Genomic DNA, 134,012 nt, shown 5'->3' with positions numbered 1-134,012 from the left:
CAGAGAGCGTGCGGCTGCACGCTAGGGCCCCCGACTGAGCGTTCTGTCCCAGAAGTGGTTGAGACCCTGCTGGCCACCCGAGTGCCTCTGGGGCCAGGGAGAGTGGGGGGCCCGGGCACTAGGTGGACCACACACAACAGTGGCCACCCCCAGCCTGATGGCCACGCCGCTCCCAAGCCAGGCTTCACCCTGAGTTTCCTGCTCTGGGCTTCGCTGCTGCCCCCGCAGGGCCTCCTTGGAGCCGGAGGCCAGGGTGTGGCTCCTGGCTGAGCTCCTTCCTTGCTGTGCCCTCACAAGGGCCTCCCTCGGGGTTGTTGGGACTAACTGGAAAGAGACAGCGGGCAGTGCGGGTCATCCCCATCGCCAGCACCCTGGACTTGGCCACCCGGGTTCCACTGCCGGCCCTGCCCTGTCTCCTCATAGCCAAGAATCCTATGGAGTTGCTGTGGGTCTGGCCTGCTGAGCGTGGCATTGGGAGTCCCCCTGGCCCTGACCCCTCACCTCTCACCCTTGAGTGGGCTCCTTCTTGCCTGCTTAGGGTAAGCATTTCCCTGCCTCACAGCCTGTGGCTGCCTCGTGGGCCTCAAGATAGGAGCCCTGCCCTGGCCAAATGGCCACAGGCGCTCACAAGCCCCAGGCCCCACCCGGCTGAGCAGAGGACAGCTGGTGCCTGGAGCCGTGCTCACGTTTTATCAGTGTTTGTTACCGCTCTCCTCTCCTTGACCCCCCCAGCCTCTTATTTTGAAAAACTTCAAACCTTCGGAGAAGCTGAACCGTCAGTAATAGGCAGTCTGTGCCTCAGGGGTGCACCCTCTACAATGGGGGACCCTGCGGGCCACGCTCGGGTGCAGGCCTTGCCCACCATGGCTGTGATTCGGGCACAAGAGGGACCCCCCACCCCAGGCGGTGGCTCTGCGCTGGCAGCAGGAGGGCCTGTGGCAGTTGCTCCCCGAGGCTTCGCGCTGCTCGGCTCATGCTTGACTCTGGGTGTGTTCCTGGATCGAGTCTCCCTTGACGCTCGATGGGATGCCTACTGTGACCACCTGAGCCAGGCTGGGGTAAGCCTGGCGACAGGCTGATCACACGCCCCTGGCGGCCAGGCCTCACTCCCAGGGCCCGTCACAGAGCGAGGGGAGCGTCTGCTCGGGTCTGTGCTTTCCTGCAGAGGCTGGTCTGATGACAGGGCATCTGAAGCAGGTGACAGAGGTCTGCTTCGTCCTCTTCTGGGAAGATTCTCTTTCATTTTTCGTGTCATGCGCTCACGTTCAGTATTCTCGCTCACTTTCGAGCGTGTTCGGAGCACTCTGGCTGGAAAGCAGGCGAGAGGGCGGAGCCCCGGGCGCGTGTGGAAGCGGCTGCGGGCGAGCCTGCTGGGCAGTTCCTCACGCAAACGGCTTCGATCTGGGGGAGCAGCGACGCGGCCCATGCTCCGTCTGCCCCCGCTGTCTGCTCAGAACCCGGAGTGGCCGTGTCGCTGCAGGTCCTGTGCCCGCCGTGCGTGAGTCAGACCGGCAGAGGAACCGGCGCGTGGTCACGGTGCCTGTTGGCTGGGGTCTCATTCTGGGGCCTCGAGTGCCTGCTGCTGGTTTTGCTCTCATGATTCCAGTGGTACTGTGATCTCTGGGTCTCAGGGTCCTCGGTGTGTCCCCATCGCCTCACCACGTGGTCTCAGGTGGTTTCTGAGGCCAAGGCCCATTTACCTCCGTGGTTTGGAGCTTCTCAAGAAGGAGAATCAGGGAGGTCTCCCTTGCACGTTCAGGGTCAGGTGCTGCTCAGTCCTTCAGGACAGCAGCCCCACACTGGTGTCTCGAAGGGCCCGTCCAGGAGTAGCCCGGGTCGAGAGGCCTTCTGCATCCCCGGCGGGGGGGACCTGGATTGGGGCCAAAAACCCACTTAAAGCAGGGTCAGGCCTCCGTCCAGCTGGGTGACCTTTGATGGGACACATGCCTCCTCTCACCATTGGGCTCGTTCTCCTGCCGAGCAGAGCAGGTCCTGCCGCCCACCAGAGCGGTGTGGGTACGTCAGGCCATGTGACTGTCACTTCTGAAATGATCTCCACGTTGGGGTGGCCTTGTCCCCCTCCCCAACCCCCCGCCCCCCCGGGCAGCTGCCCTTGGACACGCTCAGATTTGTTGGTCAGCTTCTGTCATCTGTGGTGATGGAGCCAGAGCATGAAGTTCTCAGCCCTGGGGGTGTCGCAGGCCCTGTCGCGGTGCAGGGGGCGCCCCGGCCCAGCTGGAGTGCAGGCTGATGGGGTCCTGGGGGAGGCACCGACCCCGGGGGCCGAAGAGCACCTCACGCCCTCGCTTTGCTTGTTTTTTTGGGCTCCTTCTCTCCAGTCTGTGGCGTAGTCAGATGCGAGGGTCCCTCGTATGTGACCGCATCCAGGAGGGCGGGGCAGAGGCTGGGGAGGGGGCACGTGCCCTCCTCTGGCAGCGTGGTCGCCGGCGTCCCTGTGCTCTTCCGGAGCTCGAGCAGAGGGGCCGGGGCAGGACCAGGCGCCCCTCCTAACACTGCATCTCTTCTCTCCTCCTGCCGCCGCTCTCAGGGCTCGGCCCTTCTCACACTCCTTTAGGTAAGACTGACGCTGGACACGCTGGGCACGGCTGGCCCCAGGGGAGGCTGTGCGGATGAAGATGGGGGTGGGACCAGCACAGCAAGGTGGTCACCAGTGGCGTGACGGGTTCAGGGCTCCTCCCCTGATTGTGCAGCCGGCTGGGTCCTGTTGCCGCCCGTTCTGACCCGGCCTCACCGAGTAGCTATCGGCCCACCCCTGACTCTATTCCTGGAAGGAAGGGGCCCTGCCGGCCCTCAAGCCGTCGTGTCCCCATGTCCTCCTCCCCCAGAAGCAGTCCTGCCCCTCAAAGTGGAGCTGGTCTCCTCCCCGTAACCGAGCGCTCTTTCTGCCGCGGGGTGCTTGGGACCGGGTCAGACAGCCTCCCGAGTGTCCTTTACCTCGTGCTGATCGAGCCGCTCCTCCGCCTTGGAGGTCTGGAACCCAAGTCCAGAGCAGCCTGTGACTTTAAATATTCCTACTTGCTCTGCCGGTCTCTCTGGAGCTGGCTGTTAAGTCACGTGGGGACACCTGGCGGTTCTTGGCACCAGAAGTGTCTTTAGCACCCCAGGCCAAGGGCATCTTAGTTTCCTTGTCCCAGCACCCTCTTCTGGCAGTGTCACGCTTCTGGGGCCAGGCGAGGGGCACCCGGGTCTGGTTCTCCCCCTGAGGGCAGCCTTGCGGCTTCTCTGCTTCAGTGGTGCGGGGTGGACGGGGCCTCAGCTTCCTGCACGGGGAGGCCGGTCCTGTCCTTGCCTTAACTCTCCTTCTCTGCTCCTACCATGCTTCCAAGCAGCAGCCACTCCATCCGCCACTCCATAAGTATGCCGGCCATGAGGTAACGTGCCCCCGCACCCCACGGCTCCCTGAGCCCGCTGGGACCCCACTGGGAGGCCGGTGGGAGGGGGTGGCTTCAGCTGGTCCGTCTCACTCCCCAAACCCCTGAACCAAGGACCACTTTCCCCCTCAGCGTCCTCTTGGCTCAGGGTTGGGAGATACTCTTCGAGGCTGAAGAGCTGGTGGGGGTGAGGCCCCAAACTGGGCTCCACCTGGAACTTTCCAGGGCTGCCCTCAGGGCCGGGCCGGAAGGGACAGAGAGGCTTGCGCACGCCAAGAGGTCTCAGGTGTCTCCAGGATTTTTATGGTGGCTCTCTATGTCCTGAGAACAGCCAGAGCCAGGACCTGTTCCTCCTCGAAGTCCCCACCTGTGCTCGCTCCTGCTCTGTGGTGCAGCCTGGGTCCCCGCAGAGCTCGTGTCCCCGTCCAGGAGAATCTGCTGCAGCTGCTGTCCCCCGAGCGTGCCAGGGGTCACTGACAGGCTGCCTCCAGAGGCCTGGGCTCAGGGAGCTGCGGAGCCAGGGAGGGGGACGGGGGCTGGGTGGGACCAGGCCTGGCCTGCTTTGTCCTCTGCCTCCTCGTCACTCTCTGCTCTCCGAATGCTCCTTGGTTTTCCTCTTGCTCGATTTCTGTGAGAGATCTGTGTGAAGAACACGTGGGGCTTTCCATAACCCCAAGATGTGCATTTAGGGCGCAGTAGAAACGTGCCCGGCATCCCCCGGCTGCCCAGTCAAGGGGTCCGCAGTTTGCCCAGATGAAGTCTGGGGCTCACCAGCTGGTGGCATGCAGATCTTCTGTCCTGCAGTTGGGGGGTGTGGCTGACCTCGGTTCTGTCCTGGGGAAGCCTCTGAACATGTGTGCCCCCTCCCCTTTTTTTGGCTCGTCATGTTTTTGCAGTGAGACCTCGGGATCTCTCAGGGATCTCTCCAGAAGATGACCCTAACCCCGAGTTCCTTCAGGTTTAGGAGGGTGACAAAGCAGTGTGCTCCTTATACTGACATCTTTCTCTCTCTTTAAAGGAATTCTGCCACCTTCAAGTCATTTGAGGACCGAGTTGGGACCATAAAGGTAACTGGATCTGGACCGCCCAGTTCTGCCGGGGTGGGACACGTCACTAGTCATTGTAGGTTCACGTGCAGTTATGGGAAATGATACGGAGAGCTCTTGTACCTTGTGCGGTTTCCGCCGGTGGTAACATCCTGCAGTGTCACAACCAGGACGCGTGGCTGTTACAGTCACAACAGAGCACAGTTCCACCATCCCCACAGAGACTGCGGCCTGCCCACCCCCGCTCTACAGCCCTGGCAGCCCCTAGCCTGCTCTCCGTTTCTGTTGTGTCAAGAACGTCATGTAAATGCAGCCACGCAGCGTGTCGTCTCTTGGGGATTGGCTCTTTCCACTGTGTAGTTTCCTAGAGAGATATCCAGTCTGTTTCCCGTGTTGGTGATTTGTTTTCTGTATTGCTGAGCGGCGTCCATGTGACATAAACTCACGTAGGAATCGGACACCTTGAATTCCCAGCACGGGCCTAGGATCTGCTAGGTGTGCGTGCTCTGTCTCATGTTCTTCTTTCTTGGTCTTTTCCCATCTGTAGTCTAAGGTTGTCAGTGGCAGAGAGAATGGCAGTGACAACCTTCCCTCCCCGACCGGGAGTGGAGACAGACCCCTGCCCGATCACACGCCCTTCTAAGCCCGTAGCGGCTTTGCCCAGCCACGGAACAAGCACACCGTCATCGCCACAACTGCAACTTCGAGCGGCGGGTGTTGAGAACAATCACGCCATCCCCGTGGAGACGTGGCTGCCGCGCTCGCATGGGTCAGAGAACATGTCTTGTACACAGATGCCTCCCCTTCTGTCGGCAGATCAGCAAATCACTGCGCCGTCCTGCCTTGGAGCAGGAAGCGGGCAGGGTGGTGGGTCCCAGGGTGGGAGCCAAAGCCAAGCTCCTGTTGGGAGTCTTGTTAGTAGATCAGCATGTTGAAAGCGGGGTGGGGGGGGGAGAGCGATAAGTATAAAAACTCCTTCCCTAAGTCGCAGAAGGAAGAGCCATCCAGAAAGCCCTGCCTGATCTGCAGTTTTATTTCAAAATGCCAAACAGGAAAACTCCCCATTTTCTGAGAGCTTCCAGAAGGCTGAGTAGCAGCAGATGCCTAACCATTACACTAATGATCTAGCTTTAAGAAAAGCAAATTTTTTATTTTTTAAAAGCAGTGGGTTTTTCAGAAAGTAAAACTACGCAAAGCAGCTTTAGCCTCCCAGTTAGAGAATGTTATTCCTTTGGACTCAAGCTGAAGTGCACGCCTTATATTGCCTTATGTTTTATTTGTTTATAATGTTTTTATATGTATAAACGAGGGTTCCTTAGTGGATTTTGAGCGCTGTGTAAAATCCTGCATCCAGCCGAGGGGCAGCACCTCTGTGCCAGTGGTGTGTTTTATTTCACGAGTGCGTTCCATCCCCGTATAGAAAACTGGCTTCTCGCTCCTCTCAGTGACCGGGGCAGCTCCCACTGGCTGGTGGGGGTGGGAGAAAGAAAGACCAGCACCTTCACAGAGGGCTGGCGCTGCCCCTGTACAGGCTGGGCCTGGCTGGCACGTCACCGATCAGCGGCTCCAACCTGGGTGTGTGGCACACGCCAGGGCCAGCAAGCAACAGGCAGACCCTGCAGGTAGGTCAGGGCCAGGGCGTCGGGTCAGCTGGGACTCTGCTGTTGCCTTTTCTCAGGAGCTACAGAGGTCTCTTTCTGCTCCGATGCTGCCACAGCCCAGCAGCCTCTCACCCAGGGCCCCACGTCTGGCGCACCTGGAGGGGCGCTCTGTGCCTTACAGGCTCTTAGCGGGCAGAGACCTCGCCGGCATCTGTGCACTCTTGAAGGGAAGGAGCCGTCAGCTCAGTGTCTACTCTGGTCGACTGTGATGTGCTGTCTGGTACCTGAGTGTCTGCTGGTCACTTCAGACACACTGGGGGGTGGGGGGTGGCTGCCGTCCACACTCGTGCCTTGGGAGGAACGCTGCTCTGTGCTCCTTCCCCAGGGTTGGAATCTCTCAGATGGGGTGTGATGGGAAGGCAGGATGCAGGTGTAATAACTGATTTATCTTTTCCTTAAAGTAGATAACGGGTGATTTGTCAATAAAGCATTCCTTTGGGGGAAAACCCACTTAAGCTTGTGTGGTGTATCTTACTTCATTCAGGAAGGTGGCGAAAGAGTGGCAAAGTAACCGACAGGCAGGATCCCTGCACCCTAGGGAGAGGCAGGCAGGAAATAGATGGTCTCAAATACAAATTCTAGATCTTCAGTGCCATGAGAGGGTGTGTTGGTGACAAAGCTGTGGGGTCTCTGGGGAAGGGGTATGGACCGTGGGGAGGAGCCGGCCAGGTTACAGTCGAGTCTGGGCTGCGCTGCCGGAGCCATGCAGGTGGGCACTGCAGCAAGAGGGTGTCCGGCCAGCCAGGATCCACCCCACTGAAGCGCTCGGGCCTGGCGTGAGAGCTGCTTGAACTCCTGAGGTCGTCCGGCTGCAGCTGTAACAGCTGTGGTGCAGGAAGGGCACCCGTGTCTTCGGCTGGGTGGGTGGGTGGAGGGGCTCGCTGAGAGGGGGGCGGACCTTGGGAAGAAGAGGGTCCCGTTCCTTGGGCCAACAGTGTGCGGCCATCTTCCCGTCCTCGTGGCCCCACTCTGCTGGGGCACCACGTGAAGGTGCCGACCACGGGTAGACAAGTCCTGGAGGAATGAGGCGGGGGGGGGGTGAGCTCAGGTGGTGCAGAGTGGGGAGCAGGGACCTGGGGGTGGAGTGCAGGGGTGCTGTGGAGAGGACTTCTCTGCTAAGTGTCTTAAGGTCCTCTGTGTACAGGATTCAAAAGTCAATACTGGGTGTGAGGCCCGCTCAAATGCGCCTGTTCCCTGTACACCCCCCACCTGCCCTGTACGATGACTCTTCACCCTCCCAGTGCTTTCTTCATGCAAAACCGAGCAACTACGAATGTGTATTCTCATTCCCTTCCCGTTCTTACTGAAAAGATGGCTTACAACTTCCCGCACTCTGCTTTTCCTTCTTAACGCTGTGCCCTGGAGTGCTAGCCGCACCACCCCCAAAACTGTTCTGGGGAGAGCCTCGCTCTGCACTGCCCTGGTGCTTCACATGTGTCCATTCCTGCTGTATTGGGTGTGCCCAGTGGGAAGTCCCTTCACTGGGAGCATCGGACGTCCTTTGGGGTCGGAGGGCACGGCTTGCCTGAGATGCAAGAGCAGGGAAAGTTAATGGCTTCGAATTGTGTGAGACAAACGCCCCAGCCCAGCAGTGCAACGCAACATGAGGCGGCGCCAAGTGGAGAAAGCACCACCGCTGCCCCCAGTCAGCATTTACTCTCATTGACGACGGAAATGGGTTCCATGTGGTCTTCACTTACTCAGTACTTAAATGCCTGTGGGTAAGAGTTTGCTAGGCTCTTGTTCTGGGGTACAAGGATGACCCTGACATGGACCTAGCCCTCAGGTGTTCCCCCTAAATAACGGACCCGTGAGATAAGCTTTGAGAGCCTGAAGGACTGTAGCAAGTGGTGGGGCTGGCATTGGAGGGCAGCCATGGCACCTGCTTCCCTGAAGTCTCAGTTTCCTCTCAAGGTGAGGATAAAGGCATCCACCTGGCCCAACTGAAGGGTCTGCAAAGCACAGGGCCGGACTGCAGCCACTGTCCATATTTGACAGTATTCTTCCTCATATTTTCTCCAAACAGGTTGGCTTGTTTGTTTATAGACATATTTGTAATAATGTACTTCTCTCTCTTTTTTTTTTTTTAACCGGTATATGCCCCTCTCACCGTTGTGGCCTCTCCCGTTGCGGAGCACAGGCTCCGGATGCGCAGGCTCAGCAGCCATGGCTCACGGGCCCAGCCCCTCCACGGCATGTGGGATCTTCCCGGACCAGGGCACGAACCCGTGTCCCCTGCATCGGCAGGCGGACTCTCAACCACTGCGCCACCAGGGAAGCCCTGTACTTCTAATATATATCGTGCATTTTGCTCATTTTACTTTCAGGAGCTATCACAAAAATTTTCAGTGCTATTAGGTAACCTTTGTATACATCTTATAACTATATTTTTCCATTTGAATGTGCTTATTTGTACAGTTGTGCAGGTTTCCATTTTCACTATTACAAATAACACCATCAAGAGCAGCTTGGTGCATACAACTTTTTCTGTATTGGGGAACATTTTCTTAGAAAGAATATCCCTAAAGTGGAACTAGTAGGTCAAGGAGGGACTCACTGAGGCCTGCTTCATTCATTCTTGCAGTGCCCAACACAGCTTCATTCTGAAATTGGTACCGGGTTCATTTGGTTCTCTCACTCCTGTGATTCTGGCCCGGGATCTTTAATCCTTTTGAATCAACAGACACTAATCTGGCCCTTCTGTTTCTTGGTTTTCAAAGGCCTTTTCGTGCCTGCTTGATGTTGCACAATTTAATGGCCGCCAGGCGACTTCCTGAGCTCTCTGCCACTTACAGGCCCTGAGCCTCGGACAAACTGGGCAGTTCAAGGCCGGCATGCTAGCAGAGAGGTGTAAGAGGGCAGAGGTAGACGGGGCTGGAGCTTGTTGGCAAAGAGTTTGGATTTTACTCAACGTGTTTAGGGAGACTTGGCTGTCATAAAGTTTCTGTGTTAAGAATATGACTCCGCTGAGTGGAAGATGGCCAGTGGGCAAGCATGGAAGCGGGGAGGCTGGCCAGAAAATCTGCTGGATGGCTTCTAGGATGGACACTGGCACATGCCGGTGTACCAGGCACAGGGCAGGCACTCAGTAAATGGTGGGACTGTTTCTGTCATGAGAAGGGATAGGGAAGGGTAACGAGCAGGTCTCCCCTCCCTCAGGGGGTCAGTGAGATGAGCAGTGGTCGTACCTGGACAGGGAGGGAAGTGAGTGGAAGTTGGTTCAACTGCCCTTTCAAGACATTGTTTGTAGGTGGTTCTGGGAGGGCCCGGACAATGGCGGCGGCACTTCGGTGATTGGGCAGGAAGGCAGGAAGTCGCATCTCTCCGCTACACGGATGAGCAAACGTCAGTCCCAAACAGTGGCTCAGGGGCCGCCGGCCTCCTGGTCATCTCCCACCAGCTCCCTCTCCCGTTCTTTGACGAGAACAATTATGCGTTCTCAATCTTACGTAAAGCGCGGGGCAAACTCAGCTGCAAGACAAGTCCCCGCACCTCTTCAGGGCGGCTGGCCGCAGCACCTGCCGGCCCACCGGAGAGCACCTGACGCTCTGATGAACAGGCCCCGCCCCCGCGCTCGGCCCCGCCCCTGCGGGGCGGTGGACGCTTCCGACTCCGCGGTGCGAGCTCCGCCCACAGCTCCCGGGGCCCCGCCCGTGGGCTGTCACTCGGGGCTCCGCCCCACTAGTGGGCGGAGCCTTCGCCCAGCCCTTTGGGCGCACGCTCGGCCTGCCCCTCCCGCGGCTCCGACCCGCCGGCGCCCACGTCCTCCCGGGAGCGCGCGCGCCGGTGCGGGTGCGTGCGTGAGCGTGCGTGAGCGTGCGCGCCCCCGCCGCCTCTGCCGGTGCTGCTCCCGCGCCCTCTGCCACTGCCCCCATCGCCGTCTCCGCTGCCGCCGCCGCCGCCGCCGAGTCCCGAGGCGCAGCCCCGGCTGAGGAGCGCGTCGGCCGGCTGCCCAGCAGCGCCGCGCAGGGAGGAGCGGAGCCGGCGGGCGGGCGGGCAGGCGGACAGGTGAGCTCGCGGCGGGCCGGTGGCCTCGCGTCAGGCCGGGCGGGCGGGCGGGGGTTCGGGGTGACGAGAGCGGAATGAGGAGGCGGGGGCGGGGCGCGAGATGAGGGTGACGGGGGGTGGGGTGAGGGGGTGCAGGGTGGCACGGCGCGGGGTGGCGGGGCCGCGCGCCAGGAGGCGGAAATGGCGACGACCCTCCCTCCCCCTTCCTTCCCCCCTCGGGACCGGGGGCGGCGGCGCGGCCGGAGGAGCGGCGGGAAGGCCCAGGCCGTGCGCCGCGGTCGGGCCACCGGGCCCGCGCTTGGGGGCGGCCAGAGACCCGACGTGCGGCAGCCAGGGCCCCCACCCCCCACCCCAGCGCAGCTCGCGCTCGGGGGCCGGGGTCTGCGCGGGGCGCCCCCGCCCCGGGGAGGGTCTTTGCGGTCCTGAGGGCCGAAAAGAGGGGCGCCGCCGGTCCAGCAGCCACGTAACCTGTGCCTGGGTCATTACGCTTATAGCTCGCGGAATTTAGCTTTGTTCCTTGACGCGCTGTAGATTAATCTCGCGGGTGAAAATCATCTGGTTTGTAAGAAAAAAATGTTTTCTCTGCTCGCGAGGACATCTGAAGCAGTGCCTTGTGTTGTAGTCTTACCGAGAGAGGGTTAGGAACTCATTCCCGTGGGTTCGAACTTGTTTGTGTTGAGCGGCTGGATCAGGGACTCGCTTTTTCATGTGCCTAAGAGATGAGTTCTCAAAATTCGCTCTGTTTTGCTCTGCAGGAAAAGAAGCAAAAGTTTCTGTTTTGGTTTTCAGGTTTAGGTGTGATAGGGGTCATAGACTGAGAGGTGCTGTCCTGGACACCTTTGTCCTTACTAGTTGTCTGTTTAAAAACTACCTTGCTGACATCGACAGTTATACTGCCCCGTCTTAAATCTGGTTGCCTGAAGGCAGAACTCCAGTCAAAGCTTCTGAGATTTTGTGTTCGTTTATTTGCTTCTCCCTTGTTAAACGTGGTGCTGAGTTTCAGGATCGAGGTGCCTGTCAGACTTTGAGAGATGAAATTGTGAGGCAGGACTTACGGGCTTTCAGAAGCTTCCTGGGAGCGTGCAGCTCTCCTTCCACCTGTGTCAGGGTTGCGGGACTTGGGGCATCTCTGATGGCACGTGGCCAAGCCAGGGGCTGAGTGGCAGGTGCTCCCGGCAGCACGGGGCTCTGAGAGGCACACGTGTTGCGGGACCCCCATGCCTGGCCCCCTTGGCCCTGGTGAAGTCAGAGCAGCCAGGGGTTGTCCCGGTGAGCAGACACTAGAGAGGCACGTGGAGGAGACAAGGCCTTGCTGGGGGATCTCAGCTACGGAACCAGTGTGGCCTCGGATGGGGACCCTTGCGGGGCAGGGATGCCTGTCAGGCCACCCCCATCCTCTGTGACCAGTCTCCCTATCCCTGGCTCCCTGACTCACTCTGCGGGCCCCTCGCCACAGTGGCCTCTTTGCCAGGCTCTTAACAGACTCCTGTGCTCCGTCCCTGGCTCTACCCAGATCACTGGCGCCCTCACCCTTAGGCTCCGGGAGGGCAGGACCTCCCTTACAGCTTTTCCTGGAATTTCAGCTCGCCACTTCCTGTTTCCTGTCTCCCTTCCTGCTTAGTTTTCCCACAGCACTTCATTCTTCTAATGTCCTGTTTAATATATTTATTATACTTAATGTTTTACTGTGAGGTGAAGTCCACAGGGAGGCTGTTTTGTGCAAAGAACGGTGGCTGGCACGTACTGCGTGTCCAGGAAATACTGTTGGAATGAATGGAAGTGATGATTGTAGTAGCAGCTCTGCAATACAGTGACCGTGTCACTGGAAAGTCATTGTGGCTGAGTACTGAGCACTGTGGCTGGGTTCTGAGGGAGGTGTGTGGCAAGTCACCTCCCCTTTGGGAAAGGACAGCCAGTTAAGAGGAAGATCAGAAAGGTACTAGGATCTCCCTGTAAATCTTTTTGCAACTTTTAGTATATAGTTAGTGCAAAATAAAAAGTTTTTTGTCAGATCTACCACTGGTAATAATGCTTTTAGAAATTTTGTCTTTGATTAACCCCCCAGAAAGTAAAACCCACATGCTAGTCCCAAATACTCAGTGACATTTGTTATGTTTTGTTTATAAATTTATTTATTTGTTTGTTTGTTGCATCGGGTCTCAGTTGCGGCATGCAGGCTCTTCGTTGCGGTGTTCCGTCTTCTCTCTCGTTGTGGCGCGCAGGCTCCAGAGCGCGTGGGCTCTATAGTTGCGGCACACGCGGTCTCTGGTTGTGGCACGCAGGCTTAGTTGCCCCGCGGCACGTGGGATCATAGTTCCCTGACCAGGGATCGAACCGGCGTCCCCTGCATTGCAAGACCGATTCTTAACCACTGGACCACCTGGGAAGTCCCGACATTTGTCGATTAAATGGGTGAGGTGGAGTAATCTGTTGGAACCACGTGAAAGTGAGCTGTTCTGAGGCCTGCTCTGAATCCTGATGTGTGACTGAAGGACTCAAGTCATTTCCAGAACCTTCACTCAGAGTGAATTTATGTTCTTGGTTTTTCATTGTATTAACGTGGTGCTGGGACTGAACAGATACTGCATGTTTCTTGGCCCTTTGTGTTCTTGAGTCCCCCTCACTCGTGGAGGAAGGATGGCTGTGTGCTCAGTGCTGAGCTACCCTGGAGACGTGTGCTTTTTGCTCAGTCTCAGACCTGGAACTTGAGGCCAGGCCTCTGCACTGGTTCCTGTGCTGACCGACCTGACACCACCAGGCAGAATCCCTAGCAGGCTGCTGCTGACCGTGCATCTCAGAGCCCAGGTGTGACGTGCTTGCCTTGGTCCTGGGCTGGAGAAGATGCTCAGTAGGTGTGGGATGAATGACTAAAATTGAGGCTGGGAGGCTGGAGTAAGGAGACGAGGTGGAATTTTATTTAAGGTGGGACTTTGCTTTTAAAGTCAGGAAATAAAATGAGCATGATTTTTTAAAAACATTTTTATTGGGGTATAATTGATTTACAAATGATTCTTTTTCTTTTTTTTTTTTGACCACACTGCACAGCATGTGGGATCTTAGCTCCCCAACTAGGGATTGAACCCTGGGCTCCCTGCAGTGGAGGCCTAGAGTCTTACCCACTGGACCGCCAGGGAAGCCCCAAAATGGCATGATAGACACAGATATAATCACCCTTGAAAAATTCCTTTACTCTTTTCTAAAGTACTTTGTACCAGGTTTGGAGCATACAGTGCTGTAGGCAAACCATGTATCTCAGCCAGAGGGCAGCCAGTTTTCCAGTAAGGAAACAGACCCTGTGTCTTCAGGGGACAGGTGTGGAAGGTGACGGCCTCCTCTTGCCCAGGAGGTGGACAGGAGACTGTTGGCTCTTGACGGTGCTCCCCATGCAGTAGTTAAAACTGCAGTGCTCCCCAAATGGGGCTTGTTTTTATGTTCTTATTGGACGGTCAGATCAGAGCATTCTTCAGCTGCAGACTCATCTCCTGCTCTGTCACAGTCCTTCCCTGTCTGTGTGTCAGCAGAATCTGTACTAGACTTTCCTTCCTGAGAGAGGACGAGACTCGGGCTCACATGATGGGGCCCCACTAAGATGAGGGTCATGGTACCTGCCCTTACTGCCTGTTGGGGGAGTACAGGAGATGGTAAGTGGGAAGGTATGTCATCAACTGCTTCCTAAGTTTAAGTGACAAAGATGCTGAAAAATGACAGTAGTCATATTTTATGAAAATGCTATCCCTCATTTAAGAGAAGGAACTGTTGGGACTTCCCTGGTGCCCCAGTGGTTAAAACTCCAAGCTTCCAGTGCAGGGGGCGTGGGTTTGATCCCTGGTCGGGGGATCTAAGATCCCACATGCCGTGCGGTGCAGCCAAAAAAAAAAAAGAGAGAGAGAGAGAACTGTTAATGCTTTTACTGTGCTGATAGCAAGGCCAGTGCTCAGGTAGTGACATCCCCTGAAGAGGATTAACAGCAGCCTGTTATTGGTCACTCGAAATTCAACCCAGAGGATTTAAGGATTAGATCACCAAACAATTCTTACTTTTGATTTTGTCTTTCGTTGTCTTTGCATTAATTTTGTTAGAGGCCGTTGTATGGGTGAAATGGTATGTTCTCTTGGTTATTACTACTTGCAGACATTTAATAGGTTTTGGTCTTTAGCAGGTAAGAGTTGTTTTAAATTCTAAGAGTTTTGCAAACATATTGGTAGGTCACATTGAAATTGCAGAAAAGAAGTACAGAATCTCATTCTCCAAAGAGAGAGGGTGTAGTGAGACCATGCATTCAGTGGGTGTCACTGAAAATGCCTTCGTAAGTGGTTTGCTTTTCAAGGGTTGTCCGTATACATCGAAGGTCCACTTCCCTCCAAAATCATACTCCATTGTAGGTGTACCTACAGCACTGGTTTTTAGAACTTAGTTCTGTGGCAGAAACCGTAGTCTTTTTTTCCTGACATTAAACCCGACTAATATTTTCAAATTTTGTGATACATTGTGAGTGATCAGCGAATATTTCTAGAATGTATGAGTGTAAATGAACCTCGTTCATCATCATGAGTTACTTATAATTTAATATATATTTTTTTATTTTTGGCTGTATTGGGTCTTCATTGCTGTGCGCAGGCTTTCTCTGGTTGCAGTGAGCTGAGGCTACTCTTCTTTGCAGTGCGTGGGCTTCTCATTGTCATGGCTTCTCTCGTTGCAGAGCACGGGCTCTAGGCGCATGGGCTTCAGTAGTTGTGAGCGCAGGCTCAGTAGTTGTGGCGCACAGGCTTAGTTGCTCCACGGCATGTGGGATCTTCCCGGGCCAGGGATCGAGCCTGTGTCCCCTGCATTGGCAGGCGGATTCTTAACCACTGCACCACCAGGGAAGCTCCGAATTACTTATAATTTTATTGTGCTTTTAATTTCTCTGCACTGAACATGTAACACCAGAAAACATGGCGGTGTACACGGTGAAATGTGCAGTCATTTGGCATCTCCATTGCTGTGTTCTGAGGAATTCTGTGCCAGTTGGTTATAAAGTTGCAAGCCTGGAAGTCAGAGGATTGGAATGCTGACTTGCTACCCTGCCGGCTGAGCCCCGCCCTGGCTATCTCTGGGATGGCCAGCCCCTTTCTTAGAGAGCTCTCTCTGCCCTTCATCTCTGTTCTTTTCACTGGGTGGAGTGAAATGTGTTATAGTGAAGCCATCAGAACTGAGTTATCCTGTACTGTCTGGCCCTGTGGTGCTTCAGAGGTAATGAATTCGGGCGCTGGGGGTCCAAGACCATAGGCTCCGCGTCACAGCCCCGACTGAGCTGGACCGGGCTCTGCAGAGGGAGCATGTGCCACTGCCTGGCTTTTAGTTTTTTCCTTCTGTTATTGGAAGGGATTAGCACAGCAGATGTTTGGTTTGTAGTTAGGTGGTCTCAGTGAATCTTCCTTGACTGAAAAGGAGTGTCTTTAACTGTGAGAGGGTTTCTCTAAGATAAATAATGAAAAATTCTAGGTCAGAGAATACAGACTTGATTATTTTTGCCATATATTGCTAAATTTGTATTTCCTCCGGCAGTGTGTGTCTTTTCTTCTTCACCTACACAGGATTTTGACACTTTATATTTTGCTGCTAATTTAGCTACTGCTGTAGGGTTTGATAATAAAATGTGAGATTTTTTTCAGCCAGTTGCAATAAATTTTGCTGTGTCCTTTAAAATAAGAATTTTAAGTAAGTTAAGAAATAAAGAGTGATAATTTAGTGATAAATAGGCTTTTTAAGATGCGTGAGACCAGGCCACATCTGGTTTTTTGGGTTTTTTTTAATTGAAAAAGAAGTTGTATTCTGGGTAACAGTTTTTACTGGACTGTATTTACCTGATACTTTGAATCATGAGGCTCATCACAAGTAAAGCTGAAATATTTTAACGCAATTTAATGGCCCAGTTTCATTTTGAGATGAAACTAGAACGTCTACAATTTAAGGATTGTCTATGAAGTATTTCATAACTTGTCGAAGCATAGTTGTCTGTTGGAAACAGTTTGTTTTCTTCTAAAATTCGCTTAGAGGATGCCTCCCCTCCCCCTACGGCAAACCCTCTGAAGCAGTCTGCTTGCGAGCAGGCCAGGGTTGCTAAATACGCATCCGCCGTAATCCCCAGGACAGCCGACAGCCGTGCAAGGTAGCTGTTATCCAATCGTGTGGATATTTTCTCTGGTATGAAAGTGTGGTATTGAAGAATAAGCACAAGTAATGCTGTCACACACCTTAAAATGACAACACGGAATTTACCTCTTAAAATGCTGTTTCTGTTGGTGACGTTTTCTCTTGCATCATCCTGCCTGGTTGGGTGACCCTAACTGACTGTTACCAACAGCATCCTTCTCCCTGGTGTGTAGTATCCACGTGACTCCCACACTTGTTTCACCTGCCCCTGTCCTTTCTTTTATAAAAATTGATTCGTGACAAGGGTAACTGTAACCCATTATCTGAGGGGGCTGTCCTGGTGGCCGAGTAGGCCAGCCTGTCCAGCCAGCTCCTAACACCATCTCATCCTCACTCAGGCTGGTGGACTGCAGTGCACGTAGGCGTTAGGGGCACTCTTGGACTTGCTCTCCTCTGGGGGAGCTGTGCAAACCTTCATAAGTGTCTGTGATCTGCCTTTTACTTGTGGCATTCCTTAAACTGCTCACAGAGTGGCAGTGTCGTGAGGCAGACCTGTCACTTCATCAGACCCCCCTGCTGCTCCCTGGAGTGGGCAGGGGTCTTTGTCCTTTCCTCACCCCAGAATGACCATCCAGCTTACGAACAGCTCGCCTCTTTGGTCACAGGGGCAGAGCGTGTTTCAGTGAGCAGCAGCTCGGTACAGCCTTACCTGATTAGATGCCTGCCCTGTAAAGCCTTGAAGACAGGACTTTTCCTATATTTTTAAAAGGCAAACGACAATAAGGCAAATCAGTGAAGTACGGGTTTTACATCTAAAATGTATGCAACAATAATTAATATTAGTGTTCAAGCTGAGAGTCAAATAAAGTATAACCTACATAACTTTTATTCACCATTATCAACTTTGTATGTGTATATGTTTTAGTTTAAAAACACAGTAAAGGGTTAATACAGTACCTTATTTAGATAAAGCTTGTAGGTTAGTACAAGAAAATAAGTTATTTGTGCTCAGGGCAGGGAAAAATTACTCCGCTTTGTGACATGGTTACCGAGAATCTGTCGAATTGTACAGCACTTGGAGTCAGGTGTGAACCTGAATCCCAGTCCTGCTGATCCCTGGCACGGAGGCCTCCAGATGACCCCGTTTCTGGGCCTTAGTCTTCTCATCTGCAAGTTGGAGGCAGTAACAGTAACGGCTCGTGTAAATCTTGTACCCGGCACTGTTCTCTACATTTCACACGACTCGATCACGGACACACTGTGCCAGGCTGTCTGCAGCCCCACTGGACGAAGAGGAGATGAAGCTGTTGAGTAACTGCCCAGGTCACTGAGCCCATGTGTCGCAGAGCCAGGCTCCGGCCCAGCCAGGTATCACCCACTGGGCTGGGCACCTGCCCCACAGGCTTCTTGGTCCGGAGCATGCGTGCCCCTAAGTGCCTGCACATGGTAAGCACTCCCGAGGTTGTAGGCACCGTGCTGGTAAAATTATAGCAGTAACCGCAAGTTCTGTCACAGTACAGCTGTGATAGCATGTGCAGTGCGTGTGTCTTGACACGCTTCTGACATCAGGCGTCGCTCTACACTTGGCTCGTCCTGGGGTAATTCGTGCAGCTCATACTTGATTTAGTACTAGAATGGTTGGTTTTGGTCATCGTTGCAGGGTCCATTGCTTCATCAGAGGCAGTCAGTCCAGCAGTGGGAACCCTGGCGGCCCCCTCCCCAGGGCTTTCACATGGGGCAGCCCTGGCTGGGGCGTCCCAGCGCAGCGCGGTTTCCAGTGGATGCGTTTCGGGACACATTCCTGCTGGAGACACAGAAGACGTCGTGGCTGCATCTGCTGCGTTTGATGAACTTCGACCCGGAATGTGTATCTTAGGCTTCTGCTCATTCTGGAGTTGGAGCGTCCAGTCCCCTCCCTGGGGGCGGAGCTGCCCCCAAGCTGGTGGGTCGTTGGGTTGTCAGTGTCACACACTGCACTGCTCTGAGCCTGTGGGCTCTCCCGGGAGCGTTAAGTAGGCCTCTTAGCCTACGTGCTTCTGTGTGACCGTGACTTTGTTCACAAGTATTTGCATGGGATATTCAAAGTTGAGGATTTGAATGTCGTGGTGGTCTCTAGATAGTGAGAAATCCTTCCTGGTAAACATTCACGAGAGTGGACTTGCACCTGGTTGCCAGTCAGCGTTACGCCCTTTCTGTCACGATACAGATACCTCCGGTTCTCCAGTCTATCTGCTGATCCGCAGGCCTGGTCCGCGGAGGGCCAGGGGCGGCAGGTGGCTGCCTGGGTTGAAGGGTGCCTGTGACTTCAGTACCTGAGGTTGTAGGGGTTGTGAGGTTGGAACACCAACACCCAGAAAGCTCCCGTGCTCATTACTTTTATAAGAAATACTTTTGCCTTCCACTGTCTCGTTTCATATTTAGCTTTGAGAAGATGTTAAGGTTTTCTGGAAATGTTTGGCCATAGCACTGGTCTTCCTAGAATCCCTTTCTGCAGCCTTGTGCATAGGTGAGTGCCTGTTGGCCCCAGTGCTGTGATGATGGAAATGTCACCTGTGTCTGTCGGTCATGTTCTGGTGTCAGGGTTCCAGCTTGTTTTAGGCGCGCTTTACACAGAGGCAGCGTCGCCCTGTTGTTTGCACCTCAGGGATGCTGGGCAGGCAGGACCAGGAGGGCCGGCTCGGAAGTGGGGCTCTCCCGTCCACATTGGGCCACAGGCAGCCTCCGCTCTGAGTCACAGGCTTTTGAGAATGTTCAGTGTTTTTTTTGACTCTCCTTGTATTCAGACACATAGTTAGAGTTGTTTTGCTCAACTTCTGACCTTTTCCTTTTGACTGACTGTATGTAAGCATTAGTTTATGAAAGAAAATCCTTATTTGGTTTCTGGACGTAAGTCACTACTGATAAAATTAATTCCATAGACCTTACTGAATGCTCGGCCGGTACTGGGGCAGTCGCTCAGTTTATACCTCATAAGGGCTTAGGGTGCGGCCATGCTGGGGCCTTTCAGCTGCCCCGGGGGTGTCTGCTGAGCCCTTGCTGGTCAGCCTTGTGCTCCCTCTGTGAGGGCCGAGGGTTCAGTGTCTTTAGTACTGGAATACATGCTCTTTTTGTGACCAAGCATTGTGCTTATTGTTAGGTGAAAGTGCTACTTAGTTACTGTTCTTTGGTAGGCTGGCCCGTCTGCCTGGGGTTTAGACCCATTCTCTCTGGTGCTTTGATGATTGGCGGGGAGCCCTTCTTAAACACGGATCCGTTTGACTCTAATGCTCTCTCTTTGTCTTAAGGCTTGGCATCACTGTTGCTTTTTATTTTTCTTAGAATTAAGGAAGAAAGATGGCATCTTTAGGGGTTCTTCTATTTTCCTGAAGAATTTAGGAATTCTTTACGTTTGGAATTCATTTTAAGTCAGGAGTAAAGGGAACGGACGACTGTGAGACTCAGCATCGTCCCTTTTACCCCTTCCATGTTTGTTGACTCTTGCTTATAATTCTTCAGATATGTCTGTGGAGGCCATTGGTGGCCGTTTCCTTCTACTCTGCAGTGTATTAATCTTTTCCTTCTGGAACAGATAATGAGTTCGGAGTCATGCATTCAAACCACTGGTTTCCCACCGTGTTCTGAGTGTGTCCCCAGCACCGGTAGGAGTTGGCCCTCCTGAGGGGGTGAAGTGCTCCAGACCCAGCTGGTTCTTTTTTTTTTTCCCCCTAATATTTATTTATTTATTTGGCTGCTCTGGGTCTTAGTTGCAGCATGCATGCGGGATCTAGTTCCCTGACCAGGGGTTGAACCTGGGTCCCCTGCATTGGGAGCGCGGAGTCTTAGCCACTGGACCACCAGGGAAGCCCCCACGCCCCCAGCTGTTTCTTGAATGTCCTTTTTCCAAGGTTCATCATGGATTTTAAATGACGCTTCCTTCAAAGGAGAGAGGTCAGCTGTCTTTGGAACACCAGTTGTACTCTGTCTTTAGTATCCTTATTTTCAGTGAAGTTTTTCTTCTGTGGGGCCAGGCCCCAAGTGTGGGAGGCTATGCAGCCGTGCCCGCACCGGGCTGCACCCCATCCCCTCCCCGAGGTGCTGGCTCACGGTCACTGAATCGCACCTTATGGCTGTGTCCCGACCCATCACCTGGCGGATCCCCTGTTCCTTCTGTCCTGACCCGACGTAGCAGCGTCTCTGTCCTCCTGTCCCAGCGTAGCTGCGCTTACCCCTTGTCCCCTGTGTGACAGGACTTGGTCCTGCGCCATCAGCAGCATGCGTTGTCCTCTCGCTAACTGCAGGGGGTCGGCCTTTCTTCCTTTCTTCCCTTCTCCTCCTCTGACTTTCATTTGTCCTTTTACTTCTACACTGTCGAGAGAAATTTACATTGTGTTTTGTAAACATAAAGGTGCTTGTCTGTAAGTTTATTGCTGAAAATCCATAACTTGTTTGCGTTATTCCCACTTGTGGAAACCACGTTCCTTACAGAGCCTGGACCCTGCTCTGATGACGTTTTCTTCCTAGAGTAGTGCCTCTCTCTCCCCAGGTTCCTAACGGCCTTTTTCTTACATTATTAGCCTTTTTCTTAACTTCTGTATTTTCAGACTACCCATGATACGGTGTATTATCGTTGTGGCCTGGAACTTTCTTTACTCCGGGCACTCTGTCCTCCTACCCCTGGCAACACAGCGGCTTTCAAGGCTGCCTGTCCAGCCACGTTCCTGCGATGACCAGCAGCGGGCAGGGAGGCTGGAGCACCTCCATGGCAGCCCTGGAAACCTCTGCATCTCGGAGGGGCATCCCCAGAGACAGTGAGAGGCCCTGGTGTGGCCTTCCCACCACGGCCTGTCCCCAGGGGACACAGGGGGCAAACCTGTCTGCACACCAGGAGGTGTGGCTCATGGGATTACCCGCTCATCGCTTTTATTTTATTTATTTTTTTATGTTTTAGTTTTATGGTCCCGAGGCGTGTGGGATCTTAGCTCCCCGACTAGGGATCGAACCCACACCCTCTGCATTGGAAGGCGAAGTCTTAACCACTGGACCGCCAGGGGAGTCTCTGTTCATTGCTTTTAAACCCACCTTGTCTTTGTAATGGATGCTTGTATTAAAATATGATTGTTTTAAGTATTATTTAATGATGTGTGTAGAAGTAACAGAATTTGTAGCTTTTGTAAAAATTTTTGAGACTGCCTCAGGTAATTTTGGAGGTTTTTGAATAAAGTACTCTCAGAATGGAACCAGATAGAGAGTCCTCACCACCACCCATAATCCTCCCCTGTGGAAGTTAGAGTGCACCTGCAGGTCCCAGGGGAAGACTGGACATGCTGTGGGGGCGTCTGGGACTTCGGGGCTGGCATTGCTCAGACGAGTGATGCTGGTCTGTGTCTCATGCTGGGCCCAGGTTAACCCCAGATGGAGCGGATGACCTGTGGGTGACAAAACTTTAGAATAAAGTGTAGGAGAATTCGCTTTGGATTTTGGGATGGAGAGGATTTATTGAACAAAAAAGAGAAAAAATACGTTCACACAGATTTGATATATTCAGTTACATTAAATTGTGAGAGGGAATTCCCTGGCAGTCCAGTGGTTAGGACTCCGCGCTTCCACTGCAGGGGGCACGGGTTCAATCCCTGGTCAGGGAACTAAGATCCCGCATGCTGTGCAGTGTGGCCAAAAAAAAAAAGAAAAAGTGAGAGATCTGTTGCATGATAATGTGCAAATAGGTAACACTACCCAAGTGTACACGTAGGAGTGGTTAAGGTGGTCAGTCCTATAGTTTTTACCACAATAGAAAAATGTATGAACTTGTGTTCATGATAAGTGAAAAGAGATGGGTGGGAAATCGGGAAGGCTGGGGGCGCCCATCATTGTGGGGTGTGGTCATCTGGGTAGCGGTTGGCCTGCCCCTTCTCTGGGACCCTAAAGTTCCACTTGTAGGTACACACCCTACAACAGTTCTTCCTAATCTGTTTGTGGTGAAGGACCAGATTTTATTTGTTTTCATTTCCATTGTGTCACAGGCTGATACTTTTGTAAACTACAATGAAAATGACTAGCTAGAAGAATAAGTTGCAAACAAAACAAAAAAATGCAAGCCCAGATTTTTTTCTTTTTACGTTTTTAAAATAAACATACAGTAAAATTGACCTTTTTTTTTGATGTACGGTTCTCTTGAGTTTTAATACATAGAGATTTGTGTAACCATCACCCTGCTCAGGCTGTGGAACACGCTCATCCGTACCCACCCCCCATGCCCACAGCATCCACTGTTCTGCTCTCTGTAGGTATAGCTGTCTTTTCAAGAATGTCACGTACATGGAATCATAGAGCTTCTAGCCTCTGCGGCCAGCCTCTCTCACTCAGCCCAGTGTTACTGAGAATCCTCCACGTTGTGTGATGGACGCTTCGTTCCTTTCTGCTGCCGAGTGGTGCTCCATTGTGTTCACCTTCCAATTTGTTATCCTTTCACAGGGACATATGTGTTGTTTCTGGGTTTAGCGATTATAAATATTCATGTACAGGTTTTCCATGTGAACATTAATTCCCGTTCCTCTTGAATAAATGCTCAGGAGCGGGAGGGCTGGGTCACGTGAAAGCCTGTCTTTAACTTTATAGGAAACTTCCAGCTCTCTTCCAGAGTGGCTGCCCCGTTTGGTGTGCCACCAGCAGTGTACGGGTCTAGCCACTGGGTGTTGTCTGTTTATTTTTTAAGCCATTCTGATACATATGTAGTGGTATCTCATTGTAGTTTGAAGTTGCATTTCCCAAATGGGTAGAGATGTTGAGTATCTTCTCCTGTGCTTATTTGCTATTGCTTTGACAGTTGGGTAAGTTTTGCTGTCAACTTCTGCCCTTAGCACTAACCTGAGCTGGCAGGGCATCACCCCGTGCCCGGCACTGCCCTAGAGAAACTGTAGGTGGGAATTGCTCAGAAGGTTCAGAGGACCCCAGTAATAGCAAAACCTGGGAATGACCAGGCATCTTCCAGTAGAAGAATGGATTGACAAGTTGTGGCCTGTTCCCAAAATGGAATTTGTCCAGTACTAGGAATGAGTGAATTATAGATATATCCAGCAATTTGGGAGAATCTTAGAAATATATTGAGTTTCAAAAACAAGTCACGGGCCAAAAAAAACAAGTCCCAGAAGGCTGCATACACAGTGTTAAGACCATTTGTTTTTTAAACAAGGTCTTATTTATTTATTTACTTGTGGATGCATTGGGTCTTCATTGCTGCACATGGGCTTTCTCTAATCGTGGCAAGGGGGGCTACTCTTCGTTGCGGTGCGCGGGCTTCTCATTGCTGTGGCTTCTCTTGTTGCAGAGCACAGGCTCTAGGCGCACGGGCTTCAGTAGTTGTGGCTCGCGGGCTCTAGAGCGCAGGCTCAGTAGTTATGGCACATGGGCTTAGTTGCTCCGTGGCATGTGGGATCTTCCCGGACTGGGGCTCAAACCCGTGCATTGGCAGGCGGAGTCTCCCCGCCCGCCCCCCCGCCCCCCATACGCGGGCCTCTCACTGCTGTGGCCCCTCCCGTCGCGAAGCACAGGCTCCGGACGTGCAGGCTCAGCGGCCACGGCTCACGGGCCCAGCCGCTCCGCGGCATGTGGGATCTTCCCAGACCGGGGCACGAACCCGTGTCCCCTGAATCGGCAGGCAGACTCTCAACCACTGTGCCACCAGGGAAGCCCAACAGGTGGATTCTTAACCACTGTGCCACCAGGGAAGCCCAAGACCATTTTTTTAAGCTGAAAAAATTAAAACTAAATAGTGTTTAGGGAGAAACATATGAGGTAAATTTCTTTAAGCAAGGGATTGTAATAAACATTGCTTCAGGGTAATGTATATGGGGAGAATGCAGGAAGTTTCAAAATTATTGGTAATTTTCTAGTTTTTAAATTGAAGGATGGGATCATGGTGTTTATTTTATCATGATGCATCATGACTTATATGTGCCATATCTTCCTTTCTGTGTATCAAATATTATATAAAATATTTAAAACAGAACCAAGGGACTTCGCTGGTGGCTCAGGGGATAAGACTCTGCACTCCCAGTGCAGGGGGCCCAGGTTCGCTCCCTGGTCAGGGAACTAGACCCCACATGCATGCTGCAACTAAGAGTTTGCATGCCACAACTGAGGAGCTCACGTGCTGCAACTAAGGAGCCCGCCTGCTGCAACTAAGACCCGGCGCAACCAAGAAAGGAAGGAAGGGAGGGAGGGGGATTAAAACAAAAACAAAAACAGAACCAAATAGCCTTCCTTTTAAGACGTTTTCAAATCTGTTCTTCCAAAGTTGGCATATGATTTTTCCAAAGTTGGCATATGATTTTTTTCTGCAATAGTAGGTTGAATTCAACAGCAACTCTTCATAAACATTCAGTGCGTGCTGATTTTACACACGGAGATACAAGAGTCAGAATACACATCTCTTTCCCCTGCAGATGTTTAAGTCTTCTAAGGAGCATAGGCGTGCCCTGTGAGCACAGGGATTTTTGTCCATTTTGTTTACTTTGTTCACTGCTAAATCCCCAGCTTTGAGAGCAGAGTGTGGCACATGGCAGGTGCTTCCTAAACATTTGTTGAACAAATAAACAACACACAGACATATGCTCAAGGCTCAGGATGGCTGCATAGAATGTGATGGGTTCTGCTGTACATCCGTGGATCCCCACCAGGGATCTCGCTTCACAGTCGGAGGTCTCAGTAGGGGTTCCACGTAGGAGTGGGCAGGACGTTGAGGAGACCCCAGGTGCTCAGGGTTGGCAGCACTGCCTCTGCCTAAGAGCGAGCTGTCAGGCCGTGAGGCCCAGTGGGCGCAGTGGCAGGAAGAGGCTGGTGTCAGACAGGGTCTGTGTCCAATAGGACCTTGTAGGGCAGGCCCGGGAGCTGGGATTTGATGCTGCAGCCAGTGGGCTGTTGGGGAAGGACCTGAGTGGGGTGGTGACAGGAGTAGAGCCGTGCTTTACAGACTTGTCCTGGCGGCAGTGAGGGAGGACAGACTGCGTATGCTCCAGAAAAGCCTCCCCCTTTACCGGACCCCTGCCTCTTGGGGTTGGCGAGCTTTGACTGGTTTGAAGCCCATTTTTCCCTGCTCGTGTGCGGCTTGGCTGCCCCGCAATGTGGAGGAGCCCCAGTACTCTTCCTGGCAGCACCAGGACGCACTGCAGATTCGCAGAATGTGCCCATTGTTTGTTTTTAAAGGTATGTGTTACTAAAAATGACGCAGCCTGAAGGTCAGGACCTAACCCTCCTGGGGCCAAGGCTGGGAGCATAGCTGGGATGGCAGTTCCTGAGTTAATAGCAGGTGTAGCTCAGGTAGATGTGGCTGCTCCCCAGGTGCTGACGTGGGCCTCGGGGATGCCTTTGAAATTTAATCGAAACGGGTTTAGGAAAAACCAAAATGCTGAGGTGCTACGTCAAATAGCAGACGTGACATTTCCTGGTGGTCCAGTGGTTAGGACTTGGCGCACTCACTGCTGTGGCCCGGGTTCAATCCCTGGTCGTGGAACTTAGATCCTGCAAGCCACACAGCGCAGCCAAAGAAATAGAAAACAAAACAAATAACAGGTGCTGGACTCCTGGACTCCTCAGGCAAAGACAAGTCACCACCTCAGCACAGCTGGCCTGTTCCTGGACCTTGAGGCTGGCGGCAGAGGACACCTGGTTTCCCCCGTGACACTCTAGTGGAGCCTCCTCACGGCGTTGAGCTTGGAGCTGTGTGCCTGTGGTGCCAGGTATTGGGGAGATGGGGGAAATCGAGGGAAGCAGAAGACAGGTCACAAGACAATGGGAGAAACCAACTCTGGGGAGGGGAGAGCGCTGACCAGGTGCAAAGGGCATGGTCTTCAGTTTGTCACTTGTGGGACATTATTTTTAGGATGATTTTTTTTCCCGCTTTGGAAAAATGTTTATTTCTTTTAAATCATTAAAGTATACCCGATCACTATAGAAAATTAAGAGGGATAAACAACAAGGTCCTACCGTATAGCACAGGGAACTATATTTGATATCCTGTGATAAACCATAATGGAACAGAATATGAAAAAGAATGTATATATATGTAGAACTGAATCACATTGCTGTACAGCAGGAATTAGCACATTGTAAATCAACTATACTTCAATGAAATAAATTTTAAAAAATAAAATTAGAATAAACCTCAAAAAAAGAAAATTAAGAAAATAAAATATTAAGACTTTTGAAAAAAGTTGATTTTAATGATTTAAAAACCCCACAAAACCCGATTCTTTCTCTCTCCCCTTCACTGTCTTCCACAACCTTTCTGCTTGACAGGAGCCTGCTAGATGCATTTCCCAATATCACACGTGCTAAGAATGAAGTCAGATCTGTCCGTTTGCAGTTCAGGTCACTCTCTTAGTTACAAGACCGTGTCCCAACTGAGCATGAAACTTAAAAGTGCGTATTTCCTGGCAGTGGGTAGTTTCTAACTAGAATGTTAACTTTTGAAACGTGTGTGAAAATGATGTAGAAATCTACATGTAATAATTTTTATGCTTGGACAGCATTTATTTCATTTTCTGACTCAAAATTATAAAATACCAGTTGGACTCATGTTCCTAGCAGCTGTTTTATTCTTAAAGGGCCAGATGTAAGTATTTTCGGCTACCTGGTGACACAGTCTCTGCTGAGAGCAGCCACAGAATGACAGACAAACGGATGTCTTTCTGTGTCTCCATGAAAGTTGTAAACACAGGCAGCCTGCCATCACAGGGCAGAGAATTCTGTGTTTCATTTGGCTCTCTCCTAGTATCTAACTCATGCTGAGGACAGATCGCATTCATTACAGCGGCTGCTCTGCTTCCTGCAGGCAAACTTGACATGCAGTGAAAGGCACAGATCTCAACTGGATTTCAGTGAGCTTTGGTGCGTACACTTGTGAGACCACTCTTGCATTTAAATTAAGAATATTCCTGTCTCCTAGGAGGTCCCCTTACCTCCCTGAAACAGTCGCTTTTCTGGTTTATATCACGACCTTGTTTTTCCTGTTCCTAATATTGGTATAAATGGAGTCACTTTGTGTTTCTTAGCTTGTTTGCGTAACACATTGTGTTTGAGATTTATTGATTTCATTGCTTTGTCAGTATGTTATCCTTCTTTTATTGGTAAGTAGTGTTCTGTATAGAATAGACCAGAAATTGTCAGTCCTTCTGTTGATGACCCTGTGTGGTGTTTGCTTTTCTTAGAGCTCTGTGCTGCCTACTTCACATAAGGTGTCCATCTCTCCCCCACCCCTGCTTCGCTGTGCGAAGCCGTCCTGTTTGTCTTACTTGCAGCACAAACCGCACAAGCCCAGGTTGATCAGTTCCTGCTTCCAGGAGTCTTGTGTATTTTTTAAAAAGAAAGAGGAAAAGATCATCTGTTACCTCTGTGCTCCCCACTTCCAGTGGCCTTCATTCCTTCTAAAGACGCTGGTTTCTATCTGGTGTCATTTCCCCTCGGTCCAGGTAACTCTCATTGGTGTTTCGTGAATTTTAGGTTTTTGTGATGGGTTCTCTTAGTCTCTGTCGGAAAATGTCTTCATTTCAGCCTTTGTTTCTGAGGGGTGTTTTTTCTGGAAATAGAATTCTGGTTTGACAGGTATTTTATCTGAGCGCTTTCAAGTTGGGCACCACTACCCTCTGGGTGCTGTGATTTCTAACGAGGAGGATACGGCTCACACGCTCGCTCCTCCGCAACGCGTCCATTTTCTCTTGATCTCTGGTTTTCAGCAGTGTGACTGCTGGGCCTGGGCGTGATTCTGTCCATATTCATTCTGTCTTCTGCAGCCAGGTGATCTGCAGTGGGCCTCTGCTGCTCCCATCACGGTGTTCTAGGGGAGCTATGCTCACCCTGATTTAGGGTGTCTTCCCGCCCCAACACTCCCCGGCATCAGGGGTGGTGTCTCCTGCCCAGCACCCGGCGTGTGTGTAAATGCTTTTGAACCTGTGATCCTGGGGAAGGGTGAACGCCCTTCGAGACAGACGTGTGTCCTGTGAACAGAGTCATCGTCGTTGGAGCCCCAGCAAAGCACATTGAAAGTCGTCTTTATTGCTTGGGTGTAGGGTTGCACTGTCGCTGTGCCGGAATCCCGTACCCGCCAGCGGTGACAGGAGGGAGGTGTCTTCCTCGGGGAAAGTTTGTATCTGATGCAGTCAGCGGGCTCTCCTCATCTCAGTGGAGAAACTCACAAAGTAAGGGATCTCGTTTCTCTGTTCTTTGGTATGAAGATATTATCAGGGTCATTGTTCCGTATTACATGGGAACCTAAGATTCCAGTTGGAAAAACCCTCGGAAGCCAGAGCTAGTGGTGCTTAAACCGTGATCTAAAGTAAGAAGAGTGACTGACGGGGGACGACAGTGAGTACACTTGGAGGGTTTATGTCAAAAATGCTATCACCTCGTTCACAGCTTTTCCAGCAGCTTTTCGGGGTGGGCGCTGTTGCTGCTGTCTGGCCTAATTGCTTCACATTGCAACAAATTTCTTTGGATTTTGCCATCTTGATTGGAAATGCATATTCACAACATTTCTTGCCCACGTCTTCGTTTTGTATTTGTGCAGAGTTAACTTTGAGGACCGAAAAAGAGTCACAGTAACTAAGCCGACACTTGCCCACAGCACGCAAATGTAAGTGCCTGTTCACAACACCCAGCTTCCCTAAAATAATTCACAAGAGAGCCATCACTTGACCCCTGGGTCAAGGGTTGTGCCTGCTTCCGTAATTAAGTCAGGTTTATGGGTGCGCAGTTGTGCCCATTCTTTTAGACATTGTGTGCTTCCGTGCTTCAAAGGCAGAGCTGAGAACTTGGGGCGTGGAGACTGTCTGTATGGCCCACAAGACTGAAATATTACTGTCTTGCCCTTTACCAAAAAGCTTGCACACCAGCTTCTAGAGTAATAATACTTTGACGAATAGCACCAAAGTAAGCCTTGGTGTTAAAGCCTGTGCTGACTTCTACTGCCCCCAGCTTGCTCTTTCCTGGTGTTTGACTTCTTGGCTTAGACATAATTAACTTAGGCTTGAGTTGTCCAGACCCATCGCTGTGCTGTCAGTGATTTCATTAAAATATAACGAAGTTTATTTAGTCTCTCGCTCTTACTGTTTGTGATGTCAGAAAACTCTAATGATTGAAAATTGGGTTGGAGGGAGTCCACATGAGGATGTTTGCTGGTTCTTAGGAGAATTTGGAGTTGACTAGACCCTGGTTGGCTGGATCCTCCGTTAAGGTCCCTTTGATTGGCTAGTAGCCAAAACAGATCCCCAAATGGACAGCTTGCTCTTGAACTCTGATGAGAAGGGATTCTGTGGGGACTGTTGGAGACTTGCCGGCTGTGAGAGGGAAGTTAGTGCACGGGAATGTGGGCCAGGCTCCTGGGGCTAAAGGACCTTGTCGGCCAGGAAGGCTGGGTTCTCAGTACCCGCGACAGTCCGACATGCTAAAGTCGTGTGTCCTGGAAGTGACTTGTGGCAGAGCCTCTAGGAGGGCAGACATGCATCTGGAAGCACAAGAACGACAACTTTGTAGTTTTTATAAAAAAAGATACATACATAGATTTATAAAAAGTTCATGCAGTGCAGAAAAGGCTACAGAAGAAAATGATTTTAAAAATCAAGCAATAGTATGGGAATAGGTAAAGAAATGGTAGACAACAAAGAATAAGTCTTTTTTTTTGGCGGTGTGTGGGCCTCTCACTGTTGTGGCCTCTCCCGTTGCGGAGCACAGGCTCTGGACGTGCAGGCTCAGCAGCCATGGCTCACAGTCCCAGCCGCTCCGCGGCATGTGGGATCTTCCTGGACCGGGGCACGAACCCGTGTCCCCTGCATCAGCAGGCGGACTCTCAACCACTGCGCCACCAGGGAAGCCCAGAAGAAGTCTTTTAACCTCTACTCCCTGGTTCTTCCCAGAAACCAGATTACCAGATACTTACCTTCCGAAGATACTCACATCGTCTTTTATTTTTATTACTTTTTAAAATTTATTTATTTATATTTTATTTTTGGCTGCATTGGGTCTTTGTTTCTGCGTGCAGGCTTTCTCTAGTTGTGGCAAGCAGGGCTTCTCTTGTGGAGCACGGGCTCTAGGCATGCGGGCTTCAGTAGTTGTGGCATGCGGGCTCAGTCGTTGTGGCGCACAGGCTTAGTTGCTCCGCGGCACGTGGGATCTTCCCAGACCAGGGCTCGAACCCGTGTCCCCTGCATTGGCAGGCAGATTCTTAACCACTGTGCCACCAGGGAAGTCCCCACATCGTCTTTTAAATAGAAGCGTTCCAGTTTCCCTCGAATTTGGCAAACAGAAGATCACGGTGATACTAATAAAACTGCTGCTCTCTCACCACGGCAGACCCGCCCCCTTAACCAGGGGCGCCCGTGTGCCAGGGGCCGCTGGGGCCGAGGGGCTGCACACACTTGGCCCACCCGTGTGCTGACCCGCCGTGGGGGCCAGGAGGTTTGCGGTGGGCTTGTTGCTGGAGCTCCTGCCGCCCCTCAGTCGGGATCTTGCATTTCTGTGGGTTTGTCGCCTGCCTGCAGACCTGTTGCCCCGGCTTCCATTGTTGATGACTTTCCTCTGGTTCACATCTTCACTGGCTGGATTTTATCACCAAGTTGTTTCTTCTGGAAGCTCTTGGTTCCATACGTTCTTGAATCCACATGAGCATTAACCTGTTCCTCTGTGTGGGGAGAACTTGCCTGATGGTGTCAGTGTCCAGGCAGAATGTCCCGCGTTGCTCCACCACATTCTGGCACCGAGTGTCACAGGGTCGCGCCACACCTGGTGGGGGAGGGAAAGCTGCCGGGCACTAAGGACTGGGTATGCAGAACCTGCTTTTTAATCCCCGGGATTGGGAGATGCGTGTATCGTTGAACAGGTGTCAGCCTTTCAAGTTTGGTCATAGTTGCTGGCAGTTCACTGAAACTAAGAAAATTCATTCTGGGGCTTCCCTGGTGGCGCAGTGGTTGAGAATCCGCCTGCCAATGCAGGGGACGCGGGTTCGAGCCCCGGTCCGGGAAGATCCCACATGCCACGGAGCAACTAAGCCCGTGCACCACAACTACTGAGCCCGTGCTCTAGAGCCTGTGCTCTGCGACAAGAGAAGCCACCTCAACGAGAAGCCCGCGCACTGCAACAAAGAGCAGCCCCCGCTCGTCACAACTAGAGAAAGCCCGCATAGCAACGAAGACCCAACGCAGCCAAAAATAAATAAATATTTTAAAATATAACAAAATATACAAAGCATTCTTAAAACTCAGCAGTAGAAAACAACAACAAAAAACAGAAAAGAAAATTAATTCTAAGGTTTTGAAAGTCAGTGATCTGTCTGTACCTGTGAACAAGCAGGTGATGAACCACAGTGACTAGCTTACCTAGTAACTAAGCCAGGTGTGTGCTGATTTTTCTTAGGGTGGTTCTGTCCTAGACTAGGAAATGTTGCCCCTTGTTGCAAGAACGCCTGCGATCTCTGGTGTAAGCGGTGCTGGAGAATCATGACTTAAATGCTAAAGTTCCACAGGGAATTCTTTTTAGTCAAATTAAGTAGCGGACTGCCTCTAGACGTCTCAGGTAATCATATAGTTCTATAAGCAGATACAAAAGTATTTATTGATATTTTCCTGTGGATGGGCTCTAAAGCGCTATTTAGTAGGCACTGAGTAACTGAGAATACAAAATGATTTGTCAGAGTTGTATTTTCCATAACAGTACCTAAGGACCAAAAAAATTACTTAGCCAAGTAGTAATTAAACTTGACGAAGTCATGGTACTTCCGTTGTGGAGTAAATGGACGAAATTCCTAGCAATGGAGACTTGACGAGAATATGTTCCATCATCAACATCACTGAGGGTCCCTGGGCTCTGTGCAGCCCTGCCATGGGGCGGGGGTCGGGGGGGTCCTTGTGTCCATCCAGGTGAGGAGGGAGGCTCCAAGCACGGCAGCGACTTGGCCACGCCAAGCAGCTGGAAGCTGTCGGAACTGGGCTTGAGAGTCCTCACACCCTGATTGCAAAGCCCACCATCTCTGGGACTGAAGGGAGGCGTGTTTCATTTCCTGCCCTCAGCTCTACACCACCGTCTCTTATGCTTCGTGCCGAGGTGGCTGACCTGGTGTCCCTCAGCCAGGAGGCCGCACCCTTCGGTTTGGGTTCAGGTCCTGACTTCACCTCTCTGTGTATGTGTCTCTCTGTCTGTGACATAACTGTTGGAGTGCCTGTGTCGTGAGGCCACAGGGGGCCAGGGGAGCCCAGCCCCTGCGGAACCCAGTCTGGAGGGAGTTCATGTGTGTGTCCTGTGTTGTGATCAGAAGTGACCATGCCACCTGCAGGAGGGGGCACGCCTGGGCCACTCCCCCGCAGGCCGGGACACCACCACTCCTCTTGTCACATCTTTTCCTGTTTCTTGATTTCTTTCCACGTTTTGTTGAAATACTCCTCAGATCATTGTTTCATTGAAGATGCGCGAGCAGTACTTTTCCCAGACTCTTGGCGTTTATACGTTCTTCTGACTTTACACTTTGTTGATAGTGGAATCCTAAGGTGAAGCTCCTTTCTTCTTAGAATTCGAAACGTGTTTTGTTTGGGGAAGTTCTTAGCGCCCAGGATGTAGAAGTATGGCCTCGGTGCTCTACCTGGTGGGGCCTCAGTTTGCACACTTGTGTTTTCTTTCAGCTCTAGTTTTGTTTTCAGTTGACTATTTTTTCTCAGTTGCCTGTATTCTTTGCCTTTCAAATTCCTGCCTGGCAGATTCTCTCATTTTCTGTTCTCTCTGTGCTGGTTCTGTTCAGACGCTTCCTAAACTGTGCCTTCTCTGTGCTCTGGCCTTCAGCCGTTTCAGGCATGCCGTTGTACCCGTCTGCCTCGTTGACAACTTCACTGCTCAGATAGTGATTTCCAGAGACTGTCTTATCCTTCTGTGCCCCTTTTTCTTCACAGCTTAGTGTAATCTCAGTCTCTGAGGACAGCAGAACTATTGTTTAAGGCAGTTTTAGGTTTACACAGAAATTGAGGAGAATGTACAGAGAGTTCCCTTGTACTCCCTGCCCGCCCCAGTCTTACAGTCTATTAGCGTTGGTGTGGTACATTGTTTTGAGTGATGCTCCAGCACTGATACAGAGTAACTCAGGTCTGTAGTTTACATCAGGGCTCACTCTTGGTGTTGCACATTCTGTGGGGATTTTCAAACATACAATGACATGTATCTGCAGTTGTAGTATCAGAATAATTTCACTGCCCTAAAAATTCTCTGTGCTCTGCCTGTTCATCCCTCCCTCTCCCAGCCTCTGGCAAACACTGATCTTTTTACTGTCTCCATAGTTTTGTCTTTTCCAGAGTGTCAGAGTTGGAATCATATAGTCTGTAGCTTTTTCAGATTGGCTTCTTTCACTTAAATGCATTTAAGGTTCTTCCATGTCTTTTCATGGAAAACACAAGTTTGCTGAATAATATTCCACTGTCCGGGTGCACCACAGTTCATCCGTCACCTGCTGAAGGACATCCTGGTTGCTTCTGAGTTTGGGCCACTATGAATATATCAACTTGTTTTTAAGTAGTAGCCTGTAATCACATACAGTTTATTAGATCAGTAATGAGTTTAGAAATTATGTCTGTCCTCTTTTCTTTGAACTGCATGTTATTTAGAAGTGTATCGTTTAATATTTAAACACCTGAGGTTTTCATAGGTATTTTCCTTTTGGGTCTCTAATCTGTTAGGGTTGGGGACACACCGTGTATGATTTCAGTCCACTTAAGTTTGTTAAAACTTGTTTTATGGCCCATCGTGTGGTATGTCTTGGTGATTTTTGAAAAGTGTAAGTTCTGTGGATGCGGGTGTCATAGAGGTAATCGGGTCATGGTGGTTGATAGTGTTCTTTAGACCGTCGGTATTTTTCCTGATTTTGTGTGTGTGTCCTGTCAGTTTCTGAGAGAGGGCTGTTAAGATTTTTGTGACTGTGAAGTTGTCTGCTTCTCCCCTTATTTCAGTCAGCACTTGCCTCATGTATTTTGAGGCTCTGTTTTTAAAGTGTCTCTCGCAGACAGTGTCTAGTTGGGTCTTGCATTTTTTTATCCATTTTGACAATCTCTTCCTCTTAATGGAGTTTTTAGTCTATAGAGATTCATTTTCATTTTCCCTTCAGCTTTGTAGCTTTGCCTCCTTACGTCTTTATTTAGAGGTTGCCCAAGGGACTACAAAACACACACTTAAATTTTATCTGTAGTTTTTGACGTCTCCTCTGCGTTCTCCTTGTAGACTAGCCTGCCATGGCAGACCAGAGACAGCGCTCCCTCTCTACCTCTGGGGAATCCCTGTACCACGTTCTGGGGCTGGACAAGAATGCAACCTCGGATGACATTAAGAAGTCCTACCGGTAAGAGGCCTGGGCCCGGGGCGGGCGGCTCCCGCCCCTCCTGTCTTTTATCTGCGCGTGTTTCCCCGGCCTACTCGCCTACTCGCTGTTTCACTGGTAGCCCTTCCACTGCATCTTTGTGTGTGTAGTGTGTCCCCGTATAGCTTATGATTATTACCTTAATGTTTTCTTGGCAACAAAAACAAAACAATAGCAGTGTGTGGGGTCATGCACACTCCCGACCCTGGAGCAGACGGCTCGGGGGGCAGGCCTGGCTGTGCTGAGCTGTGGTGGCAGGGTCTCACCCCCCGGGGGAGCCTTCCCGCATGGCTGAGCTTGCCCTTCCCCTGCGGTGTCCCTGAGCAGCTGCCAGAGACCGACACTGTCGTTGGTGCAGACAGTTGACACAGTCCTCTGTGTTCTCAGCTTATCTCCTTATCAGTACAATAAAATGCCTGTGCTGCACGCTCCTTGCCTGTCCCTCCATTTGGCAAATGTACAGTCAGGACGCTAGAGGGCAGCAGCGGGGCTGGAAGTTCTTGGGAGCGCCCGCAGGTCAGCTCTCACCCGGGTACTTGCTGCTCTGTGGATGGCTCAGCACGGGAGGTTTGCCCTTAGACAGTTGCAGAGATTGCTGTTGAGCCTGGTGTTCTCTAGTTCTGTGGCCGGCTGGAAAGGGAGGTGGTGACGGGTAAACGTTCCTCTGCTGGCCCTCCATCCCGGTGGATGAGCGTGAGACGTGAGACCAACAGATGGTTTTGGTTTGCAGGAAGCTGGCCTTGAAATATCACCCTGACAAGAACCCAGACAACCCAGAGGCCGCAGACAAGTTTAAGGAGATCAACAACGCCCACGCCATCCTGACGGACTCCACGAAAAGAAACATCTACGACAAGTACGGCTCGCTGGGGCTCTACGTGGCCGAGCAGTTCGGGGAGGAGAACGTGAACACCTACTTCGTGCTCTCCAGCTGGTGGGCCAAGGTGAGGGCGCAGCTCCCACTCTCGCATCCCGCCAGGTGGATCTGGGCACGTGGCGGGCTCCTCGTCCCCATAGATAGGGGCAAAGGCCCGGTCCCAGCAGATTGTAGCTGGCCTGTGGCCTGCCTGCGTCCAGCCCGCGCGCACAGAGCGAGGTCTGTGCCGAGTGGTGACGTCCACAGCATTTTCTTTCGTGAGTCACTGTGGTAGAAATAGGAAATGAACTTTTTCATCACTTCGTGGATAGATTTATTTTTGTGATTAGGGAAAACTTGTTAGAAATATCTAGCTTGAGAAACTTCTGAAAAAAATATTATTGTTTTATATTGTAACATTACCTGGTTTCCTGATTCTATCCAAAGCATCTGTCGTGTGAGGCCCGAGGGTGTGGCTCACTGCAGGGCGCTGAGCTGTCGGAAGCCTGTCTGGCAGCGGCCAGTCAGCCCTCCTCCCCTCTCAGGAGTTACCCTTCTTTACGCAGCTGGTCTCCTCCTTCCTGCCCTCCTGTCCCCGTGTTCAGTGCTTTCTTTATTCTCCTTGATCTGGAAAAGAGTCCACTGCTGGTGTGAGGACCCCTCTGTGACCCTGGCGGGGGTCGGAGGTGGGCGCAGGTTGAGAGCTGCATCCCGGCCTCGCCGCACAACCACGTCCCCTTGCCCACAGGCCCTGTTTGTGTTCTGCGGGCTCCTCACCTGCTGCTACTGCTGCTGCTGCCTCTGCTGCTGCTTCAACTGCTGCTGCGGGAAGTGCAAGCCCAAGGCGCCTGAGGGCGAGGAGACCGAGTTCTACGTGTCCCCCGAGGACCTGGAAGCGCAGCTGCAGTCCGACGAGAGGGGTGAGTGTGCCCGCCGCCCGGGGCGCGCGTGAGGGGCGGGGCCGGAGCGGGCCCTGAACGTGTCGCCCTGTCTCGTCAAACAGGAGGGCACTGACACTGTGCGGGAGTGTTTGTGGTGGCGGCGGGACGGTTGAGGTGTGAACGTGGACGCCGGAGGTAAAGCAGGCGCGGAGGGCTGTCCCCGCCGCAGACTGTGGTAGCTGAGTAGGCGGGGAGGGCCGAGGGCCGAGGGCCGAGGCCGCTGACGAAGGTCATGTGGGGCGGAGGTCCTGGCAGCCTCGCCCCGCCCTGGGCGCTTGTCTTACGACCTCCGACCCCGGTCGAGCCACCAGGTGGCCGAGCGTGTCGCCCAGAGACGGTGTCAGGGGCCGAGAGGCCCACTGGCCCGACCTGAGGCCACGCGTCGCTTGCTTTCAGAGGCCGCAGACACGCCGATCGTCGTCCAGCCGGCGTCCGCCACGGAGACCACCCAGCTCACAGCCGACTCCCACCCCAGCTATCACACCGATGGGTTCAACTAAATTCAGGAGAAGCTGTGATTCAAGGGTCAGTCAGCACCCCGCCACTCGACCTTAGAATCATGGACTGTAGTCCCAGAGGTGGGGCGGGAGCCGCCCTGGCCCCGGGAGGGCAGCGCCAGCCCGCCTCTGTGCCCGCTCACCCGCCGATCCCTGACACACGAAGTGCGTAGCATGCAGTGTTTCGAGCAGTTTAGCTACGGTCTTCTTCTTCTGTTGTTCCCTTTTTTAATAGCATGTGCAGGGTTACGTTCCATGTCTGTCTGTACTGTGAGCGTGTTGCGGCCAGGCCGCATTCCCCGGCCGTGGGGCCGCCTCAGGGCTCTCGGGCAGGTCGACGCAGCGGTTGGACGGCCCGTGTGGTCCCTCGCGGTCAGGCGGGCTCGGGCTCCGTTCCCCGTGCCCATGGGGGCCTGAGGCAGGTGCTGCCTGGCTGGAGCCGTGGGGTCTGCTCCCTGCCCCGGGCCTGCCAACCATGTGGCCACAGGCAGGGCCTCTGGACTCACCCGCCAGGAAGGAGCTGGGCCCACTCTCCCAGCGCCGGGGCGTTTCTGTGGCATTCGTACCAAGGACAGTCTATGCGGGACCCGTTCACCTCGTCTGCTTAGCCTGTAGCAGTTGTTTCTCATGTCTGACCTGAGGCCCCCGTGCTTCGAGTGTGCTCCCTCCCGGGGTGGGGACGTTCCCACACGTCCCCAGGCCATGAGCTGGATGGATGGGGCCCCTTCCGCAGCCTCCACTCTCCCCTTCCCTGCATCGTCCTCCACATTCCTTCAGGCCCACCTGGCCTCTTGGTAATGCTCTTTGAACCTCTAAGAACCACAGATGGCAGCAGCGGCCCAATTAGTGGTGGTCAGAGGGGCTGGGAGTCCAGGCTGCCCGTGGTGAGTGGGCTGCACAGCCCTCCCCTCTGTGCTTCGCAGAGCTCTCACCCCCCCCTCGCTTTCCTCCGACTGCTCCCTTTGGCTGTCGTTGCTGGTTTGGGCAGAGCTAGAGACGTTGGGCTCACGGAGAAAGGACCAGCTGGACCAAAGGCACACTCAGGGCAGAGGGTTGGGTCCCCAAGTGGCCCTGGTGCCCTTGGGCTCGTTAGCCCGCAGCCAGACCACAGAAGCCCCGCTCACCTCTGTCCGTGCACCGTCTGTGGGCTGTTGGAAGCCAGTCTGTCTTGTCTGCGTCCAGACCTGTGGGTGGCCCCTGCTCTGAGGACTTGGAGACGTGGCTGTGCTGGGCCCGCGCAGACCAGCACCTGCCGCGGGACCTGCGTGGCCCAAGTGGGTCTGGTTTCCCATCATGCACCTCGTGACTGCTGGGCTCCTCCGGAATGTCCCGTAGGGAAGGCCGTGGGGCAGGGGCAGCACGCAAGGAGGTCAGACGCACCAGGACACCTTCCCGAGCCACCGACTACCACCACCCCACCCCAGCCCCGCCCAGGCCCCGGGTGCCCGCTGCCCTCACGGTGCTGTGGGGGGTGAGCGTCCGGCTCTGCAGGCACCAGGTCCGTGGGCACTTGTGGGTTCCGTTTTGTTTGGGGTTTTGCCCTTGAAAACAATCACGAAGACGGTCAGCAAGAGGGGAGGTCTGCGCTGATGTTAAATGAGGAATAATCTGCTGAGATCCGGCCTCTCAGAAGGACAAGAAATCCGTTGTTTGACCTGCCCTGGAGCAGGGAGGAGGCCAGACACTAGGACAGTCTTAGGTGCCAATTCCAGGCCAGCAAGAATTCAGCCTGAGAGCAGGCTCTAGTCGGCCTTCCTGACGTTTCTGGAAATAACTTTAGGAAATGAGTTGTTTTTCCCTAGAGCGGCCAAGCACGAAGTTCAGAGGTTGGGCTTCAGGTAGGCAGCCGCCTTCCACAGTGACCGTGTCATTGCTTCGTGGGCAGAAAACTCCGAGGCGCGTCACGCAGGTCAGGGCGGATCTCTGCCGGGTCTTTTGGTTCCCGAATCTTTCTGATCGTCCACTAGAAACGTGATGCTCCCCTGGAGGCCAGAGGGGCAGGTCCGGAGGTTTGTTGAACCCAGTCTCCTGTAGAATTTGTAAAAACTAAACAAATCGTGACGGTGATGAGAACAATCCTCAAGGCGAAGCTGATGACTCCGCGAGGGCTGGGCACCCCGAGGCCAGGCGCAGGGCCTGGACCATGCCCCCGCACCTGACCCCGGCCCTGACCCCGACGCACGTCCACTTTGTTGACTTGGAGGCAGAAACCCTTTCAAAGACTTCCCTGTCTGTGCTTTCAGGCCCTCCCGCTGACTGAAGACCTAGGTCCCTGGTTGCATTTCCCTTTTCCTTGTGTGGCCCATCTGCTTCCCTGGTGAGCGGGGTGTTGTGTCTGGAGGGCCCTCTGTTCACGTGCGCGGAGGGGACAACCCTCTCCTGCTGTGATGGGAACAGGAGCGCCTCGGCCCTCGCTCCAGGGCCACCGAGGCCAGTGCTGGGTGCCCTGAGGCTCTGACAGCGCTGCCCGCCTGTGGCCTGCCGGGAGCGTGGGAGAGGCTGCAGGGTGCAGACGGGAGCTGCCGCGCGTACATTTCTGTTTTCGCTTGGTGACGTGGTCTCTTGTCCTTTCTGGGCGTTTTTCTGTTTTCAACCTGCTGTAGACGTTACCGCTCGTGCGTGAGCTTTCCTACTTCTCCGACGAGTCGAGCAGCCAGCTCCGCTGGGGCCCCTTAGGCGTGCTGTGTCCACTGGGGCCGCTTGGGCGTGCTGTGTCCACAGGGCTCCTGCTTGGGGAGGGGCCCTGCCGGGACCATCTGGCGTATTCTAACCGCGGGCGGTCTGTTCCAAGGGAGCTTGTGCCGTGCCCGCTGGGGAGACGGGCAGCCTCCGTGGCACCTGGTGTGAGACCACCTGTGAGGGGGGCGGGCACCGGCTCGTGGGCTCTCCCTGGAGGGGCCCGGTCCGTTCTTCCCTGGCTCTCAGCACATCCCGCCAGGGGGACAGCGCGGGGGGCGGCGGTGGTGGTGAGGGGCGTGAAACAGTGACTGATGTCACTCCTTTCCCAGCGTTCTGAGCTGTGAGCCCCTGTGACACAGGACTCGCCTGTTTTGTTATTTTGGTTGTGACTCCTTCTCCTGTGGAAGTGGCAAAAGCTACATTTTTACTGTCCTTTCAAGCGCGGTTGGCGTCGTCTCTGCTGTAGGTGTGGGCGGTGTGTGTACATATGTGTATATGTATATATCACCCAGCGGCGTGAGTGCCGCCGTCCGGGGCGAAGCGACAGTACAATAAAAGTGGCTCCCAGACAGCCTCTGGTTTCTTGACGAGTCGGGGCAGGAGCAGGGGGTCTGGGCGAGCTCCTCTGCCATGTGCACAGAAGGAAACAGCGGCCCTGTTGTGTCCCTGGAATCAGTGTGGACGGCAGGCCGGGTGCCCGAGCGCTGCCAGTGTCGGCTCCTCCAGGGTAGGGTGCAGGGCTGCCAAGGTCACACCCATACCTGGGGGCTCACTTGACCCACAGGTGAGCGGCTGGAAACCCCTCCCTCCCCTGAAACATTAAAACCAATTTTCTAAGCATCAGATACAATCAGTGACAAAGCCACGTTCAAAGGGGTCTCTGTTCTGACCCCAGATCCACCCTGGAGGGTCCCCGGGGAGGAAGCGGCTGGGCCTGGGGTCCTGTGGGCAGCAGCTTTTGGTGATTTTGTCTCCCTGGAAATAAGGGTGTTTCAGGGTGGGCGAGGGGAGCAGTTTACACTGAAACATGTATGCGTCATGGTTAGAAGCTAAATGCAGGCGCGTGGACCGCGATCGTCCGTGTGCTGCTGTGTCCTGCTGCTGGGACCGACCTCCGCCCTGAGCCCACGCACACCCCTGGGGCTGGGCTGGAGGGTCACGGTGGTTTCCCATGGTGATGGTCTCTTATGTCTGAATGTTGACCTATAATAAAGATAACTTGTAAAAAATAAATGTTTTCACTGCAGGCTGGGTGGGTGCTTTATTTAACGATGCCTGCGTGGTCCTGCTTTAGGGGAGTCTTGCGCTCTGGGGGCAGCTGAGCTCAGCGGCCCTCCTGAGTCCTCTGGGGGCTGGGACCTCGCTACCACCTGCCTGGTCTGAGTGTGGACAGACTCCCCTCCATTTTCTAAATACCACGACTGGGGTGAGGGAAGGAATGTTTGAGCTGGGAGAGCCACACGCCAAGGGCAGCTTGGACTGTGGGTCCTGGAGCCCTCCTGGGACACGGCCAGCAAGCCAGTGGCCAACAACCACTGGTCCCACTGTCCCCTCCTATCCACCCAGCTGACCGTCCTACCACCTCAGCCTCTGGGAACCATCCCTGCCGCCCTCAGACAGCGGCCCCTCCATCCTGCTGCTCATGAGCAGCTGTCTGGCCGGGTGAGCGGGGCTGCAGCTCTCCAGGAGAGCAGGCCAGTCCTGGGCCTGTCCTCAGCTGGCAGCACAAAGTCAGGAAGGGGCTACCGCAGAGGGCACCTGGCCAGCTCCTCTGCCCCTTGGGCAGCCCCGCCCACGTCCAGCTCCTGTCCCTCTGCCTGCTCCACCCAGGGCATCAGCGTGCAGTATGCTCGGGTCCTCACGCCTGGACACCGCTGCCCCATCTTCCTGGGTTGTCTCCAAGCGGCTGGTGACCCGGCCCTGCCCTCTGGCATCTCCCAGGCAGGGTCCGTCGTCCTACCTGGCTCCCAGGGAGTTCTGAGATTTCCCTCCCCCCCATCACTTGGACGGCAGGGAGAGGGGAGCAGGGGACAGCCTGAGCACCACCACGGCCCCCTGACGTGGTGCCTTTGTGCCTGTCTCCCACCCGAGACAAGCATCCACTCCTGGGCTCTTGCAGGAGGCGGCATCTCTGCCTCAGGGTGTGTACGTCCACCACGTGTGCCCTTCTGTACACATCGGGGTGCTCAGGCCCTGCGGACCCTGGCGTTCGGTGGGAGAGGCCACCCTAACCCAGGAGGCCCAGGGGTCTGGCTACCTGGCACTGCAGGGCTGTAGCGAGCAGGTACCTCCAGAAACACCAGGCCTGGCTGCCGGCGCTGCCTCCCACGCCCCGGGGGCGCTGGTCCCTCGCGCTTGTGCCCCCCTCAGGTGGGGTGGGTGCTGGGTCTTCCTTCTGTGTCCTTGCCCTTAGCGAAGGGCCTGGCGGAAATGATTTGAAAAAATCTAAACAGCCTAAAAATACTAAGAATTGTGTAACAAACACCTTGAAACTCTATTCGTACATAACAAATATGGAGTAGTTTAGATTTCCCACAAAAGAAAACATGACAGTGAAGACCCACTTGTACGTCTCTCCCAGGCCCAGAGGTGGCCCACTAGGCACTCCAGCTCACTTCTGTTTGTGGTTTTAAACCCTGCCTACCAGTCTCAGCGTCCATAAATAACACGTACCACTGATTGCTAAGATTTCATAAGTTGTACAGCACTAAATCACTGTGAGTGTCCGTTTAGCGCAGGGTTTTTTTTTCTCAATCCAGGTGGTTACATCTAGGTCTAGTTAATTTCTGTACAGCACATATCATATGAATTAAACACAAGTGGTTGGTGGTCTTGTTCACTGAGGATACAGGTGGGTTTTAGTTCCTGGCTGGTGAAGCAGAGCTGCACTGCCCTCACCGGGGACCATCGCTGGGCAGGCGTCTGGAAGCCCGCCCTTGACTGGTGGCCCCAAATGCCCTGCACATCCACAGAGAGGAAGGCCCCCTTCCCACCTCCCTGCCAGCCTTGTCGTCCTCACACGTTTTTCCTTATTTTCAGTATTTTCTATCTGGGATACTTAGAAATAGGACGTGACAACGTGACACCACCCCTTCATGATGCGCATTCGGGGTGGTGGGCAGCGGGACCTCAGCCCCTACTGGCCCTGGTTTAGGGGGACCGAGGGCCGCGGGCGCGGCTGAATGGCACCTCGGAAAGACTCCTAAGTCCCCCCGATGCCCCTTGCCCTCCCGTGCCCAGTTCCAGGACCCTGGCTGAAGCTCCTGGCTGAAGTCGGGGTCGTCGGGGTCGCAGCGTGCGGGCAGGGTCCTAGGCGGACCTCCCGCCCCCCTTCCCCGCCCCACTCGCAGCACCACAAGGCAGCCCCGCCCGTGGGCGCGCGGGGCGTGGCCACGAGGAGGGGCGGGGGTCCGGGCGCGCCTGGCGTCACCCGCCCGAGGGGAGAAGCGTCTCCCAGGTCGGGCTCCGGGCCCGAGGACGCCGTGTGGCCCGTCCCGGCGGGAGGAACCTATCGCTGTGGGGCGGCCCCTGCCCCTGGCGCGCCGGGCCGCCCACCCGCTCCAAGTCCCGGGGACCCGTCTCCCTCTGGCCTCAGGGAGACCCCCCCTGCTCGGACTCCCCAGAACGCCGGGGGGGCCCTGAGGCAGCACCCGCGGCGCCCGAGACCGCGGCTGTCTCCAGCCCTGTCCATTCGGCCCTGGCCCTTTCCGTCCGGGCGCGTGACCCCCAGCAGCCCTGGGCCGGGACACTCCGCTCGCGCTGGGACTGGGGGGGGGGGGGGGCGTGGTGGCGGTTGGGGAGGGTCCAAGCCAGCGCCGCGCCAGTCCCACCCCCAGACACGTGACGCCGGGGCGGTTCTCGGGGGCCCCCCAGTGGGCAGCCGATCGGTGACCAGGGGCACCGAGGGCCCTGCGCGGGGAGTTAGGCCAGCCCGCCCACCCGGCAGTGCGGCCACCCCAGCGGATGTGTCGCTGCTATCGCCATAGCTCCCATCCCGGGGTCACAGACCTGGGTCCCCGTGAACCCCGTGCTAGCTGCCCTGTTCTTACCCTTCTAACCCAAGCACGGCTAAAACCCACCTGCTGCCCCTGCCCTGTTCCTTCACATCTGAATCCATGGCCCCCTCCCTTCCTGCTACCCACAAGCCCTCAGCTTGACCTCAGAGAGCCTGGAGGTCTCCCAGCTGCCCGCAGCATCTCTGGCTGCGTCGTGCCCCAGCCCTGGCCCAGGAACCTGTACACCGGTGCCCCTTCCTCGGACTCACCCTGGAGCACTTAGGGCTGCGTCAGGCGGGGCCCAGGATACAGGCGTCTTGTGGGTGCGTTCTGATGCCAGGTGGCCCATCGGTGACACCGTGACGGGCGGTGTCCTTGCCCAGGTGGTACCGACCCACCAGATCCTTCTGCCGACTGGCCCAAGTGCACATGCCCCTCGCCCCGTGGCAGCAGCTGCTGGGGAGGGGGCGGCACCTCGCGGGCTGACGAACCTGAGATTGCCCCTGGATGCTCACCATTCTCAGGTTGGACAGTCCTGGAGGCACTGCCCAGGCGGCTGATGGGTCCTCAGCAGGCACGTTGCTCCTCTGGGCTCCTCACCCTGTGTCCCAGGAACTTCTGGACAAGTGAGGGAGGGGCTCCGGGTCTGCCTCCCGCCCCGTCCTGGCCCGGGCTCTGAGGCTGCAGGCTGCAGCTCCACCCTCAGCTTCTCCCTGCTACCCGCTGACCCCTCGGCCTCCGTTGGGCCCACAGGAGCCCAGGTGCCCGGAAGGCAACACCAGGGGCTGCTAATCGGTCCCAGCTGCCACACAGCCTGAGAGGTTTTCCCTGGGGGTGGGCTCCTCCGGCCCTGAAGGGCACCACCCAAGGTTTCTTCCCAAACGCGAAGCCCCCGACGTTTCCAGCGGCTGTGCTGAGCCCTGTCCCCAGGACAGCCTTGGACCTTGGATCCTGGTCCTGTTTCTGGGACCAGGAGGGGCTGGAGGGATTGCCCCTTCCTCCCATTGGCACCCCGAAGACCCTCTGTCAGGGCTGTTTAGAAGGACCACCCCTTGGGGTCCTGGCAGGAAGTGGCCCAAGAACTCCCCTACCTCGTCTGTCTCTGATGAGGAGCCGCAGCCTGAGCAGGCAGGGCTCGGCCCTAGGCCACCACCGACCCTCGAGAAGCGGAAGGAAGCCGTCCCACCCCCCGAGGCTGGCGGCTGAGTGAGGTGGGGGCCCTGAGCTGCATCACGCACGTGTGTGTGTCTGGGGCCATGTGGCCATCTGCACATGCATGAGCACATGTGGGTCTGATTTCTTCTGTGGGAGCTGCTCGTCCTCTAGCTGGACTCGGGGCCCCTCCCAGGACGACCTAGCTCTTGCCCAGCTCATCAACAACGGTTTGCCCCATTGCTCATCTGGGAAGAGCTGGCCAGACAGAAGGGTGTCAGCTGCATCACAGCACCTGAGCAGGGCCAGGCCTGCTGCAGCCTCCAGGCTCCCGGCACAGAGCGCAGGATGAGTGAATGAACCAACCAACCAACCAACGAATGGGGCCCTGGAGATATGGGGGAGGGTCCACTCACCAGGTTGGGGAGGAGAGGCCCCTCCTGCTGACCTTGGGGCTGTGTCGCTCCTCTACCCTGGCGCCTGGCCACCTGTGGACAAGCTCCCGCCTTTATCTGCTGCCCTTGGCCTGGTCCCCACCCAGGGACTTCCTGTCCCCGCCCCATGACGAGCTTTCCCATGACATGGCCTTTGTGAGGTGAGTGGAAACCGAGGAGACCAGGAGGGCAGGAAAGGGCAAGAGCCAGGCCAGGAGGTGGGGGACGGTGGGGGATGCTTCTGGCAGCTCACTCGCAGCAGCTGCGAATCAACCGGCATCAGGCTGTGGGGCCAGGCAGGCAGCACCCTCGCCGGTGCCCTTGCCCGGGAGCGGCGAAGGCAGGGCGGGATGTGGTTTCTGACCCTGAGCGGTGTGGCCGGCTCAGTGAGGCACCGGCCACATCCCCTGCAAGCGGGGTTCCTGCGAGGCCAGGGCCGGTTCCTCACTCCCTCCAGCCCCGCCCACACCCATTTCCGCCCCGCCCCCGCCTCGGACAAACACGTGCTGCGGGAGGGAAGTGGCTGTGGAGGCTGTCGACATCTTGTAAGACCCAGAGCTCCAGGCCCAGGCCAGGTGGCCACCAAGGGGCCAGTCTAGCAGGGCCAGGAGCTGCAGGCCCAGCTCTGTCCTCTCCTAAATCTGCACTGACCCTGGACGGTGAGAAAAGCCAAGTACAAGACCAGAAGCCCCTGTCCTGCGGGGAAGGTGGGGGCCCAACCAGGACCACCCAGCGGAGGCCAGGCTCCTCAGTCCCTCTCTCTCCACAGTGGCCTCGCCGCTTGGGGACTGGGGCAGCCCTGGGGGCCACTCCCCAAGCCCAGGGCCCAGGCAGGACACCACTCCCGCACCCCAGCTAACCAGTCACAGCTTAATTTTCAAGTTTTATTTTACAAAATGTTTAGACAAGGTACACCGACAACACATTTTTTAATTAAAATAAGTTAACATCTCTACCCTGTAAGCCCCGGGGAAGCAGAAGGGGTTGGGGGCGGGGAGGGCGGCTACCCCACGGAGCCCCCTTCCTCCTCATCGCTGCCATCGGGGACGGCGTCAGTCCCGAAGTAGCGGTCGCCGAAGTTCCCTGGGGGAAGAAGCAGGTCCTTGTGGTGGGGGCTCAGGCCCACCTGCCCCCCCAGCTGTCACTGACAGGGCCGGGCAGCCTCACCTATGCCGGGGATGATGCGGAAGAGGTCGTTGACGCGCTTGTCCACCGCCGTGGTGATGATTCTCACGCGCGGGAAAGCATAGGCCACCGAGTGGACGCCCATCTCCGCCATGAGCAGCGACAGCAGGAAGATCTTGTCCTCGGGCACGTCGTGGTCCTGCGCGGCGAGGGCGTGAGCTGGGCCCAGCGCCCGCCCCCGCCCGCCGCCCCCTCCCAACCACTCACCAGCAGCACCCGCACCGCCATCATGGCCGCCGCGCCAGTGGACACTGTGCAGTCCATCAGGATCACGTGGTCGTCACTGATGTCCTTGGGGAGCCGCAGGTAATGGAGCTGCAGGCAGCCACAGGGTCAGGGCGGCCCAAACCGAAGGCTCCACCTGGGCTCCCCGTGCCCCGCCCCCCCACCGGACCCCCCTCCCCCAGGCCCCCCGTGCCCCGCCCTCCCCCACGGACCCCCCTCCCCCAGGCCCCCCACCTCGGGCTCCCCGGTGAGCTGGTTGGTCTGGATGAGGATGGTGCCGATGCGCACGTCCTTGCACACGGCCCGCAGCGCAGGCTCCATGGTCTCGCCGGCCCGCAGGATGGACACGCCTGTGATCTGGGGGGACGAGGCTGAGCTAGCCAGACCCCCGCCTTCCGGCCGCCCCAGTCCCTTGTCGCCCAGGTCGGGCCCCTGGTACCTGCTTCCCCGCGTAGCACTTGCCCGAGTAGTCCTGGCCCTGCGGGGTCTGCACGACGCAGTCCTGCGCGGGGCGGGGGCGGGGCGTGAGCGCGAGGAGCCTCCCCTCCCCCCTCCCCCCCCGGCCCCCTCCCTCCCCCCGCCCCGCACCTGGAAGGGCAGGAAGGAGAGCGCGTGCTCGATGAGCAGCCGCATCAGCCTCTTAGAGTAGAAGATGAACTCGTCGCGGCTGGTCTCCCGGTCCCTGCCAACGGCGGGCCCGGCTGGGTTAGCGAAGGTCGGCCCCGCCCGCCCGCCAGGCCAGGGGAGTGGGACGGGCCTCACCTGATGATGGTGTGCATGCCCCGCACCTGCGGCGTGCTCTTGAGGACGCTCAGCGTCCGGGGCAGGGGGTGGCACTGGTGCGCTGAGGCCAGCGCGGCCCTGGGGACACAAAGCGACTGGGGACTCAAGAAGGGGCATCTTGCCGCAGAGCCCCATCCTCCCGCCGCAGACTATAGGCGGCAGTCGTGGTGGGCACGGTGGGTGTGCAGGGTGGAGGCCACCCTCCCAGTGGTTGATTTGGAGGGAGGGCCCCATCCCGACATGCCCTCCGCCGTAACAGCCAGGCAGTGGTTAAGAGACACGGTGGAAGGCAGAGCAGCTGACCGTTAGGCAGGAAGCAGGGGCTGCGGTGCGGGCCTCCCTTCCCGCTCCAGGTCCCCTCCCCGTTCAGGACCTGGCAGTGGGAGGGCGAGACCTCACACGTGCAGATGAATCTTAGCCCCCAAGCTGGGCATCTGGACCCCAACCTCAGGACACCGCTCCCTGGGTAAACAGCTGAACTTTGGGGCCAAGCCCCGCCTAAGGCTTCCCCCCAGGTGATGTGCGACCCCCTCAGGAGAGGCGGGCAGAGCTGGCTTCGCACAGCCCCTGCTGCCCCAGCCTGGAGCGGGGTGGGGTGGGGAGGAGGAGGCGGAGTGGGGGGGCGGGGAGGAGAGGGAGGGGAGGGGAGGAGCGGGAGGGGAGGGGAGGGGAGGGGCGGGAGGGGAGGGGAGGGGAGGGAGGGGAGGGGAGGGGAGGGAGAGGAGGGCAGGGCGGGAGGGGAGGGGCGGAGCCTGCAGAGCGCCGGGCACACCGCGCGTAGGCAGCACCACGGCCAGAGCACTCTGTCCTCACAGATCCCAGCGCAGCTTCCTCTGCCCACCACGTGAAGAGGCGAAGAGTAGGTCAGGGAGGGAACAGGGCAGGAGACCCCAGGGTTTACAAAGAAGACGAAAAGAAGAGAGAGAAAAGACCACTTAGCGGGGAGCACGGTGGTCTCCGTGGCCACCGGCTGGCCTGGGGAAGGGAAGAGCAGGAGGCGGGGTTGGCGGCAGGGAGACCCTGCAGCCCGCGCCCCCGGGCCCGCGAGCACCCGAGAGTCCACTGCATTCGGCCCTGCGGGTCCCTCCCTCCCACCCACCACAGCCACGCTTCCTGGAAACTTTTCTTTCTCTGAAACAAGGCTTCCAGAGGACATGACGTGGGCAGACCCGCAGGTGCCCCGGGCCGGGTGAGAGGCAAGCGGAGACTCATGCGTGGGCAGGAAGCTGGAGGCCGGCGCACGGGCCTGGAGGCATTTCCAATGCAGCTCGAGCTGGAGGCTCGGTCTGGTGCTTCCCAGCTCCGCCGACCACTGCGTGGGGACAGGCGCCCCATCCCTCTCGTGGGCAGGAAGGACGCGCAGCCCAGGACTCCTGGGGGCTCCTCCTGGCTCTCTGTGCCTCGGCTCCAGGGCCAGGGTGGGCCGGGGTGCCGGGATGCGGGGGGTGGGGTGCCTCAGCACCGCTTGGGGGAGTAAAGACCCGCCCCTCAGCTCAAGCAGAGAAGCTGCAGACCCAGGCCCTCTGGCTGCTGGAGGACAGGCCTGTGGCCACTGCCCTGGGGCACAGCGGCGCTGGCTCAGGACAGCTGTGCCCTCGGGTCCAGGACAACCAGCCCCAACCAGCCCCAAGTCGGGCAGGAGCCTCCAGGGAGGTCTGGCCAGCCTCGAGTCAGGGTGCTATGTGAACTTGGGCAAACACCTTAACCTCTCTGGGCCTTAATTCCCTTGACTACTGGCAAGGGCAGGTAGAAGCGGTGTGGCGGCCATCACACCACTCCTTCTGTGCCGGGGGTGGGTCCACCACAGGGGGTGGGCATGGTGGGAGGGGACCTCGCTGCCTGCCTGGGTGACAACCCAGACTCCGAGCTCCCTGTGGATGTTGGAAATGCCTCCGTCTGTGCAGGCGGGTGTGGGAAGACTTACCTGACACTGAGCTCACGCTGCCGCAGCGACACAGGGAGACACAAGGGAATGGGGTGGGGCATCAGTGATAGCAGCACTGCTCACCTCAAAGCCACCGGACGGCACGGCCTGTCGCCACCGTGTGCCTCGGCCAGCCAGGCCACCCCCACCCAGGAACGGACACACCGCAGCCCCGTAGCGGGAGAGTCCCGGGGGGCTGCCTGCCATGGGAGGGGGCCCGCTCCCTGTGGCCTCTGGCGTGGGCACCTCTGGGCTGGGCTGTCAGAGCCAGGACCCTTGGGGCTCTGTTCCGCAGGCCCCGAGCACCCCATCGTGAAGCCTGACCGAGGGGTGGGCGGCGCCCTGGGCCGGCCCGGGGTGTGTGACCTCCTAGGACGCTCAGGACGTGGGACTCAGCACCAAAACCCAACGGTGGCCCAAAAGGGTTTGGAGGGACAGGAGCGCACCCCTCCGTGCGAGGCCCAGCTCAGGCTGGGGGCGCTGGAGGTACTCCGTGCCCCAAGGTCCCTCAGGGAGCCCAGCTGCCTCTGGCCGGCACACGACGGGGCAGTAAACGTGGGGGCCGCCCAGGCAGGTGGCGTGGGCGGTGGCAGTGGGGAGCAGGGCTGGCGGGGCCGCGGGAGCCTGGGCACCGGCTCACCTCTTCTAGCTGGCTGTGCACGTGCTGCACGATCAGATCGATGGCCACTGTGTTCCCACTCCCTGGGTCGGGACAGGAGGGAGGGTGAGGTCCGGCCTTGCCCGCCCCCCGCCCTCCCCCCACCAGGTGGGCCGCAGGCTCACCCCGGGGCACCACAATGTCCGCCACGCGCATGGTGGGCTGGATGTACTGATCGAAGGCGGGCTTCACAAACTTGTTGTACTGCTTGATGACACCCTCGATGTCCCGGCCCCGCTCGCTAATGTCACGGCGCAGCCGCCGCACGAGGCGGATGTCAGAGTCCGTGTCCACGAAGATTTTCATGTCCAGGAGCTGGACGGGGAGAGTGAGTTGCTGAAGAAGGCCTGACACAAGAGGTTCCAAGGCCCTGTCACCAGCAGGACCAGAGTGAGCACCAGGGTCCGGGCTCTGGCAGGGACGTCTGGTCTGCGTGTGGGCCCAGGAGCAGAGCAGGCCTGCGCGGCACCGCTCGGGTCTGGATGGGGCGGGGGCGGGGGGAGCGTGTGGTGTGGCTGCGTGGGGGGGCGGGTGTGCATTGCACGTGGAGTGTTGAGCGTGGGCGTGCGTGGCGAGCAGTGGGGTTCCTGGGCCCTGAGCACACTCACACTTCGGGACCAGCGAAGGAGCAAGGCCAAGGGCGTAGCCGGCTGTGCCCCCCGGGTCCCAGCAGGGCGGGGAAGGTGGCTCCCAAGGCCTGGCCCGGAGTGGGTCACACCTGGGGCAGCTGCCCAGAGCCTCCCGGGGGAGAGGACGTCCTCATGAGCAGCGCAGATGCAGGAGGCTGGCTCCCTCCCAGGCAGGAATACACACATGCACACCCACAGGTGAACCCACACCCACCAACATCGCTCTGACCTCGGCAGCCATGTGGACCCCAGAGAACAGCAGCTGAAGCCCTGACTCGGGGAGTGAGATTCAGGAGCCAAGGCCGCTCCTCACCCAACCCTGGGGCTACGGCACGGGACAGGGATGCAGGCCAGTGTAAGGGGAGTCCCACGGGAGGAGCAGGGAGCCAGGCCATCCGTCCTGGAACCCGTCCTCACCTCCAGCAGTGTCTTGTCAGCAAAGGCCATGATGCCCTCGAAAATGATGACGTTTGCACCGTAGAGCGTCTTCTGCAAAGGAACCGTGTGTGTTGAGGCGGCCCCGAGGCCCCTGCGCCAGCCCCGTGCAGCTGGGCCCAAGGGCATATATACCCAGTCCTCCTTCCGGCTGTGGGCAGTGGCTGGGCCCAAGGGCGTATCTACCCAGTCCTACTTCCGGCTGTGGGTGGGGGCTGAGCCCAAGGGCCTTACCCAGTCCTTCTTCCGGCTGTGGGTGGTGAAGTCGTAGATGGGCACCTTGACGCTCTTGCCTTGCTTCAGCTTCTTGAGGGTGGAGATGATGAGGTCGAAATCAAAGGCATCGGGGTGGTCGAAGTTGAAGTTGTTGTGGGCGGCCTGCTCCTGCTGCTGCCTGGTGAGCACCTGCAAGGGGAGGAGCATCTGCGGGGGGGGAGGAGCACCTGCGGGGGGAGGAGCAGCAGCGGAAGGAGAAGAAGCCCCGGGCTCAGGCCCCAGGCCAGGGCAGCAGCCGTGGACCTCGTGGAGGCAGCTGCTCACGCAGGACACCCTTACCTTGTAGAAGGAATCCATGGACAGCAAGACCACCCAGGGCACGTCCAGGGCCTCGATGATCATTCTGGCCACAGTGGTCTTCCCAGAAGCACTGCCGCCCCCCAGGCCTGTGCAGAGGGTCAGAGAGACCCTGAGCGGAGCGGCCCAGGTCAGCCTCACAGATGGGTCCCAGCGGTGCCCGCCACCCAATGCTGCCTCCACCCCGGGCTGACCGGGACCGAGGGGCCCGAGCAGCGCGGATCACGGAAGCACCGGCTGGGGCACGGCGGTGGGTTCTGCCCGACCCGCCCGCTCGGGGGTCTGGGCGGGCGGCGACCTCGGCCCCCCCCCCCGCGCACCGCAGCCGCGCTCACCGATGGCGAAGGCCTCCTTGGACTGGGTGCCGTGCTCGTTGTACCAGGGCGGCCGCCCTGCCGTGTAGATGGTGCGCTTGCTTGTGCGCAGCAGGGGCGGCTCGGACTTGCACTGGCTGGTGGTGCGCTTCCGGGGCGAGCGCCCGGCGCCCACAGGTGGGAGAAGCCTGTCCAAGGACTCCGCGTTGCTGCTGCCGCCGCTGCTGTGGGGGGCGGGGCACGCTTGCCTTGGCCCAGGGCCACCACCCCCCCGCCACCCCACGCTGGGCCTGGCGTGACTGGTCCACATGGTGCCTTCACGCAGGCACGTGGGCACGGCCAAGGTGAGCGGGCTCGTGGCGGGACACAGCACACCTGGCTGCAGCCCGTCCGCTGGGCCCGGGGCCTCGGACTGCCACCGTCCACAAATCCAGAGGGACGGCAGGTGGCTAAGGAGGACACAAGGGAGCGCTGTCCGGGCCCAGCTCTTCCTCCCACGTGGACCGGGCCTCAGCAGGGCCACGAGGGCCCCCTTCCCCCCAGGAGATGAGAGGTGGGCACGCCAAGGCCAGTCAAGACCCTGTCGAGGACTGTGTCCTCTCCCCAGACACACTCTGGGCGGCCCTCTAGTTTTGTGCCACCCTGCAGGACACGCAGGGAGAGGGGCTCCAGAGACAGAGGCCGCTGACAAAAGGGATGGGCCAGCGGTGGTGTAGACGGACGGGGAGGGAGACCCGGGGCGCCCTGCTGAAGGGCGGAGGCCCCCAGAGGCTGTGCACAAGGCGGGAACCTGCCTGGGAGACGCAGACGCCATCTGTGCCTGCTCTCGCCGTGCCACGCCACTCGAGCGGGGCTGTGCTGACTTCTCTGTGGGTTTATACCCCTAAAAGGCATGGAAGTGATGACTGGCCCAAGGCCTCAAGGCCTCGAGGCCTCAAAGCCTTCAGGGACAGCTGGGGACGCTCGGCTCGGCTGAGGGCCCTACGAGAGGCTGCGTCTGCCCGATGCCGGCTCAGTCTATGCTGAGAGGCTGGGACGCAGACTCAGTGTGAAGGTGGCCCCGGGGGCAGGACCAGCTTAGGAAAAAGGTACTTCCACCACCGCCTGAGAGAGACTGCCCACAGCGTCAGCTGGCAGACCCGCCCCAGAGACTCCGAAGGCAAGCTGATCGTCTAGGCAGGAAGAAAGTACCGGGAACCTGGGGGTGCACCGGACAACCCCGGCAGGATGTGTGTCCACCCGCGGCTGGAGCCCCAGGCATGGACACTGCTCGGGACGCGGTGGGAACCTGAGGAGGAGCCACACACGGAAGGCATCCTCGAGGCAAAGCTCCCCGAGCCGTAAAAGCTAGCGTGAGCCTGTGAGACGCGTGCACAGAGACGGCCACCTGTCCTTGAAGCTCGCTGTCACCGCTACAGCCTCTGCTGTCATGGCCAGGGCGCAGGGTGCTGTGCAACTGGCCTGCTCAGGGTGGCCCGAGCGTCCCCTGCCAGGAACACTGGCGTCTCCAGCTGTGCGGTGCTCCCAGCACCCCCAGCGTTGCCAAGAGCCAGGAGGACAGCGCCTGTGTGCACACGTGTGTGGGGCGGGGGGAGGAGTGGAAGGAATTAGCTCAGGCCTAACACGTGACGAGCCACACCAGCAGCTCTCGAGGGCACAGAGGGCCGTGTCAGCACAAGTTACGCAGCAGGAAAGCCGGCCATCGGATGTGACAGGAGGCGTGCAGCACCGTCCGGGGGACACAGCACCGCGCCGCCTTGGTCCTCCGTCACTGGGACGGCGTGGGGAGCGAGCCCCGGGAATCACTGGCTGCCTGTGTTGCCTCTGGAAGGAGCAATTACTCGTCCGTGGAGCCAACACCACAGTGGGACACCCAGATGACGGGGCAGTGACAGCTGCCTCACTCAGCCGAGCAGGAGACAGACGGAGCACAAGCAGTGGTGTCTTCAAGGCCCAGCCGGAGGGCAGCGCTGGCCGTTCCCCTGGACGCGCTCATCCCCCGACAGCGAGCGCGGGGCCCCCAGGGCTCACACACAGCTGCCCTCCCCGCAAGCGACCCACAGACCCCGGAGATGACCGACAGCCTATAGCTGGGGAGGGCAGCTTCGCACAGCCCCAGAGGAAAACGTCCAGTCTGTGCCTCCTACCCGGGGAGGAAAAGCCAACACAGAAAACCTGGTTTGCAAAGGAGCAGGGCCTCAGTGCCCCAGCAAACCCGCCCTTGTGCCCAGCACGCTCACGGACAGCCAGACGGCCTCGCGGGGCCGATGTGGGATGGGAGGCCTGGGCTGGCACTGCTGCTGTCCCCCTGCTTTTCACCCCAGGCTGGTGCCCTGGCCTCTCCGGCAGGAGCCCTCACCCCTCTCTGTGACTGACCCTTGGCCTACCGAGGTGACGACGGCCACTACCACGGACGACTTCCAAGGCCTGTGGCGCGGACAGCCTGGGACAGACGTCTCCTCAGGGAAGATCCCAAGGTTAGCCAGGGATGACCTTGCCAGAAAGCCGCCCGGCCGAGGGCTTGCAATAGGCCTGACGGCGTCAGGCCAGTTCTGCAACCTAGTCCAGTTCCACTGCCTCCTCCAGAAGCCCGGCTCTCTCTCAAAGCCGGGGACAAAGCTCACTGTGCCCTCAGAGCAGGCCTCACCCCGTTTCCACAATGGGACAAACCGTGGCATGGGAGAGCCTTCACCTCCCCGCTCACGGATGGACAGGGTGCTGCCAACCACAAGGACAAAAGGCAGTCCACCAAAGGGTTATGAGCCACACGGACACGCGTCGGCTGGTAACTGAGAGCCCCAAGCAAAGCCGGCAGCCGGTCCCCACGAGCACCTGGCCCGTCTCCGCCCTGACGTGCACTAGACACGGCACACGGGGCTGGGGGTGGCCGAGACGCAGCGAAGATGGGCGGCCTCACCGGAAGACAGCAGGCCAGCCACTCACCTGCCTTCTGCTCCAAGGGCCCAGCACCCCGAGACCCTGATGCCAGCGTAAGCCTGGGGGCTGCTCATGGCCAGGACACAGGGGAAACCGGGGCACCAGGGTGATCCCAGGTGCGTGCAGGGCACCGCCGCACTGCCTCTTAGAGCCCTGGCAGCCCCCCAGGACAGCTCAGGAGCCCCCTGAACTGCTCCTCATGGGTGGGCAGCACAGCAGGTGAGAGGCTGAAGTGGGGTCCAGGCCCTGGCGGGCAGAGGCTGTCCCCTGGGAGGCGGGGGGCCAACAGGTGAGAGGCCCCAGGAGCCCGTGCAGAAGCAACGGCACTCAGCGCCGGCCGCCTAAGAGGATCACCCGGCTGGGGCTTGTGCGCTGGCCTGATATTAATAGCACTGAGCTGCCGAGAGCAGCCAGGCGGACCTCAGGCCAGCGTCGGGTGTGAACCGCCCTCCTGCGCCCAGGCTGGCACACTGCCCACGCAGGGCTGGCTGAGGACCACCGTGCCCCCCTCGTCCAGAACGGCCTGGAGAAAGCTGCAGACCTCTGGGCTGCCGGGGACGGCAGGGCCCACGCCCGCACCCCACCAGCGGGACAGGGAATCGGAGGGGTCAGCGAGCAGCGGAGCTGAGCTGAGCACCCCTGCCCCCAGGTGCCTCCGAGAGGCATAAACAACCTGAAACTCTACCCTGCTGAGGCCTCCTCCGAGAATAACTGCCCGCCCCCCCACCCTCCACGAAGGCTCCAGCACGTCCCCCAAGGCCACCGTGCTCAGCGCTCAGCTGGGGACACAGCCACGCCCCAGTCTGGCAGCGGGAGGCAGAGCAGGCCCTCGGGTGGGCGGCCGCAGTATTCACTGCCGTCCCAGGTCCCTGGCCCCCTCCCTGTGATTAATCCAGCCCTCACACCAGCTTTTCTAGGCTTCCGACAGCATCAAAGTGGAGACGGCTGGCGGGGGCTCAGGGGAGAAAGAGTTTCACTTGGGGTCCGCACACTGAAGGAGGCCCCTCCGGGGCGCTGCCTCAGGGTAACAGGCCTGCCCCGCGGTAGCTGCTCCCTCCTGCTGCGGCCCTGCCCACCGCACTAAGGCGCTCTCAGGCTCGGGGCTGAGAAGCCCTGATGCCCTGTCCTGCTTTAGGAAAGTTTCCCGGGGGAGTGAGTCAAATGAAGCCAGAAGCAGGAGGGAGGAGCTGGCCTGCTGGGGCCTGGCCTGGGGAGGCGGGGCCGCCCCAGACTGGCTCAGGGACAGGGAAATCAGGGCAGCTTTCTCAGAGCAGAGAGAGAACTGGGGGGCTGGGGGGGCTGCAGCCCTAAAGGTGTGCACCAGGCTCCAGGAACTTGTACTGTCCCCACCCCACCCATTGGAAATCCCCCTGTGGGACCCCCTCCTTCCCCGCGGCTCTAGGCGAGTCCAGCAGGCTTCCTTCCAGTCGCCCAGCGGCAGCCCCCAGACCCGTGCCCACCCGGACCTCACCAAGGGACAGCCCGAGGGGGGTACCCTGTCACCACTGCGAGGTGCTCACTTGTCCACCAGCATGTCCAGTGCAAAGGTAGGCCGAGGTCCCCGTCCTCACCGGACTGACCTTCTGGAGGGACAGACACACAAGAAGCCACGGCAAGGTAGACCGACCAGACCACATCGTGCAGCCATGGTGATGCGGAAAGCGAAGCCGGAGCCGTGGTCGGGCGGGGAGAGCCTCGGTTTGGAGGCATCTGCACAGACACCCGGACACTGACCAGGGCCAGCTCTGGCCCCCTCGGGCCGCGCAGGGACTGCTGGGGAGGCAGGGAGGGGGAGGGGACATGCTTGAGGAACATCGCAGAGAAGGCAGGGTGTAACGGGAGCGATTCCCCCGTGACGTCCAGAGGCAGTTCCAGGGCCACCCCATGGGCCCTGGCTCCCCTCCTGTCCCCTGAGGACCACGCTCCGAGGAGAGGAAGACCACTGCCGCCCCAGCCCCGTGAGGGGCACCCATGCCCACTACGCGGTCTGTGCACGGGGCAGAGCCAGACGGCTGCTGCCACCGTTCTGTGTCTGCAGGGAGTGTTCTTCTCAAGAGCTTATCAGGTCTCAGGCTACATCAGATTCTCTAGAACTAACAAGTGTCACAGACTCAGGTCCTCCCTCTTCCCCCCATCACCCTGAGCCAGGCTCGGAGTCACTGCTCCCCAGGAGGGGGTGAGCCTAGAGGAACACAAGCTGCTCCTCCAGGCTCAGGGAGCCTCTTGCTGCCGGCATCTCACCCCTGCGATCCCTCTCCCCGCCCGCCCAGCGGCTCTGCTGGCGGCACCCAGACAGTCCCAAGCAGCCCAGGCCGCGGCACTTCCCAGGAACAGGCACCTGGCTGCAAAAGTTTCCTTTGGCCCCAGCGTGGGGCCAACGCTGGCCCTGGCTCAGGGACTGTTCAGATCCAGAAGTGAGGAGCCAGCCCTCGCCCGAGGGCCGCTTGGCCGTCACCCCCTGGGGCCTAGCCCGAGGCCGACAGCGGAAGCCGCCCCCCCCCAACCAGGTGACAGCGGCCGCCACCACTTCCCCTCCTGCAAAGCCCCCAGAGCCTCCAGGGTCCCCTCCCCCGGCTCCTGGCCGGCAGTCGGCAGGCACTGAGCACCGCGCCGCCCAGCATCACGACCTCTGGCCCTCCAGTGGGGCAGGCCGAGTCCGTGCGGCTCCCGGAACGCACTGACCACCTGGGAGCATCCGGCGGGCGCACAGTCCAGCCCGGGTGCTCGCTGGCTCGGCACCCCGTCTGCTCGAGACAGACCGAGGACCCACGCGGGCCCTGCCTACGGGCCCCTTCCCGCGGCCGTCCGCGAGGGCCTGCCACCGCCAGGCCCCGGGGACCCTCCGCTGGTCCAGGCTTGGCTCCCGGAGCCGCCCCCACCACGAGACGCGAGGGGCGCGCCGCGCCTACCGGTCCTCGCTCTTCCCCTCCAGCCGGTCTGGCTCGTCTCCAGCCGCTGGGGGCGGCGGCACCGGGCGGGGGGCTTCAGCTGAGGCCGGGAGCGCAGCCATGAGCTCGGGGGCCTCTCCGCGGGCCGGGCGGGGCTCGGGGGCCGGCCGCGCAGGCTGTCGGAAGCTGTGGTTCGGGGCCCGGCACCAGGCGCCCGCCAGCGCGCCCCCGGACTACAATTCCCATCAGGCTGCGCGCGCCCCGCGGACTACAAGTCCCACCAGGACGCGCGCGCCCCGCAAACCAGAAGCCCCACGAGGCCGCGCGGCGCGAGTACGGGGAAGGCCCCCACCCGCGCTTTACCACAAACTCAGCTGCACAAAACCCCTGGAAAAAAATCAATAAACATTTATTTGATACAGTCATTTTTAATACATACAGTTGATGGCCCGCCCCCGTGCCACTTGGGGCCGCGGGGCGGGGACGAGGACCGGGGACAGATGGTCACAAGGCGGGCGGGGCCCGAGCTCACCGTCAAAACATCTTGCAAATAAACACTTTGTAGATAGAATATATACGTATATATATGGTTACAAGTTGATAGCCGGAACCTCTCTTTCGAAATGCACTTATTACGGAGAACTGGCATTAAAAACACCCAAACCGAGAAACCCCAAGTACAGGATGTGTGGCTGCCAGGCGGGAGGTGCTGGCTGCCCCCGAAACCCCAGGCCTCCAGGACAGCCGCCTGGGGCCCACCCAGGGGGACACACCGGGACAGCCCTCCCCTCTACGGGTCAGGGTGCACCCACTCTTTCCCTTCTAAACCAGAGGGACAGGAGGGGCCTACGACTGGGAGGGCCACCAGTCACACCAGGGGACACTCATCTGCCCTCACACGAGCAGAAAAGTGCATCCTATTTTCGTGCGACGTGTCGGTCCCTCGAGTCGACCCTTTCCTGTTCTCGGGGCAAGGGGGGTGGGCTGGGCCAGAGGTAGATCTTCAGAAAGGGACCTGACACTGTGCCCTGGGTTTGGGGTCTCAGGCAGGGTCCACACCCACCGCATGGAGGGGGGGTGTCTGCCGCTCAGTCCCTCTCATTGAAGGTGTCAGTCAAGGCTACCTGGCTGCACTCCCACCAGAGTGGGAAGTGGGCAGACCTTGCTGAGGCACCCAGGGCTCTGCCACCGTAGGAGGAGGGCTCTGAGGACCGGCTTGCCGCTGCCACCCACCAGCCAGAGCATGGAAGCCGGGAGGGAAGAGGGGAGAGAGAGGGGTCCAACCCAGCGCCACTCTTGGCAGCAGTCCCCACGCCCACCTTAAAGACAAAGAAGGGGGTTAAAGTGCTAAACATCAAGTTACCCAGGACCCCACCTCTTCCCACATATCTGGTGGGGTTCCCACGCCAGGGACCACACGTGGACTTTTGGGGGTGACAATGAAACGCATCCCCCAGCCAAAACCAGCCCCCGCTCCCCAAGGGCCAAGTACCTGAGAGGCCGGGGCAGGCAGCTATCCCCAGCAGAGGTGTTGAGGTCCAACCTCCTCCAAGCATTGGTGACAAGGACAAAGTGCGCGTGGGGCTCCCATCAGTGCCTGCTCCCCACCCTCCCCCCGGAGGCTGCCCCTGCAGTGGCTGCCCGACCCACCTCCACCTCCACCAGCTGTACCCCAGTGACACCCAGGAACACAGGAAAGAAAGCCCCCCTGCCCCGAAGTCATGCCGCTTGCCTCAGCCTTTGACACTGGATTACCTGCACCTGCCCAGGCCTCTACCCCCTGATCAGATCAGGTGCGTGTGAGTGGGGGGGAGCCCATGTCTCCACACACCCCCCCCCGCCCCAGCACATCAGGCCAGGACTGCCCAGGGTCAGAGCACTCTGGCTGAAGGAAGAAGCCGGAGACGGGCAGCATGGCGCCTCGGCCCCAAAGCCCTCCTGGAAACTGTCTCCCTAGTGCGGGGTGAGGAGAGCTGAGCCCAGATTGGAGCCCCTCCTCTCCAAGGACTGGAGGAGGACAGGAGCTGGGGGGCAGAGGGGTGCCCAGTCAGCACCGCCTCCCTGAGCAGGAGAGGGACCCCAGCCCAGCCCCCAGATCCACCGTCGGCACCAGGAAACCCTTAGCACCAAAATGTCAGATTGTTGTGAGTTTTCATATAAAAAACAGAATTAAAAAAAAGGTTTGTTACTTGTCACAGCAACGAGACTGGCATCCACTACACCCAGGAGACACACGCACACGGGCAAACATCAAGATTCACATCGTCTGGGGTCGGCAAGGCCGAGCCCTCAGCCCTCCCCCACCCCCCAGTGGAAAAGAGCCTCCACCCGAACCCAGCAGCTCCGAGCATCCTCCCTGTCCCAGCGACGCCATGGTTGGAAGGTGGGGCCCAGGCAGGAGGTCAGAAACCACGTGGCTGCATCCTCAGGGAGCCCTGGACTCCACCTGACCCAACCTACAGACCTCGCTGCCCTCAGGGCACCAAAGGGAGCCGAGACAGAGCCCTGGAGCTGCCACCAACCTACTATGACCTTGGCCAAGCTCCCCCGGGGCCTTCGGCTCTCACATCAAAAGGCCACACAACCAGAAATGAAGGAGCAGCTAAAAAAGGGGGAAGGAGGCTCCCACGGGAGCTTGGCCACGGGCCAACCCAGGCCAGCAAGAGAGGATGCTTCCCACAGTGGTCACTACTCGAGCCAGGCCCCAGGTCCCCGCCCCTCATGCCCGTGGGCCCCAGGTGACCCCGGAACCCAGACTGGCCCATCCCTAAACCCATCAGGCTACCCGACTCAGGCCAGCGGCATTAGCAAAGCTGGAGGCTGAGGCCAGAGCTCACTTCACGTGGCCCCTGCCCCACAGCCCTGCAGTGGCAGGAGCAGAGCCTCTGCCTGGCCCCGAGTGGGGAGCACGACTGGGGACGGTGGAGCAGGGCTGCCTCTGCCACCACGATGGACACGGGCCAGTGGGGCAGGGCCCGAGCGCAGCAGGGGCTGCACCGCGGGGGAAGGTGGGCCTGGAGAGGTAGAGAGCAGAAGTGCAGGAACCAAAAGACGGCGGGGTGGGGCTGGGGGTGGGGTGGCGTGCGGTGGGGCGGGCAGGTCAGCACGGCAGCTGTCAGACTTGGGGTCTGTCCCGGGAGGTAGCTGGGGGGTGCTGGGGTTCCAGTGTCGGGTCACGAGGTGAGGCTGCTCAGGTACCCTCATCAGCCCAGAACCACGGGCCACCAGGGACCCCCGATGGGGCGCGGAGCTCACACGCCGAGGACCAGAGGCCACCTGCCTGCTCCGTGCCGCCCCAGCACCGAAGCCCAGGCTGGAGCCCGTCCTCTTGCCGGCCCACGAAGGTCCCTCCAGACTATTGCACTTCTGCAGCTGCCCTGGCCCTCCCGGGAGCCCCTGCCCAAGGTGCCCTGCGGCAGCCCGCGTGGGGCAGGGCCACCCTCGGGGAGGGGAGAGGGCTGGCCGCCCCCGCTGGACAGATGAACAGGCAGGGGTGGGGGGTGGAGGCCTGGAGGGCAGGAGGCTCTGGAGCCCCACCCTGGACAGAGGGGGCCGGGCCCCACCCACCTGCCAGGCTGCAAACTCACTTCTCGGGCGCCTTGCCGGCTCCCACCTTCCGGCCAGCAGAGCCCCGGGCCCCCTTGTCTCTGCCTCCTGGGGGCCAGTCGTCCCGGTGGGGAGGCGTCCCAGGGGCTGGATCCTCAGGGGGTCGCTCCTTGGGCTTGCGGCCCCGCTTCTTCCCGCCAGCCGGACTCTTCTCCTTTCTGGGCACCAGGGAGTCTGGGCCCTTGTGTCTGGGAGGCGGGTCTGCCGAAGTGCGGAACCAGTTCTGGGGGAGAGAAGCAGCGATGGAAACCCTGGGGCCCAGGACCCTGGAGGGCGAGGCGGCAGGGGACCCGGGGCCTGGGGACACCCAAGCTTCTCTAGGGAAGCCGGAGGCTGCTCTGAAGAGAAACCAGCAGATCCCTCAACGTCGCCCACTCGCGCAAGTGAAGAGCCGTCACCCTGTCGCCCCTGCCCTTCCCAGCCCCCTCCGTGGGGCCGGCGCATTCAGCCGCAGGCCCAGCAGGGCTCTCCCACCAGGCCCGTCCCTGACGCACCTCCGCGTGGGCCTTGAGGATGTGGTACTTGACGCCACTCTCGGAGCTGAACTCCTTGGGACACAGCAGACAGCAGTACTTCCCCACCAGGTGGTCCCCCTGGAAGGCACAGGGCAGTCCAGCCCCTGGAAGTGGGCCCCACCACTGGCCCTTGGAGGACCAGAAGTACCCAGATGCAGCCAGGACCACCCCGACCTGTGTGGCTTATCTGAATGGGTGCCTGACAGGTGTGCTCTGGGGACCCACGAGGCCACTCTGTGGCAGGACCACCAAGGTGCCCCCACTGCAGGGGAGGCGGGAAGCAAGGAGAGGGTGGGAAGAGGCAGGTGCTCCTGGGAAGCCAAGGGCCCGTACCCCAGGCCCAGGTCGGGCTGTCCCAGCACAGACGAGGAACCCCCATAGGCAGAACCACCCGAGACTGAGTGACTGATGGCTGGGGCTGGAGGCGGCGAGCATCCCAGGAGGCGCTGGCCCTGGCCCCACAGGGGCAGGGGCGCACACCCGGTTTGCGCGGACCCCTGGGGGGCAGCTGGGAGCACCAAGCACGCACGCCTGGCCGCCGGGAGGGCCTGGACACTGACCTTGCTGCAGCTGGCCAGATGGGCCTTGAGGCCGGACACGCTGGAGTAGATGGCTTCGCAGCACTGGGGGCAGGAGGCGACCGTGGGGGCGGGCCCTCCGGCAGGTGCCCCCCCCCCCAGGGTGCACCCCTTGCCCAGCCCGGGGGACCCAGGGCCCATCTGGGGCAAGCGGGGGGACTTGATCCCAAGAGTCACCCCTGCCCAGGGGTGTGGGCAGGCTGGGCTGCTAGGGCTGAGGTCAAGGCCCCTCTGCCTGTGAGGCTCCATCTGAGGACCCTTCAGGGGCCACGTGGAGGGCTCCCCCCAAGGCCACCCCTGGGCCCTCCGTCCTGAGTCCCAGCGTTCCCATGCCTTCCCAGCTGCCCCGGCTCACATCATTGGGGCAGTTGACGTGGCCCTTCTCCTTGACCTCGTTCTTCCACTCCTCCAGCAGCTGGGGGTTCAGCACAGGAAGGCCGGGCCGCGTGTAGTTGAGCTGCAGACGTGGGCGGGTGCCAGGGTAAGCTCGGAGCTTGGGCTGGAGGTGACCCAGACGCTCCCTGCTGAGTTGAGAAAGCCCTCAACCACGCCCTCCCAGGTCACGGGGGCTCAGGCTCAGAGACTGGGAGGCTGGGCTCACCCGCGCAGTCTCGGGCACCAGGTCGTCCTTCATGCGCCGCTTGGTCCAGTCTCGGGCCAGCTCGTCCTCCGCGATCTCCTGCAGGTGGAACACAGCGACCTGGGCCGACGTGCGGCGGATGCGGCCGCTGGGGGTCCGCTCGACACCCAACAGGTCCTCAGCCTCGGGGCCCTTGTCCGCAGGCTCCTCGGGGGGCTGCGGGGGTGGGGAGGGGGAGGCCAGATGAGCCACAGAGAGCACGTATGGCAAGCGCACGGGGGACACGGGAGCCCACCCCAGGCTCACTCCCCCCGACCCACGACGCACGTGGGCCCCTGGGAGGGAAGGCGGAGCACACGTGGCAGGCAGCACATGGGCGCGCCTGCCTGGTGCCCCAGGGACAGGAGGCCGGGCTGTGGGCCGCTCACCGGGGCCGCGTGCTCCGAGCGCACGTGGTAGTCGTGGCCGGCCTTGGAGCGGTAGGTCTTGCCGCAGTGGGTGCAGGGGAAGGAAGGGGTCTCCACCTCGCAGGGCGGCTTCCCGCAGCGTCGCTGGTGGTACTGGTAGCCCATGAGGCTAGAGAAGGCGGCCCCGCAGCCCTGGGGTTCCGGGGGCAGGTGAGTGGCCGGAGAGCGGCGGGCCCCATCCCGCCTGGCGCCCGCACCCACGTGGCCCACTGACCTCCTGGGGGCAGCGCAGCCGCCCCACCTGCTTCAGCACCTTCCGCAGCCACTCCCGCTCCTCGCGCTCGCCCGCCTCCGAGGCCTCGGCGTCACAGGGCTGCGGGGCAGGCCAGCTTCAGTGCCCCCGCCACCACAGGGCCCCGCCCCTGCCCAGGGGCTGCGGCCGCGGACGTCCCTGGCCAGGCACGGGAGCCACTAAGCCCTGCTAGCGGGAGGCCAGCAGTGAGAGCCGGCAGGCGCGGGGGCAGACCAGCAGCATACCTTGGCGCTGTGCTCCGCCATGGTGTGGTAGTTGAGGCCCGCCTTGGACTTGAACTGCTTCCGGCAGTGCTCGCACTTCAGCGCATCCTGCAGCTGCAGACGGGCGCGCGCGTGAGCGGCCGGCCCGGGGCGCCTCCCCCCCCGGCACGGGGCAGCCTCACCTTCTGACACACTTCCATGTGCTTCTTGAGCCCCACGAGGGTCTTTCGGGTGACCACGTTGCAGGTGGGGCAGACGGCCTCCCCCCGTTCGTGGATGGCCCGTTGCCACTGCTCCTCAGGGCCACCTGTGGAGCAGGGCCAGGGCCTCAGGGGCAGGCAGGAGCTCCCAGATGCCCTGGACGCCAAGCACAGAACCCAGGGTCCATGCTCGGCCCCCGTCCCCGCGGCTCGGGACCCGCCCCACCCTCAAGACCCGGCCTGTGCCCCGCCCCCCGGCAGCTCCCACCTGGGGCTGGGTGGGCCCCTGGGGCCGGCACCTCCTTGCTGACAGCGCTGCTGGGGGCTGGCCCCCTCTTCCGCACCTCCTCAGGGACCGGCCCCTCCTGCTTCTTGGCGCGGTGGATGCGGGCTTTGTCCTCCGCCTTGGCCAGGCCTGCGAGCGCACGCGGGAGGGGCAGGTGCAGGCTGAGGGCGCGGCCGCCGCGTGTGCTTGGCCCCACAGGTGCCCGGCTGGCCCAGGCCTCACCTTTGAGTCCGAAAGTCCCTGAGATGGAGGGCTGCTCACCCGTAAACTTCTTGGGTGTCTTCTGTTTCCTTCCTGACTCGGGGGAGAGAACACACAGGACAAGGCTCTGGTCAAATAACCGTTGGGAGGCTCGGGCCGGCTGGCCGCCGCCCCCGCCTGCCGCCGCCCCCTGCTCTCGTCTTACTGTGCTTCGTGCGCTCCGCACCCTCCTCAGGCGGGGACACGGGGCCCGCGGCCCTCGGCGCCTCCTTGCCCCCCAAGGCTCTGCTGCCCAGAGAAAGGGGGCTGCTGCTGGGGTCTGTGCTCAGCTGGAAGGCTGAGCTCTGGTCTGTGGTGGACGGGCCGTACTCGCCATTCTCCGGCCTCGCCTGCTTGGGCGGGAGGGGGCAGGCATCCAGGCCGTCTGCGGCCCTGCAGAGAGCAGGGAGGTAAGGGGCAGGAGGGCCCACTCTGGGCCCTGTTACCCCTGAGCTGCAGCCGGGGACACCCAACCCCACCCAGCAGGAGCCCCCATACCTTTTCTTACCGCTGCTCCTCCCCGCGGCCCGAGGAGCTCTGTTCTCAGACTTGGTCAGCAGCACCATCTTGCAGGGCGGCGTGTGTCTGCTGATGGCAATGGGCCTGCTGACCGTCACCGGCTTACTGACCACAATGGGCCTGCTGACCGTCACCGGCTTCGCAACTGGCACGGGTTTCGTAACTGTCACAAGCTTTGTCACAGACACCGGCTTGTTGATGGTCACCGGTTTGGTGACCGGCGCTGGTTTGTTGACTGTTACTGGCTTGGCGATTGGCACAGACCTGGTGACCGGTATAGGCCTAGTGACCGGCACAGACCTGGTGACCGGCACGGGCCTGCTGGCCGGCACTGGCTTGCTGACCGGCACGGGCCGGCCGACCGTCACCGGCTTGCTGATGCCGATGGGCTTGCTGACTGTGACAGGTTTGCTTACTCCAATGGGCTTGCTGACCCCAACGGGCCGACTGACGGAGACTGGCCGGCTCACGGGCCCAGGCTTGGGGGCAGGCAGGGGTCGGTCCATGTGGTTCCAAATGCGATGCTTCTCCAGCTGGGTCTTAGAGGTGAACGCAGCCTCACAGAAGGGGCAGGGGAAGGCCAGCCTTTCTGAGATGGCACCCTGGGTGGAGAGGGCAGGCGTGGACACCCCCAAGCCAACAGCCAGGGCAGGGTGGGCCCCAGGCCTCCCCTTCCCCAGGCCGCAGCCCCTTACCCCTTGGCACCGCTGGTAGTGGTACTTGAGCCCGTAGATGCTGGGGAACTCCAGCCAACACCCAGCGTTTGGACACTTCACCCTCGAGTGCGCCTTGAACTCGTCTTTCCACTGGTTCATCAGGGAGAGCTGGGCGTGGGAAAGGCCAGGCTGTCGACCCTGCAGCCACCCAGGCCTCTGCTGCCCAGCCCCCGACTCAGCACTGTCCCCAGGCCTGTGGGAGCCCCGCACAGGACTCGCTGGGCCCCAGGCCGTCTCTCGAAGCCCTCGCACACGGAGCAGCCAGTGGATCCGGGCTGAGGGCTCGGCACTGGACACGCAGCAGGCGAGCCTGCCAAGGCAGTGGGCTCCCCGGCAGACCCTGTGAGAGTCCCACCCAGCCCTCGGGGAGCTCACAGGAATGTCTCGGAGCGCCTGGTTCTCGGCTTTCGGACGCCCCTTTTTCTTCCCTTCCGTTCTGTCGCTGGCTGGACTTCCCGGGTCAAAGCAGAGTGGGGCCTGGCTGGGCACTGTCGGCCCACCCCGGCCTACCGGCAGCCCTGCAGCACACGACACACGAAGGCTCAGAAGCTGCATTCCCTGCAGCCTTGTCTGCCACACAGGGGGCTGGTCCCGCCTGCAAGGAGCCTCACTTCCCCTGCACTGAGGCACGAGGGGCAGGAGGCCGTGGCCCACCCAGGGTGGACCTCTCCTCCCTCTCAGGAGCTGGACATCCCGGGAGGCCCACGCCCAGCGCTGGCGCCCGTGGCCACCTGGAGTCGACCTTGCCCTCACTCCTCTTACCTAGCTTCGGCGGGTCGTGAAGCATGGGAAGTCGGACCTCATTCCGGCCGCCATCCCTCCCAGGCCCACTCTTGCTGGACCCCGGGACCCGGCGGCCTCCTCCAACACAAAAGGGATCGGTCATCTCTGCAGAGCAAGCGGACAGCCCATGAGGTCCACCGGGCCCAACTCGGGACTTGAAATGGGCCGCTCTCGACCCTGCCCCAGACAGGCCCACTCTCCCGCCTGAGGAAGGGGAGCCTGCCCGCCTGTGTCTTTGGCCACAAGGGAAAGCAGAGGAAGGGGTGGATGGGCGGGGGCGGGGGGAGTTCCGGTTTAGGGGAGGGGCTGCTCAGCCGAAGTCTCCCTAGATGACGCAGAAAACCCTATCAGCGTAGAGGAATCTAGCCCTGCCCCGAAGCCTTCACCAGCGCCGGGGGGGGGGCTCCCTGCCTCCAGACGCACAACCCCAGAGAGCCAGAGAATCACGCACCTCTCACTAGCTGGGGATGGCTCCAGGAGAGGCGGAGTGCCCCGGGGGAGGAGGCCAGTGCCACCCCTCGGGGGCCAATTATGACACCAGCGTGGCTGCCGGCTCACAGGCTGTGCTGGCCCCGCACCTAGAAGCACCTTCCCCCACAGCCCCACCCAGACCCAAGGCCACGCTCTGGGGCACAGGTGGGTGCCCTCGCATCCTTCTCCCCAGGACACAGTTGGAAGATGGCCAAGGTGGGCACCGACGGCCCCAGCGCACTCCGCAACTGCGCACACGCCCTCTCCAGGGGGAGCAGACCAAGGACCCTGCCGCACGGGCTTCAGGTCCCTGTGCCAGCCGAGCCACCCTCCCTGACCCCCTGCCCTGCTTTGTTTCCCGCCGGTCCCCTCCTACCAGACGGCTGCCCCATGCTGGATCCCTCGGCCACTCTCCACCTGGCTGACCTCCTCACCTCCACCCTCCAGAGACTCTCTGTCCCCAACCTACAGGCCCACCAGCGCCACTCCAGAGACGACAGGCCCCTGGCCACAGACAACATTCTGCCGACTGAGGCTGGGCTTCAGTGGGCCCATTCTGCGGGGGGACCCCAGGCTCTGAGAGCTGGGGCGACTCTGAGTTCAGCCCTTTTGGGTCCTCCCACAGGGACGCCTAATGCCACAGAAGAAGAGGGGGGCGGGATGTGGGCAGGTCACCCCTCCCCTGAGGGTTTCTAACTTTTTTTTAAGGCTGCGCCACACAGCATGTGGGATCCTCATTCCCCGACCAGGGACTGAACCAGTGCCCCCTGCAGTGGAACCGTGGCGTCTTAACCACTGGACCGCCAGGGAAGTCTCCTAACTTCTAACAGACAGAAAAGGAGGGATCTGCTGTGCCTAGGAGGTCCAGAGGCCATCTGGGCAGACTGAGATCAGAGGTCGGGACAGTCACTGCCCATGGTCAGGGGGCTGCCTACATCCTGGGCCTGGGGTCAGTACGGGTCCAGAGCGCTCTAAACAAACTTCTCTGGAAGCCCTCACACTGATACATCCAAGGATACATGCCAGCGCCCTTCTGACCCCAGCAGAGGCTACTGTGGGTACCTACTGAGCCCCACCTTTCCAGCCTTCCTCCAGCTTGGGTGAAGAATTCGGAGTTGGGAGCCCCCGGGACCAGGGCTGGCCTAGGAGGCAGAGACTCCCCTTCCATTCAAGGCCTGTGACTCGCGCACCAGGAGGAGAAAGGGCTCGCCCCTCCCCAGAGGGGCCAGCAGGGTCGCAGAGGTGGGACCCTCTGGAGGGGGGGGATAGGAGCGCCTCGCGCTGACCGCAGGCGACGCTGGCGGTGGGACCGCGGCCCAGGCCGCTCGGCCCGGGACCCCGGCCTGGGCCCGGGCGCGCGGATGAGGCCGGCCAGGGGACGCACACCTGGGGCCTGGCCTCGCTACCCACCTGTCACCTGCGGCGGGTGCGGGCCCGGCGTGGCCCCGGAAGGGCCGATCCCGGGCGCCTGGGGAGGGGGGGGCCCAAAGGCAGTGAACCAAAATGGCGACTTTTTCTGGAGAAGAAGGAGGCAGGGACGCGACGCCGGCGCGGGGCGCGGGGCGCGGCGCGGGGGTCCGGGCGCGGCGGGGGCGGCGGGCGGGGGCTCCGGGTCCGGCCCCCCGACCTGCGCGCGGGGTCAGGGTCGAGGGCGCGGCCGGCGCGGGGGCCGCCCGGGGTCGCGGCCGGGAGCGCGGCCGGGCGCTTACCTGCGGCGCCCAGCGGGCCGGGGCCGGGCGGAGGCCGGGGCCGGGCCGGGCCGGGGCGCGGGGCGCGGGGTCCGGGCGGCGCAGGCTGCGCGCCGCGCTGCGCACATGCGCGCTCCCGCCCCTCCCACCTTTGACAGTTTTACTGTGGGGGGGAGGGGGCGAACTCTCGCGGTATTCCTGCCGCTATCCGCGACGGGAGAGACGGGTCGGGGGAGGGGGCCCGTGCGGCCATCCGCTTGCCCGGTACCCCGTCCGTCGCCTGCGTGGGCTGGGCCGTCAGGGCGAAGTGGCCAGTTATGCCTCCGTCGGGCGGGAGGTGTTGTTCAGGCATTGGGGTAAACTGAGGCACGATGGGGCGCTGGGTGCTGCCCCAAGCCCAGCGCGCACGGATGGAAGCGATGGGAAGGTGCAGCGAAAGAGGCTGCCCTCCCCTGGGACCTTGAACTCCTGGCCCCGGGGGCCTCGAGCCTGCAAAGCAGGATCCAGCCTCTTTTCCAACCAGCCCTGTGACCACGTCTGCCTGTGGCCACCCTCAGGAAATGGCCTGGCTCCTGGCAGTGCCGGGGCAGTGTGAGGCCATGGGCTTTATTGGGGTGACTGAGCAGCCCGTCTACTTTAGGGCGGTGGTCCTAGACCAGCAGCCAGTGCCCTCCTTGCTCCTTTGTGCCCCGGAACTGGGCTCTTGGCAGGGATGCTGAGATCAGGTCTGGGGGTGACGGGGCACCCACCTCACCGAGACGTGGAAATGAATGGAGTAGGGAAGGAGCGCTAGTTTGGAGACAGGTAAAAGGTGCGCCTCCTTCCCCGAGGCTCTTTCTACCTGCTCTGTCCACGCCGGGGCAGCTTCGGCTACGCTGTTTGTGGGCAGGGCACAAAACACGTGGGCAGATTTGGAGTCTTCCTTTTCTCACAGGGACCTCTGGGAGCTGCTTCTCTCGAGGCACCAAGTGTCCATACTGGGGCAGAGGCAGGGAGGGGCCCTCTGTGGAGGGGTCAGTCAGTCCTTCCTTTGGAAATCAGAGCCAGAGAGACCTGTGTAATCCTTCCCTCATTCACTGTGCCCACCCCAGGGTCAAGACGTGCAGGATTTCGGGAGGGGGGGGTCAGTGTGTGTGCCCTGAGGTGCATCCAATTGGTAGGTGTGTGTCTGCATGACCACATACGTCAAGCTGTGTCCTGTTTGGCCATCATGGTGTCAGGGTATGTCTCTGTGTCCCGTACTAGGTGAGAAAGATCCTAGTCGTATGTTAGTGTCCAAGTGACTGGACACAAGGTATGGGGGGATGTCTGGGTCTTGGTGGGTGTGTGTCCAGGCCACAGCGCGTCTGCATGTCAGGGCAACGTGTGATGTTATGTGTGTTGTGTATGGGGTGCACTGTGCCTGGTGTTTTTCTGTATGTTAGGAGGTCATGGGATGCTGGGACCCTGTGTGTCAGTGTGCTGCGTGTCTGGACGCTGGTGTCATCGCGTCTCTGTGTGTTGGTGCGTGTGTGTCCAGACTGCAGGGCTTGGTTTATGCCTCTGTGTGAGTATTTGTGTGTCTGGTTGCTGTGTGGGCATGTGTGGGGGCACGTGCTGTGACGTGTGTTTCTTATGTCAGAGCTCTCACTTGTGTAGGGGGCTAAATGGGGATCCCCAAAGGATAGTCACTTCAGATCCCTGGAACCTATGAATGGGACCTCATTTGGAATAAAGGTTTTGCAGACGTGATTAAGTTAAGGGTCTTGAAATGCAGAGATCATCCTGGATTATCCAGGTGGGCCCTATGTCCAGTGACAAGTGTCCTTGTAGGAGGGAGATTTGCCAGAGGTGATGTAACCCTGGAATCCAGGATGGAGTGGTGTGTCCATGAGCCCAGGAATCCCCCCAGGGCAGCCCCCAGAAGCTGGAGAGACGAGGAAGGGTTCTTTCCTGAGCCCAGGAAGGAGTGCTGCCCTGCTGGATTCCAGACTTGTGGCCTGTAGAACAGTGAGAAAGTTCGTTTCTGTTGTGTTAAGCCTCCCTGTTGTGGTCATCTGTTACAACAGCCCCAGGAACCTAACACACCTGTGTCCCTGCCCCTGGGTGCGGCCCATGGGGCAGCTGGGGCCAGCAGGGGCTTGGGGTACACAGGCGCCCCACCAGGATGGGACACCACTGCCCCCTGGTGGCCCCAGCTGGAGGCAGCTGGCCCAGGCGCCCCCTCCTCCCAGGCCCAGGCCCCACTCAAGGCTCTGAGCGTCCCCCACATGCCTGGGTGGCCAGAGTCAGACACCACACTCGCGGCACTTGAGAACCAAATTTATTTCTGATTTTTTGGTCAGAATATAAAAAAGCGCAAAACAAGGAAGATAAGACAGGAACACAGCGGGGCTGAGGGTCCAAGACAGGGAGGGAAAAGGGGAGAGAGACAGGAAGGGCTCCCTGGAAAGGGTCATGTCGTGATGGCATGAGGTGGCCAGGGATATTCAGGGCAGCCGGGCAGGATGAGGGGCTTCCCATGGGGAGGCGCACGGGATGGGGGGCACCAGGCCAGTTGTTCAAATTCCACATGGGACCTGCAACAACCAACCTCCCATCCTGAGGCTGGCACAGGGCGCGGCTTGGGATCTGGTGGCTCAGCCCCATCTGTCGCCAAGATTTTCAGAATCCCCAGGGGGTTGAGTGGGCAGAGGTGCAAGAGGGTGGGGCTGCCAGGACTGCCCTAGCTATCCCTCTGCTGGGCCCACGAGTGGTTGCTCAGGTGCTGGCTGGGTCTCCACTGGGTGGGCATGGGGGCTGCAGCTGTCAGAACAGTTCTTGTGTGGATCCGGGTTCTCCTGGGAAAGGGGCAGTGGGAACACCCACCCATGACTAAGCCTGGAAGGCAGTCTCCATGACCCTGGGAGGAGGGAGCCGTCCCGCAACCTAAGGCCAGGACACAGGTGAGCCTGGCACTGGGCGTGGGGTCCTCCTGGGGTCAGGCCTTGGGCGTGTGTCCCAGTCCCCGTGAGTAGATGGGGGCGTGGTGAGGGTTTCAAAACTGAGTGAGAGCCCTTGGCACGGTGGCTGGCTGGGCTGGGCCACTGGCCGTTCTCTGGGCAAGGACGGGGAGGGCCACACACCAAAGGGAACCTTGGCAGTTTACCCCACCTGTGTGGCAGTCCTCTAGGGGCTGGGGGAGGGCGTAAACGGGGCGAGGGGGCAGACCTCTGGCCCTGGGCGAGGGCAGGGTGCCTAGAAGACGCGTGACTCAGCAGGCGATGGAGGGTGCCGGCGAAGGGAATATAAATAAACAGACTCCTTGGGAGGCTGGGGGTGTCCAAACCGGCTCTGGCCCCAGGTGGCTGCCCTGCATGCTGCCAGCAGCACCAGGGGGCGGGCCTGGGCTCAGGTCCTGGGAGGAAGGGCCCCACTCAAGCAGCCCCTGCCTGCCCGCCCGCCCACTCCCAGGCCCTGCCCGGAGTGCACAACCAGAGGTGGCTGGAGGTGGCGACGCTCGTCCCACCTGTCCATGGGGCTGGGCTTGGCCCCTGGGGCGTCACGCGGGGTCTGAGAGGGGCTGCACGGCCAGCTCTGCCTCGTGCTCGTCAGGGGCTCCGGTCACAGTGCTGAGGTCCGGCGTTCAAGCCTAGGCAGCAGCTAGGACATGTTTCCGAAGGAAGCTGTGGGGCGAAGGGGGGTGAGGAGGGTCGGGGACCTCTGGCGTCACCCCCTCTCGCCCCAGGTGCAGGACAGCCCTTACTGGACAGCCCAGGTGCAGGACAGCCCTTACTGGGGTCCCTGGCCACCCTCCTGAGGTCAACCCACCCACCCTGCACTCCGGGCCTCGAGGCCCAGCCCCCCCAGGCCTTTCTGAACCCGTGGGCATTCCTGGCTCCTCCCACTGACCTTGGCTGAGCAGCTGCAGGCTCCGCCCCTCCTCGCGCACCTGCAGGCGCAGCAGCTGCTGCAGCACCTCCTGCCGCTGCGCCTCCTGCGCCAGCCCCATCCGTTGCAGCTTCTCCGCGTTCAGCCGCAGCAGTGCCCGGCCTGGGAGGGAGGGGAGAGGGGTTGAGCCGAGGTTGCCATCCAAGGGGTTTCGAGAGCAAAGGCGGAGAGAGAGAAGGCAGAGAGAGGAAGAGATGGGTCGGGTGGGCAGAGACAGACATGCAGAGAGAGACTCAGAGAGACAGGGCAAGAGAGGGAGAGAGGCGGAGGGAGGGCAAGGAGGAATGGTGGCTGAGCAGAGCAAAGCCAGGCGACGACGGAAACAGAGACAAAGCCCCAGACGGGAGAGGCCGACTGGGGAGGAAGCAGAAGAGAGAGGGGAGGGGGAGAAGGCTCTCCGGGGAGCCCGCCCCCGCCACACCCCAGCCCCCCAGCCCCCACGGCACCGGTGATGGCGTGCTGGGAGAAGGCCTCCACGTAGACGAGGTAGTTGTGGGGACAGTGCTTCTTGAGCCACTTGCAGACGTCCTGCTGACTCCACAGGACCACGGGCCTCGTCAGGCCACCCAGGGAGGGGCTTGTGTGGTACAGGCCATCGTGGTCAGAGTACAGCCGGCCCTGTGGGAAGAGGGGTGGCCGGTGGAGTGGGGTGGCAAGGAGGGCGGGGACTGAGGTGGGTGTAGTGTGTGGGTGGGTACCTGGGGGGCCTCGGTGCCAGGCTGCTGAAGGAGCTTGACCTGCCGGCTGCCAGCTGCCCTCTGGCTGCGGGAGTCGTGCCACGTGAGGCTGGTGCCCGGGGTCCGAGGCAGGGGGCAGGGGATGCTCTCGGCCGACACCGTGTGCTCCAGGAGGGTCCGGCAGAAGCTGAAGTGGGCAGTGGCTGCAAAGCAGGGGTGCCTGGTCACAGCGGTCAGGGGCAGGGGCTCCCTCCCTGTGATCCGGCTTCCTGCTCAGCCCATCTTTCCTCCACGGAAGAGGAGAGGCACGTTCCCAATTAGGGGTTCCCAAGCCTCCCCAAAGAGAAGGAAGTGTGCGCGAGCTGTCCTGAGAACTCCACCTTCAAGAAGCATAGTCTGTGCTCTGGGGAGCAGGATGGATTCTGTTTAATTAGAGACAGACGTGGCCACCAGGGAGCCTCACACTCGGAACCAGGGGGGCTCTCCTGGGACGGCCCTGGTCTTCTCCTTGGGCTGGCAGAGCCGCATCAGACCAGCGCGCACGCACGCACGGGGCTTGCCTGCGAGGAAACGCGGCCCCAGCGTCCTGGGAGACTCTGTGCTGTGGGGAGACCCCCGTGGCTGGGCTGCCTGCCCACGTGGTCGTCGAAGGCACCTGGTCCCTGCAGCCCCACCTGGCGTTCCTTGGAGGCTTGGCCTCCGTCCTGCTGTGCTCACTGGCTGTGACTTGTGAACGAGAAGAAGGCTGAACTCTGGGCAAGCCCACAAGGTTCCTGCTGCCCCTTCCTGCAGGACCCCTGGCGCAGGGCAGCTCCCGTGCATGGGAGCGTCAGCACAGCACACAGGCTGCACGCACGCGCTCGGGGACCCAGGCTGCCTCCTTGTGCTTTCTCTCCCCACGCCGGCTTCGTTACGCTCATCACCTTTTAGTTTTACCATCATTCTGTGCTGGTGGCTGACAGGAGTCAGGGGAGGGTAGACACCCGGACTGACCCCTCCCAAGGCCTTGCACAGGTCTTGGGACACAGGAGGTGCCCAGAAACATTGTGAATGACTGAATGGAGGGATGAAGGCTCCGTGTGGTGTCCACAAGTCAACAGAGCCCTGGGGAGAGACAGGAAGCAGGGCCCAGCCTTGCGCCGTCTTACAGCATCCACGCCCTGACTCAGCAGGCAGGATCGGGTTCCCAGGCCGGGGTCCTTCCCCCACGCCCTCAGCAGGAGAATTAGTGACCCTCCTACCACAGACACAGCCCCTCACCCCCACTGAGGGCAGGGCTTGGTGATGTGCCCAGGAGGTTTCAGTAATGAGGGAAACCCACATCTCCCACCCCCTCCTCCCTCCCCATTCTTACAACTTTGGAATCGGATGGCAACTCTGAACTTGAGGTCTGGGGTCGGACAGAGGGCGTGGCCGAGGGCGGTTCTAGTACGGTGGGAGGAGACCCATTCTAAGCAGGCACGTTTCGGGGGAGGGACCCCGGGTCTCAGGGCTTCGCCTGGAGGGGCCTCCAGGCGGGAGAACCAGTCGGACGCCTCGGCCCGCGCCGCACCTGTCCTGGGCCCGCCGGGCCCCGCCCATTTCCTGCCCGCGCTGGGGGAGGGCTCTCCGTTCGTCTGTCGGTCCGTCCCTCCTTTCCAGCCCCAACGTCAGAATTCCAGGAGGAAATGGGGCGGGGACCCCCTCTGGGCCCCACTGCAGGGGCCGGGGAAGGTTTTACCCGCGCGAAGGAAAAGGTGACCGCGGGGTGGTGCTAGCCTGGGGACAGGAGCCTCGGCGGGTCACCTCCCCCAAACCAGGGCGCGCCGATCCCCAAGGCCTGACCGCCGCCCCCCACCCCCGCCCTCGCCCCAGCGCGGGATAAAGACACTGGGAACCCCGTTCGGCCGGGACGCGCCCCCTACTCCGAGCGCGGCTGCAGTTTGGACTTCGCTAGGACCCGGCCCTGTCCCTCCGGTCCTCGAGCCCCCAGACCGCGATAGCTCCGCGCCCGGGTCCAGCCCTGCTCACCGTCCACATCCCGGCGCTCCCCGAATCCGGCGCGCACAGCCCCGGCGCGGCCTCGCGGGGGGCTCGGCTTGGTCCTCAGCTCCGTGAACATGGGGCCCGCGGGTCCCCAGCCGGTGCACACGCCCCTCGCCGGGCGCAGGGCGGCCCGTGTGGCCGGCGGGGAACGCGCGCCGCTGCCCCGCCCCAGCCGGCCCCGCGCCCGAGCCGGTCCCCGCGCCCGGCGAGTCTGCGCGGCGAGGCACCTGCTGCCGATCCCTGAGAGCGGGGCGCGCTCCGGGAGCTCCGAGGGGTGTCGGCGGCGCGCGGATGTGCGAGCGCGGAGGGCGTCTGCCGGGGCAAGGGGCGGCTGTGCGCACCTGGGCATGGCGCCAAGGACGAGTGACTCTGTGCGGCCGCCCGGGGTCCAGGCGTCTGCAGGAGCATCTGAGGGTGCCTTAGCCCTCTCTGCGTATGGAGAGGAGGGGGTATCCTACCTGCTCCTGGGACCCTCTGCCCCATGGGGCCTAGGTCAAGGGCCAGACCCACCACTTCCCTCCATTCTCCTTTGTCAATTTACTTACTCATTCCTTTATTCATGCATTCTCCAGAGCTCTCTGGAGGTTTCTCTCTCGAACGGGCACTTGCTTCCCTAGAGAAGCCAGTTTGACGCGCTCTTACCTCCCCCTCCCCACTCTGTGAACTTCAGGAGGACATCAGGGTCTCTCCCCTTCCCTCTGTAGCCCCAGAATGTGGCTCAGTGCCCAGGATGTGGCGCCGAAAAGGGGTAGGCTGGGGACAGGGAGGCGAGAGAAACTCCGAGGGGGCTGCAGCAGGCAGGGGTGTGTGCTTGCTTCAGGACCCCAGTGAGAAGTGTTAGGGTGGGCTGGGGGCTGCCTGGTCCAGCAGAAGGCTAGACTTGTGACCAGCTTTTTGCCTGCTCTGCCAGGAGCCCAAGGGCTCTCCCCAGGTGTATGTGGGGACCAAAGAATGTCCCACCGCCACCTGAGCGAAGGTGCACATGGACACACAGTATCCAGATAACCGTCCTGCGTGTCCACCTAAAATACGAGCACGGGTGGTCGGACTTGCACCCGTGCGCACCAGCACACACGGAATTCACCCACATGCTGTGACCGCCCGTGCCCACAATACTGACTTGTTCTGCTGCATTTATTTATTTTCGTCAGTTAGCTCTCTAGGGTCTGGGCTCTCACGGTCACCGGAATCACCGGAATGTTCAGGGTATGGTGGGGGTGTGGGCGGGGCCGGAACTGGGCCCAGGAATCTGAGCGCGGAGAGCTAGGGCAGCAGTCTGTACCGCCATCAGGGCACATACACCCCGCACAAGCCCTACACAGTCGGCTAGGCGTGCAGTCTGCTCAGGTGTGTTAGGCCCTGCCCCGGGGCCAAGGAGACTCTGAAGAGCAGGGTGGGAGGCTCAGGGAGGAAGGGGACCCATGGGTCCTGCTCGTACAGGCAGGTCTCAGAAATGCATCGAAAACACGCAGTAAGCAGGGCCGCCCCTGCTCAGTTTTGAGGTCCCCCAGGGCTAGTCCAGGAGCACATCGCCTGCCCGCCGCACCAGGAGCGGGCGCTACAGCACACGCGCTCGCCGCGTCTCTGTCCCCTTAGCCGCGGTCCAGAGCCGCCGGGAGCCGCCGGAAGTCGAGTTTCGGGAACTTCCGGCCAGGGAACCCGCGGTGGGCGGGGCTACGTGGGACGACGCGCTCTGCTTCCGGGGCGCGGGTGACGCGGGCAGTGATCCTTCCTGTTACAGAGCCTCGGACGTGTGTGGTTTTTCGCCTCCGGCCGCGGCCTCCATCCCTTCCCTTCTTGGCCGTCGCCGTCACCGGCGCCATGAACAAGAAGAAGAAGCCGTTCTTGGGCATGCCCGCCCCGCTCGGCTACGTGCCGGGGCTGGGCCGCGGGTGAGGCCTGGGGCGGGCCGCGCGCTGGGGCAAGGGGCCCGGGCGGGGCTGGGCGGCCGCCGACAGCGACGGGGAGGACGAGAACAGGGATGGCGCGGGGTTGGCCTGATCTTGGTGGGAAGAACGGCGCTCTGGGTTAGAGCCGACCCGAGGGAGGCTGTCTGCCCCTAGGAGGCGGGACGCTTGGGTTTGAAGCGACGACCCTGAGTCCGGTTTCTGTCCCTGGGGTGGGTGGCAGCACCGTCTTGCGAGTCTGCCGTGGCGAGGACGCACATCTCCGTGCCGTAGTCGGAGCTCTGTGGCTACCCTCCCCCACCCCAGGCCGGGCAGACCGGCCCCCCCCATTCTTGGCTTGAGCGTGACTGATTCTCTAACCACGATCCGGGCTGGAGTCCTCTGTGTGGCCTCTCACGGTGGTACCTCATTCTTCCTCTGAGGTGCTGGTGGTCACATTAATGCTTCTTCAGACTCTCTACTCCCCAGGGGTAGGGATGGCATCTGTGAGCCTTGTGACTGGGTCCCCCAGGTCAGATGACTACCGTGTATTGTTGAGTACGTGAGCAGGCATCATCGCCGTGTTTATCTGTTATTCGTTTGATCAGGTTTCTCTTGTTGGGAGTATTACTTCCAGCGGTATCTGGGGCACACACAAGTCTAAGATCTTGACAGTGTCTTCAGAGGACCTGCAGTTTACTAGGGGAGATGAGGTGTTTGCATAAATAAGTACATAAAGAGGAACAGATTTAGAATTCTGGGGTTCCAGCGATCAACGTCTGAGCCAAGTTCAGAAGGACGTAGGGGTGTACAGACGTGGCAGGGTTAGAGGAGAAACTGCTGCTTTGTGTGTTGGGCATTTGAGAAGGAAGATGAGGTGTGGAGGAAGAGGAAGGAGTTGTGAGGAGTCTGTGTGGGTGGGATGTGCGGTGGGTGGTGTGGAGCTGCAGGGGCGGGGGGACCAGAGCCCCTGTAGGCACTGGAGAAGTAGACACCTCAGTACGCTGTGCTCAGAGCTGTGCTGAAGCAGAGGAAAGCTCCGCGCGGGGGTAGCTAACTTGGGTCCCAGCTGTGATGGGAGTCACGGTCTTGGAGGAGGGATTTTGGCGGTAGACCCCGTAGAATTTAGAGACAGATGGGAGGGAGAGGGAGGCAGAGCTGATGCCGTGGTACCTGGGACGGCACTGCCACCATCGGCTGAAACGACCCAGAGCAACTGTAGGGCAGGCACCGAAGGGGAACTCCGACTGGGCCACGTTGGGTTTGGGGGCCTGGTTGGATTCAGAGAGAGGGCTGCTTGGCAGATTGTTGGAAACGGGAGACTGTGACCTGGGAGCAGAGGGGTCTGGTGCCCGGGGGAATCTCCCTCAGGGAGAATGTGGGGTGGCAGAAGGTAGCCTCAGAACCTTCTCAGGTTTCTCTCTTGAAGAGGACAGCTGTGTGGAGTTCACTGCTTCTGGGCTCTTTGGGGGTTTCCCGGAGGAGTTAGAAGAAGAGGTGTCATTAGGTGACAGCTGCGGAGGGTCTTGGCACAGGAACAAGGCCACTCAAATAAATGGGCATCTTGGGGTCTCCTGCAGTGCCACTGGCTTCACCACCCGCTCGGACATCGGGCCTGCCCGGGATGCCAATGATCCCGTGGATGACCGCCATGCGCCCCCAGGCAAGAGGACTGTCGGGGACCAGATGAAGAAGAGCCAGGCTGCGGATGACGATGACGAGGACCTCAATGACACCAACTATGATGAGGTGACTTGTGAGGGGCTCCCCGGCCAGCGTCCACGTTCTTAACCCAGTGTGCTGTTGACATCTGTGATGAGTGGCTTGGAGTGGTGGGTCCATTGCCTGTTCCAGCTAGTCAGGGCATCGGGGATAGCTCAAACAGAGTTTGAGAGGGGAGCAGGAAAAATATGAGGAAATGTGCCCTTCTGTGGTCTCTTCAGAAGAGATGCACTTGCACATGTTAGAACTGCTGCGTTGCTGCTGTGTCTTGGCTGGTCTTTAATGATGAAAATTTTAAGTGGAATTGGTAATATTTACGTTCTTTTGCTTTAGTGCTTGTTTTCTTAATGAATTCATGTTTGGTCTATTGAAGTCTTTTACAGATATGTTACAACAGGCGGCATTTTTCCTCAGAGAAAAGTTTTTTAAAAATTCAATTTCGAGTAATTTTAAAGTTACAGAGAACTTTCAAAAATAATATGGAGACTTCCTGCATACTCTTCACAAGTTTCTCCCCATCTCACATGACCCTAGTACTATTATTATTTTTTTATTTGTAAATTTTTAAAAACTTTCATTTTTTTTGGTTGCACCGCATGGCACGTGGGATCTTAGTTCCCCGACCAGGGATCGAACCAGTGCCCCCTGCAGTGGAAGCACGGAGTCTTAACCACTGGACCGCCAGGGAAGTCCCTATTTTTAAAATTTTTATTTATTTTACCTTTGTTTTTATTTTGAGGTATAGTTGATTTACAACGTTGTATTAATTTCTGCTGTACAGCAAAGTGACTCAGTTATACAGATATATACATTCTTTCCCATTACGGTTTATCCCAGGGTATTGAATTGGGTGTTCTGTGCACCCTAGTACTGTTATTGAAACCAGGAAATTAACACTGACGCAGCAATATTAACTAACCTGTAGATCTTACTTGAATTCCACTGGTTTTTCCACCTGTGTCCTACTTCTGGCCCAGGACCCTACGTTGCATTTAGTTGTGCCTCCTTAGTGTCCTCTGGTTGGTGTGGATACTCTCTCTTTCATGCCCTTGACAATTTTGAAGAGTACTCACCAGCTATTTTGTTATCCTTCAATTTGGGTTCGATTGATTGAAAAAAATTGTTGAGCAAGCATTTGGAGCTAGACGTGTTCTATTATTGATGTTTCTGTTGGTGGGGGTCGTATTGGAGAAAAGCTGACACTCTAAGTATGTTGTTTGGTTCTCAGTTTAACGGCTATGCTGGGAGCCTCTTCTCAAGTGGGCCCTACGAAAAAGATGACGAGGAAGCAGATGCTATCTATGCAGCCCTGGATAAAAGGATGGACGAAAGAAGGAAAGAGAGAAGGTAAGACAAATTGTCGTTTTTCATGCTGTGTTTATCCAACTTAAAAAAAAGCGTTTGTTTGTTTGTTTTTGGGCTGCACCGCGTGGCCTGCGGGATCTTAGTTCCCCGACCAGGGATCAAACCCGTGCCCCGTGCAGTGGAAGCGCAGAGTCTTAACTGCTGGACTGCCTGGGAAGTCCCAGAAAGTTTTGTTTCGATTTATTTCAGACTTGGAGAAAATTTGCAAGAATAGGAGATGTGTCTGCTCAGCTTTGAGGCTGCCTGGGGCTTGGTCTGTGGCAGCCACACTTGGAAAACCCTGGACTGTTGCACAGTAGCCTTGGGGGCTGGGGACTGGAGTGGAGAGCTTAGGAGCTCCGTGTTTGACTTCCCAGAAATCGACAGAATTTGGGGGATTATTCTGCCTGTGCATCAGGGTTACCATCTTTGAAATGGGCGTGGTGATGTTGATGAGTGTATGTTAAGTAATTTGGAGGTTCACTGAAGATGGCAAATGACCATTGCAGTCCTCGTGGGCATGCGGCTGTGTCTTGAGAATCTTACTGCACAGGTCATTGTTGAGCTGGGCTGGTGGGGACAGACTCCAGTGAGCTGGAGGGTGCGAGGCCCAGGCAGGCTGTGGGAGGGGCACCCTCTGTTCCTGGGGGTCCGTTGGGGGAAGACCACTCCCCCGCAGAGCCCTCCTGTTTTGCCTCTGGGGCTCTCAGGTGGGTGTGTTGGATTGAACTTGGCCCAGCACGTCTGTCCTTGATGTTACCTCATTGGCAACTTTCTGATTCCTTGTCATTTTCTGGGGAAATATATGCAAAGTCAACATAGGATCCTGCAAACTATGATAAGTTTTATTGCTTCATAACATGTTTATATTTTTTACTACAAAAAGAATGCATTCTCACTCTAGAATATTAGGACAATAAGTTTAAGTGTAAGTAATGTTTATTCACAAGCATGGAAGGTGACAGTTAACGTTTTGGTTTACTTTTTTCTTTCTATTGCTCATTATACGTACAGTTTTTTTTTCATAACTTGTAGAATTTTTAGTTTTCTCAAAATCACATTAGAAGAGTGAAGTACCGTTCTTCAGGGGAGTTTTTTAAAAGCACGTTATTTAATCAATGTGCATGAACTTATACGTATCGTAATTTGGTGGTTTTGCATATTAAAGAAGACTTGATTCCAATCTTCTGGAATTCATTCATTAAAAAAATCTGAGTGATGTGGATACATACAGAAAATTGTTGTATTAAGTGGTTTTAGGGAAGTGGTTGGCTTTTGAAAACTTTTCACAATACAAAAGAGCAGAAGGAACAGCGTAGCAGACAGGCGTGTGCCCCCACGTAGTCCGCACTATTCGGTTTGCACATTCGCTTCTGCTTCTGCAGGTGGGCTTTGCTGGCTCCCGTTGGTGTCAGTTCGCCCTGGCGCTGAGCAGTCCATCCTTGTTACCTGGTAGCCAGTCCACATCCACTGTTCCCTGCTTGTCCCCAGAACTTTGTAGAACTGCCTTTTACGAGCCATGACGCAGTCAGCACCACTGCTCAGGCATGTCCCCTAGCCACCACCACCCCTTTACGGAACGACTGCCCACCTCCTCATGGCACCCTTTCACTTGTTGCGCTCTCAGCGTTTCCTGTGGATTGGAAGTTGGAGCCTGAGGCTTGATTCAGATCAGTGGAGCACTTTTGGCCAGAAAACCTGATGGTATCTGTGCGAGCTGCTTCCCATCAGGAGCTGTGATGCCAGGCAGTCTCCAGCCGGTTGAGAGGTGTTTGTCTTTTCCAAGCACGTCGTTATTCACAACGCATTCAAGTTCCTGTCTGACCTTGTGGAGGGAAATATAAATCTCAGCGTCGGGAAGCCCTGGCTGCCGGGCTCATGTCTACTCCGGTTTGCCTAACTTGGTCGATACTTTGTCACCATTGCCCACGGCTCTTTGAGTTCACGTGTGACCTGGTCCTAAGTCACCAGGAACCCATTTGGATGGGCAGCTAGGACAACGGTTCAGCTTTTCTTCTGAGCTGAGTTATTCAGAGGATGGCCCTACCTTTGGGACTTTATAGAATTTTAAAGCAGTAAATATACTTGTTTTTAAATGCAGGTATTTAATGGAGTAAGACAACTTGCTTTTTATTTTAGTGAGTTCTGCATGTTTTTATCTGGTAGCGAGTTGAGTTATTTGTGAATGTATCCATTGTTGCCTTAAAATAGATTTGATTTAACTGCTAAGTGTGTGGAATTACTCTTTTTGGTGAGTTAATTAGGAAGGATAATAAAGTGACTTTGTTTCAGAATGGACATCCAGGATTTCTAATACGTGCACACGTTTTACTTCTAGGGAGCAAAGGGAGAAAGAAGAAATTGAGAAATACCGTATGGAGCGCCCCAAAATCCAGCAGCAGTTCTCAGATCTCAAAGTGAGCAGATGGGTGGCCTGCTGTTCCTCGTGGCCTTCCCAGCGGAGAACAGACGCGCTGGGGCACAGCTGATGAGACGAGCACAACTTTGCTCACTCTGCCCTTTCTTTAATTCAGAGGGTAGAAGAAGGGCCCTGCTTGGGTGTGCTTAATTATACGTGTGTGTGCAGAAAAGCTCTCCTCCCCAGAAGAGGGGGGGCAGAGGAGCTGATTTTCTTTGTAACTTTGTACCTATGTCCATTCAGACATCAGGTTTTCTGAACCGTGTTCCCTGGGCTTTGACAGAACAATTTAAATCTGAGTGAAGTAGAGCAGCCCCAACAGGTTGATTTTTCTAATCGAAGTAGATGAACCGTGTCTGCATCAGAGTCCTCAAGGCATCATGACTTGGGCGATAGGGGTCAGGGAGAACATCATTTTTCTTGTGCGTGTGCAATTCTGCCAGAGAATTAATGTTTGGGGGCCGGGTGTTTCCAGAGGAAGTTGGCAGAAGTCACAGAAGAAGAGTGGCTGAGCATCCCTGAGGTCGGCGACGCCAGAAACAAGCGGCAGCGGAACCCCCGCTATGAGAAGCTGACCCCCGTTCCCGACAGCTTCTTTGCCAAACATTTACAGACTGGAGAGAACCACACTTCAGTAGATCCCCGGCAGACTGTGAGTACCCACAGAGAAGGCAAACGGGGCTCCTTGTGTCTGGTCGGACAGATCAGGACGGGGGGCGGGGGCAGCGCTGGAGGAGCCGGAGTATGTGCTCCTGCTGTGCCACGGCTGAGTCTGTCCGACGGTTCAGACGTCGGGCTCCAGTGGAAAGAGTTTCCAGAGATGAGAATGAAGTGCATGCAAACGCAAGCCAGCGTCTTGTCCTTGCTTCCCCCAGCAATTTGGAGGTCTGAACACACCCTATCCAGGCGGACTGAACACTCCATACCCAGGTGGGATGACACCTGGATTGATGACACCCGGCACAGGTGAGCTGGACATGAGGAAGATCGGCCAAGCCAGGAACACTTTGATGGACATGAGGCTGAGCCAGGTGAGAGGTCGTGTCATGCGTTATGTTCCTACAGATCATATTAAAGAATTTTTGTTTTGCTTATAAAACTAATTTATATTTGTGAAAAGTTCACCCTTTGAAGGGCTTCGTCACATGTTAAACAGACCTGTGACATGTCCAATTCCCTGTCCCATTACACAGTGTGATGGGATTCTGCACGTAGGCTGGTGCGTGTGTCGACCCGGGGCGGGCACAGGTGTGCTGCATTCGGTGCCAGCAGCGAAGGGCCACCTGATGCGGTTCTCCTGCTCCCTTGGGGCTTGGGGTCTGTGGCAGGTGATAGAGGGCTGCCTGAGGAGCAGCCCAGACAGGCACTCGTGACAAGCCACGTGCTTACTGTTGATGTCGCTTAATGCCCTTCCCTCTTTACATAAAAGTTAAACGTACGTGTGTTCCTCCTGCACCCTAGTGAATCCTTGTGTCCTTACGGGGCGTGCACTTGGTTCCGTGCTCTAGAAAACCCAGGCAGAGTGAAGACCCTTTCTCATGTGACATGCACGTCAGAAACCGTGAAGGAAAATACTTTCAAATTGACTACATACAAGTCAAAAACTTTTGCACGATAGAAAGCACTGTAAAGTCAAGAGAACCAGCAAATCGGGAAGGAGTCATGCACATGAAAACCAGACCCAGCGTAGTCGTGTGTGTTGAAGAGAGTGTGGACCTGCACAGGCCAGGACGTGACCAGGGCGGCACACCCACACCACTGGGGAATGCTTTGTGTTAAACATTTTTATGGAAAAATTTCACAGATAGTTAGAAAAACAGCAGAGTGAAGTACTCAGCCATTCCTGTTGCTTCAGTGGGAAACTTAAATTTTAATTGAGCTTTTGCTATACTTGAGTTTTTTACGGTGAGCAGGTATTTTACAGTAAAAAAATAAGTAGTAGCTTACAGATCCAAAAAATTGCACGCTTTCATGCTACTAGACGTGTATTTACTTTATAAGTTGGAGAGTAGTTCATTGTGAATATCGTGATTTAGTCTTCGATTGATGGACCTTTTGGGTGGTTTCTGCTTGTTCGTGGTTACAAACCATGTTTTTTTTATTTTTTAATAAATTTATTGTTTATTTTTGGCTGCGTTGGGTCTCCGATGCTGCGCGCAGGCTCTTCTCTAGTTGCAGCGAGCGGGGGCTACTCTTCGTTGAGGTTCGTGAGCTTCTCATTGCGGTGGCTTCTCTTGTTGCGGAGCAGGGGCTCTAGGCGCTCAGGCTTCAGTTGTTATGGCACGTGGGCTCTAGGGCACGCGGGCTCAGTAGTTGTGGCGCGCGGGCTGAGTTGCTCCGTGGCATGTGGGAATCTTCCCAGGGATCAGGGATCGAGCCCGTGTTCCCTGCATTGGCAGGCGGATTCTTAACCACTGCGCCACCAGGAAAGTCCCACAAACCATGTTTTGATGAACTCCTCCTGCTTCTATCTTTGCAGATTTAAGTAAATATTTTTACAGTATCTTTAAAGTGGAATTGTTGGATTGGCATATTTTCACTTAGGTGCTGAATTGTCTCTCAAAGGCACGACATTCCACACTCGGCAACATGGGGGAGCTGGTTGTGCCATCGATCACCCCCCGCCCCCACCCCATTGGCAGCTCTGGTCTGGGGGCCTTTGTGAGGCCCGTTCCCTCCAACAAGCCTCCGCTTAATTTGCATCCTTGTGAGTGGTGAGGTTCAGCTTCATTTCCGTTGCATAGATCTAGTTTGTTGTTTCTTTCACACTTGTGTGTAAAATGTAGAGAAAAAATAGTAATGTTTTGTGCTAAGATATGTATAAGATGAAACTTAAAGATTTAGCTGTTTCTGAGTGTATAGCTCAGGGGCATCGAGTCCATGCATATTGAAGTACTGTCTTCATTGCTATAACTTTATAGTAAGTCTTTAAGTTGGGTCGTGTTCTCCGACTTTGTTCTTCTGCTTCAATGTTGTGATGGCTGTTCTGGGTCCTTTGCCTCCTCTCCATGTGAACTTTAGAATTTGCTTGTCAATATCTACAAAGTAACGGGGATTTTGGTTGGGAATGTGTTGAATCTACAGATCAAGTTGGGAAGAACTGACATCTTGACAATACTGAGTTTTCCTGTGCGTGAACGTGGAATCTCTCTCCATTGTTACAGTTTTTCTTTGATTTCATTTGTTAAGGCTTTGTAGTTTTTCCTCTTACAGATCTTGTACGTAATTGTTAGGTTAACGTCTAGGTATGGTTGACCCTTGAACAGTGTGGGGTGTCAGGGGCACTGACCCTGTATGCAGTTGAGGGCCGTCCACGGCCGTCGGTTCAGCCAGCTGCAGATCGTGTAGCGGTGTGGTATGTGTTGAGGGGAAAAATCCAGGTATAAATGGACCCACACAGTTCAAACCCGTGTTCAAGGGTCCACCGTGTTTCACAGTTTTGGGGGCTCTTGTAAATGCTGTTGTGTTTTTAATTTCAGATTCGACATATTCACTGCTGGTATGTAGGATAGTGATTGATATTAACCTTGTATCCTGCAGCCCTGCAGTAATTACTTATTAGTTCTAGGAGTTTTCTGTTGATTTTTGTCAAATCTTCTACATAGATAATCAATCAAGTTGCCTGCAAACAAAGGGAGTTTTCTTTCTTCCCGTCGCTTTTCCTCTCATCCTTTCCTTGTCCTGCTGCATTTTTGCCCACTTTTTACTCAGGTGGTTTTGTTTTTGTCGTTGTCATGGTAACTTTAAGACACAACTTGAGAGAGTGCTACAGTGAACTGCTCCGTGAAAATGTAAAGAACGTTAGCTGAGATCATCAATCTTTGTGATTTCCGGGTTTCAATCATTCTTAGATGGACCTTATGTTCAGTTAGGCTTTTCCCCCTGGGACTTTTATGTTTTCTTTTTTTTATAAAATCTTTGTTCTGTGTGGGTGAAATTTGCTTATTATCGCTACAAACTATTGTTTGAGTTAAGGTTGTTTTCTTACTTGAAAGTTCCCATGCCCGCTGGTAGTCGGGATTATGGGAAGGGGCTCCAGGGACCCTCCGAGGACTTCGTTCCAGGCAGTCCTGGCTCTGTCCGACTAGCTGGGCTTGGCCTGTCTTGCAGGTATCTGACTCGGTGAGTGGGCAGACTGTGGTTGACCCCAAAGGCTATCTGACAGATTTGAATTCCATGATCCCGACTCATGGAGGGGACATCAAGTGAGTACCCTGCAGGGCCAGTGGCTGGGTGGGCTCGGCTTGCTGGGAATGTGTTGGATTTTATTTGAAGAATACGCAGCCAGAACAGGATGTGGATGTTCTAAGAAAGGTAGAGTGGGGTTGTTTGATTTCGCCTTTAAGATATATCTGTACCCGTTCACCGTGGACGTTAAATTTGTTACAGATGACATTCCAAATCTGTGTGTGTGCCGAGCTAGCGAGCAGCTTGACGATTGCGTCCCGTGTTTCTGACCTTGACCTTGGGCTCGATGCCTGTGTGTGTGGAGGTGCCGCAGACTTGGAAGGGTGCCGACTGAGTTCTGACTTGGTTCTGTCAGCAGGGGCATCAGATGTGACGGTCTGGACACTGTCTGCAGTGGCACCCTCCTCCGGGCCGGGCGCCCTCAGCAGGTGGTGGCCTGACCCAGTGCTTTCTCGCCTGCACAGTGACATCAAGAAGGCCAGGCTGCTGCTCAAGTCTGTTCGGGAGACAAACCCTCACCACCCGCCAGCCTGGATCGCGTCGGCCCGCCTGGAGGAAGTCACTGGGAAGCTGCAGGTGGCTCGGAACCTCATCATGAAGGGGACAGAGATGTGCCCCAAGGTAGGGCGCCTTCCCCAAGCTGCACCCTGCCCCTGAGGGGCTTCAGCGTCTGGGACGCCACGCAGGACGCCGTGGGAGTGAGCTGGGCTTGGAGGGAATTGCCTGCCTTTTGGTGTTGAAGCTGCAGGCGGTGGGACAGGCGAGGAGGGGAAGAAAAGTTGGGAAAGGGTTTTTCCTGCTTATTTTTACTTGGAGTGAAAGCCTGACTGCCGCTACTTCAACAGGGAGATAACCTTAACTAGAGAGACCAAGGCTGGTCAGCCCTTCGCCCTCCCTGACGTCAGAAACCTGGAGGTGGGCCTGACTCTTAGGGGGTGTGATTGGATCAGCTCCAGAAAGTCCTGAGACCCTCTGAGGGACTGTACGTTCACTGTGAAGGCTGGGGCACCGTGACAGCCAGAGGTGCCCTGCGAATCCTTCCCCCAGGACGTTAGCATCAATCCGAACCTCCCAGGCAGACGCAGGGCTGCCTGCCTGTGTGTCTCTACCTCGTCGTGGGTTGACTTCCTACCCTGAGCGCAGGCTGTGCTCTCCTCACAGTGTGGTGGCGTGTCTTTCCCACACAGGCACAGACGTGCTGTAGCTACGCTCCCACGTGTGGGGCTTTCAGGGGGTCTCTGGCGCAGGCGTGCTGGGCGCCCAGCTCACCGTAAACCCCGGGCCCCGCGGGTGGGAGGACCCTGGCCCCCCTGCCTCCAAGGCTCGTGTGTACCCTTCTGGGGTGCCTGCCGCCCCACCAGCCTGTGCGTACACTGTCTGTCCTGTTCCTTTGCCCCCCAGAGTGAAGATGTGTGGCTGGAAGCAGCGAGGTTGCAGCCTGGGGACACAGCCAAGGCCGTGGTGGCCCAAGCTGTCCGTCACCTCCCACAGTCCGTTAGGATTTACATCAGAGCAGCTGAGCTGGAGACAGACATCCGCGCCAAGAAGCGGGTTCTTCGAAAAGGTGAGCCTCCCTTAGGGACCCGGCAGGAGCGGCGCCGCCTGGCTGTGTACCTGGAGGTGGGGGGCAGCCCCGCAGCTCTGTTGCCGGCCCGGGGAGCAGCCTCGCCGCTGCTTCGCTCGGGCTCTGCTGGGAGGGCTTAGAGAGTGGGGGATGCTCTCCAGGCCTTCGTCTGCCCTGGGTTGCTTCTGCCCTTGGAGCCTCTGTCAGGGAAGCTTCTGGCTGAGCTGCCTTCTCCTGCTGTGTGGCCTTGGGTGAGGGCAGGTCCTCTGTGGCGCTGTGGAATGCTGTGTGCAGGTGCCGTGTGCAGGGCGAGGGAACCACTAGAAGCTGGCCTTGCGGCGCTAGCCTTCCCGTTTCCGCCCGCAGCAGGTAGAAGGTGCCACTCGGGTCTGAGTCTCAACTGCCTCGGTGGTCGCACTAGAGTGGCACGTGAATGAACTGCTTCCCATCTTGGGAAACTCCTGCAGGGCAGTGTGTTGGTGTGTGTGCCGTTGGCTCGTGGCGCGCTGAATGGTCTGCACGCCGGGGAAACTGAGTCCACCTGGGAGTCACTGCCAAGATGGAGCTTTTGTGGGTAGTTGCTTTTCATCGTTGCAGAAGTGAGAAAAGAACAGCTTTGCTCCCTTCACTGGAGCCGTAGACGAGATGCTGCTTTTGACTTTTGTTCCAGATTCAGCACCAGCTGGTCGGAGGGCTGACCTGGAGTAAGCCTGTGCAGACGGCTTGTTCCCCTTGAATTTGTAGTGTGGGTGAAATAGGTGTGTTTTGGGGAATTGAGGGCAGCTTGCAGTGGGCAGTTTCCAGCTCTTGTTCCTAAGGTGTGTGTTTGCGTGAACCGTCAGGGGCGTGTGATGTTAGATGTGCAGGGGTTGCTGGCTGCGGCCTGTGGCGCTCTACTCTCTGTGTGTGTTAGAGGCCAGGTGGTGGCCACCTTGTGTGTGACGCTGACCGCGTGTGAATGTGTGTGTGTTCCAGTGTTTTCCTCTCGGGTCTGGTTTCTTATTGCAGCCCTGCCACACTTAAAATGAGGCCGGGGCGGAAAGTCAGCACCTGTTTTGGTTTATAGAAATCAGCTCATCTCTTTTCAGCCAGGAAAATAGTTCTCTGATGACAAACACATTAAACTCTGGGTAATTAGCACGATTTATTTAGGAAAGCTCTACTGAATTTCCCCTGCCACAGTGTGATGAATGGTCAGAATGGCTTTGTGGCCACTCCCTGTTCACCCCCAGATTACCTGGGTTCATTTCCAGTTGGCTTCAGATTTGGAGAGGGGAGTAGGCCTGGAAGGGGGCCTCCAGGGGAGCGTCGAGTGATCGGTTTCCAGGCCGTCCTGGGCCTCCCGGCTGTGCTTTCCTTCAGGCTGCGCGAAGGTGGGGGGAGCGTGAAGCCCCAGCTGGCCTCCACCCTGCTCCCCGGCCCTGTTCCTGGCCTTCCCCATCCTTAGAGTGTTTCCAAAAACAGTGCTCTTTCTCTAGGTGCCTGGGGCACAGCTGGCGATGCCTCCTTTAGCTCTTGGTGAACCTGACAGCTACTGCTGGAAGGATCTGATATTTGCAAACCAGTGACAGTTACTTCCATCAGTGACTGGGGAGGACTCCGTGCCAGCTCTCGGGTTCTGCTTGAGCTCTGGGTCCCAGCTGGTGCAGCTGACATCGTGGTCCTTTGATGGGAGAACTTGAGCTTTACATGCTACTTGAGACGTGAGGCCTTAGGAGGCTGGGTGACGTGGCGTGGGTGCTTGGCCTCAGTCTGCGTGCTGTCATCTGTAGGGGCCCCTGTGGGCCTGCGAGCGCTGTGCTCCGGGGACCAGGCTGCGGGGCTGCTTCCTGTGGGCTTCGCTCACGATGAAGGTGTCAAGCACCGTGTTCCTCTGCTAATCGTGCAGGCCTGGAGCAGTGGAGTGGCTCTGTCCCCAGCCAGCGTGCTCTGGTCCATAAAGTGAGTACAGGATGGCGCCGTGTGTCCCCACCTTGGGGCCAAGGGCCAGAGAGTGCATTGGCCTCTGATCGCAGGCTGTCTAGTTCAGACTGCTCCGTTCCTGACCGGGCCGGCCCTTCCACCCCGGCTGGCCACAACTCTTGGAGGTAGCCTTGATCTGGCGCGGTGGGTGGTCTCTGGGGAGCACCTTGGTGAGATCTGGACTCGTCAGCAGTGGTTGGCTTCAGCTCTGGTCCTGTGGGCTATTGATGAAATGCCAACAGAGGAGTTCCCAGTCTCTCCCGAAAAGTGGGGACCGTCTTGGGCCTCATGCCCATCGCGGGGTGAAGTTAATGACCCCATGGCCACTGGCGTGGAGTGTGACCAGGGGGAGGGGGCAGGCAGGGCTGGGGGGGCGGGCGGGGCGGGCCCCCGCAGGCCTTCTTATCTGACATCACTGCTGAGGGGCTGTTCCCTCGGTGGTCTCGGCTTTCTCGGGCTGCTGTGCTTCCTGGTGACTGTCACTCCGGAGGCGGGACTGCTCAGCCAGGCCTCAGGACGCCGCTCTGGGCTGTGGTTGAGGTCTCTCCTCCCGCACATGGTGGCAGACGGGTCTCACCGTGGGGGTCAGGGGTCACCTCGCCAGCCGGGGCTGGTCTGGCAACACGTGGAGGCCAGAGAACTGGGTCAGCCTCAGCCTCCAGTGCAGGAGAACCATGGCCACAGGCCTTGGTGGACACATCATCCCTCGGGATGGGACCTCTAGACAGCTGAGTTCAAACTCGTGGGGACAGGGACCAGGCTCCCCCAGGGATGACGACATGCAGCCCGCGGCCACGTGCCTGCCCCGGGGGTCCTGGTCGAGCGAGAAGCACTGCTGTCACCGCGTGTGTCCTGCGGGGGTCCCGCAGCTGGCGCCCTGTCGGCGCTGGGCTGAGTGACAGGTGTGGTCAGGCCAGGGAAGCCGGCGGGGGGCGGGGGGGGGCAAGCCCTTGGCTGCACCTCTTTTGCAGGCTGGTGGCGCTGTGGTCCTTGCAGAGCTCTGGGCCGCAGGCTGGGGCATCGTCTTCCAAGGCAGGTGGTTCCGGAGTGGCAGCGTGTTTTTTGTCATAGAGGGGAGGTCCCCATGAGCCCTGGACCATGGGAACCTTTGAAACTCACTGGGGGTGGGCCCCTGGGGTTCGTGGGGTATGTCTCCCCACCTCTGGCCCACTGGTCTTAAGCATCTCGGGCACGTGCTGCTTCCTGCTCACCAGCCGGGGAGGGACTGGCGTGGAGTGCGGTGACCCGGAGCCACTGCCATCTGGTTTGGCCATAGGAGAGGAGGGGCACCCCGTTTTCAAGAGCCTATAAAGGGGAGGGGGTGCCCCGTTTTTACAGGGCCTATAAAGGAGGGAAGCCCGTCTCCCAGAGGTGGGAGGGGCTGCTTCTGCTGAAGGGAGGAACGCGAGAGACTTGGTGAGGCCGCAGATTCTGCACCATTGAATCTTAGGGCTGTTTCCCGCAAGCTTGGCCCGTGTTTTCTAGAAAGAAGATCTCCTTTGGGCTGTTCTGGTTTCCTGCCTCCATCAGCTCTTAGTGACTGTCACTCCTGCCAGGGGCTGACTGGAGACCTTGCCTCAGCCTCCCTAGTCCGCCTGCTGCAGGGCTCTGTGTTTAGCTGCCCAGTGTTTTGGCTTTTTCAGTAAATTGCATCTGAAGGAAGGGCTCTGCTGCTTAAACAGAGGTTTGGGGGTTTCCGGACTGCAGGATGTCATAGCTTCTCCTGGGAGCTGGTCCCCCTTTCCTGCTGTCACTCGTGTGAACTGAGGCCCCGAGGCTGCCGGTGTGGTGCAGCACCTGGTGCCTTTGCGCTCGTGCTCCTTGGGGTCCAGGGAGGAGCCCTCACTCTGCCGTCCTGGGCAGATGCGGATCCCAGAGTCGTTGGTGCTTTGTGTCCCCGTGACTTCCGCACACTCACTCACACGCGGCCTACTCGGCTGGCCCTCCTGGGCAGCGGGTGCCTGGTCTGCGCTGCCTCATTTTCTCATGTTGATTTTCAAGTGTGAGTGGGTGTGAGACGATGCACAGCCTTCTCTGCCACCCTTGCTTGCTGATTCGGGACGTCTGCACTGGTCTCTTTGGTGTCTGTCCAGACCTGTGGGACCCATGTGAAGTCCCGGCCTGTCACCCAGGGCAGAGACCATCTGGACTTGCTGGCAGCAGCATCCTCTGTGACACAGTATCTTGCTTTCACTTCCGTTTTTCTGTGATCTGGTTTCTTATTTGACCTTTCCCAGCCCTTGAGCACGTTCCAAACTCAGTTCGCTTGTGGAAGGCGGCCGTGGAGCTGGAAGAGCCCGAAGATGCTAGAATCATGCTTAGCCGCGCCGTGGAGTGCTGCCCCACCAGCGTGGAGGTGAGTCCCCGCCCTGCAGAGGCCTGGGCCCGAGGTCAGTCTGCAGAAGGTGTCAGCTGGGCCTTGAGCTCACTGAGGTCCAGCGCCAGGCGGCACAGTGACCATATGCTCCTGCAGGAACCGCAGAGCAGAATCTAGCTCGGCCCCGACCCCATGGGAGCTCCGCGCGGAGCTCTCTGCTTCAGGGCCCGGCCTCCTAGTTCAGCTCGGAGTTTGCCAGTGGGACCTGGAGGGTGACAGAAAAGACTGGTATGTCTTTCTGCCGGCCCAGCGGGAGGTTGGCTGTGCCCCAGAGCTACTTGGATTTCTTTAGTTTTAAATTTTCTTGTTCACAGCGTTTTGTGAAGTGACTTTTAGTCTTGATTTCATGATGTCCAGTCTGTCTTTAATTATCCTAAGGGGTGTTGTGAAATTCTCCAAACAAAATTAATCTTAATTTATTTACATAAAAATAAATAGAGCCCATACACATTTTTGGTGATAAACTGTTGCATAATCAAAACCTGTGGTGTGAGAACTCCAGACAGCTGAACACCGTGTCCTTTCAGTTTGCGAAGGTGACAGTCACACCCTGCTCACCTTCTGTCCTAATGCCATGTACCTTTAACCAGTGTTTGGAACGCGGGGCTGAGAACCCGTCAACTATTCATGTTAACCACATCACTAAGTAAGTCAGAAGCATAACCAAACAGCTTTCAGATGAGGCAGAAAATGCCGCCGCACACGTTCCTGCACCCTGTTTAAAATGGTCCTTGAAAACTTGTACAGAGGATTTTGTGCAAGGGCTGTGGCCTGTGGAGGGTCCACCTGACCTGGCGGGTCTCTCCGTGCAGCTCTGGCTCGCCCTGGCCAGGCTAGAGACCTACGAAAATGCCCGCAAGGTCTTAAATAAGGCCCGGGAGAACATCCCTACGGACCGGCACATCTGGATCACGGCCGCCAAGCTGGAGGAGGCCAATGGGAACACGCAGATGGTGGAGAAGATCATCGACCGGGCCATCACCTCCCTGCGGGCCAACGGCGTGGAGATCAACCGCGAGCAGTGGATCCAGGTGAGGTTGGCAGGTGCCACGGTGTCCACTTTAAACACGGACGCCCTCCTGCTCGTCAGAGTCCCTTGGAGGGTGGGGACATCGGGGTGGCACCTGAGAGGCCCGTCCTCACGCTGGCAGGCACAGCAGGCACAGGGGTGGCTTCTCCTTATGTGATCACCTCGTGGCTGTTTATGGAGGTGCAAGCCTGAGTGCATCTAGGGGGAAACTTCAGTGTTCCGATGCTTGGAGATTTAAAGATTTTAAGTGTCCCGATTTAAAGGAGAGTGAGCCTTAGAGCTTCTGTCTCTCAGGTCCCCGTCTTTAACTTCTGTAGATCGTGGCCAGCGAGGTCTTTGAAAGCACTCTAACCCGCCGCCAGGCTACAGCTGCCCTCTCCTGCCTCGTCCTGCCCCTTTGCTTCACCCACCGCCCTCAGCCTCGGAAGGCGGCCCCAGCCCTGTGCCGCCTCCCTTCTCGCGCCCCTGCCGCCGCGGTGCTGCTTGCCCGCCTCCCAGTGGCTCCAGCTGGTGCACCGGAGCTGCTCCAGCATCACCTTCCTCCCGAGGAGGTGGCGATGGATCAGTACCTCTGTTCTCTTCCCTTCCTGTGTTTGGGCAATGTTTTAAAATCTCAGGTGCAAGGCCTCATGTGTATCTCTAAAATCGAACCATCTAGATTCAGCTCCTTTATTTATTTAGTGTTGTTTAACCATTTTTGACATTCTCGTTCCTTTGTGTGGATCCTGGTTTCCAGCTGGTGTCATCTTCCTTCTGCCTGATGGACTTTTTTGAACATTTCTTTCAGTGCAGGCCTGATGGTCAGTTCTTCCAGTTTTTAAATGTCTGGAAACAGTCTTTATTTCTTCCCTGCTTTTGAAAGATATTTCCTCTGGGTGTAGAATTCTAGGTTGACAGTTTTTTCTTTCAGTGTTTTAAAGACACTGTTCCTGCCTAGGTTGTTCCCAGCGAGACACCTGCTGTCATCTTTGCTCCTCTGTACGTACTTTTTTTTAAAATTAAATTAAAAATTTTTTTAATTTCTAAATTAAAAGATTTCTGTCTGCTTTTAAGATGTTTTTCTGTATCGTGGGTTTTGAGCAGGTTGGTTGTCATCTGGCTTGGTGGTTTCCACGTTTCTTGTGTGCAGAGTTCGTTCAGGATCTTGGATCTGTGGATTTATAGATTTTATCGGATTTGGAGAATTTGTGTCCCCTGTTTCTTCAACTCATTCTCTTTCAGGCACAATTACCTGCTCATTAGGCTACTTGAAGCTGTCTTCCAGCTCATGGTGATCTATTCATTTTTTAAGTTATTCTTTCTGTTTCATTGTTTAACAGTTTGTTATGCTATAATTAACTGTCCACAAAATTTACCCATTTAAAGTGGGTAATTCAGTGGGTTTTAATATAGTGGGTTATTTATCTTTTTATTGTTTATTATCTATTTTATCATTGAGTTGTAAGGATTTTGTGTATATATTTTGTATACAAGTCATTTGTCAGGTAATTGTATTGCTTGTAGCACAAATGTTTTTGATATAGTCCAATTTATTTATTTCTTTTGTTACTCATGCTTTAGGGATCATATCAAAGAAACCTTCCCTAACCTGAGGTTATGAAGATTACTCCTGTGTTTTTTAAGATTTTTATTTTTTAGTGCTTACATTTAGGTCTGTGACCCATTTGCCTTAAAAGAGTTGAACTTCACGCTTTTACAAGTGCGTGTCCCGTTGTCCCAGCGCCACTAGATCTTCCCCTGTTGAGTAGTCCTGGCCGTGCTGTGGAGAACCAGCTGGTCATAAATGTAAAGGTTTACTTCTGGAATCTCAGTCCTGCTCCGTCAGGCTGTATGTCTGGGTTTGTGCCAGCACCACACTGTGCTGCTTCCTGTGGCCTTGAAAGGAGGCGGCTTTGCTCTTCACAGATTGTTTCGGCTGTGCTTGGTTCTTTGTGTTTTCATATGAATTTTAGGGTCAACTTGTCAGATCCTACAAAACAGCCAGCTGGGCTTTGATAGAACAGATCACCTGGGTGGACTGTTGCCATCCTAACAGTAGTAACTCTTCCAGTCAGTGAACGTGGGGTGTCTTTCCAGTTATTTAGGGTTTTTTTTTTTTTTTTTGCGGTACGTGGGCCTCTCACTGTTGTGGCCTCTCCCGTTGCGGAGCACAGGCTCCGGACGCGCAGGCTCAGCGGCCATGGCCCACGGGCCCAGCCGCTCCGCGGCATGTGGGATCTTCCCGGACCGGGGCACGAACCCGCGTCCCCTGCATCGGCAGGCGGACCCTCAACCACTGCGCCACCAGGGAAGCCCCATTTATTTAGTTTTTTAAAAAATTTTTTGAGTAATGTTCTAGTGTACTAATATCACACTTATTTTATGTAATCTAAAGTACTTTTTTATTTTTGATGCTGTCATAAATAGAATTTTTTCTTGTTTTCATTTTTAGGTTGTCCGTTGTTAGTATGTAGTAATACAATTGATTTTGAAATATTGATCTTATGTCCTGTGACCTTGCTGAAATCATTTATCAAATTGCAATAGTTTCAGCAGCTTCTTTAGGATTTTTTATGTATGGGATTATACCGTCTGTAAATACAGTTTTACTTCCTCTTTTCCGGCACGGTGCCTTTTATTTCCCGTCTGCCTGCCCGGCTAGAAGAGCAGTGGTGAGGCCCCCACCTCTGGTCATGGAGCTGGGGGACGTCTAGTCTTTCCTGTGGGTGTGGTGTGAGCTCATACGCCCTCTGCTCTGGTCGGTTACAGAGATACTCTTTTTTTCTCTCAGTTTCGTCTTGGATAACTTCTGTTGCTTTGTCCTCAGGTTTCGCTAATCTTCTGTAACGTCTAATCTGCTGTTCATGTCATCGAGGACATTTTTCATCTTAGATCTTGGCAGTTTTCACTTCTAGGAATTTTGATCTTTTTAAAAACCTTCTATCACGTCTTTCATGTTGCCATATAACACTCGAACACGTGGACCGTGATTATCATAATAGTCTTAGTGCCCTTGTCTGCTCCTTCTAACACTGGGTCCCTTTGGGGTTGACTTTGGTAGACACTGAGTATCTTCTTCATGAACCGTCCTGCCCGGTTGCCTTGCATGCCTGATAGCGTTTGCTTTGCTGTGGGCGCTGTGCCTTTTCCCTTGTTGGGTGCCAGATGCTTTTGGGCCGCCATGAGCGTTCTGGGCTTCGATGTTTATTTTCTTATTGGAAACGTTCTGACCCCGTGGGTCTTGCCTCGACACTTGCTGGGTGTGGGGCAGTTTGGGACTCAGTCTCCTGTGGAGGTGACCTCTGGGTGTTGTGCTCAGTGCCATGTATCTCCTGGGGGTCTCCGCTCTGGCCAGTGGGAACAGGCGCTGTTCCTGGACCCAGCTGTGCTCCGAGGACCACTCCCACTGATCCTTTTGGATGGTTTTTTCAGCCCGCCCGTGCTGGGTTGTGCTCAGTGGAGAGCACGGGGGGCCCCTCTGTAGAGTGGGTACCCGGGGCTGTCTCCTTGTGTGGCTCTCCTCTCCCATACCTGGTGCTGCGTGCTCTGCCCTCCGTGCTCTTCTGGGGCGCTGAGCTCTGCCCCTTGGCTGTGGGTCAGCCTGTGCCCTCTCCTGAGCCTTTGCCCTTGGCTCTCCTCTGCCTGGGATGCCTTTCTGATGCTTATTACCATGCCCGAGGGGCTCAGGCGAGGGCTGCTGTGCTGTGCTCCTCTCACAGCCAGGGAAGCCAGGCTCGGCGTGTCCAGCCAGCCTGGAGTCTCTGGGTGATGGCATCGGCAGGGTGCTTCCTACTCCTTCAGCTGTTGCAGACAGCACTACAGAAGCGTCCTGGCGCATCCGTCGTTTTGAACGACTGGGAGTATGTTCCTTAAAAGGCGTTGCTGGGTCAGCCTGTGTGAGTTTTGTTTTGACAGGGAGCTTGAAGCTGCCCGCGGTAGAGGTCGTCGCTGTGTCCATCCTCAGCCGCACGCGTGTACCTCTGTCCCCACCTTTGCCCGCACACTTCGACGTCGTCGGTCTGACATGTGTAAACGCGCGTCCCTCTCTGCATTGCTAGTCCTTCCCACCGGCTGTGCAGGAGGCTTCAGTGGCACTCGGTGTCTCGTCTCTGGAACCACGACGGTCTTCTCTCTGCCTGTCCTGAGAGCTGCTGTCCTGAAGTCCAGTGCTTTTCTGCTGGTCAGCCCGGGCCCCCTGCCTGCCGGAACGCCTGGTGGCTGGTCCCTCCCCAGGTTTCTGTCTCACCTTCCGTGTGCCGGGCTCCTTCCCCCAGTCAGGTCTGCCTCTTTGGGTTAGAGTGGCTCTTCCTTTTGTCCATTTCAAATCTGGATCCCAGGCCGACAGTACGAGTGTGAGTGACCTTATCTTTTACCCCCAAGTGCTTTGGAACTGTCTTTGCATAGCAACCCCTTATGGCCACTGAGTTGCCTACTCTAGTACTTTGTACACAGTAGGTGCTTATGCAATGTCTGTTAAGTGGGTAGGTCAGGGATTTGTGGAGTACTCACCTGCTGGATGTCAGGGAAGGGTGAGCACAGTCAGCGGGCAGTGGCAGGGCCACGAGGGCGTCAGAACCCTTGGAGCTCACCACCTGCAGCCTGCTCCGTCCGGGCACTGCGTCCACATGTCAGGCTTCTGCAGCTCTGGGTGGCAAGTTCAGTTCTGTGTCCCTCTTTCAGGATGCCGAGGAGTGTGACAAGGCTGGGAGTGTGGCCACCTGCCAGGCGGTCATGCGTGCCGTGATCGGGATTGGCATTGAGGAGGAAGACCGGAAGCACACGTGGATGGAAGATGCTGACAGCGTGAGTGTGGCCGCGTGGGCCTGGAGTCTGTGTTTGTGGGGAGCTGCTCTGCTTTGGGAATCTTTCTGATCTGCTGGGTTTTATCTTATTTTATTTATTTATTTACTTAATTCATTTTTGGCTGCGTTGGGTCTTCGTTGTTGCATGCAGGCTGTCTCTAGTTGCAGCGAGTGGGGGCTGCTCTTTGTTGGGGTGTGCGGGCTTCTCATTGCAGTGGCTTCTCTTGTTGTGGAGCACAGGCTCAGTAATTGTGGCTCGCGGGCTCTATAGAGTGCAGGCTCAGTAGTTGTGTCGCGCGGGCTCTAGAGCGCAGGCTCAGTAGTTGTGGCACGTGGGCTTAGTTGCTCCACGGTCCACGGGATCTTCCTGTGCCAGGGCTCGAACACGTGTCCCCTGCATTGGCAGGCGGATTCTTAATCACTGTGCCACCAGGGAAGTCCCTGATTTTTAAACGTAAGTTGCAACTGTAAGGAGTACAGTTTTCTGTTAGTCTGCTGCAGAGCTAGAATTTGAGCGCTTGCTAAGCTGGACCTGGAATCCATCTCCCAAACCTTCCCAGCTGTTCACCCCTGACCTCTGGACCGTCCCTACCTCTGGTCTTTGCTGTAACCTGCGCTTCAGAAAACATTTGCACATGAAGCTCTTGTCCCCTCTGAAATGATTTCCTTGGAGTGGTGTTCCAGAGAAGAGATGATGAGTTCAAGATCAATAAAAACATTTGAAGCTTTTAATACCTTAAATGTGGCCCTCTCTTTTTAATAGCCTCTTCCCCGCCCCCCCCCCCGCCCGCTGTGTTGGATCTTCGTTGCTGCGCACGGGCTTTTCTCTGGTTGCGGTGAGCGGGGCTACTCTTCGTTGCGGTGCGCGGGCTTCTCACTGCAGTGGCCTCTCGTTGCGGAGCACGGGCTCAGTAGTTGTGGCACATGGGTTCAGTAGTTGTGGCTCGCAGGCTCAGTAGTTGTGGCGCACGGGCTTAGTTGCTCCGCGGCATGCGGGATCTTCCCAGACCAGGGCTCAAACCCGTGTCCACTGCATTGGCAGGCGGATTCTTAACCACCGCGCCACCAGGGAAGCCCAATAGCCTTTGATTTAAAAATAACTTTAGACTTACAGAAAAGTTGCAAAACTGTAAGAGGAATTCTTGTACACCCTACACTTAGATGCCCCCAGATTTACCCATCTCACCACGTTTGCTTTTGTGTTCTCCACTCGTGCCCACACTTGCACACACATGCCCCTTATTTTCCCTGAACTGTTCGAGAGTACATTGCACGTGTGGTGGCCCTTTCCCTCTAAACGTTTCAGTGTGTGTTTCTTTAAAAGGGGACCTTCTCTTACGCAACCACAGCATAGCTGTCAAGCTCAGGAGATCAGTGCTGATGTAGGACTACGATGTAATCTGAGGCCTTACTCACATTTCACCAGCTGGCTCCCTGAGTGCCTTTTGGCAAAAGGAAAAACCCAACTGTGTTCTGGTTGAGGAGCTGCCCAGGGTCATATCCACAGGTCTCCGTGGCCCCGAGAGTTCGGGGGAGGGCTTTGGTCTGTCGTTTTTCATGAGTGTGACTTTTCTGAGGGTACAGGCCCCTTGGTTTGGTGTCCATGCTGTGTCCTCGCGGCCGGGCTCTGATCTTCGTAGGAGTCTGTCCTTCTGGGTCGGTGGGGGCACATCCTCTGAGCAGCTCAGGCGGTGCCCGCCAGGCCCCTCCCCTGGAAGGCTGCTGTGGCCCTTTGTAACTAGTGAGTATTTCGTGGGAAGACGCTGAGACTGTGTAAACATGCCGTTGCTCCCCAAACTTCGACCTACGAGCTTGCGGGTCCATTAGGATGGTCTTGGCTCCTGTCGGTTATTACTGGGGGATCTGTCAGGTGCTGGCTTTCTAGACACCGTGGCTTCTGCGTTTGACAAGAGTTGATCAGCTGGACTCCTGCAGGGCAGAGCTTTTCTTTCTCCCTTGTTCGTGTGGGCACTCTCCTGCCCCCTCCAGTCCCTGGATGCAGGCCGTGGCCGCTGTCTGCATGGAACTCGCGCGGTGTCACACGTGTGACCCGGGTGCCTCGTGAGCAGTAGAGTCTCCAGTGCCAACCATCGTGGCCTCAAGGCTTTTTGTTACATGACGTTGCAGACAGGGAAGTGTGAGGAATGACCTCGCAGGCGCCACGGCCTCTGCCGTGGGAAGAGCCCAGCTCCCTCTGGGTGTCGGGCCCTTTTAGTTCTGAGTGTGGACTTGAACTCTGTGCTTCCCCCTGCTTTCCTCATCACCCTTGAGAACACGGGGGCCTCGGCGGGCATCACCCTGCAGACAGATGACAGACTGGGAGCAGTAACTCTGGAGCCCTTTCAGACCTCCTTCCGCTTCTCTGTCGTCTCTTCACGTGGGCTGGAGCAGGCAGCTGTCCTCGGGCGCTTTGTGAGCTGCGGGAGGAGCGGAAGCCCTTGTGCCCACGAGCGTGGGGCTCTCCAGGGCTCACCCCCCGAGATAGGCTGGCCTGCCCAGCCCCCAGGCCCTGAGCGACTGTCGTGTGGTCCCATGGGGCCACGGAAGCCCCAGAGTCTTTGTAACTGGCCTACAGGGCTCGGGTCAGGAGTCACAGAGTGGGTACCCGTTCTGGGTCGGTGCTGAGCCGCCCTGTTCATGGCCCTCTTTCTGCCCTAGTGTGTAGCCCACAGCGCCCTGGAGTGTGCCCGAGCCATCTACGCCTACGCCCTGCAGGTCTTCCCCAGCAAGAAGAGTGTGTGGCTGCGGGCCGCGTACTTTGAGAAGAACCACGGCACCAGGTACGTGGCAGGCCCGCCGCCCCGCGCCGGCTTTAGGCCTCTCGTCCCCGCGGGTGGGCCAGGGCCTTGTTCGAGGTCCAGCCCCTGCGGCGAGGGGCGGAAGCTCTTGGGCTTTTCAGCCAGGCTGTCTTTCAGGCACCTTCTGTGCTAGCGTTGCTGCTGTCGTATAGTGCCAAGGCACTGAGGGGCCCGTCTGCCCAAGTGCCTGCAGCTGAGCCAGGGGCACTGGTGGTTTGAGGGGTCCCTGGGGCAGGGCTGGAGCCCGAAGTCCCACGTCTGTGGGGCTCTGGCTTCGGCAGCGTGGGCGGTGCGGCATCTGGGCCCCGGCAGGCCTGTTTTTCATTTCAGCTGCGTTTGGGTTTGGGCTGCTTTTTGTGCTCCGAGGAGGTCCTTGACAGTTTTCTTTAATTGTCCTCTTTAATTGAAAAAACGTTTCGTGTCTGCCTTATTGGCTGTAACTTCTGATTAAATTAGATGTTGCAACGTCTGCAGTTAGGTGGGCAGCCTCTGCCTGGGTCCTCTGCTGCGTCCTCTCTGCGCGGGCCTCCTGGTCCCACCTGGGCTGCAGCTGGGAGCACGGAGCCCCTGTTGCTTTTCTTTCGTCTCATTGGTCAGTCTCGGGCTTTGCTGCTGAAGTTCCCGGTCCCACCGGCTGCTGTGTGTTTTGCAGTTAACTCCTCTGGGGACATTTTGAAATGACCCGGCCGGTTCCCCTGTACAAGTTCACCCGGACAGTCCTGTCTAGAGCAGGGCTGCTCCCGGGGGTCTTGGTCCCTGGGTTCAGGGGCAGTTCCCCTCCCCTGGCTCTGGTGTCCTTGGCCGGGTGAGGGGGCCAAGTGCTTCAGACCTGGGGGTGTTGGTTCCGGTGTCGAGCTTCATGCCACGCAGACGATTCTGTGCGCTCCCTCGGTCTTACTGCTGAGCCCTGGGGAGGTCGTCTGTGCCGGGGGTATTACAGGGGTGGTGGGCTGTGCAGGGGTTGGGGACTTCACACCTGAAACCCAGGCTTCTTGCTTGATGGTGACCTAAAATAACTTGCTTCCAATAAGACGGTTTCTCTGGATGCCGGAGAGTAGACTCGGGTCGTAATCTTTATCGGCGGATCTGTGGTTAGAGATGAAAAGGCCCCCGGCCCCCAGACCGCAAGGTTATCGCGCCTCCAGGACACACGGCTGTAAAAGGCCCTCTTGAGAGGCTCCACCAGGCTCTGCTGTGTGAACAATGCTTTGCTTTGTGGCACCCTCCTCCGTAGCTGACTTTCGAGCCTTTATGGAGAGAAAAGATTTCCCCACTCGCTCCCCATCGTAAAAGTCTGGTAAATCATTGACAGCGTGCAACTTTGAAGCGCTAACTGTCTTTTCAGTGCCCGCGGCTTGGCTGAGAGCGACCTGCATTCTCTGGTGGTGACCAGCCCCTGTCTTTCAGGGAGTCCCTGGAGGCCCTGCTGCAGCGGGCCGTGGCCCACTGTCCCAAAGCAGAGGTGCTGTGGCTCATGGGCGCCAAGTCCAAGTGGCTGGCCGGGGACGTGCCCGCCGCGAGGAGCATCCTGGCTCTGGCCTTCCAGGTGGGTGAGGGGTGGGCCTTGGCCCGAGGGCTCCAGGGTCCCGTGCCCTCCTCAAGCCCCGCCCCCTCGTCGACAGGAGCTGACCCTAGAGGGGCCGAGCATGGTCAGGCCGCGTGGGACTTGGGCTGCTCTGTGGGCAGTGGGGCCCTGAGGGGCCCTGAGAGGAGGAAAAATGGCCCAGACGATGGACACCTACCTCTCATTTGCCGCCACTCAGTCTGACCTCGGGCTAAGTGTTCCACAACACAGACTCAGGGAGACGGGAGGGACAGGGCAGCAGCCGGAGCACCATGTCCCCACACGAGGGCACGGCGACAGCCACTTTCCTACGTGAACATTAGGGTGTCCAGTCCCCGCCCGAGGAAGGCCTGTGCCCCGTGCCGGAGCATAGGTGCTTGCACTGGGGTCCCACGTGGGCCACGTGGCGCTGCCCAGGCCCGTCGGCGGGTGGAGTTGAGGTCAGACGGCCGCGCCTGGCCGGGCTCACTGTGGCTGATGCCGTGAGCTGTGCATTTCTCTTGCCCTTTTTTAGTGTTTTGTTTTTTTTTTCTTTTTCTTTTTTGGCTGCGCCACATGGCATGTGGGATCTTAGTTTCCTGACCAGGGAGCGAACCCGCATCCCCTGCGTTGGAAGCGCAGAGTCTTAACCACTGGACCACCAGGGCAGTCCCCGTGCATTTTTCTTAGGACCTGATATTTATTGTCACGTGTAACATCCTAATACTTTATGACAACAGGGGTGTTAGTCAGTGGTTTGCAGCATGCTTTTTTATAAACTAGAGCGTCTACGTCACTGTGTTGTCACCCAGGCTGGCATAATAAAGTCTGTCCTTCCCTGAGTAAACACGTGCAGGGGCCGGGCTTGGGTCTCCCTTCTGCTCTCAGCTGTCGTCTGGGTGCCCAGTGTGGAGGACACTCCTCATGTCACAGTGGTCCCGGCGCTCTCCCGCCACTGCCTGGGCAGTGCTGCCTGTCCCTGCCCCTCTTCTCCTTAGCTGCCACCGGTGTGTGTGGGGGGGGGGCTTCTCAGGTTGGGGACGTGGTCAGGCTGAGTGTGGCCAGCAGCTAGCTGTGCTTTCAGGAGGCTGGAGGGCACCACCCACGTGTCTGCTGGACTCTGGGTTGTACGTGACCCAGTCCTGACCCCGGAGCCCTCTCCGCGCCGTCCATGATGTCCCGGGCATCCTTCCATCCTATCCACGTTGACACACTGGGACGGCCAGTTCCTCATTGCTAGGCTTGGGAAAGAGCAGGGTTGGGTGGGCGGATCCACGCGGGTGGGACGTGAGCGACGGCGTCAGCAGGCAGAGGGTGGCGGTTGGCACCACGGCCCCAGTGCCATGGAGGCTGCACGTCTGTGGCAGTGAGACAGGCTGGCCTGTTTGTGAGGAAGTCGGTGTCCTGGGGCTGGACTCTGCTCCGTTCCCCGTTAGCCCAGGACATGCCTGGATTAGACGTCCTGCTGCAGAGTGAGGCCCGGTCTGGCTCCCAGGCGGGCTGCCTTTGATTAGGGTACCCTCGCCCTGCTCGCTGCTGATGCTGCGTGCTTGGCCCGCAGGCTAACCCCAACAGCGAGGAGATCTGGCTGGCGGCTGTGAAGCTGGAGTCCGAGAACAACGAGTACGAGCGGGCCCGCAGGCTGCTGGCCAAGGCCCGGAGCAGCGCGCCCACCGCCCGGGTAAGCAGAGCCGTCCCGCCCGCCACGCACCCTGCCTGAGGCCACAGTACTCGGAGCTCATTTGTTCACTCTTGGCTTTAAAACGCAGTCATGTGTGTAGCCCTAGCTTGTCCCAAAAGATACGAGACAGCGTTCGGGGCGAGCTCTCGGTCAGGCGAGCGCCAGGAAGGTGCTGGCCCAGCCCAGGCCCAGCACCAGAGCCGGGCTGAGGCCATCTGACCCCTCAGGTGTTCATGAAGTCTGTGAAGCTGGAGTGGGTGCTGGGGAACATCGCGGCTGCGCAGGAGCTGTGCGAGGAGGCCCTGAAGCACTATGAGGACTTCCCCAAGCTCTGGATGATGAAGGGCCAGGTCGAGGAGCAGGAGGAGCTTGTGGACAAGGCCCGGGAGGCCTACAGCCAGGGGGTGAGCCGGGTGCCCTCTCCCCGGGCGGGCGCCGGGCTCGGAGGGGCTGTGGGCTCAGGGCAGGCCCATCCCCTAACCCGGTCCCGGCGTCTGCCCCCCACCAAGCCGTGCACGCTGCACTCAGCGGAGTACGGTTTACGGCCCACGTAAGGCACAAGCTGCTGTGTTGACACCCACAGCGTGCTCATGAACACACACCCCGTGCACGTGTGCACAGTTCAGCCGTGCGTGTAGACACACGCCTGGGCGTGAAGCGGCTGGGTCTCTGGGGGCAAAGGTGGCCCTCACTCCCGGCTCAAGGAGCCACCACGGCTGTTACAGCCCCCCAGATGCCAGCTGAGCCCTCTCTCACTTGTGTCTGTGGCTGCAGTTGAAGAAATGTCCCCACTCCACACCCCTGTGGCTTTTGCTCTCCCGGCTGGAGGAGAAGGTTGGGCAGCTGACCCGAGCTCGGGCCATTCTGGAGAAGTCTCGCCTGAAGAACCCGAAGAACCCCGGCCTGTGGTGAGTCCCTGCGCCGCCCGCCATGAGCCAGCCTCGCTCACACGCTCAGGCCGAGGGCTTGGTGCAGCATTTCCAGCTCAGGCTCTGTGGGAAGGTGCCAGCCGTGAGGAGTCCTGTCTCAGCCGTGGGAGGGTTCAGACGGGCCTGAAGGTAGTTTGACACAGTGTAGCTTGTGTTCAGATTAAGGGTTCCCCAGGAGAGCCAGGGCATCGGCAGTGGATGACGCCGAGAGAGTGGACTCTACAGAAGAGGTGATACCTGGGAAGGGCCTTGAGGGATGAATAGGAGTTTGCCGGGTGAAGAATGTGCACAGGAGGCTGTGCACACAGAGATGCAGCGTGCGCCTTCAGGGCGTCAGCTCAATGAGGTGCCCCAGCAGCCGTCAGCAGGCCTGTCTGTCTTCATCCTGGCCGTCTTCATTCGCACCTCGATGACATCAGAACCCCAGGTGTCGCCTACTGCGGCGGCTTGAGGGTGCGGGTCACCAGCATCTCCCTCCTCTGGTAGATGAGCCGCTGGGCAGAGTAGGGAAATCCAGCCCCTGCAGCTCCCCAGGACCTTCCGCGTGTCATCGGGCTGCCAGTGGACGGCACTCGACCCCCGCCTCGGGCCTCTCTCTGCAGGCTGGAGTCTGTGCGGCTGGAGTACCGCGCGGGGCTGAAGAACATCGCCAGCACGCTCATGGCCAAGGCGCTGCAGGAGTGCCCCAACTCCGGTGAGCACCCCGCTCCCAGGCTGCAGACAGGGGCATCAGGTTCAGACAGGCAAAACTACATCTGTTACGCTCGGCCATTTAGACGGCTGAACGCAAGCCTCAGCGTGAGGAGTTTGACCTCGTGTTCTGAGGGGCTACCTTTTTTTTTATATATATAATTTAGTTTTTAACTATTTCATCTCAAGTCTGTAAGTTAGTGCACGTGCAGTATAAACGAATTTGGAGCAGAAAAGGGGACATGAAAGTCACCTGTAAGCCCAGTACTTGGAAATCATTGCTTTTAGCTCGTTTGTATTTTTACAACTTGTATTATTGCACAAAATCAAAGTCATACTGTGCGTTTGGTTTTGTGCCTTTTTTTTTTTGGCTGTGTTGGGTCTTCGTTGCCGCACGTGGGCTTCCTCTAGTTGCGGCGAGCGGGAGCTACTCTTCCTTGTGGTGCGCGGGCTTCTCATCACGGTGGCATCACTTGTTGCGGAGCACGGGCTCTAGGTGCGCGGGCTTCAGTGGTTGTGGCTCTTGGGCTCTAGAGTGCAGGCTCAGTAGTTGTGTCACCCGGGCTTAGTTGCTCTGCAGCATGTGGGATCTTCCTGGACCGGGGCTCAAACCCGTGTCCCCTGCATTGGCAGGTGGGTTCTTAACCACTGCGCCACCAGGCAGGGAAACCCCGTGCCTTTTTTTATTTTATTTTTTTTTTAAGAATCAATCCCTTCTGTCTCTAAGGTATTTTATTCAATATCTCTCCTAAAGTTTCTGTTACGTGTGTAATTTTTTTTTTTTTTTTTTTGCGGTACGCGGGCCTCTCACCGTTGTGGCCTCTCCCGTTGCGGAGCACAGGCTCCGGACGCGCAGGCTCAGCGGCCATGGCTCACGGGCCCAGCCGCTCCGCGGCATGTGGGATCTTCCCGGACCGGGGCACGAACCCGTGTCCCCTGCATCGGCAGGCAGACTCTCAACCACTGCGCCACCAGGGAAGCCCCCCGTGCCTTTCTTTAAAGCTGAAAATTTTGTGAGAATTTTTCATTATTGAATTCTTAAGAACGCACAGTTTTTAGTGGCATCGTAGAATTACCTGCGTGTATGTCAGAAATACACCACTCACTGGGGGTCAGTTTGCAGGCTGCTATCAATCCCAGGTCGTCTTTCTGCCTGAATCTTTAGTAGCACTTTTGGTTATTTTGTTACAATAAATTCTCAGCTGTGAAGTCACTGAGGCCCTGGGAGTGAACCCTTGGAAGTTGTTGGGACTTCCAGCCTAGCCGCCCCCAGGATGTTGTCCCATCCGTGCCAGTGGGGCCCTGTGGCTCCAGGTGGGCAGTGGGGCAGGCAGCACAGGCGGCCTCTGCTCTGCTGCCCAAGCAGACGTGAGCGGCCATGCGGGAGGTGCAGCTGTGGACACCCTCAGTCTTCGAAGGCTGCCCTTGGGCAGCCTGTGTGTGGACGGGCACATCTGAAAGCTGAGGCAGACGTCTGTGTGTCTGGATTTCAGGGGTCCTGTGGTCTGAAGCCGTCTTCCTGGAGGCGAGGCCCCAGCGAAAGACCAAGAGCGTGGATGCCCTGAAGAGGTGTGAGCACGACCCCCACGTGCTCCTGGCTGTGGCCAAGTAAGTAGGTGTCCTCGTGGCGGTGCTGAGCCCCTCACTCGTCCCTGGAGCAGGGCGGGCTCCCCTGGTCCACGGCCTCCACAGCTCCATGTCCGAGCGCATCTCTGGGCAGAGGCCCCCTGGACATGGGCTACCTGGATGGCCTGGGTCGTCCTGGACCCCGACCCTCTGTCCTGGTTCTTTCCTGTGGCTCTGCTCTCTCTGTCTCCACTACTCTTCAGTTTATCCCTACACGGGCCTTGGGTTGCAGGACAGACAGGCCTGCTGACGCTGGGCCACACGGAATTTAGGTTACAAGCGAACCTTCTTTGGTTCAGAGGGCTGTAAGCAAGACAGTTGTTTCCATTGCGTTAGGGCCAGAAAGCAGACCCTTTGACCTGTGTGAGCCCGGGAACAATCCAGGGCCCGTTGGTCAGGCCGTCAGTGTGCCTGGGGGTGTGGAGGCCGCCTCCCAGCCTCAAGGGCAAGAGGAGGTGAGCAGTCGACCTCCCGCTGCAAGGTCCTGCAGGGTGCTGGGTCCCGGGCTCCCTGGGGAGGCGTGGAGGGCCTTCAGAACCTCCTGGCCCCGCAGGGTCTCTGCTCCCTTCTAGAAGGAGGACGATGGACGGCCTGAGAGGAGCAGCCTGAGTACCCGGCCGGGGTTGGCTGTGGCCAGGCTAGGAGGGCTCTTTGGGCTCTCCCCTGGGCCAGGGGGTGTGTGGGGCCCAGGAGTTCCTGTGCGCTGTTGCTGCCCCGGCAGGAGCCTGGCCCACCTGCTTGCTCAGCTCCTGCCAGCACCTCCTCCGTGGGGCCGAGGGCACTGCGCGCGGGGCTTCCCTCGGGCCCCTGGGGCGCAGCCTGGGCCCCGGCCACCTGGGAGGCTCCCGCCCTTCCGCCTTCGACTCCACTCCGATAGGGCTGCCATAAAACCTCATAAAAGGCTTTGTAAGGTAAACAGGTCCCTCCTTGCTGTTCCCAGGCGGGTGCTCTGTGTGCTGCTATCTGAGTTTGTGCTCTTTAAATCACAGTTTATCTAACATTAGCAATTAAGGATACCACAAGGCTTAAAAAACAATCAAGCTATCCGAGCATGACATTATTCCATTTTGTAGCTGAGAGCAGCCCGAACAGCTGCCTGGAGGGTGCGTGGTGCACGTCTGCTCGGGTGCTTCTGGCTGCGGAGCTGGGTGGAGGATGGAAGCCACCCGGAGGCCCCGGTGGGCAGCTGTCAGAGTGCCCACCGCGCCTCCCCGCTGGCCTGCCCTCCCCTCGCTGGCATGTCGGCAAGGCTCCCTGGGCCCCTGACTTGGTTTCTGACGCTGTGGATCCTCTCCTGGGCCTAGTTTCCAGGTTGCTGTGTCTGCTGGTGTAGGCCAGGTTCTCAGTGTTGGCTTGGGTTCCTGCTGGAGCTGCCTGGTAGGGCAGAACGTTCCAGAAGGTGAATATGGAGGAGCAGGCAGAAACTTCAGTTCACTTTCCCTAATCAGAGCCTTGATTTAATTTCTGTCAGGTTTATTACTTTCATCTCCCTGTATTTTACTCAAAGGAAAATAATTTAAGGGAGTTTGAAGTTCTTGCTCTGTGGGTGGTTTTTTAAGAAATGCTTTGGTTAGACACTTGAAGGAGGGTTTCAGGTTAGTCACCTGCAGTGGTTTCCGGGTGATCAGGACTGATTCCTCGGCACCCCTGTGGGAAGCCCAAGCTCTCCAGGGAGAGGACAAGACCAGCAGTGCCTGAGCCAGGCTCTGTGCCACTGTGGCTGCCTGTGGCAGGTCACTAGACTGACCGGGCTCATGGTCCAGCGCACCCGGGAGCGGGCTGTGGCCCGAGGAGGCCAGGGCCAGCCCCAGAGTGCCCCCCAGCGCCGTCCCCTGGCCGTCGCTCACTCACTCGGTCCCGCCCTGCTGCTTCCCCCCAGGCTGTTCTGGAGCGAGCGGAAGATCACCAAGGCCCGGGAGTGGTTCCACCGCACCGTGAAGATCGACTCGGACCTGGGGGATGCCTGGGCCTTCTTCTACAAGTTCGAGCTGCAGCACGGCACAGAGGTGAGGCACCTGCCGCCCGCTGCCCCCGCCCTACCTGTCCCGCAGCGCTGACGGCTGATTCAGCTTCCACGCGGCTTTCTGGCTACAGCCTTGGAGCCTCTCAGCCTGAGGTTTAGATGTTTGGGGCATCTTTTAATGAGTTGGTTGTGATGGGGGCTCGGGCCATGGCACAAATGGGGCTGGAGCTGGAGGCCTGGGAGTCGTCCTTGTGCCTCGGGGGACCTGTCCTCCTATGCAGGAGCCCTCCCGGAGCCCAGTCCCGTTGGGTCCCCACAGGATGTGGAAGCCAGGCTTGGGGGAGCTGGTTGGCTCCCAGTTGGGGGGCGGGTGCGGGCACTGGTGTGAGGCCTGGTGGAATGTGGCGGGCCTGCTCCCGGGGAGCGGGGCTGGGGGCGGCGGAGGAGTGGGGGCGCCTCACGTGCCCGCGGTCCCCACCCAGGAGCAGCGGGAGGAAGTGAAAAGGCGCTGCGAGAACGCCGAGCCCCGGCACGGGGAGCTGTGGTGCGCCACGTCCAAGGACATCGCCAACTGGCAGCGGAAGATCGGGGAGATCCTGGTGCTGGTGGCGGCCCGCATCAAGAACACCTTCTGACTGTTCCGGCCCTGCTGGCTGGGGGCGGGGCGGGGGTCGTGAGAGCTGTCTGTCCTGTCTTTGATTAAAGGCTTTCTAGTAGTCGTGGGGTTTGTGGCCGGCGGGTGTTCTCCGAGCCCTCCCCTCGCATGCTTTGGCCGCCCCGGTCTGCCCCGCGCTGGACGGGGCTCACTTTCCAGGGGGCCTCGTGAGCTCGTGCCCACAGAGGAGACGCCAGGGGAGCGGTGAGGCTCTCCAGGGCTTTATGGAGATGGTGGCAGGACCTCATGTCCTGGGTAAAAGCCCCGCGTGGGGACAGCCGGGGTCTGGCTGGCCTGGCGACTCCAGTGCCCCTGCTGGTGCACGCGCTCTCCCGCCCCGGGGTGCTCTGCGGCCCCCACCAGCCCGCAGCGGCAGGCTGCGTGTGCCCCTGGGTAGGCAGGCTGCGTGTGCCCCTGGGTAGGTGACTTTCCTGCGTGCGGACGGGCCTGGCCCCTGAGGTGCTGCCCCCAGCGTGTGAGAGGCTCGCTCCCATTGGCAGGTGAATTCACTTTTGCTAATTTGGCGTCAGCAATTTTATGCTAAAGCACTTGTAACTGTCCTCTCTTTAGACTGCAAATGCATTCATTACTTGGGAGACTTGAGTGTGTTTTCACCATGTGAGGATGAAAGACTTCCTCGGGCTCTGGATCCCTGCGTCTGTGTCCAGTTGGAAACTAGCTAGTTCTCTTGGAAGGGGGTGCGTTGGCCACGGCTGGAGACATCTGGCCGGAGGTCAGGGTCGGTCCAGAGGCCATGGGCCGGGCGAAGAGATGCGGATCGTCACGTGTGGTGACGAGAAGGGCGGCTGGCGGTTACTCCCACACATTCTTTTGTAAGAAACGATCCCAGAGGGGCTCCTCGGTGCTCGTTCTGCGGGTCAGTCACTGACCCGTGGCTTAGCCCTCTGGCAGCAGCCGAGGTTGGGGAGCATGCCCTTCTCGTCAGCACCAAGGGCATGGGCATCTGCCTGCAGAGCACGGGCCCAGCCGGGTCCACCTCCGTCGCTCTGGGAGCCACAAGGTCGTGGCCAGCCCTGGGCGGGATCGGACCATCCCTGTGTGGGGTCAGGAACTGCTGGTGCCAGGGTGGGCGCCCGGGGCAGGCCCCGCTCACGGATGGTCTGTGGCTCTGGAAATCCTTCCTCTCCTTACCCGAGGTCAGCCAGTCCCAGAGGGCCATGCCGGAGGTTCCTGGGTGTTGTCACTGACCTCAGGAGTTTCCTGTGATCCCTTTTGGAGGAGGTCCTGCCCATTGCACTGGAAAGTGAGTCCTGAAGTTTTTAGGAGCTTGAAAGCCAGCCTGTCCCTGTACAGATGTGGAAACTGAGGCCCAGGAAGGGGCAGTGACTTGGCTGCAGCCACAGGGCAGCTGGCAGCCCTCAGTTGCTTGTGGCTTCTCCCGGACACTTTCTCTGATCTCAGGTCAGGTGAGGCCTCCCACAGGGCCCTTGGAACGTTCCAGAGCATCTGATTGGCCACATGCAAATGTCTCCTCGTTTGCCTGGGGATTGTTTTCTCAATGCCTCGAGGTGGTGGTGAAACTACTTTTCTCCCTGGGGAAAACATCTCTTAGCTTTTCTTCCACTGACGTTTTTCAGTTCCAGCTCAAGGCTAGCTGAGTTCCTAGGCTTGGGCAGGGCTGGGCAGCCCCAGCACACTGCCCGGCAGGGTGCTGTGGCCCGGCTCCCTGCAAGCCTGGTTGGTGAGTGGCCGTGAGCTCCCCCGGCAAAAGACCCCCCTCAGCCCAGGACGGGCGAGCAGTGGGAAGCACCTCTCCCCTGAGTGCTGGGCCAGCGGGGAGCCGGGAAGTCCCCTGCCTGGGACCTGCTGGGGCAGGACCCCCCGGACGTCAGGGTGGGGGAGCTGCGGGGGGGGGGGGTTACGTCCTGCTCACCTGGCCCTGCTGGTGGCCAAGTTCCTGGCAGAGGGAGCACCTGCTGACCACCGAGGAAGGCCCTGGAGAAGGGCGACCCCGCTTCTCCTGGCTCCCCTTCCCCAGCAGCCGGGCCCTACCCTGCTCTCTGCCCACCGAGCGCCCTGGCCCCTCCTCGGCAGAGAAGATCTCCCAGGTCCGGCTTAATCCAAGATCCACTGGGTGGGAAGACAGCCCGGTGGGGCTGGGCTCCAGGGTCAGGTTAATTGAAGAAGTGATTGGATAGCGGTGGGGAGAGGGAGGGGGCAGGGCTGGGATCCTGGGGCCTCCCTCCTCCCTCCCCCCTTTGCTCAGAGGAGCCAACTTCAAAAGCCTCGGCTGCCTGCCGTCCAGGGAAGCCTTGTTGGCCGGGTTTGGAGCGGACCTGGAGTGGCAGCGGCGCTCCCCACCTGAGGACCCCAGGATCATGTCTCAGGCCCACTGGCGGGAGTGAGGAAGGGCCTGAGCCTGAGAAGCCCATGGTGAGCAGCTGTGGGCTGCTGGGGAGGGGGCTGACTTCGGCTGGGCAGGGAGCGTGCACAGCCCAGGAGAGGCTGCTGTCCCGCCGTGTCCCCACCGGGAAACTCCCCTTGGTTCCCGTCACCGCAGCCTGGCCCTGGGTGCTCCTGACGGGCCTTCCCGGCAGCTGCAGCGGCGGGGGGAGGGAGTCTCCCTCCTGGAGCTGGGGCCACCCTGTCCTCATGGGTTGGACTGGCCTGAGCCTCGGGCCCTGGTCAGGGGCAGACAGGCCTTCCCGGGACACCCTGGGCAACCAACCTACCCCACTTGGACGTCCCTCCAGCACCAACGGCTCTTGTGCTCACTATGATCTCTGATCCTCAGCAGGCAGAGGGGGCGACTGAGCTGGCCATCATGCCAAGCCTGTCTAGGGAGGGGGTGGGCTTCGAGAAGGGCCCACAGCTAATTGCATTTGGTCCTCCGGCCAACGCTGCCGGGTGCCTCAGGCAGGGAGCCCCCACGGACTCCAGGTCCGGCCCTGCGTGGTCAGGCTCTCCTGCCAGGCTGGGAAGCAGAGTCGAGTCCTGTGTCTCGAGTCCCAAGTCTCGCTGGGTTCACATGATTGATTTTCCAGTGCTGTGTGACTCCAGCCCGGGGGCTGGGAGCCTGCAGACAAGCTGCTCTCTCTGTCTGATATTCGGGCTTCTGAGTGGGGGTGGGCTTCTTCACCATGAGAGCCAGTTTTCTTTCTGGGGGAGGGGAGCCCTGGTGGTGTGGACCACGGTCCCCTTCCTCCCTTCGCCTTGGGCTTTCCCCAAGCCTTCCCCTCCCAAAGGGGTGTGGCCTTGAGCTCTGAGCCCTCACCCCTGTCCTGGTTGGGTTGGGGGTGCAAGGGAACCCCAGCCCCCATGGCTCTCAGAGCTGGTAGCAGAGCCATGGGGAGGGTGAGGAGAAGCTGCTCGGCCATTGAGGGGGCAGATCACTTCTGCCCTCTCCTGTGGGGCACCTGGCGATGAGCCCAGCTCTGGTGGGCATGGGTCAGGGCATGGCCAAGGGTGAGACTGTACAGGGGGTGCTTCCCGCTGTAGGCAGACCTAGGTCAGTCCTGCCCCCCAGTCTTATGGGTACTTGGGCCCTCACACCCATGCAGATCAGAGCCGCGGGTGCTGTCGTCTGTCCTTCCCCAAACCTGCCAGCCCTGTGCCTAGAGCATTTGTTGAATGGCATGGCGACGTCTCCGTTATACCAGCTTAGAGATTCCCTTGTACAGGTGTGTGTGGATCGGGATCGGGGGGTGGCGGGGGGGGGGGGAAGCACATTGCCCGCAGTGCTGCAGGAGGGTCGGCGCCTCCGCAGACTCTGAGCCTGTATCCCTTCCAGGGGCCCCCCAGGCCCGCGCTCTGGGCGCTCCTGCTGGCACTGCTGGGGGCTGCACCGGGCCGGGCCAGGCTCGGCGCCTGCAGCGTCCCCGACGTGCTCCACCACTACCGCGCGGTCATCTTCGAGGACCTGCAGGCCGCGGTGAGGTGGACTGGGCCGGGCTCCAGACAGCTGCATTTCATTCAGAAAAACCTGACTGGAGCCGCGGCCTCCCGATGGCGGGGCCGGGTGGGAGCCTCCTGTGGCGCCCAGAAGGTATGGAGACATCACCACCCAAGCCCTCCAGCCCCCTCCCCACGGGGCTCCTCCCCCAGCCCCCCGCTTCCTCCCTCCCCAGGAGCACAGTATCCTACTGTCCATCGTGGCCCTGGGTCGGACCCTACGTGGGGCGGTGGCCGGGGGCCGCCGCGGGGCTCTGGAAAAGGCGGCTTGGACCGTGGCCGTGCGCACCGAGGCGGTGATGCGGCGCCACTGCCGGACGCTGCGCCAGGTGCGCGTCCCCGCTCGCTCCCACGGCCCCGCGGTCTCCCTTCCCAGGGGCTGGACACGAGCTGCGGGGGAGGGGGCGGGCGGGGACCGTGCCCACGCCCTGACCGACGCGTCCCCGACAGCGGAGCCGGCGGCCCGAGACGCGCCCTGTTCGGCGTCGGGGCGGCCGGAGGCGGCTCCTGCTGCGCGCCCTGGACGCCGTCGCCACCTGCTGGGAGAAACTCTTCGCGCTGCGCGCCGCGGCCACCGACGGCTCCTGGGGCTCCTAAGCGCCCCGAGCGCGCGGGGATTGGGAAAGGGCCTTGCGGCTCGGCCCCTCCCTCGCCGCGGCCCGCACTCCTCGGAGGGCCCGGGACTGGGAGGCGGGGCCCGCCTGGCGAGCTGGTCCCGGAGGGGGCCCGCCCTCCGCCCCCAGCAAGGCCCCAATAAACTGAGCTGGTGCTGCGGCCCTGTTCGCTCTTTCTTCGCCTGCCAGCTGTGGGGCCAGGCCGCCCCGGGTCCGCGCCTCGGTGGGGAGGGGGGAGCGGTGGTGTTCCCAGGCTCGGCCAGCAGGGGGCGCCTCGGGACGGGACTCCTGCTAAGTCGGCGCTGCAGGCTTGGGCGGGGGCAGATGGGGACTCCTGCTGGTCCTAAAATGTAGCATCGTATCCGTCCTGCTCCACTCTGGGATGGGGGAAGGGTGGAAATGGAGGGGAGGGGAAGGCTGAGCTTTGTGAATTCGGAGCAAAACAACCGGATAAAGGAAACGGGCCTGAAGGGAAGCGAGCTGCGGCCCTGGCTGCAAGCTGGGCCGGGCCATTTCCTGTGGCCTGGGAAGGGTGGCAGCAGCTCCTCGGCGGCGGGACTGGACAGGCCAGCCAGGGACCCACCGTCTCGTGTCCTGGGACCTTATGTGTGCGTGGCCCGGTGGAGGGCTGATCCCTGGAGTCCCGCACCTACAGCCGCGTAGGCCTGGAGGTCCGTGGCCCCCTCCCGGATCACAGCCTGTGGAGGGGGCGCAGCAGGGCAGGCAGAGCACCTGGTCAAGGTGGGTGCCTGGTCGGCACACCTGTCATCATGCTCTCCCCTGACAGGTGGACGGACCCAGCAGGCACCGAAGCAGGCCTTGCCCTGGGCACCCTGGCAGGACAGAGGCGAGCAGGAGCTGCAGACAGGCCTTGCGGCGGAGCCGCCAGCAGGGCCCAGCTGGCCCTGAGCGCCCCCATCGTGCGCGTGTGAACGCGTTCAGTCCGAGCAGGAGCCACTGCCCCTGGTTCGTACAGGAGGAAACTGAGGCACGGGGAGGTTACAGGACTTGCCCCAGACCTCACAGCCCGAAGTGTAAGGGCCGGGATGAGAGCCAGGCCCCAAGCAGAGTGACAGCCCGCACGTGCCCTGTGTGCAGGCTGGGGACCTCAGGGTGCATGCAGTCGCCCTGTAGGTTCCCAGGTCACGTGGTCGCACTCTGAGTGTGAGGGTGGCCTGGGCAGGGGGCCTGTGTGGTTGAGGTGAGGCTGGAGGAGGTGGGCTTGGACATGAATGGGGTGAGGGGAGGTGCGGGCAGCCCCAGGGTCCTGGCCCGAGTCCCTGGGGGAGTCCTCGTCTTGAACTCGGGGAACACTGGTGGAGGAGCAAGCTGAGGGGAGCAGTCACGCCGCTGGCTTCTGCTGGGCGTCCAGGTAGGAGGGAAAAGTCCTGCTTTGGTTGGAGCACAAGGCTCGGGGGAGATGAATCGGGCCTGGTAGAAGGTCAGTAAGAGAGTCCGGGGGTCTGGGTGCGGGGACGGGGAGGGACAGGCCCTCCACAGAGGCCCCCACCACGCTCCTGCTGTCCCCAGGGCACCTGGCTCCTTGCACTTGGACCTCAGCGCCAGGGCCTGTGGGGAGAGTGCGCCTCCTAAGGGCGCCTGGGCGTGGCCTCTGGGCCGTCATGGCTGCTGCCCACCCACAGCACTCCTTGCTGCCGTGGTGAGCGGGCAATGGGCAGCCCTTTCTGTCCGCCCATGCCTGAGGCAGTTCCCAACAAACCCCAGTTTCAGGGGGGCTGGGAGGAGGAGCTGAGGCCTTAGTTACAGGGACACAATCTCCGTCTGAGTCCTGGACTGCAACCATGGTGGTGGACAAGATGCTCCTGCACCCTGGCCCGGCTGTTCCTCCCTGGGGGCCCCTGCCAGAGCCTCCCCGGTAGGGAGCGTGTGTGTGTGTGTGTGTGTGTGTACACAAATGTATATGTCGAGGTGTGTGTGCCCAGGGATGTGTGAGTGCACAGGTCCAGGTTCCTGCCCCACCCTGTCTGGCAGGGTGCCCCTCTCTCAGGCACACCCTCCTGATGTCTAACCCTGGTCTGTCCTGGCAAATTGACCGCCTGGGCGTGGGGGCTGGAGGCCCGTGGCCTGAGCTCGAAGACCCCAGTGGTCCCTCCCTCATCCCACTTCGACGCTGTTCTCAGCACAAGACCCCCACCCCCGCCCCGGCCACCGCTGTCCACCCTCTGCACCTTCTCTCGAGGCCTCAGTGCCAGGCAGAGGCTCTGCACATCGTGCCCAGGCCTGCTTCTGCCAACCCCCGGATGATGGGTCAGCGTCATGGCTGTGGGGACACGGGCCGCTGTCCCCACATCTCAGAAACCATCTGTATTAGTTTCCTAGAGCTGCTGTAACAAATTAGCACAAACTAGGTGACCTAACACAGTAAAATTTTCTTCTCTCACAGTTCTGGAGGCCAGAGGTCGTCCAAAATCAGTATCATTGGCCCGAAATCAGGTGTCGTAGGGCTGGGCTGTGCTCCCTCCAGGGGCGAAACCATTCCTGCTTCTTGAAGCTTCTGGGGGCTCCGGGTATTTCTTCGCTTGTGGCCGCGTCGCTCCAATACCTGCCTTTGCTTCGTGTGGCCGTCTCTCCTCTCTGAGGATCTTTGCTGGTGGATTTAGTGCCTCCTGGGTAATCTAGGATGATCTCCTCACCTCAAGATCCTTAATTACATCTGCCACGACCCTTTTTCCACGTAGGGTCCCACTCGTAGGTTCTGGGAGGTGGCGTATCTCTGGGGCCACCCTTCAACCCACTTCAGCATCTTTGCTCATGCACGATGAGGGCAGGGTGGGCTTCTGGCTTCTGGGACGAAGTCCACTTGTCCAGGGCGGGGACACCCCAACCAGACCACGTCTGGGGCAGGTGGAGGGAAAGCTGGGCTGCCCTGCTCAGACCTGAGGTCTGGCCCTCCAGGCTCAGCACCGGGGCACATGAGCTACCCAAATCTTTGCTGGCTGGAGCTGACCAGAACCGACAGAGAGATGGAAAGAGACTCAACGGTGAGGACAGAGCCACTGGCCAGGGGTCACGGGGCCACGGAGGGCAGAGTGTAGGCGGTGTGACCCGGTGGATGGGCCCCGCCTTTCGTGGACTCGAGGTATCTGCCAGGCCCCTGTGCCCTGCCTTCCCTGCCAAGGCCCTAGGCATGTGGCCTGAGCCTGGTTCTTCCTCCATGAAACACTCTTCTGGGGCACACACGTGGTGGGGTTGGGGCCTGCACCCTGTGGTGTCCTGTCCTACACACATGCCTTCTCAGCTGCTTCACCGGGGCGGGGGGGGGGTGTGGTGGCTGAGACCTAGGGGGAGGGGCTGTGCCGGGGTGGCAGATGCGCCGCAGAGCGCTGGCCAGGGAGCCAGACCGCCCATGTGCAGCGCTGCAAGGAGGGGCCAGGCAGCTTTGAAGGGTAGTCCGGGTCCCACGGCCTCCCCAGACTGGGAGCCTTTGTAAGAACATCTGGAACACGGGCAACAGGCAAACTAGTCTCCGGATTCGGAAAACCAAAAACGTGATCCCAACTGTGCCACGTGTGTGTTCCCTGCCCCCGCCCACAGGCCCCTCTCTCTCTCGACCCCCACTTCCCACCTCTGCCCCTCCCCAGGCTGCCAACAGACCACAGGGGTGGGGTCCGTGCCAACCTCGAGCACTGGCCCTTCTGAGGGCGGCAGAGCGCCTTTGCCCTGCCTGGGGCCTACTCATGGGCTCCAGCGGCACCTCCCCCGTGTCCCCTCCCCTACTGGCCGCCACCCCAGCCCAGCTGAGCACCAGGAGGCGGTGGGAGGTTGTGGGAAAGACGGGTGCCCGCCATGCCAGGCCCTGAACAGACACACCTCCGCGTTCGCGGAGCCAGGGCTCTGGGACAGGACGTGAGTCGGCCGGACCCTGCATCTGGCGCTGGGTGCCGCGAAGGCGCGGGAGGAAACACCTGCACCAGACCTGAGGGCCCTCGGGCTCTTGCCTGTGAGCCTGAGTGTGGGGTCCCTGCCTGCAGGTGTGCGCGGAGGCGCCGTTCCAGTCGTGGCTGACGCGGAAACACACGCGGCCCCCCACTCCAGGAAGCAAAGCACATACTCATGGGGCGGGGGTGGGGTGGGGGGGGTGGAGTGCCAGGTGTTGGAGCCCATTGTCCCTGCCAGTGGCCTTCGGGACCCTGGGGGGCGCCCAGAGACAGTCCCCATCCTGCCCCCTCCCCAGGAAAAGACCCAGCTTTGTAAACACAGAAACAACCATCGGCGCGTCGTTCCCCCCACCCCTCCGAGAGTTAAAGCCCGGAAGAAGCAGCAGGGAGCCCGCACCTGCAGGGCAAAGCGAGTCCTTGTAAGGGGGGAAACGGGGCGGTCAGGGCCTGGGGGCGGGGCGGGCCAGTGAGCGCTGTGGGGAGGTGGGGCGCCCTGCGGTTGGACACCGGCCCCTGGGTCCCCGGGCTGGAGGGGCACAGCCTGGCTCAGTGAAGTCCCGTCGCCTCCCTACATGGCCCAGTTGTGACAGTCGTGGCTCGGTGGTAAGGCGGCCAGGGCCCCCCGCCAGGTGAGCAGGCCTGTCCTCCGGCCGCCCCCACGTCCCCTGCCCGGCCGGCGCGGGGCGCTAGGCCAGGGGTCCGGCTGGGGCCCGAGATAAGCGCCGCACCCGCCGCCGCTTCCTGCGCTTCCTTCCAGCGCCGCCGCCGCCGCCGCGGGCCCCTTCCTGTTTTCTCGCGCGGGCGGGCGGGGGCGTGGGAGACAGGGCGGGGTCGTGGGGCAGGGGGGTGGGGTCGTGGGGGAATAGCGCGGGGGCATGGGAGAGGGGTCCTGGGGGATGGGCCGGGTTGTGCTGGCCAGAGCAGGAAGGGGGCGTGGGTCGGGGGCGTGGAAGATAAGGCAGAGGGTGGGGAGCCGTGCCGGGCTTCCCTGGGGGGCTGGGTGCTTGTGCAGAGGTAGAGGGGGTGGAAGGAAGCCGAGGGGGCTGTGTTCTGAAACACAAAGAGGAGGAACAGTGGCGCTCCCATCCCTCCTCCTCCCCAGTCCTGGGCCAGGAACTCCCACACGCTTGGCCAGAACCCGCGGTGGACTGGACTGGCGCCTGCTCCTTGGGGCCCCTTCCCAAGCTTGGGGCAGGAGTGGGGGGGGTGGGCTGGGTGGAGGGTTTAGTCTCGCTTGTGAGCACCCAGTTGGGATTGGAGGTCAGCCGCTCTGGAGCCCCGCTTTGCGGGTAGCTGCTCTAGCGTATGAATTTTGGTTTTTACTGGAGTGTAATTTCTTCAGAATGTCCTGTTAGTTTCTGCTGTACAGTGAAGTGAATCAGCTCTATGTATACCTATATCCCCCTCCCTCTTGGACCTCCCTCCCACCCCCACCCCCATCCCAGCCACCTAGGCTGTCACAGAGCGCCGAGCTGAGCCCCCTGTGCTATACAGCAGGTTCCCACTAGCTTTCCATTTTACACATGGTAGTGTATTTATGTCAAACCTAATCTCCCAGTTCCTCCCACCCTCCCCTACCCACCCTGTGTCCACATGTCCCTTCTCCACTCTGCGTCTCTATTCCTGCCCTGCACATAGGTTCATCTGTACAATTTTTCTAGATTCCACATATGCGTTAATATACACTATTTGTCTTTCTCTTTTGGGCTTACTTCACTCTGTATGACAGGCTCTAACTCCATCCACGTCTCTACAAATGACCCAATTTCATTCCTTTTTAATGGCTGAGTAACATTCCATTGTATATATGTACCACATCTTCTCTGTCCACTGTCCTGGCTATTGTAAATAGTGCTGCAATGAACGTTGGGGTACATGTGTCCTTTTGAGCGATGGTTTTCTCAGGGCATTTACCCAGCATATGAATTTGAGGTACTTAATCTACTTGTTCAGACTTGGTCATTAGAGAGACACATTTATGTTACTTTCCTGAAAACATCCACGTAAAACCTTGCACGCGAATGTTCATAGCATCAGTAATCACGGTAGCCAAAACATGGAAACAACCTCAGTGTCCATCAGCTGATGAAGAGATAAATAGACTGTGTTCCTTCCATACAGTGGAATATTATACAGCCTTTAAAAGGAATGAAGTTTTTGATTCAGTTTACAACATGGATGAACCTTGAACACTCGATGCTCAGTGAGAGAAGCCAGGCTCTCAAGGCCACTTACACGAAGTCCAGAATAGGCAAGTCTGCAGAGACAGAAAGCAGCTTAGTGTCTCCCAGGGGCTGGGAGCAAGGAGGACGGGAAGTGACAGCTAGTGGGGACGAGGTTCTTTTGGGGTGATGGAAAAGTGCTGAAGTTAGTGCTCATAGTTATACCACCCTGTGAACAGATTAGAAACCACCGAGTTGTCCCCTTAGAAGTGTCTGTAGGTGTTGGAGGCTGTCAGCTGAGCAGCTGGACTGTCCAGCGTATTTGTCCGTCAAGTGGGTGGACAGTTCAGTTCCTCTTCGCCTGCCCAGCCTGGCCTTGTTGGGGGCGGGTGTGTGAGCACGGCTTTGCTCCTCGTGTGGTGTGTGTCTGGTTGTGTGTGGGGTGTTCCTGAGGGTGTCGAGGTGATGATAGTGCCTACGGGGGAGAGGGGTGCACCTTACCTGCTCTAGCCCCCCCCCACCTCCTCCTGTGGGCGGCTTGCTGGGGAGAGTTCCACACCTCGGCTCAGGTCACCCCCAGGCTAGGCTGGGTCCTGGGTGTGGGGGCTGTGGCTCAGGCCAGGCCGGGCTGCTAGAACTTCCCGCCAGGAGCTAGGTCGCCTGGGTCTGTTCCTGGCGGGCCTGACTCAGCGGGAGCTGGGGGTGGGGACATCCCTTCTCTGACCTTAGGGGAAGCAGGTGGGTGGAGCCGGGGGGTGGGGGGCAGGGAAGCCTGACCCAGGGCTGGAACCACCCAGGCCCTGGAGCTGTAGTCCTGCCTAGGACAGCGGCCCAGCCTGCAGGGCAGGTTCCTTGGGAGGGCCCCAGGCATGGTGCCCACCTGAGGCACTCTCTGAAAACAGCTGCCCTCCGCATGTGTGCGTGTATGTGAGTGTGTGTGTGTGTGTGTGTGTGTGTGTGCGCGCGTCCCCAGTCCTGATTCTGCTCCTGAATGCCCCCAGCCCCTGGCTCCAGGGACTTGGTCCAAATTGGGACCCCCTGACCCCCCCATGCCCCCCCCCCCGGCATCCCACGCTGGCACTGAGGGAGGGTCTTCTGGGGAGCAAGCTACTCGGCCCTTCCGCACTTGGGCAGTGGGGCCTGTGCCACCCCAGGCACCCTGAGGCCCCCATCCTCCTGACTCCGAGGGTGGGGTGAGGAGGATGTTAGAAAGCTGTCCACGTACATGAGAGACGGCCTTGCCTGCCCACCTGCAGCCTCTCTCCATGTGTGTCCACGGGTGTCTCTGGGGTGGGGCACAGGTGAGGTGATGCCTGCGCCCAGACAGGGGGGCCCTCTGAGGGTCTGGTCACATGGCTCTAAGCGGTAGGAGAGGCTGGGCTGGTCTTCCCTTCCCCCTGCCCTGGCCAGGGGGTTGGGGGAGGAGATGGGAGGGTCTGCCCCCCAGGGTGTGGCAGGGGGCAGAGGCTGCTGGAGTCTGGCGGCTACGGGTCCCCATCTGTACAGAGACCAACCCCACGATGGGGGGGGGGGCGCACCTTGGCCCTGCTAGCCCAGGGCTCCAGTGGGTGGGTCACCTGTCCCCCTACCAGGGGCAGGCCCAGAGTGGGAGTCAGGGGCCATGGGAGCTGGGTGTGCACACTCATGGGTGATGAGAGCCTTCGTGCGTGAGCCCAGGACTCAGCATTGGTGTCTCAGAGCTGCCTCCCACCATGACAGATGCGGCTGGACTGGACCACCCTTGTCCCTTTGGGCCTCACTCCCTGCCTCTTTCCTGTGTACCAGCACTGTCCTTGGTGTCCTGGGGGCCATTTCTGTCTGTGCCTCGACCCGCCCAGGGCTCCTCTCTCCACCTGTGAGTCCGTCGCCTGCCCCCCCCCCCCCCCCCCCCCCCCCCCCCGTCAGCTTGTCTTTCTCTGTCCCTTTGTCTTTGAGGTCTCCGGGCCCTGCTCACCATGAGGTGGGGATGGGGGCCCAGGTGTCACTCCCCGACTCCACCCGCCGAGGTGTGGGGCTCATTCCCGCTAACAGAGAGGTGATGTCCCCGTGCCTCTCAGAGGCAGGACACCTGTAAGAACAGCCCCACACCCTGTTCACCTCTGTACACACGCTCAGGCAGCAGACCCATGTGCACCGACACCCAGGCTGACACACAGACACACGCATGCGCACACAGAGTCTCAGACACCCTGGGTGTCACACAGTCATCCTCATGGAGGGTCACGTCGAGTCACATGGCCACACTGTCACAGCATCACAGCCATGCTCGGAGCACGTGCACACACTTGCTCACACTTGCTCACACGCAGCTGGATTCAGGCTCATGGCAGCCACACAGCAGCGCACCTCATCACAAGATGCCCGCGCCCCGTGGCACACGCACTACATCAGAGCTGTCAGAGATCAGCGGGACCCCCCCCCCACATGCTACTGGGGCAGGCCAGGCCAGAGGGACACACAACCTCTCATCTTGGTCTGGAAGATCCGTCAGGCCCTGAGAAGGGTGTGCGTGTGTAGAGCCCTCACTTCGGGACCCGGTCCCAGGAGAGAAGAATCGCCCAAGGTGATGGTTGCCAACTTTCCCTGAACCCATGGGCTCCCCAGTGAGGGGGCGCTAGTGGAAGCAAGGAAGCCGAGGGAAAACAGGGTGTCCGGTCCTGCTGGGAGAGGGCCCAAGGCTAGTGTGTTGGGTTCCAGAGGTGGAGGCTCGAGACGTGAGGCCTGAGCTCCCCTGCTCTGGTCACTGACCGCGTGTCACTGGTAGAGCCCGCACACGTCACCCTGGCAAGCAGTGTGGATTTGTCACGGTGCTGCCCTCTCTGGGGACACTGTGTTGAGAGAGAATGACGGATGGGAGTCCCAGGATGTCATGTCTGCAGACAGGCGTCAACCCCACCAGCCTCCTTCAGAGAGAGGCGGTTCTGGGCACTCACTGGGCTTGGAAGTTGTTTTCAGGATGAGATGAGGATGGTGAAACCCGGGTGAGGGTGTGGAAGGAATTTCTGGGTGTAGTCTGACCGCTATGAGGCTTGAGTTAAAATGGGGGTTGGGGGGTGGAGACCTGGCAGGGTGGGGAGTGCCCACGCCCCCTGCCTCCCATCGGCTGTCTGGGGTAGTGTCCTGGAAGGGTGGAGAAGTGCATGCTGTGGGGCCCAGCTGCGAGTCAGGCTCCCTGGACTTTGGAGGGAAGGGCACGCCCAGGGCCCTGGGGGGGACTGCTCCCCACCCCCAGCGACCACAGACGCGGGAGTTCCGAGGAAAGGAGAGGCGCTTCGTGCTTTATTGTGGCCTCGCCTGGGGCACCCAGCTCCCAGCTCCTCCTTTACAGCAAACGAACGTTATTTAAAGAGCCCTTGCTACATTGGTGCTTTGCATCACTGAAACCCCTTGCAAGAAAAAGTTTAATTAAAAATTAAATATGTTGTTTCATGTATATAAAAAAGGCAAAGTAAAAAATACAGCCTAGTTCTAGAAAATACACGGCAAGAAAAGGATTAGGCGCTTCAAAAACTTAGCCCTGGCAGGGCCAGCCCACACGTCCTAGGCCTGGGCTTCCCGGCCAAGCCCCGGGACGTGTGGGGACCGCCCCGTAGGGGCGCCCTCCGCCCGGCCAAGCCCCGGCGTTGCCGGTTCCTGCGGGGCTATGACGAGTAGCGGCAACTCCGCCTGCGAGAGAGACAGAGCGGTGACACGGTGACACGCGGCGCCCCGGGCGGCCTAGCCTGAGATGCAGGCGCTGTAGTAGACAGCGGAGCTGGCGTCGGACAGCGCGGCGATCAGGCTGCTCTCCTCCGGGCAGGACATGGCGCGCGGGCCCAGCTTGGCCAGTGCCACGTGGTACGGGAGCCCGGCGGCGTCGGGGCGAGTCCGGCCGCAGTTGAGGTACTGGTCGAACTCGGTCAGGTCCACGTCGGCCCACAGGTCGGCGGCGGGCCCCAACGGCTCGGCGCCCTCCAGCGGCGGGGCCTCGGGCGGCGGCGACAGCGGGCCGGGATAGGGGCCTGGGCCGGGCACACCCGGGGCGCCGTAATAGAGGCCGCAGAGCGGCGCGGCGGGGGCGGGCGCGGTCCTGAGCGCCTCGGCCGAGGGCGCCCCGAAGCAGCCGCCCGGGTCCCGGGGCAGCTCGGCGGGGCCGTAGGGCGCACGGAAGGCCCGCAGCGCACAGTCCTCGGGCGCCGCGGGCGGAGGGAAGAAGGCGGCCTCGCCTGCCTCCAGGCCGTCCAGCGGCGAGCGCTCGGGCGTGGGCAGCCCCAGGCCGTCGAAATCGGCGCCCAGCGGCGGCAGCTCGCGGAAGGCCCGGGCCGGGCCGGTGGCCGCGGGAAAGGGCTCGGGCGGCGGCGGCGCCGCCGCCAAGCCTGGGAGCAGGAGGCCGGGCTCCAGACGCCGGGCCTTGCGCGCCTGCTTCTTGCGGCGCGGCCGGTACTTGTAGTTGGGGTGGTCGCGCAAGTGCTGCACGCGTAGGCGCTCCGCCTCCTCCACAAAGGGCCGCTTCTCCGCCGGGCTCAGCTCCTTCCACGCCTTGCCTGCGGGCCGCGGGCGCGGGTCAGCCGGGTGCCGTCGGGCGGGCAGGCGGACCGCCGAGCTCCGCGAGCGCCCTGGAGTGAGGTGCCCCCGCGCCCCACCCGCCCCAACCCCCCACGTCCCCGCCCCCGCCCAGCAGCCACTCACCCAGCATCTTGCTGAGCACCGCGTTGTGCAGGTCTGGGTTCTGCTGCGCCAGCCGCTTGCGCTCGTCCTTCGCCCACACCATGAAGGCATTCATGGGCCGCCGGATGCGCGACTCGTCGGCCGCCTGGCGCTCCCCGCGGCCGGCCGGGCTGAGGCCATAGCGCCCCGGCTCGGGGCTGCGCGGCGGGCTGCGTGGCGGGCTGGGCGGCGAGGCGGGCGCGGCGGGCGCGGCGGGCGCGGCGGGCGCGGCGGGGGCGGTGGGGAGGCCACGCGGCTCAGCGGCGGCCCCGGGGCCCGGGGCCCATGCACAGTCGCGGCGGGCGGGCGGGTCGTCCTGTGCGCCGTAGCCGGGCGGCGATCTCTGCATTCCAGCTGGGCGCGGCCTGGGCGGAACGGAGCGCGGGAGCGCGGAGGGTGGGCAGCGGGCACGTCGGGGTCGGACGCGTGGGGCGGGTGGGCGGCGGTAGGGACGGCGGTGGCCTCGCGCCGGGTGGGCGCCCAGATATAGCGGCGCGGGGCCAATGGGCGGCGTGGCGGCCGGGGCGGGGCGGGGCGTGGCGGGGCGGGCCCGGGCCGCCCCCTCCTCCCGGGGGCTCCCTTTCTTCTCGGCCCGGCCGGATTCCGCCTCCTCTGCGCGGCGCCCCCCGCACCCTCTGAAGGAGAGACCCCCTGAGTGGGAGAGGGTGGCTGATGTGACCCGAAGCTTGGCAGGGGGCGTCCTCTTGGGGGCTGTCAGGCTTTCAGAGACGAACCCACACACGCAACGAGTCAGAGCCCCCGGGGAGGAAGTGGGGAAGGCTGCCTCCCCAACCAGAGGGTGGCTCCAAGGGAAGGGCGCCTTGGGAAAAGCAACTTGTGTCTTGGGGGAGCTGCTCTGGATAACCCCGGGGCATCATGCTCGCCCACCCTCCACCCACACGTGGGACTTTCAGCGCTGAGGGCTTGGAGACCCTCCGCCAGCCCGGGCCTGTTCACGGGGTTAAAGGAGAAGACGGTCTCCGTGTCCCCCGCCCCACTCCCAGACCGACTGGGAACCGGGCCAGTCGCAGCTGAGTAAGGGGACGGAGAGCGTAGATGCCCCGGACCCACAGCAGAGCCGGAGGGGAGGGGTCCAGAGTGGGTGGAGCCCCGGGCCTCCTCTCCCTTCCCCGGGCCTGATGGGACCAGTAGTGGCTGGTTACCCAGCGGGCCAGACCAGCGCTGCAGCAAGAGAATGAGGCTGGGCCTCGAGTTGGGGCAGATGGGGGGAAGAGGGGCCTTCCCCTGGGCCATCCGACCCCAGAGGGTTTCCAGAGGACCTTCTAGCCTCCTTGCAGTCCCCTCCCACCCCATCAGCAGGAGATCTGGGCTGCAGACATTGAGGCGTCTTCCCCAGGGCAGGCTCCTTCCCTGCCCCTCCTGCTGAGGGTGGTTCTTTTGGGGCTGGGATGAGTCTTCCCTCCTGCACATCCATCCGTAGCTTGGGAGCTCTGTAGCCCCACTACCACATCAGGAGCCCCACCCCATGTGCTGGGAGCTCCACGGTGCGTGCGTGACCATAGGTGTCGGTGACCCTGGGTCTGTGTGGCCAGAGCTTCTGGGTCCTCTGTCCCTGGTAGTCCCTCTAGGCCACAGTCAGTGCTTATGAGTGGGGTGGGTCCCCTGTGGGTCTGACAGCTCGCCCCAGCGGCTACTCCGGAGCTGTCCTGGGGAGAGGCCAGCGTGCCCGCAGGGGTCCTCTGGGGGCCGCTGGGCGTGCACCCTGTCCCCAGGGCAGGTCCTGTGGTGTAGGCCTGGGTGGCTTCCAGATCTCCCAGGCCCTGGCACCTAATTCATGGACACTGACCCCATGCTGGGGCACTGGGGATAGTCAAGGTGGGTCCCCTTGGGTCTCGGGGGAAGACTGGCTTTTCCTGGGAGGCAGGCAAGAACGGGGGGCCTGGGGGTGGACGGGTGCACAGCCTCTCCCAGTGCTGCCAGCTCCCCTTTGACCAGTGTAGGTGGGTGGGCTGGGCAGCCTGCAGGGGTTGGTGGGGAGAGATGTGTGAGGAACGCTCCAGGCTGAAGGATGGGTCCAAGGGGCCAGCACTCGACAGGCCTCTCCCTGCAGCCTTCTGAGTGTGGTCTGGGTCACCAGGGCCTGGCTCAGCCCGGGCAGCGGTGGGTCTGGGATTATCATCACTGGGCTTGGGAAGGAGGCTTCCAGGTTCCTCTGCTCAAGCGCCCTACCTTGGGACGGACTTTGGGTTCCCCTAGGGGCCCTGCCTGGCCCCCTGCAGCCCCTGACAGCTGAGTTGCTCAAGTTGCTGGGAGCGCAGTGGCCACAGTGCCCAGAATTACCTCACCACCAGTGCCCACCCGCCAGGATGGCCGCTTCTCCTGGCGCCAGCCAGTGGCCCTCCCTCTTGGCTGGGCTGTGGAACTCAGGTGTCCGGCTGTCACGTCCTGTGGGCCAGGGCTGGGCAAGGCAAGGGGAGCGTCTCCTGGGGTAACCACCCACCTCCTGGGGGTCAGGCTACCCTTCCCTGTGTGCTACCCGGCAGGCACAGGGCCGGTGGCTCTGGCCCGTGGTCCAGTTGGGGAGACAGAGGGGTGGGAGCTGCAGGCAGGGTGGCCTTGACCTTGGAGCCTCGGGGCGGGGGGTTCCCCCTGGGGCTGTAGGAGGGCCGGCGTGGGTGTGGCCAGTTGTGCATCCAAGGTGTGTGTCTGTGCATCTGTGTGTGGTCTGTGTGTTCGTGTCTGTCTGCCTGGGTGTGGGGGTGAGGCTGGACTCTGCCATGGGGACATGGGGCCCCGCGGGGAGTAGAGTGGAGGTTTGGCCCTGGACACCCACCAAGGGAGGGGTTCCCCAAGACTTCTCTGGCTACCAAGCTGTGGCCCCTGATCCATCCACAGTCTGGGGGCGTTCCTACGTCTCCAGGACCCCCCTCAGGCTGGCCTGGTCCAGGTCTGCTGCCACCCACCCTTGGGGGGGCCCTGTCTGCAGCCGGCATCTCCCCAGACAGAAGGTGGGAGGGCGGGCAAGCTTGCTCTGTGAGCGGGGTCTGGCCTGGGCGTCCAGTGGACACTGCCTTCCTGGCCCTCCGCCCGCTCCCTCCCTCAGCCTGGACTGGACCCCTAGGCTCTGGTCGAAGCCTGCAAGGGATGCTGGGTAATCCGCTCGGTGGCTCTGAGTGGGGGCTTGGCTGGGCCCTGGGGGTGGCGGACCTCCCAGGCGCTGCTGCCCGGGGCATAGACCTCACAGGCTCCCAGCCGCCCAGGCCTGGCTAATGCAGGGGCAGAAGCAGGGGCTGGGACCAATTACTGAGTCCGGTGGGGCAGGACCCTCCTGCTCCCAGAGGGCGGGAGTGGGGTCCCCGTCAGACGCTCATCCAGGTGGAGAGGTCTCTGGTCTCCTGACACCTCGGCTTTGGAGCCAGGCCGCCCAGTTCAGACCCTTCCCTGTGGTCCTGGAGACCAGGGCTCCAGGACTGGCCCGGAGCCTCCAGCTTGTTCTTGCGGCTGCTCCAAAGGCTGGAGGCGGGTGGGGATGGGGGTGGCCTCTGGGGAGGGCACCCGATGGCCTAGAACCCAGTGGGCACACGCCCAGCGGCAGGCCTGGTCCTGGAGGACCCTGGGGCTCAGGCCTGGGGCTGCAGGCTCGCCCCACCCATGCTTTCCTGCTCAGCCCTGGGGTGCCGGGCGCAGTGTGCAGAGGGCCACGGGGCTATGAGGGAGCTGGCACGGTGCTCACGCTTGCAGGGCAGTGCTCTCAGGAGTGCTGGGGTCAGTGCACGGTTTGCCACCGTCGTGGGACCTGGGAGTCCCAGAAGAGCTGGGCGCTGCGGGAACTAGGGTGTCAGTGTGCTCGTCGGGTGCCCCGTGGGCCTCTTGGGCGCGTGGAGAGAATGGTACCATTGCAGGTCCAGGGCTGTCGCGCAGGGGTCGGGCGCGCCCCTGAGTGCTTTGGGCCAGCAGGAACAAATGGGGGGGGGCTTCTCTGGGTTGAAGGGGCCTTGTGGGTGGGGGGGTGCTGAATGCAGCGTGTGTGAGGAGGACCCCGTGACGGTGGCTTCAGGGGGGCAGGCGGGCTGTGGGCAGTTGGCTTAGGTCGCTTTTGTGGGCGTCCCAGGTGTTGGGGTCGTGAAGAGGCGTTTCCGAATGCCGGGCTGCTGTGAGGGAGGGGAGTCGGGGTGCTGAGCCCGGCGAGCCCTGGGGCACCGCGGCCACGCTCGTCATCCAGCCTCCTGCGTCCTGTGTGGGCCCCAATTGGTGCTCAGCGGGGGCTCCGTGGGAAGCTGGGGCGGGGGCCCAGGCCCCACTTGGTTTCCACGGCAACAGCAGGGAGGAGCCAGGAAACACCAGCTCAGGAAGGAAGGCCGCAGCTGAGAGGAGGGCCAGCCTGTTTGAGCAGGCGCCAGACACTCTGTCTGTCCAGTTGTCCGGCCCAGCTGGCCAGCCAGGCCCCGTGTTCCTGCCTTTGGGTCCACCCCCATATGCCTCTCAGTCCGGGCCCCGGGCAGCCTCTGGGAAGGCTGTCTTTGCTCAGACCTCGGTGACCCCGGCCCCAGTTCTCCAGGGATGGTGCCCTGGTCCCCCTCAGGGGCTCTTGGTGGGGCAGAGATGGGGCTCTCTGCGTGTCCTGTCTGGGGGACTGTGTGTTGACACACTTGCGTATCCCGGGCTCCCACCCCGACTGCCCTGCCCTGGGCTGGCCTGGCTCGTCTTCTCGCCTACTGGGCTCTGGTGACCGTTCTCATTGGCCCTGGGAAGCATGGGAAGAAGGGGCGGAGCCCCCCAGGTGGTCGGTCACTGGCCCACGGGGCCTGGTGGGCACGGCAGCTGTGAGTTTCTTTTCGGCTGTTGCCCTGGCTTTGGTGACAAATGGCTTTGATGGTCCAACCGGTTGGGGCTGCCAGCTGGCCGGGGGGCAGCCTGCGTTCCTGGGGACCATCTGCCCCTTCCTGCTCAGGGGCAGGAGCCATCCACTCATCCGTCCATCGATCGGTTATTGACCCCACCGTGGGTCAGGCCCTGTTCCAGGAGATAGGGCTTTAGCAGCGGAACAAAGCAGCCCCAAGCCCTGCTTGTGGGGAGTTTCCGCTCTGCTGGAGAGGGAGCCGATCAACAAATCCACAAAGAAGTCAGAATCCGGAGCCAGGCTGTGGGGAGAGAGGGCTGCTCACTGCCTGCCCGTTCGGGAGGTGACTGTGGAGCCAACCCTGAAGGAAACACGTGAAAGCAGTGAGGGCACACGTGGGGAAGAGTCTTCTGTGCTTCTGTGCGGCGGAAACAGCACATGCAAAGGCCCTGGGGCAGGGACCTGTGCTGGGGAGGGAACCGGGCGGGCGTGTGGGGCCTGGGAGGGCCTCGCTTTCTTATCTGAAGGAGACTTGGCGGCTTGGGAGGGTTTTGAGCAGAGGAGGGGTGTGACCTGGCTTGGCTTTCCACAGCTGCTGTGTGGAGATGGGCCTTGCAGGCAGAAGGATGGACTCACCAACTCACCACTAGGAGAGAAGGGCAGGGGTCTGCTGTGGGAGTGGGGCTGGCCAAGGTCACCTCCCAAGGCCTGGCTCCGCGGCCCCCAGTCTGCCTCTCCCAGGAGCTTCCTTTGTCTCTCTCCACCAGGGCAGGGCTGGTGTGCCTGAACTGCAGGAGGCACTGCCTTGGGGACCCCTGTGAGTCAGACCCCCTACTTTCACCGGAGCCCCTGACCCTGCGGCTGCTGGGGCCCCTGTGGAGGGGGAGGGTGGGGTGGCCGCCAGGCTGGCGGGCTGGCAGGGCAGGGAGGGCGGTGTTTCTGGGAATTGTGTGGGGGAAGCGCATTGTTAGAGCGAGCCTGGAGCAGGCCGCCAGGGCCGGCTGCTGCTGGCCTCTGGGGGATGCCTCCTGCCTCCCCCAAAGTTCTGCCTCTGGGGGAGGGAGCTGGGCCTGGGCCAAGGCTGTGGGCTGGGCTGGGGACTTTCCGCGAGAGGCTGCTGGGGGCAGCGGTTCTTCCCATTCTGCAGACTGGGAGACCGAGGCCCAGAGAGGGGGCGGCTGGATGGCAGAGCCGAGATATGCGCTGGCACATGGGACAGGGGACTCGTGCTGGACTTGGTCCCTGGTCACTGCCCTGCCTGACCTCAGAGGCCGGGATCTGAGGGCGGCCTGGATGGGGTTGGCTGGGGTCTGAGCTCCACAGAGCCCCTGTGGTGGGGAACTGCAGCCCCCAGGGTGGGCTGGAGGATCTGACGAAATAGGGTACGGAAACAGCTGGGTGCCTGTGTCGGGGGAGAGCTGCCGACAGGGTGACCGGGGAGGGGTGGGGGCTTCTGGGGCTGAGAGATCTCCCCGCCCCACCCCCGTGGCCATGGGGAGACCGGGAGCGGTCTCCGTGTGAGTTTGGCGGCACTGGCCTTCCCACCGAGGCCCCTGCCCCAGCCAGAAGGGAAGCACAGATTCGACCTGCTGGGGTCATGGCCGGCTTTGGGCGGGCAAGTGGTGGGGGACACAAATAGAAAAATTAATGGCCTGAGCTTCCGATGTTTCCGTGCACTGAGGACGGGGGAGGGGCAGGCCTCTGGGCCAAAGGTGCAGCACGTCTCTTGGGGGATGGACCTTGGACGCGTTGCTGGGATATCCCCAGACCCCTGTCAGGGCTGTGTCTGCCCCCTCAGAGCCCCCAGGACAGGGCCAGGCTCCCTACGTCGCAGGACTCCTGAGGGCAGACCCATGTATCTCTCGCCATAAAGGGGTCAGGCGTGGAAGACCCCTGCAGGAGGGGACACAGCCCTAAGGGGGAGCTGGGGGGTCAGCCCCAGGGTGGGGGCAGGAACGGGGCTTCTACTAGGCGCTTCCCTGGGGACCATCGCGGGGACGGAGGGAGGCCCCCTGGCGGTGGACTGGTGGGGTGTCCAGGAGGGCATCCTGGAGTAAGGGGGCTGGGTGGGTCTGGGAAGGTGAGCTCGTCTGTCCCCCACCCTTGGGGGCTCTGTCCCTGCTCCTTGCTGATTCCTCTTCACCTCTGACCTCTAATCGGGAGCCGTGCCCCCACCCCACCCCTGCTCATGGCTCACAGTCTCCAGACACGGCCTGGTACCTCTTTGTTGGGTGCCCCTGGCCCTCAGCTCTCCATGCCCCACTCCTGCCCCTCCTGGGCCCGTCTCAGGAGGAAGTGGAGGGGCTGGGGGTCGTGGGGACGGGGCCCCACCTGATTCTAGGAAGGTCTGTGTGTCAGGGCTGCAGCCCAGAGTAGCAGGCAAGTTGGTCCCGGGCTGGCCTCTCATGGGGTGGGGGGTGGGTGTTTTGGGGACTCCCCTGCTTGGGGGTGGCCAGAAGGTGAAGGTGTAAGTTCTTTCCAGCTCCCCCCAGGGTGCCACGTTCCTTCCGTTACCCAGTAGGTGTCTGGGGGCTGGGGTGCAGCAGAGGGTGGAACTCAGGCCTGGTTCTTCTGGCCGGCCGAGCAGTCGGGGGAGACAGACGCCTCACAGCCCCTGTGCGTGTGACTTGTACTGTGCCCAGCGTGCACACACGTGGGCAGCTTCACGCATCCCCCCCACGTGACTCGGGTGGTATGCCAACTCCCTGGATGCAGCAAAGAGGACGTGGGGTCTGGAGCCCCGGTGGGCACCCTGTCGTGGGTACAGCCAGGCTCGCCGTCCTGATGTCACCCTACAGGCACCGCTTTCTGAGGGCGCGGGGGGGTCTGGGGGCCCAGGCAGCTTGCTGGGGCACGTTCCTTGGAGGAAGAAGGTCCCAAGTTTGGGTAGGGTCCGAGGGGTCTCGGGTGGGCCGTAACTGACCTGAGCAAGGTTCTGGGGGGTGTGAATTCATGAGGGGCCCTGGGACCAGGGACTTCTAAGGTGGGGAGTCGGGGGTTTTGGGGTTGGTCAGTCAGTGCTACCCTGGCCAGGGTGGGACCCACTGACAGACCCCACACGTGAGGGTCACTCTCCAGGACCAAACACAGCCCCATCCGGGCTGCTTCGAGGCTGTGGCCAGAACCAACTGGACCTCCTGGGGGGTGGGGGAGGGTGGTGGCCACCTGGCCCGCAGGCCGTCTGTGGCTCACTCCTGCCACCTAGCGGCCTCTTCTCATTGTGGGACCTGCAGGACACAAGGTGGGTCACCCGGCCCGGACACTGCGTGGGGGTGGCTTCCACGTTGGACTGCACCGTGTCAGGGCTCAGGGCTCCCGTGACGGGGCGAAGGGCCGTGGGCCGCAGGTCCCCAGCTGCGAAGCAC

At 59.2% G+C, this 134,012-nt stretch overlaps 7 protein-coding genes across 14 annotated transcripts in view; 3 read left to right on the top strand and 4 right to left on the bottom strand.

The window, feature by feature from the left end:
* Window positions 1-6,549, top strand: part of TPD52L2 (TPD52 like 2) — a 24,080-nt gene extending 17,531 nt beyond the window's left edge. For 2 of the 4 annotated variants that reach the window (XM_060033253.1, XM_060033252.1), the window contains exons 6-9: window positions 2,549-2,575; window positions 3,351-3,392; window positions 4,411-4,459; window positions 4,986-5,208. In XM_060033253.1, coding sequence (XP_059889236.1) covers window positions 2,549-2,575; window positions 3,351-3,392; window positions 4,411-4,459; window positions 4,986-5,081 — 214 coding nt within the window. In that variant the 3' untranslated portion in view covers window positions 5,082-5,208. Of the gene's footprint in view, window positions 1-2,548; window positions 2,576-3,350; window positions 3,393-4,410; window positions 4,460-4,985 lie in introns of all 4 variants that reach the window. The other 2 variants (XM_060033254.1, XM_060033255.1) reach the window with 2 other exon arrangements.
* A 3,367-nt stretch (window positions 6,550-9,916) lies between these two features.
* DNAJC5 (DnaJ heat shock protein family (Hsp40) member C5) lies at window positions 9,917-40,808 on the top strand. 2 transcript variants are annotated; one of them, XR_009522247.1, is made up of 6 exons: window positions 9,917-10,107; window positions 34,459-34,576; window positions 35,325-35,538; window positions 36,199-36,370; window positions 36,454-36,526; window positions 36,788-36,908. XR_009522247.1 is itself a non-coding variant. In XM_060033249.1 (5 exons), the coding sequence occupies exons 2-5, from the start codon at window positions 34,470-34,472 to the stop codon at window positions 36,889-36,891; spliced, it is 597 nt and encodes a 198-aa protein (XP_059889232.1). In that variant the 5' UTR covers window positions 9,917-10,107; window positions 34,459-34,469; the 3' UTR covers window positions 36,892-40,808. The 2 variants fall into 2 exon arrangements, 1 of the variants encoding a protein (XP_059889232.1); XM_060033249.1 differs by lacking the exon at window positions 36,454-36,526 and having other exon boundaries at window positions 36,788-40,808.
* A 5,210-nt stretch (window positions 40,809-46,018) lies between these two features.
* On the bottom strand, window positions 46,019-57,933 carry UCKL1 (uridine-cytidine kinase 1 like 1). 2 transcript variants are annotated; one of them, XM_060033248.1, is made up of 15 exons: window positions 57,721-57,933; window positions 51,896-52,095; window positions 51,543-51,649; window positions 51,222-51,392; window positions 50,970-51,041; window positions 50,049-50,238; window positions 49,906-49,967; window positions 49,266-49,282; window positions 47,321-47,419; window positions 47,147-47,240; window positions 46,998-47,060; window positions 46,793-46,915; window positions 46,541-46,648; window positions 46,316-46,472; window positions 46,019-46,231 (listed from the first exon to the last, which is right to left on the bottom strand). In XM_060033248.1, exons 1-15 carry the CDS (start codon window positions 57,819-57,821, stop codon window positions 46,152-46,154), a joined length of 1,644 nt encoding a protein of 547 aa, XP_059889231.1. In that variant the 5' UTR covers window positions 57,822-57,933; the 3' UTR covers window positions 46,019-46,151. The 2 variants fall into 2 exon arrangements, with proteins under 2 accessions (XP_059889231.1, XP_059889230.1); XM_060033247.1 differs by having other exon boundaries at window positions 51,896-52,098; window positions 57,721-57,932.
* A 1,431-nt stretch (window positions 57,934-59,364) lies between these two features.
* Window positions 59,365-68,911, bottom strand: ZNF512B (zinc finger protein 512B). Of its 3 annotated transcripts, XM_060033246.1 has the most exons (17): window positions 68,826-68,911; window positions 66,625-66,750; window positions 66,238-66,380; window positions 65,842-65,970; window positions 65,126-65,748; window positions 64,794-65,020; window positions 64,610-64,681; window positions 64,370-64,516; window positions 64,084-64,208; window positions 63,923-64,015; window positions 63,660-63,758; window positions 63,407-63,577; window positions 63,000-63,194; window positions 62,754-62,855; window positions 62,381-62,443; window positions 61,800-61,898; window positions 59,365-61,528 (listed from the first exon to the last, which is right to left on the bottom strand). In XM_060033246.1, the coding sequence occupies exons 2-17, from the start codon at window positions 66,746-66,748 to the stop codon at window positions 61,283-61,285; spliced, it is 2,658 nt and encodes an 885-aa protein (XP_059889229.1). In that variant the 5' UTR covers window positions 66,749-66,750; window positions 68,826-68,911; the 3' UTR covers window positions 59,365-61,282. The 3 variants fall into 3 exon arrangements, with proteins under 3 accessions (XP_059889229.1, XP_059889225.1, XP_059889224.1); XM_060033242.1 differs by adding an exon at window positions 68,527-68,584 and having other exon boundaries at window positions 64,370-64,681; window positions 65,126-65,970; window positions 68,826-68,887; XM_060033241.1 differs by having other exon boundaries at window positions 64,370-64,681; window positions 65,126-65,970.
* A 2,186-nt stretch (window positions 68,912-71,097) lies between these two features.
* SAMD10 (sterile alpha motif domain containing 10) lies at window positions 71,098-75,764 on the bottom strand. Its single transcript, XM_060033240.1, has 5 exons — window positions 75,401-75,764; window positions 73,412-73,593; window positions 73,160-73,331; window positions 72,675-72,815; window positions 71,098-72,448 (listed from the first exon to the last, which is right to left on the bottom strand). Exons 1-5 carry the CDS (start codon window positions 75,762-75,764, stop codon window positions 72,426-72,428), a joined length of 882 nt encoding a protein of 293 aa, XP_059889223.1. The 3' UTR covers window positions 71,098-72,425.
* Window positions 75,765-77,135: 1,371 nt separating this feature from the next.
* On the top strand, window positions 77,136-110,634 carry PRPF6 (pre-mRNA processing factor 6). The gene is made up of 21 exons (XM_060033239.1): window positions 77,136-77,307; window positions 78,882-79,050; window positions 80,252-80,370; window positions 82,706-82,784; window positions 83,262-83,438; window positions 83,662-83,817; window positions 86,897-86,991; window positions 87,439-87,595; window positions 88,376-88,538; window positions 92,738-92,856; window positions 93,690-93,908; window positions 98,567-98,689; window positions 101,347-101,468; window positions 102,894-103,032; window positions 104,591-104,710; window positions 104,938-105,114; window positions 105,485-105,618; window positions 106,242-106,333; window positions 107,823-107,937; window positions 109,835-109,961; window positions 110,401-110,634. Exons 1-21 carry the CDS (start codon window positions 77,237-77,239, stop codon window positions 110,551-110,553), a joined length of 2,826 nt encoding a protein of 941 aa, XP_059889222.1. The 5' UTR covers window positions 77,136-77,236; the 3' UTR covers window positions 110,554-110,634.
* A 13,909-nt stretch (window positions 110,635-124,543) lies between these two features.
* On the bottom strand, window positions 124,544-126,220 carry SOX18 (SRY-box transcription factor 18). Its single transcript, XM_060033231.1, has 2 exons — window positions 125,829-126,220; window positions 124,544-125,683 (listed from the first exon to the last, which is right to left on the bottom strand). The coding sequence occupies exons 1-2, from the start codon at window positions 126,193-126,195 to the stop codon at window positions 124,878-124,880; spliced, it is 1,173 nt and encodes a 390-aa protein (XP_059889214.1). The 5' UTR covers window positions 126,196-126,220; the 3' UTR covers window positions 124,544-124,877.
* Between the last annotated feature and the right edge of the window lie 7,792 nt (window positions 126,221-134,012).

Source organism: Delphinus delphis, chromosome 15 (genome assembly GCF_949987515.2).
Source record: "Delphinus delphis chromosome 15, mDelDel1.2, whole genome shotgun sequence".
Lineage (NCBI taxonomy): Eukaryota > Metazoa > Chordata > Mammalia > Artiodactyla > Delphinidae > Delphinus > Delphinus delphis.
The sequence above is the reverse complement of the archived record's forward strand: the minus strand, read 5'-3'. Positions and strand labels throughout refer to the sequence as shown.

Excerpts from the sequence above, each read along its gene's own strand:
- SAMD10 (XM_060033240.1), bottom strand. The coding sequence starts at position 75,764 with ATGCCCAGGTGCGCACAGCCGCCCCTTGCCCCGGCAGACGCCCTCCGC. Across the intron at positions 73,594-75,400 it reads GGAGCGCCGGGATGTGGACG|CCACTGCCCACTTCAGCTTC; the intron begins GTGAGCAGGGCT and ends CCTGCTTTGCAG. Across the intron at positions 72,449-72,674 it reads CCTGCAGCTGCTCAGCCAAG|CTTCCTTCGGAAACATGTCC; the intron begins GTCAGTGGGAGG and ends TTCGCCCCACAG.
- SOX18 (XM_060033231.1), bottom strand. The coding sequence starts at position 126,195 with ATGCAGAGATCGCCGCCCGGCTACGGCGCACAGGACGACCCGCCCGCC. Across the intron at positions 125,684-125,828 it reads GGTGCTCAGCAAGATGCTGG|GCAAGGCGTGGAAGGAGCTG; the intron begins GTGAGTGGCTGC and ends CGCGGCCCGCAG.
- UCKL1 (XM_060033247.1), bottom strand. The coding sequence starts at position 57,821 with ATGGCTGCGCTCCCGGCCTCAGCTGAAGCCCCCCGCCCGGTGCCGCCG. Across the intron at positions 51,650-51,895 it reads CAAGGAGGCCTTCGCCATCG|GCCTGGGGGGCGGCAGTGCT; the intron begins GTGAGCGCGGCT and ends CCCTCTGCACAG. Across the intron at positions 47,061-47,146 it reads TCTCCTTCCTGCCCTTCCAG|GACTGCGTCGTGCAGACCCC; the intron begins GTGCGGGGCGGG and ends CGCCCCGCGCAG.
- DNAJC5 (XM_060033249.1), top strand. The coding sequence starts at position 34,470 with ATGGCAGACCAGAGACAGCGCTCCCTCTCTACCTCTGGGGAATCCCTG. Across the intron at positions 35,539-36,198 it reads TCTCCAGCTGGTGGGCCAAG|GCCCTGTTTGTGTTCTGCGG; the intron begins GTGAGGGCGCAG and ends CCTTGCCCACAG. Across the intron at positions 36,371-36,787 it reads GCTGCAGTCCGACGAGAGGG|AGGCCGCAGACACGCCGATC; the intron begins GTGAGTGTGCCC and ends GCTTGCTTTCAG.
- ZNF512B (XM_060033241.1), bottom strand. The coding sequence starts at position 66,748 with ATGACCGATCCCTTTTGTGTTGGAGGAGGCCGCCGGGTCCCGGGGTCC. Across the intron at positions 65,021-65,125 it reads AGGAGCAGCGGTAAGAAAAG|GGCCGCAGACGGCCTGGATG; the intron begins GTATGGGGGCTC and ends TGCTCTCTGCAG. Across the intron at positions 64,209-64,369 it reads AGGGGCCCACCCAGCCCCAG|GTGGCCCTGAGGAGCAGTGG; the intron begins GTGGGAGCTGCC and ends CCTGCTCCACAG.
- PRPF6 (XM_060033239.1), top strand. The coding sequence starts at position 77,237 with ATGAACAAGAAGAAGAAGCCGTTCTTGGGCATGCCCGCCCCGCTCGGC. Across the intron at positions 101,469-102,893 it reads GAGAAGAACCACGGCACCAG|GGAGTCCCTGGAGGCCCTGC; the intron begins GTACGTGGCAGG and ends CCTGTCTTTCAG. Across the intron at positions 104,711-104,937 it reads GCAGCGCGCCCACCGCCCGG|GTGTTCATGAAGTCTGTGAA; the intron begins GTAAGCAGAGCC and ends CTGACCCCTCAG.